Here is a 122067-nt window from a genome sequence, read left to right on the forward strand (position 1 = left end):
AGGGTAACTATAGCAACATTCAGCAGTTGTTCAATGTGAGTAATCCTTCTTCCCAGCAGCTCCTTAAAACTCCACCCTCACCGTGAGCATATGTGGTGTATTTATCGCGATGTCATGTCATAAAAAACACCAAAATACATTATCTTAGTGTCTCTAGTAACAAACAACTAATTAATGCATAAACACATTTCATGCAAAACTTGTATTTTAATCTTTCCACATATAAAATCATTCGTTCATTTATCCTTTAATTTTCTTGATATTTTTGACCCTTTAAAGGACTAAATGTGAGCGGTGAAACTGACTGCTTGAGAAAAGCAGTACCAGAATCTGGACACTAGATGTCACAACTATTTACACCACTGGTTACATACTGGTCTGAGCATGCCCACGTTCTTTTCAGCATCTCTACTCTTGCATGTGTAGTAGTCTAAACATTTGTTAGGTTATATATATTTTAAGCAATGTTAAGAACTGTGTGGAACCATATATTATATTATATTATATATTATCTATTATATATTATATTATATATAATCATCTGGAACAACCACATGAATATATGGTCCACCAACAGGATACTGGGTGACACACAGAGAGACCAGAAGTAGCCATAAGTTAAACGGATAGACACAACAACAATAACTGAGCTGAACCTGACTGTGTTAATGCTGCTGAAGCTGTGAACCAGGATCCGGTCCAGCCAGCAGGACATGACTCACAGGAAGCTCACAAACTGCCCACACAGAGGAAAAAACACACTGGGCATCCTATCCACTGTGACCCTCCATGTTCAGGCTCCACTTTCCTCTAAATCCTCATTTAACACCACACTGAGCCACACCATCTCAGGCACCGCAGCCACACCCACCGGCTTTACAAACTGCAGGGATTAAATGTGCATGTTTGATTACCACGGCTTTATTGCTTTCATTATTGTGTTCGGTGTTATTTATCACCATGGTGATATCAATTTCCAAGACTGTAATTGTTACAGCCGGTGTGGTTTCACCTTATTTACCTGGTCACTCCTCAGGTGGAGAGGGTGAGTGGGGCTCTTTTTTTTTGTCGTCTCATCCTGTTCTCGTCACCATCTCATAACTGACTGATCTCAGAGCAACGCTTGCTTTAATAAAGTCAGCATCCATCAAAGGCTTTCTGAATGGAATATCATGGAGGAAGCTGTTGCTACAAAAACGTTGTGTTTAAAAAGACAAATCAGAGCAAGGTTGGCTTAAAGGGGGAGGAGCCAGAACAACTTGTTACAAGCAGAGTGTCTGTGAAGGTTCTCTGTCATCCAGGTCATCGTAGTAAGGAGCTTGGAAAGCAGAGGTTAAACTGAGCGATCCTGTTCCATGTAAAACATTATACTGTACATGTGCTCATAACCAGAGCATTTTTTAACACTAACAGTAAGCTATCAGGGCTTTCCCTTTCAGGTGTGATATTAGGACGCATGTTTCGTTTCACTCAGTGTCACAGCTGTACTTACTTACTGTACTCTCACTGATGTTATGGGGAATTTTTGGACCCTGGGCCTGTACCAGTGTCCAAAAATAATGGTCATTCTGAATGTGAAGCTAGTCGAGTCCTAGAATAAAACATGGAAATATGGCGTTTTACTCGAGCACTATGAAAGACTGTAAATGTGAATGAATTACTTGGTGTGCTCCAGCTGTATTCTGGAGCGATATCCAAAAGTTAGTGAGATTTTGTTTTTTTACTAACACGATGACGTTAACATTCCCAAAGCCAACATGCTAACCTCGCCAACAGCAAGACAGTGACCTAATAAAATGTCCCTTAGAGACGTTTAATATGATTATCTCACTGTCGGCCTACAACCAACCCTTCATTTTCCAGGATACAAGAGTATTTTTCCTTCCACTGAAGATAAGGAAGCAGGAAAACATTTTTTAATACTCTCATAATGTGAAATCAAGGTCACGGCTGCGCCCTCAGAGATGATTTATCAGTTCTGAGGAAATCCGGTGATTTCCAGGCATGAAAAAGATCCATGTATACGACGTTTATACTGTAACAAAATTTATGATTTTGAGGTATTTGTTCTGGTTTTATGTAATAAGATGCCCACATCTGACCCCATCACCCCCAATGTACTTTTTACTTCCTGTTTTATTTTGGTGTTTAACTCTCCTCATGTGTTTTCTGTTGATTTGCTCACCACCCTTTTAACTCAGAGTCCCATTGTTTTGACTTTCTCGACTCTGGAAGTTTTTATGAGTTTAAATCACTGTTGGACCTCACTCTAGTGTCTGCGTTTGGGTCTTCATTTATATGAGATCTGACATAAACTCAGGGTATGTTATTTATTAAGTACAGTCATTAATCTATTTTGGATATAATGGCCTTAGAATTTAAATATGTACTCACTGTCTGGGTGTTGCTGTGTATTTGAAATGTAAGTGGAAAAAAAACAAATGAAAAGGAATGACATTTTACTTGTTTAAGCTCTTAACAATGCAACAGATGAGACTTCTGGCATGTTGTGACAAATCCTTCTGGCTTGTTTCCCTTTACATCAGCAGACTGTTGCATAGGCATTTGGTTTGTTTGGACTGCACACACAATTTTTCCCCACTGTTGAAAGCCCACCTGCAGCACCTCACAGACCAGTTTAGCCAAAGAAAAGTGAAAATTTGTGGGATTTTGATGGAGTACGAATGTATCACAACTGCTGATTGTTTGAGTTTGTAAATCAGCGACTGCAGGTGTGTAATGTCACATTTTGTTTTCACGTGGCATCTGTCACTTCACCTGTACAGTCTGTTGGGTTTGTGTGTTGCGTACTAACAGCAGAGTGTTGACTCATTTTCGTTTGGTATCCATTTTAGGTTAGCATGGTGGTACGATGGTTAGTACCCCACAGCAGGAAGATCCTGGTTCAATTCCAGTGTGAAGTTTCTGTGTTCTCATCAGGTATTCTGGCTTCCTTCCATAACACAAATATATACATGGGGTTAGGGTAACAGGTGATTCTGAGTTGACCATCCGTTCATAAAGTCTGACGTCACTAGCCGTGTCTGGGCCGAAACTCCACTGTAGGTCCATATATCAAACAATCACTATGGCATTACTGAGAGTTGAATAACTGTCTAAAGTCTTTCATCTTTAATAAAATGATCAGCGTTCTGCTCTACCAGGTGTAACAATTGAGTTTAACATCCAGGCATCCATGAAAACGGAATTTATGACATTTAACGGAGTTAGAAGTTAGCAGGAAGTTAGCTCGCTAGCTTCTATCTAAATACAATATAGCATGTCCTGACTGCGGGGTTTTGGAAACAAATTAAAACGTACAGCTCCGTTATCACTTCCAGCATAAATGAAGACAGAAAACTAAACAGCAGTGACGTTTGTAGGGTTACTGAAGTTTGGCTAGCTGGTATATAATGATGTGCTACGTGACTGCTAGCTACACAGCTATGTTAGCATAATATAAACAAGCTAACTTTTTTTCCACTCGATAAAAGTTAACGTGAGTGTTCTCGGTGGTCAGGAACAAATGTAATGGCATGGCAGGATGCTGTGAAAGGACCAAACTTCAGCCAGGAGAACAACTGAGATAATCCATCCACAATACGAGGTTAGTCATTCATATACTGCTGCATGGGCTGGGCTGTAGTTACATCGTAAGGTTTTAAAAACTGAGCTTAAATAAATGATTAGCGGTAATAAAAGCCGAGGGAGGTCAACAGTGATCACTGACTGTTTTAGGAGCTTTTTGAGATTAAATAGAAGAAAATATATAACATTAAACATGTTAACAACACAAAAGCCATATTAAACGCAGACTATAGGCCCGGAAGTAGGATTCGTCACGTCATCACTTAACGACCGGATAGGTGTGAATGGTTGCGTTTCTGAGAGGTAGTCCTGTGACAGACAGGTGACCTGTGCAGGTTGTACACTGCATCTTATCCTACGACAGTTGGAATAGGCTCCAGGCTTCCCGCAACCCTGAATTGGATATGTGGATGAATGGGTGCATCGTATCCATTCCCCTTTCACAACCAGCACGCAGCTAGACAAAGGCCGCCCCCAGCAACCAACTGACTCTTCCCCTTACAATGACACAGTAGATGACTGCAGGGAGAATTAGGTGTGAAATATTATATTTTGCTTTTATTTCCAGATAAAATCACTTGTCATTGCTTTAGTGTCTTGGTAATACATGACAGTGAAACCCATTTCCCGCTAGAGTTCAGAGGTAGGGAGGAACTGAAAGCCTTTAATTTTAGTATCCAGAAACAGCAGGAAGTGTCGAGAAATTTGTATTTTAGGATCAGTTTCAGCAGCTGTGGTGAGCACGAGATTGTTTCATTTTCAGTGTGTAGGATTGGTTTGATACATAAATATTATTTTTGGTTTAGATTGGATTATTGTTATATACAAATGAAAAAAAATAGTAAATGTACAGTTTTGTGTTGACGGAGAAAAGCTGAGGAACATTAACCATCACACATTCATTATTTTCAAAAAAGCAAAACCAAAAGAGCTGAAATATATTTTTTCTGTACAGAAGGTGAAAAATGATTAAAGTATATTTGCAATATTCCCCAAAATACAGTTTAGTAATAAAAACATGTAATAAGCAGACAATGTTTACTTTAAACAAGCTCGAGTTGTTTAATGAGTGTCTGCCTCAAATGCTTTACTGAACACATAATAACCAGAAGCCATTTAAACACTAGCGGTGAACTATCAGGGCTCCTTTTAGTAGTTTAGGGAGTTTCTGGACGCTGGGTTTGCACCAGTGAACAGTGTAAAATAAATAATCAGAGTGAATGTGAAGCTGTCCTGGATGAAAGCATTAGAGCGCTATCAAAGAAAACCAGGCTGTGAGTGAATGACTGTGTTGCAAGCAGCACTCATGTATCTACCAAGAGTGGTGAAAAGTCCCAGAGATATTCTCTGTTTCTATTTACACAAACCCAGTGCTAGGCTATAATCATGCCTTTTAAAGATTTACTTTGTTGCATTGAAACTCATGTTATAAAAAAGATCTTTAACAGGATACTAATGTTTGTATAACCTGATAAGAGCATAGCTGCCCCTTCAGAGATTGTACCAGTTACAAGGAAATTGAATGTTATCAAAATTGATTAGTAGGTCATGTCATTAATGTAGTGGATACAAATGCATGAAGGTCTGCCTGTGTAAAAACCTGACTTTAATCAGCATTCATTGACCTTTTGACCTTTAAGCATTCTTCATTACTACTTTCTCATATTTTAATTTATCACTGTATCACTGCAGTGTTTGGTTATCTGGTTTTTATTAAAGTTAACCCACTGAGGTGTGAACTAGTGTGTTTAGCTTCTCTTGTTTCCTCATAAAAATCACCTGTCACCTGCTTCTTTTCCTTTGCTGTCGTGTCAGTATAGTCTCGTTATAAATGGCAGTAAAAGTATTTTTATTCATTTTCATTTTCTAAAACTGATCAAAGTTCAGGTGCTGTAATAAAATGGAAACGTTCTCATTTCTGCACCGAAACAGCCTGAAGCCTCAAGACAGTTTGTAAAACCATTTTGTGTTGCTGTGATGAGCATGAGTGCATTCCAGGTTTCAGGTTTTGTTTAGTGTTTCTTTATTTTTGGCTTAGATCAGTTCAAAAGTCTGACTCATAAGCACATAAGTACAGTAAAATCCAGTAGATTGTGCTCCCCGAAAATTACTCACCATCCCCAAAGCCAAGATACCAGTGTGGCCATCAGCCAGAGAGACGTCAACTAACAAGACTATTTCTGTGTTTTATTCTTTGAAGAGATTAAAAACTGTTTGCAAGCTTTGCTCTCAGATCAGGTTACTGTCATAAGAGAAGAAGAAGAAGAAAACTGAGTCATGGGAATGTACAGTAAGTATATAAATACAGAAAGAAAAGCTGTGAAACTGAGAAAGAACAAGACTATTAAATTACAGTGAAGAAGCATGTTACTTGCTTCCAAATTCAAATAAATCTGAGGTTATCATACTCGGCCCTAAAACTTTTAGAAACACAGTGTCTAACAAGATACTTGCTCTGGATCTGTAATTCATTATTATCAGGATGTCCTACAAACTCGCTGAAAAGCCTTCAGTTAATCCAAAATGTTGCAGCAAGAGTCCTGACAGGGACTAGAAAGAGAGAGCATATTTCTCCTGTTTTGGCTTCCCTTCATTGGCTTCCTGTTAAATCCAGAATGGAATTCAAATCCTGCTCCTCACATACAAGGTCTTAAATAATCAGGCCCCATCTTATCTTAATGACCTTGTAGTACCATATCACCCTATTAGAGCACTTTGCTCTCGCTCTGCAGGCCTACTTGTTGTTCCTAGAGTATTTAAAAGTAGAATGGGAGGCAGAGCCTTCAGTTTTCAGGCCCCTCTTCTGTGGAACCAGCTTCCAGTTTGGGTTCAGGAGACAGACACTATCTCTACTTTTAAGATTAGGCTTAAAACTTTCCTTTTTGCTAAAGCATATAGTTGGGGCTGGACCAGGTGACCCTGAATCCTCCCTTAGTTATGCTGCGATAGACGTAGGCTGCCAGGGATTCCCATGATGTACCATTTCTTCCTCAGTCTCCTTTTTACTCCACGTGTTTACACACCGTTCTCAATTCGTTATTATGAGTCACATTTCCACAACATGTCTGTGTCCTGTATCCACCCTCTCACCCCAACCGGTTAAGGCAGATTGCCACCCCTCACTGAAGCTCGTTCTGTTCAGGACACTGCTAGCATAATGGACAGGTTTGTGACGGGGCTCCCACAGAAACGCAAAGCAGAAGATAAAGCATCGCCAAATATGTTCCCCCTGCGTGGGAAGCACGCGCTGGTTTGTCCAAACCAAATGTTGAATGTTATCACACAGGAAAAAAACAACTAAACATAAAATAATTACACATGAAGATGGTTTGTTTTCCTGTTACTTAAGGCTACGTCCTCGCGTACACGGGTATTTATGAAAACAGAGATTTTCCATTTTTGTTTAAAAAGAAATCTTGTCCACACAGGCAGTTTTGAAAAAATCTCTCCGTCCACGTGTAAACACAAAAAACAAGTCAAACGCTGTCAAGAACATACCAAACCCTAAGAGTGTAGAAATGTTGTCGCAAGGATTTTCTTGTGAAACAAAGCGGGGCCTAGCAAAAAAAAAGTTTGCAAACCACTGGGGTGTCAAACTCCAGGCCTCGAGGGCCGATGTCCTGCAGGTTTTAGATCGCGCCCTGAGTCAACACACCTGATTCAAATGATTAGTTCATTACCAGGCTTCTGGAGAACTTCAATACACGTTGAGGGGGTCATTTAGCCATTTAAATCAGCTGTGATGGATCAAGGACACATCTCAAACCTGCAGGACACCTGCTCTCAAGGCCTGGAGTTTGACACATGTAGGCAACTGTTGTGATCTGGCATTGAATAAATAAAAGTGAATTGAATTAAATTGACAAGCAGTAAACATCAAAACAGCAGCGCAAGCAGAACAGGTCAGCTGATCACAGCCTGTAAACAATGAAAATTTTAAACTTTATCATGGGGTGATTCTCTTTTGCGGCCACATTTCAGCTTCATAACATTTGGAAAAAAAAAAAAGGAATTATGTTTTATATTTTTTATTATTTGTTTCAATACTGACAATACTAAATATATGAAATTTATAATGGTCAAGCTCAAGGATCGATAAAATAGTAATTACAGGTAGTTTTACCTGTAATTACTATTTTATCGATCCTCACCAGTCCCCGGCCTCCTTTCTTCTGCCTAGCGTACAGCCTCAGGGTGCTGAACAGGGTGAAACCCTCCATGCATGGTAAGGAGCTTGCTTGTTTTTATGTCAGTGGCTTCTACTCCTACTTTGGCCAGCCTATTACCCCAGCGGGGTACCTGATCACGGTCAGGGCGTAGGTGTTGATAGCCCGGATCCTGTTTTTACCTTTATCTTACTTTTATCTTACTGTTCAGCTGACTCCTCAGGACTTGCCTGACCCTCTGCAGGTACTTTGTGTTTGCAGCTTTCCTAGCGGCCTCTTCATGGTTCCCATTCGCCTGCGGGATCCCCAGGTACTTGTAGCTGTCCTCTATGTCTGCAATGTTGCCTTCTGGTAGTTCGGTCCTCTCAGTTCTGACTATCTTCCTTCTCTTTGTTAATAATTAATGATAACAATAATAATTATTGCTCTGTCTTTAGAATTTCCACCCTAATAGGTTCCCCCTTGGGGGACGTTTGTAGGGTTACCGCTGGGGGCGGCCCCTGACAGGATGGAATCAACCATAAATTATTTTTGACTAATTTCTAACTGAATTATTCCACCATGCTTCTCAAACATGGACCATAGGATACACAACTAGAGAGCTATTGCAACAAGGGAGAGAGGGACACTCAGACAATATATACCCACCGAGGATAATACAGGAACAGGTGGGAACACACAGCTGACACTAATACAAGCTAATGAGAGCAGGGAATTAAAACTGAACATAATGCAGACAGGACACAGGTTACCAAAATAAAACAGGAAATGACACTGAGACCTTTATTAAGACATATGAGCTTGACACAAACACAGAAAGGTAAATAAACACAGAACCTGACACAGAAACACAAGGAAGCAGGAAAAAAAACAGGGATAAATAAACCAGAATGAAACCAAGAAAGTAATACAGAATAATTTTATAAATAACCAGTAGGCGTAAATACCAAGAGTGTTTTTTCCCCTTAGATAAGATCAAGTTGATACACCCACTTTAGTCTCATTGTGCCAGAGGTGTTATAGTAGATCTCACGTCTATGATGGGGGATTTCTGCACACATCACTACCACCCTTTCTAAAATTATCATTCAGCTGCATTTGTTTGTGTAATGAATACAATTTACGTCTATGTGCAGCTTTTTAATTTCTTTAAACAGCTGAACACTAGTTCTCCCAGATGATGCATATAACTGTTTTTCAGCAGTGGATTCATCCACATTTAAAAATTCTGGATCCTTGGCTTTTAGTTAGCAGTTAGCATTAGCAGCACATGCTGCGTCCGATGTGAAAGGACCTTTATGCTGCTCACTGTGACTCACAGCCATGGTCCCGGGTCAGCCCTGACTTTGTGTTAAACTAATCCTAAAGTAATAATGGTATTTCTAACCACTGATATACCACAACTTTATCCTTTCAACAGCTGCTGAAAGTTAGGGGACGTAGCTTCTATCGGATATTTATATAGAGATCCTCCAGCTTCAAACGGTATTACCCTTCAAGGACACTGCAGTTCAAAAAAACGCCCCTCCGACAGCCAAACCCACCTGTTCTCTGACTGGATAGTTAAATTTGTGATTGACATGACATTGACCAATCAGCTGAAAGGAAGAAAAATAGGATCAAAAAACTTGAAACTTGAGTGTTGAGTTTCACGTATTTTTTGGCTACGTCCACACAAATCTTTTTTACGCCCACACAAATTCTTTTTACACATACAAATCCTGATTTACAAGTATTAAATATTTGTGACCACAGTTTGAGCCCATACGTATCCAACTGCGTATTTTCTTCTAAGGCTGTAATTATACCAACAATGCATTTCTAACATGCCGGAATAGTTAGAAGTTCAGCATTTACGACAGCAGGCAAAGGTCATTCCTTGTACAGGTGACTGATCACACAAAGCCTTGTGATCCCCGAGTGATAATGAAAAGATTCATTTGGTTCAGCTTCTCTAAAAAAAAAACAAAAAAAAAAACTTTCAGATCTCACCTGTCTAGTATCTTTTCTTCTATTGTGAAACTCTAAATATTTCATCACTGCATTTATTTCTTACAGTGCAAAGTCCAAAGAGTTGACAGATTTCTTTCTTACTCACAGCAGCTTTTTGTCATGATCCTGGGTCCTTTTGACCCAGCGTTTTATGTTTTCTGTTAGTGATTTTGGTTCTGTTCCTCCTGTTTAGTGTTATTCTGTTCTGCCATCTATTCCTGTGTTAAGTCCACGTTTCCTAGTCTGTGTCTTTGCGTGTGTGTTTCCTGTTTTATTGTGAAGGTCTGCGTCTCATGTGAGTGTTTTCAGTTTGCCTCCCTAGTCTCGTCACGTTTATCACTCCCAGCTGTGTCCCCCACCTGTGTGTAATCTCCCTGTGTTCTCTGAGTGTTTTTAGGTCGTGTCTTCTGTCTTAGTCGTTGCTGGTTCGTCTGTGTTGTTTCCCCTCGGTCTCCCTGCGTTTCTCCATCCATCTCTCTGTGTATATTTTCCCCGGACCTCCCTGCATCTTTGTTCTGGGTTGTTTTGTTAGTTTGCACAGTTTAGGTTTTCTGTTACAGCTTCACCTGCGCCATTTCTGTTCTGTACTTTTGTAAATAAATACTCACCTGCACCAGAGCTGCCGCTTCCGGGTCCTAAATAATCACCACACGGCTTGCCCCGGCAGACCGTGACAGTACGAACCAGCCAACATGGACCCTGCGGCACTCGATCTGTCCGAGGAGCTCCAAGATGACATCAGCTACAACGTGGAGATTCTCCTCGGGCTGTGGCTAGAGAACCCTCCAGAGGAGCTTCGCCGCGCCATTGAAAGTCAATTACAACGGCTCTTTTCTGGCCTGCCGTGGCTTCTGAAATCGCTTCCTCCGACCATGCAGGCGTTTCTCCAGCACACGCCTCACCTTCTCTCAGCCACTCCTGCCTCGCTGCCCGACTCGTCGGATGTGTTCCTGCCCGGCCCGTCGGAGCCGTCTGCGGGGAGGAAACGCCGATCGCGCCGCCGGCGCGCTACCCCACAGCCGGACGTTTGGACTTCTAATTCGCCGGCTGTGGTGAGTGGGGACTCTTTTCCGTTTTTGGACTGTGTGACTGTTCATTCAGGGGCTGTGTTCTGTGCGGCAGATGATGGTGTGAACAGCTTGTCGCCTGCCCAGCAGCCACTGTCAGCTCAGTCAGCCGCCCAGCACCCACTGTCAGCTCAGTCTCCGGTGCCACCTGTAGTTCACGCTCCAGCGCCCCCAGTGTCACCTGTAGTTCACGCTCCAGCGCCTCCAGTAGTTCACGCTCCAGCGCCTCCAGTGTCACCTGTGGTTCAGGCCCCTGCGCCTCCAGTGTCACCTGTGGTTCAGGCCCCAGTAGTACCAGTTACACTCATTCACTCCATGCAGGGAGAAAGTCTTATTTCGACACAGGGTGCTTTTCATGGTTTAGCTGCCATTGGCACGGTTAGCCACTCCAGGGCTTCCCCAGAGGCCAGGTCTCAGTCCCCAGCTGATTCTGAACCCCTGAAGTTTAAGCAGCCACCTGAGAACTGCACCGTGTCAGCGTTGCCTGGGCAGAGCCAGTGCTCAGTGCATTGCCAGTCGCCTTTGTGTCAGCTAGTAGCCTCCATGACTGCTGGCTTAGTGATGGCTTCAGCTGGAGGGTCCGAGGGACCGCTCCGGCCTTTGTCTCCTGTCTCCGCTGGAGGGTCCGAGGGACCCGTCCAGCCTGCTGCATCTCCGGCTTCCACACCGCCTCCGGCTTCCACGCCGCCGCCTGCAGCGCTTCCGCTTCCGCCTCCGGCTTCCACGCCGCCGCCTGCAGCGCTTCCGCCTCCGGCTCCCACGCCGCCGCCTGCAGCGCTTCCGCCTCCGGCTCCCACGCCGCCACCTGCAGCGCTTCCGCCTCCGGCTTCCACGCCGCCTGCGGCCTCTTCATCCACGCCGCCTGCGGCCTCTTCATCCACGCCAGCCGCAGCCTCTTCGCCCTCGTCTGGTCCAGCCTCCGAGTCTTCGCCCCCGTCTGGTCCAGCCTCCGAGTCTTCGCCCCCGTCTGGTCCAGCTGCAGCCTCTTCGCCCCCGTCTGGTCCAGCTGCAGCCTCTTCGCCCTCGTCTGGTCCAGCCTCCGAGTCTTCGCCCTCGTCTGGTCCAGCCTCATCTGGGGCTGCAGCTAACCGGCCACTTTCCTGGCCACTGGCCGGGCCCCTTCGCCGTCCTAAGCGGCCCCCAGACTCCCTTTGCCTGAGTCGCCACTGTTGCCGTCCGCACAGTCGGCCCCCTGAACTGCTTTCACGTCGCCGCCGTGGCCTTCCTCGCGGCCGGCCTCTGGACTCCCATCGCCTGGGTCGCCTGGGTCGCCGCCGTTGCCGTCTGCACGGTCGGCCCCCTGAACTGCTTCCACGTCGCCGCCGTGGCCTTCCTCACAGCCGGCCCCCGGACCCCCTTCGTCTGAGTCGCCGCCGTTGCCTTCCGCACGGTCGGCCTCCGGACCCCCGTCACCTGGGTTGCCGCCGTTGCCGTCTGCACGGTCGGCCCCCTGAACTGCTTCCACGTCGCCGCCGTGGCCTTCCTCACGGCCGGCCCCCGGACCCCCTTCGTCTGAGTCGCCGCCGTTGCCTTCCGCACGGTCGGCCTCCGGACCCCCGTCACCTGGGTCGCCGCCGTTGCCGTCTGCACGGTCGGCCCCCTGAACTGCTTTCACGTCGCCGCAGTGGCCTTCCTCGCGGTCGGCCCCCGGACCCTCTTCGTCTGAGTCGCCGCCGTTGCCTTCCGCACGGTCGGCCCCCTGAACTGTTTGGACTCCTGTGCTGTCGGCCCCCTGGCCGGCCCCCTGAACTCTTTTGTTTTGGACACTGTTTTCTTGGGCTCCGGTGTATTCTTTTGTTGTTGCTTTTTGGTGCTGGCTCGTGTTTTGGTTTTTTTTGTTTTTTTTTTTGTCCCTCTTGTGCGCCTGTTTTGTTTTGCTCCGGGCCCTCCGTCCTGGGCCCCCGCCGCCCGCCCTGGTCGGGTTGTTTTCTGTTTTTTCGTGGTTTTGTTTTCTTGTTGGGCTGTCTGGTGCCAGCCTTTGAGGGGGGGATACTGTCATGATCCTGGGTCCTTTTGACCCAGCGTTTTATGTTTTCTGTTAGTGATTTTGGTTCTGTTCCTCCTGTTTAGTGTTATTCTGTTCTGCCATCTATTCCTGTATTAAGTCCACGTTTCCTAGTCTGTGTCTTTGCGTGTGTGTGTTTCCTGTTTTATTGTGAAGGTCTGCGTCTCATGTGAGTGTTTTCAGTTTGCCTCCCTAGTCTCGTCACGTTAATCACTCCCAGCTGTGTCCCCCACCTGTGTGTAATCTCCCTGTGTTCTCTGAGTGTTTTTAAGTCGTGTCTTCTGTCTTAGTCGTTGCTGGTTCGTCTGTGTTGTTTCCCCTCGGTCTCCCTGCGTTTCTCCATCCATCTCTCTGTGTATATTTCCCCGGACCTCCCTGCATCTTTGTTGTGGGTTGTTTTGTTAGTTTGCACAGTTTAGGTTTTCTGTTACAGCTTCACCCGCGCCATTTCTGTTGTATTTACTTTTGTAAATAAACACTCACCTGCACCAGAGCTGCCGCTTCCGGGTCCTAAATAATCACCACACGGCTTGCCCCGGCAGACCGTGACACTTTTTCTTTATCATGAAAGGAAAAACATTAAATATCTAAAATGCAATGCGAAATGAGTGTGATCTAGTATGTTTGTGCTACTGTAGATATAAGGAGACATGTTTTATTTTGAAGATGTTTGCAGTGTTTTGCTTTGTGATCACCATTTTATTTGAGCATGTTCAAATTTGAATGTCACATTTAAGTCAATCATTATGATCTCGTGTAGAGACCTCCTAGAGACCTGTGTTGAGATTAAGAGATCTGCTCCATAATAATTGCATTCTTATTTCTGAAATGAAAAACCTTCTGTGTCCACAGGCAGTTCCTCTACAAGCTCCTCCGTTGCACATTTTGATTGTGGTGTTCCTCAAGGCTCTATCTCTGGCCACGCAAAATATGGACACAGGAGTGAGACCGAACTTGACATTCATAAACAGGCATGGCAGAGGAGGGAGACAAATAACATGAGACAAGACTAACTTCACAGGGACACACAAATCACAAGAAACTAGACCCAAAAGTACGGGGAAAATTTAACCACATACTAACAAAATCCTGAATGACAACATATACAAAACATGGAACTGAAATCTAAGGATAACAAACTAGAAGATTCCTCAACATTCCCAAAACCCTGGGTCACAGACCCAGGTACCATGACATAAACACTAACAATAACTTAAGGGTTTCCTTCCTTTAGTTGTGATACTAAAATTTAGTTTCACCGATTCACTCATTGTCCCACCTGTATGTATGTCTCCCCCTTACTGGTGTTATATGACCTGTCAGAACACTAGAGCTGCAACAAAAACAGTATAAGAAAATACAGATAAATAAAGCAATATAAAACACTTTGATAGACAAAATTGCTTATGCTTTAATCAATTCCTCTGCAGTGCAAGCTGTAATCTGTGTTATCCATTATTTATGTAGTAAGACTTTTACTTGAGAAAAAGACAGAGAAAGACAAGATACAGCCAGACTCTGGCCTAATAGGGAGAGTCCCAGAGAGATATCGATAACAAAGATATGAACTGTTCTTCCTTCTGTGAAAACAACAAAAAGGTTTAGCACTATATCTTGGGTTTGGTGGTTTTATTGTTCGTTAAGATCACATTACTATCACAACAAGACAAAATCATTGTATGTAACAACAGAAAGTACACGGACTATTACAAGCACTGATTTCCAAATCAAGTCATTCACATTTTTGCTTTTGGGTAACTGAAAGTTTGCTTACATCAAAACTTCTGAGACAAAAAAGATGATGAAGAGATGCAAACGCCCTAAAACAGCTGCAAAGCAATGAACAGCTACTCTAAAGAGAAACAGACTACAAAAAGATAAAATCAGAAAAAAAACCAACTTTAAATCGAAAAAAGTTGGTACAATGTTGCTAAATTACATCACATGTTCAACAGAAAATTTTAAAAAGCAAAAATACAAACCAACAAAAAAACCACTAGGACTACAAAAAAACTTCAAAGTTACTCAAGCTCTTTGTGGTTGCTTCAAAGTAACAAACAGAAATAAGAGTGATATCTACAAAGTCGCTGGAAAAATGACGAAGAAAGACAAAGACACTACAAAGACAAACTCTTAACAATAAAAAAATGAAAATGTAACATGACGGAAGTAAACACACCTCCAACAAAGACTCACAACAATCATTTCATATACAACCCAACTGCAAAGAGATATGAACTGACAGATTTGTGCAAATTTTAAGAAATGTCAAGAAATTTTAGCTGCTGAAGAAAATTCTTTGAAATCTCCACAAACATTTCTTCACATTAATACAAAGAATAAATAAATAAAAAGCTTAAACACTTAATCTGGAGTCTTTAGGTGTTTCCTGGCACATGTTTGCCAGACTGAGTGTTGAGTAGAAAGACGCCTCAGAGTTCATATCTGTGGAGAGAGGACAGGTTCAGAAAATGTTCAAACTGAAAGCAGTGAAAGCATTTCTTCCCTTTTAATTAATTTAATACTGAAAGGTTGGCGTCAGTCTCATCTTACAAAGGTGTTAAAAGTGATGACACGGATGTGGTGGGGGATTTCTGCTTCTCTGTGTGAAGTCTTTTACATGGAGGCGGCAATGATCTCTGCTTCTAGACAACAATGGAGTGTTTGTTTGTGTCTAAAGCATCTGTGTGATGCTTTCATCTCAATATGGACCAAAAGTCCTGTACCACAGCCAGTTTCAGCAGTTCCTGCTCGACCATCAAGCTGAGTATGGAGATGTAATGTGTCACAAGAATGATCAGTGGAAACCTGCACTACAGGGATTTGGGTTTTTTTTTGTCCTCTGAGGAAGAAAATTGGCCAGTTTGTGGCTGAAATGGGACAACCATTGCACAAAAGGAAGGATGTGGTGGTGAACCAGCTCTATGTGCACATCTGAGCCTTCGAAACTAAGCTGCAGCTTTTCCAGCACTGCATGAGGTGCTAGAAAGTTTTCCACAGGACATCATTACTGCACAAGTGACGTGGAATGTGACAGCTATGGGACTGTGTATTGTGGAGTTTATTGAACAGTTTCAGGATATTACATCTATTGAAAAAGACACGTTTTGATTTTTTCTTCTTCCCCCTACTCCATCGACCCTGATAATGCTCCGTATCAACTGCAGCTGGAGCTCATTGAATTGCAGTGTGACAATGAGTGTAACAGCCAGCACCAATAACTCTAACTGGTTGAACTTTTACCGGCAGCTGGATGAAGGCAGTTTCCCAGTAATGTGAATATTTACAATGTGAGTTGATCTGAAAACGTCAAATTCAACAGACTGCATGCCACCGATTAGCATAGACATTTTAGACAACACAGTAGTCCTTGTGTCTGACAAAAAGCCACAGACGGAGCAGAAAGTATACCATATAAGGCTGATGTCCAGAGAGGAGCAGAAGAAGAAACATGAGCTGATATCAGGCATCAGATGTTGTTAATATTGAGTTTCTGTGACCCACAATAAAAAGGGTTTACTGCCGGGCTGTGGCAGCCTTTGTCTCTGAGCCAGAGAGACCGAGGTCTATGGCGCCATGTGAAACTAATTTTAAATTCTTACCATTTGATAAGAAACTGTGAAAACGTATAATTGGAGCAAATTCATTTTCTCTCATAAAAAAAAAGAACAACATCCTCGGTTGTCGTGTTGTTTGTGTCACAATGACATCACTGGATTTTCAGCTATAAAGACCCGTTGTGGATTAGGTGCTACTTAGTTGTAATGGAAAACCACTGAAGCTGAGTAGATTCGAGCCCCGTCCAGTCGAGTAGGAAAAGGGCTACATGTGCCTTACACATCTCAACCGCTGCTCTCAAAGACCAGATGTGTATTAAAATCCAGGGCTCAGGTTTTTCTCATTAATATCAGGATGTTATCTGTTTCTGCAGCTAAAAATATCTGCAGTGATAGATTTTTCTAAAGGTACAGTTTACCATTGATAACAATTTAAAGTCAAATTATGGTGTTTAGATTTTTGTATTGAACGTAAGAATAGGATTGTAACTGTAACTGTTGGTGCTGTGAACCTGTAGAAAATGATCCAGAAATCTTGTGTTTCACATGTTTTGAACTTAATCATTAACAGTTTTATTTTTTTATTGCTCAAACACATCTGATCACCGAAGCAACAATTCTTCTGCTACTGAAAATAAAATGTTAAAGCATAAAGTTTATGGCTCGAAAAAGGCGAGGAGGATGTTGTGTTAGGCTCTGGGTGATTTTCTATTAATAAGTCTGACACTTGCCTTAGAGAGCTTAGTTATGTTTGTCTGCAGTGGGCGTGTCTGGTTAGGTAATGTGGAGCAGTAAAAGCCTAATGTATGTTTTGCAGGGCCTGTCATATAACATTGTCCCACCCTTCTGTTTCAGATCTGTTGCTGAGCTCATTGGGGTTTTATTCACCTTCATGTTTGATGACAACACCATGTCAGTGGTTTAAGTTGGTTACTGGGTTTGTCCTGGTCACCATGGTAGCACAGACAGGAGTGTGGTCATTGTGGAAAAATAATATATTTTTAAGTTGTCACATGTTAACTGAGCGTGGACACTGTGTGTTCTCATGGTTTTATACATTTCAAGTAATGCAGCATCACACTGCCCAATGATCAGTAACATTAGGATTCAGTTTGTGAAGATGCCGCTATTTTATTCTGTTCAGACACAAAGTGAAAATCCCTGAAAGTGTCACAGTAAACTTGATATTTGACCTGCAATAAAACAGGACAGGCAAAATATTTTTACTAAAAACTGTTAATTACATTTTTTATTCATGCAAACCTTTGGTGGCAGCAGGACAGCGTCTCTGAGATTTGCTGACGGTAACTATTTTTATGAAATGTGAAGAGAAACACAACACACAGCATCAGGCTTTGGATATGAAGGATTGTAGGCCATTTAGTTTCATTTATGAGATTGTGAACAATAAGGGAAACACCTTGTTTGTTTGCTTGTTTGTTTATAAATATACTTACATGTTTTCCATATTATCTAACTATTGTGTTTTTTGGTTCCCACGCTCAGTCTGCATGCTTTTTTTTTTAACCCACAGGATGTTAGTTCTTCAACAGCATAAACAAAAGCCTGAAGTGCTACATAACATTTGTAGCTGCCTATAAAACAGCACCTCTGCAGTCTGTGTTTACATCAGAGTAAAAGAAAAAGCAGCCGACTCCTTAAAGCTCTGTGCAGAAACTCTGAGCATGTCAGTTTTATCACAGTAAATACAATTGGACGTCTCTGAGTAAAACCGCAGGAGCTGACTGACAGTAAAACTAGAGGGCGGAGTCTGGAGCACGTGCTAAAGTATTATGCTTGTAACTATGGTGATAGTTAACCAGTAAGAGTGCAGAGGTCTTCTGTTTCTAGGCAGATAACAACAACATGCACATGACTTCACACAGTCTTCAGTACATAGTGGAGGAAATGACAGAGTGAGTTTACAGTGTTTATGCTGTGAGAACTAAAGTTTAGTGCAGCTTTTTGTTTAGTTTAAAATCTCATGTGAACTCTGGTGATTGTTTTTATTCTCATTATTTACAGTTTTATATCACAGAGGCCTTTAAATTCAGTCAGACACAGAAGCCTGCAATAAAAGAGAGAGCTGTGAGTATGTGAGTGAGTTTTTATGTTCTTACCTCTGAAAGTACGAGGTTTCACTTCCTGTGTGGCGGTAATGTCAGTGTACGAGACAGCAGGGTTCACTTTATCTGCAATACAGAACAGTTCACGTGTTACACAACAGCTGGACTCAAATCCACATAAGTGCGTTTTAGTAATAATGTGGAAGGAAACATAAAACTGCTGTTGGAAACAAAGCAAACAATGAATTTGAGAATCTAAGTCGCATTTTCGGAGAATGAACGCGCGAAGAAAACAATGCAGTGACGTGAGAACAGCAACAGATCTCCGTCAACACCAACCAACACCCATCATTAGGTGTGTTTGTTTGTAGGGTTCACCCTGCATAGTGAAGCGAGACGGAATCCCTCTGCTGACATCAGACGTGTTACGTAAACCATGATTATGAAACTGTGTCACATGGGATTACTAACATTCCCAGTGACAGATCCACTGGGAGTGATCACCTGACCTCAGTGAGTTTATGACCAGTTTGCACAGAACTGTTTTGCATGGGCTTTGCCTTACAACATAAAGCACCTTGATATAGATGGATGGATAGATCTATATCTCAAGGTGCTTTATATTGTAAGGTAAAGACGACAAACAAGAAGGGATGACCTCTCACCTTTATCATTAACACACTGAGTCTGTATCAGTCCCACTCCCAGTGATCAACCCACAGTTATCACCTGACCTAAATGATTTTATGATCAACTTATTCATTGCCAGTGTTGGGAAGGTTACTTTTAAAATGTATTCCATTACAGAATACAGAATACATGCCCCGAAATGTATTCTGTAACGTATTCCGTTACGTTACTCAATGAGAGTAACGTATTCTGAATACTTTGGATTACTTAATATATTATCATGCTGTTTACAACTACATGAATGTACTATTGCTGTGATTTATTACTGTTACTGAAGGTCTGCGGCTCCGAACCGTAGTAAAGGGACCTCTGGCTAATACGGCGGGTTCATGTCAGGCTCGTAGCTGAAAACTAGCTTTACTTTGTTGTCTGGGTCAACTTTGCTAGCGAGAGACAGAGAGAGGCGTTGAAAGGCTGCTCCAACTGAACTTATTGTTTCAGAGGAAAACACGAACACGGTGTACAGTCGAGTCTTAATAGCTTACTTACAACTGGGCTCGTCAGGCTCTCTTCTTGGCTGCAGTGGTTATTATTATATTTACATGCTTCCAGCTCCCGTTTTTGCTCGATGACAGCTCGTACTTTTCCTTTTTCTCCCTCCCTCGCTCACAGACACATAACGTGTATGGCAGTCCATTCTCCCTGCAGCACGGACTACACTGCCTATGAGGCTACATTCTTTAGCGCTATACCGGTAGCATTCTGCCTATTAGCTTAGCACAACAACAACAGGCGCTCTCTCACCCAGGAAACACGCAGAGAGAGAGCGTCGCCCTGTAACCATGGCAACCATAACGCTGCTGCCTGGAACAACAGAACGTAGCTGTCAAACAAAACCCAAACAGGCCTGACCCGCCACAATATGAAACAGGGAAGTACCGCCGTGTAATCCATTTATTTCAACAAAGTAACTGTATTCTAAATACCACCTTTTTAAACGGTAACTGTAACGGAATACAGTTACTCATATTTTGTATTTTAAATACGTAACGGCGGTACATGTATTCCGTTACTCCCCAACACTGTTCATTGCTAACATGTTTAGGAGCCATTCATGATTAAAATACATGTTACAGTATAGTTACTTGTGTTATTGTTCTGTTTCCTCACAGTTTCCAGCTGTGTTCACTTTATCTGCAAATTTTCATGTGTTCGCACAACAGTCGGATTCAAACATGTAAATCCAGAAAACTGTTCCAGTAATAAAGTAAACACACTGCTAAAAATAAGTGAACAGGATTCTTTTGACACTTAAGGTTTAAAAAAAATCACTGTGGCAGGGAAAGATTAGACTGGAAGAGAGCACAGATCTACTAAGACCAGTGGAACGAGCTCTGTCACTGTTTGTTCAGTGTTTACTTTGTTTGGTGAACAAGGAAGGAGTTCCCTCTTCATTCCTGGTTCATTCCTTTTGGTGACGAAAAGGAATGAACCACAAATAACAGAGTTATAAATAGCTCATAATATTTAAGAAACTATGTCACAATAGTGTCTCCAAGTGAAGAATGCAGATAATTATTGCGTGACACAGTTTGTTCATGACTTTTGAACTAGACTCTCCAGCAATAAACCTGCTGTGTTATATTTAGGCTCAGATAATATTTAAAGGCGCTGCTTGAATGTGCCAAAGTGTGATTCTGAATCTTCTCTGCTGAGCTCTGAAACAGATGTTGCAGGATCAAGCAGCACAGAACAGATGAGTAGGCCACAGGAAAAGCACAGAGAATCATTTTTTTCAAAATAAAATAATCTGCAGAGAGTAAATGTTCCACCTCTGAAACCATTCAGGTGATTTACAGCTGTGCAAAGAACAACATGAAACTAATGACAGTGTTTGGCCTACAACAGTAACTTTATTTATAGATCCTTTTTCGGTTTTTCCGAACATAATTTCTTCTTTTTTCATGTAAACCTTTTCACTTACACCATTTAAGAGATACAAGTATTATTTACAGATATCACCTGATATTATTTAGATATTTTTATTAGTATTCTATATTTCTGTAGGTTTATTCCACTTTTTGTTCAGTTTACTTTATTAGTGTTGGTTTTGTATTAACTGGTTAAAACTAAGTGGCTTTGTAAATATTGTGTGGCTATGTTAATTTTAGAATTCTTGCACACAATACCACAATGATGCACAACCATAATGATAATAGCTTTGACGTGCCTGTAGGTCACCAATGCGTAGCTAGAGTCAGACTTTTGTTTGGCACTTCCTCATAAAGGCCATAACTATGCTTAGAATGCAGTTTTATGATGCATGAGTTAACCTTTTCAACAGTTCAGTATTGTAGGCACACAAGTGCAGTCAAACATCATTGATGAAAGAAACAAAGCTTTAAGAGTTACAATGAATAGAGAAGTGAGCAGTGAATGCATCATCACTTCAACCACAAATGCATAATGCAGAGAAACTCACTATTAACAAGTCGTTCAATGTAACATCACCAAATTCATTAAAGAGGCTTTTGAGTAAAGTGAAACTGCATATGTGTGTGTCCACACTGATGTAAACAGTAGATGTTCCACAGAGAACCTGACCAGCCTTGACTTATTGATGGATATCTTATTGATTTCATGTGTTGCACAGCATTAGTGGTTTCTCATTAACTACTTTTTAGGTGACAGCTCAGTTTCAGTGCCTCTAGATTTGAAAGCTACTTTTGAGACATTTGGTTATTCTGATCTCCTGCACAATGGGGAAATCTGGGCCGAGATTAGAGGATCTGTCACAGTAGTTCATCTAGAGAACGGTGGCCACAATCTATCCATTTCCTTCCACTTATCCCTGTTAGGGTTGCGGGGCAGAGTACACCCTGGACAGAGCTAAGACATAGACAACCAGATTGGTATTTACATGGGCAGTTCACAATTAACTGGCAATTGAGAATTGCCATTTAACCAAACTGCATGTCTTTGGACTGCGTGAGGAAGCTGGCGTACCCAGTAAGGCCCTGGCCAGCTGTGAGGCAACAGTGCAAATCAGTATGCCAGCATTGATTCATTTTCAGTTAAATTAAGGTTTATTTTTATAGCATCAAAAACAACAACAGGCACATAAAGGCACTTCATGTCGTAAGGTAAAGACGAGTCTACACTATTCAACAGTTAAATGAGTCCCACTATCAGTAAACACTTGCAACTGTGGCAAGAAAAAAAAACTCCCTTTCAACAGGAAGAAAACGCCAACAGAACAAGGCTGAAGGAGGAGTGACCATGTACTGCGACCCCAACTGTTACCAGCACCAGTTATAAAGATATAAATTAATACTGAGCAGAACCGGGTTCAGCTTGTTTGTGTCCATTTGGAAAATGAATTGCTCACCCCTGCGTCCTCTGTTCCAGATTTTGTTCACAGTATTTGTCAGGTCTCTACCTTTGTCCCGCTGTTTTCTAAAGAAATGCTATCTCGAGCAGATTGTTCATGTATTCATAGTATTGGCCACCACACTTATGCAGATGACGAATCATTAAATGTCTCTACAGTCAAACAATCCAAACAGTCACAGGAATGTTTGGAGAAATCAAAGGCTGACTGCTCTAAAAGTATCAGGGTTACAGGATTAAGAAGGTTTGATTGCAATGACCTGGATGTATCTGTAGTGTTGCCTTTATGAAATGAACAGAGTAGGAGGAGGTACTCTCATGTGAGTGCAGCAGATTTTAGTTTTATTCTTGGGGGATGTTTTTTTTTTTTTTTAACCACGACCAAGAGAAAGGAATTCTAAACACAGTGAAAGTAACATTGTAGCAACAGGATGTAAAATGTCATTTCTTTTTTTTATTTACATCAAAACATGCTGACCTTTGTGGCTCCTCCAGAGGCAGAGCAGCATCAGCAAAATCAGCATGAGGCAGACACCCACCACAGGAAGAATCACTCGGGGGGAAGAATCAGGCGGCGAGTCAGGTCTCCCTGCTTCAAAACAAAAATACCACACATTGGCCTAAATGCAGACCCACAGGCCTTTGTGTAAACGTCCAGCAGGGGTTTTTGGTGCTAAGCTGGGCTGAAAGCACACAGGATCTACCCTTCAGGTAGGGCATCAAACAAGTGCATTTCTCATCATGACGCTGTAATAGTCCTTTAAAGTAAACAGTTTCTTTAGAAAAACATTCAAGTGGTTGGTGGTTGATACAAATCCATCATTTGAACTCGGTCAGCAGTTTTCTTAAAGATTTCTAACTAATGTTTTTTTATAAAGACAAACATAAAAAGGGGGATTCGGGTCTTTAAAACTTGTGCATGTTTTGAAACTGAATGAACAGTTGAAGAAGGAAAAGTCCTACCTTTACACTTTTTAACCAAACTAAACTAATGTTGTGTGGATAAGGTGTCTGGATGTACTTATGTTCAGATTTTATCAATACTTACTGGGTAAAATTGGAAAAATAACCATATTTTGGTGGTTGCACAAAAATGCATAATAGCATCCCTCCCAGGTCACACCCTCCCACTTTAAAATGAATTAGAATAGAAAGATTAGAAGCACAAAAGTAGAACTTTGTCATCTAAAACAACCATACCTGGCTTCTAGTATGAATCCATCATGCTCACAGTAAGATGTTATAACTCTTTATGTTTTCTGCTCACCTGCAGAAACAACCACCAGCAGGCTGTCTGGTGATTGTCCAACTCCAGTGATGTTACACTTGTAGAGGCCTTCATCTGATTTGGAAACCCTGCGAATGGTCAGGTTTCCTGTAGAGCTGTTCCCAATGAGATCATCATTTTTATAGAAAGTAGAAGTGAAATTGGAGGAGGAGTCTGCATTGTGTCTACAGTGCAGAGTTACAGTGTCTCCCTCCACCACAGGATGGGCAGGACCTTCCAGGATCACAGAACCAGCTGAAAGATAAAACTTTTAGTTCAGACTCCCCTTGCAGCATCGGGTTATGTTTCTGATGCAATCCTTGTTCTATCTACCAGTTGTTGGGGTTTTTTTTTGTTTGTTTTCTTTATTCTATTTTCTTTCTTTCTTTCTTTATTTTTTGTAAGCAAGACTTGATTGGGTATTTTGCAGATAACCAATCCATGTGGAGATTTTCATTTATCTGCATTTGTAAACGGTGACCTGTGCTCTTAAAACAGATATCTGTTATCCCCTGTCCTTACCCCTATTTTTTTCTGTTAAAGGTTTGGAAAATCCAAATTCAAATAAAAATGTATAAAAACACGTGAATGTGAACCAAACCTTTTAACCAAATGCTTCAGATATCAGAAGCAGCATATGGCATTGCAGCAATAAGCTGGAGTCAGTTGAGGCCTGTGCATGAGTTAAATAAAATTTATATGATTACAGTGGGACACGATCAAACTTCAGATGGTGAATGTTGTGGTTTTTGTGGTGAGTTAAAACATCCTGCTTACGTTTTGCAGACCATCACTGCTTACTTGGCACAAAAAGAGCTTCTTCTTCACGATGATGTTATTTGTAAACGTGTAGAAGCTTTTCAGGTACTTTGAGTCACTACTGGCTACAACTCATGATTTGTTGATCAAAGCTCACCTGTGACAATGATGTTGATGGCATCGGAGCACTGTCCTGCTGCAGACTCACACCAGTAAACTCCACTGTCTATTGGATAAAGGTCACTGATGTTGCACTGAGATACATTTGTTCCATTTGGGGATGAGGGACATGTTGTGTTTGTGTGTGAGGACGTGTTCCTCTTAACTCTCCACTCTGAAGAGTTTTCCTGCTGCCCACAGCTTATGGAGACGGACTCATACTGGAAGAACTGGGATCTGTTGGGAACGACTCTGAGTGAAGCTGCAAAACAAAAAGAGAAATGATGGTAAACTTAAGTTTATGTTGTTAATGCGCTTGCAGAAAGGAGCGACCATGAAACACTGGGCGATGCATAGACGCCTGCTTTAGATGCTGTTTCACTACGGATGTTATTTGGATTAAAATGTGTCTGTTTAGCATGTGGCTGTAATGAAACCCCGGCCTAACGCAGGATGGCTACCTGTTTACAATGTGATGCGGTTAGCGGCTGCAGTGAGCTACAGTAGCAAATGTAGACTGGATGCAATCGAAGCTTCATGTGCCACCCACGATCTCAGATAGAGGAGCAACACATCAAACTAAATGCCGTTAGTGGGAACACATGATAGCAAAGACAGACTGCCCTTAACCTTTAACAATAAAGTTCTGACTTTTGATTTTTATTAGTTATGAGTTTTTTACATTTTGTCCCAAAAGAAACAACAACAAATGAAATTAAATGTGGAAAAAAAAATAGGTAACAGAAATTAACAAAAAAAATGAAGTTAAACTTGACCAAAACAAAGAAACCAACAGAATGATATTGTGTGCTTAAAAAAAAAAAAATTAGAAAAATACACATGAAATGTTTTTAAACTTAAGCTTTTTTGGACAAATTTGCCATGGCAACCAGCCTAAACAAGCTTTGACGTGCAGGTTTACTGCAATTATTCGCGTGCGTTGCGTGTGCATGACTGTGACTCGCCTGCATTCAAAAATCCCAGTTTGTTATTGTAATTGTTTTTCTGAACTGTAATATTTTTGACCCTGACAAATACTTACCCACACAACCTTTGAAATAATAATACTTAATGTGATCAAATCTAAACTGAGACAAGCAATCAGCTCCGAAACGAAAATGAGCGGTCAAGAAAAACCTAAACGCACAAATTAAAATACACTTTTGTAATTCTGGCAATTACTTAGTAGTTACATGCAGTAAGTTACTGAGCCGTTACTAAAAAATACATTTGCTGTTACTTATAGCAACTTTGTAATTACATGGCAGCTTAAAAACAACAATGAGTGCATCTTTAATTGATAAATTCTGGTTGTAACAACAAGATAACTGAAAATTTATGATATGCAGAGTAACATTTATGAGCCATTGAAAAATATAATGTATAATATAACATGTAATATACATAACATAAAACATATATAACACATACATATAGATTCTGCTCATAAACAAGAAGACAGCTCTTGCTTTTGCACTAAGTGAGAGCGCTCCAACACACTTTTACTCACCAATAACAGCACACAGTGTTGCTATCTCCATGCTGCTGGTGCACTGACAGACAGGCTGATAAACCTGAAGGGTGCCGCATGCTTTCTACTTTTTGTTAACGTCACAGTGACCACAGCTTCCTGCCGTAATCATCTCCTGTTCTAAATGTGTTAAAAACTTGTTTGTGCAGGATGTGTCTTTTTCTGACACCTCAAATGTCAAAGTGTGTGTAAATATGTGAACGTGATCCTGTTTTGCTTTGTTGTGTGTTTGTTCTGTCCAGTCTTTGCTCTTTGAACGTGGTTTGAATAAATATGTGCCAAACATGTCACGTGATAACCAAGAGCTCATCCAAATGTGATTTGTGAAGAAAACTGAAGAGAAGTAATTTTTAGGAAATTTTCTTTAATGGATAAAAATCAACTGGACCATAAATTTATTTTATTTTTGTTTGTTTTTTGTTGGATAATTGTTAATTTTTGATTAAATTTTGTGTCAAAAGCCATTTCAGATGGAAACCCCCAAAGATGTGCAAGGATTAAACATACACAGCAACAGATCATAGAAATTAACAGTGGGACATATATAAACACCAAGGACTAATTAGGGAATGACTGGAGGTGAATGATCAGATGATCAGATCGAAATCAGGAGCAGAAGATCATAAGGAACGAGGAAAAACTAACGTAAGACATGAAAGAAGACTAACCTCTTAAGTGGAACAGGAAATAAACATCTAACACTGGAGAAGACATGATACCTCATGGTAAAAGTACTTAGTCACAGAGGGAACTAAAAACACTAGAAGAAACAGTGAATTCAAACAGGATAAAACAAAAAAACAAACCGGAATTCAAAAGTTTAAACATGTAAAAGTTCAGAGGCCCTGACTGCTGATGCTTCAAAGAGCAGCGGGATGTCGGGGCAGAGCAGAGAAGCAGGCCCTGTGCTTATCTCATGCTAAGGCTGCACAGCAACAGATGCTGAGTCGGCACCAATGGGCTCGGGAACAGCAGGCCTCCACACGTTCAGGGCCAGGCTAAGATGGTGGAGAGGTTGTGGCATGCCGGCAATGGGCAAGGAGAGATGACAGCCTATGTCATGAACTGGGGAGATGGGCTAAAAGGAGGCCGACTCAGAGTCAGGAAGTGAAGATGCTGGCTCTTCTTCTCTATCTTCTTTTTTGGTTATCCCTGCCATCGTCCTCTGTCACACTGTGTGTCCTTCTTCACAGCATCCATGAATCTTCTCTATCCACTATCACTCCTCTGCACCCAAACTCCATTTAAAACTAATCAGGAACAAGAATTAAAATAATAAACCTGAAACTAAAGTTCAATGTTACACAAATTTGCGACAGAGAATCGGAAAAGCCTGAAACTCAAATGCAACACAAAAACCTCAAACCACGATGCAAATATGTGAAAATGAGTCTTTGTCTCCTGATCGTAGACTGCGGGCTGTAATCAGTGATCGATGCACTGTGTCAGGTTCAGACTGATGTTGTCTCTTTCAAGAGTGCAGCTGCACATTTTTATCACTTCATCACAGGAGCTGTGCCATTATTTGCTAATTCAGCACTGCTTCAGAGCTGCTTGCACATCAAAACTATCAGGATGCCACAGATGGCAACATGGCTGCAGTTCACCAAAGGTGCTGGTATTCTGCTGAAAGCACTTTCAGTAGAACAGCTCACCTCACCTGGCAGCTCACCTTCATAGAGATGTCTGATGTTTGATACTCCTGTAAAATAGATTGATCTCAGGCTCTTTGCAGTTTTATTAGCCAGCTGTGTGTCTTTGCATCTTGTTGGTGCTTGTTAATGCAAACGTCAGCATGGATCGAGCCAGCTCTGGACCTGGTGTCTCCTCTACTCTCACAGAATATCTGAGAGTCCTTTTCAGATTTAATGTGTGCTTTTTGTGTAGAAACAATAATTCAGTGTCAGGAGGTGATGAGGCACAGAGCCCAGAGCTGGCTGACCAAACGGCTCCATTGGATTACTTTATATGGTAAAAAAAATGTGCAGAAGAATACGTCTTGGAATCTGCAGCCTTTTTTAACAAAGGGGAAAAACAATGAATCACAGACAGAGGATGTTTAAATTTGGCACAGACATGTGAATAATCGTCTGTTTAACAGCTGACTTCCTAGCAAAGCATAACGAAGTAAGATTAGTAATCTCACCGGGTCCTTAGCATCCTCCTCTGTCACACCAACCATCTACATGTCCTCCTTCACTACATCCAGTGTTGGGGAGTAACGGAATACATGTACCGCCGTTACGTATTTAAAATACAAAATATGAGTAACTGTATTCCGTTACAGTTACCGTTTAAAAAGGTGGTATTTAGAATACAGTTACTTTGTTGAAATAAATGGATTACACGGCGGTACTTCCCTGTTTCATATTGTGACAGGTCAGGACTGTTTGGGTTTTGTTTGACAGCTACGTTCTGTTGTTCCAGGCGGCAGCGTTACGGTTGCCATGGTTACAGGGTGACTCTCTCTGTGTGTTTCCTGGGTGAGAGAGCGGCTTTTTGTTGTTGTTGTGCTAAGCTAATAGGCAGAATGCTACAGGTATAGCTCTAAAGAATGTAGCATCATAGGCAGTGTAGTCCGTGCTGCAGGGAGAATGGACTGCCATACACGTTATGTGTCTGTGAGCGAGGGAGGGAGAAAAAGGAAAAGTACAAGCTGTCATCGAGCAAAAACGGGAGCTGGAAGCATGTAAATATAATAATAACCACTGCAGCCAAGAAGAGTGCCTGAGAGCCCAGTTGTAAGTAAGCTATTAAGACTCGACTGTACGCTGTGTTTGTGTTTTCCTCCAAAAACAATAAGTTCCCTCTCTCTGTCTCTCGCAAGCAGAGTTGACCCAGACAACAAAGTAAAGCTATTTTTCGGCTACGAGCCGACACAGAACCCACCGTATTAGCCAGAGGTCCCTTTACTACGGTTCGGAGCCGCGGACCTTCAGTAACAGTAATAAATCACAGCAATAGTACATTCACTAGTTGTAAACAGCATGATAATATATTAAGTAATCCAAAGTATTCAGAATACGTTACTCTCATTGAGTAACGTAACGGAATACGTTACAAAATACATTTTGGGGCATGTATTCTGTAATCTGTAATGGAATACATTTTAAAAGTAACCTTCCCAACACTGACTACATCCATGAATCTTCTCTGTGTTTGTACCAAGTTGAGCCCTCAAAAGACCGTCTACAAGCCTCATTCACTCATTCACACACACATTCATACAGCACATTTGTCAACCACATAAAACACAGCTTTCACTCATCACTATGGCTGAGTTGCTTCTGTGCAAAGATTCTTAGGCTTGTTGAGTCTTGCTGAAACTGCTGCTGGTGGTCGGATCGCCTGAATGATTTGTTTTCCCAAAATCTCTGATGTTACTTTTCCATCCTTTGTCTCCCCATCAGAAGGTGATGGAGCATGTGATCCTTCGTGATGTTATGGTTCATGAGCCAAGAATAATTGTGTGATCTGTGAAAAGCAGAGCTTATGGAAAAACAACTGCACTCTAACATAGCCTGACTTTAGTGTGCTGCTGACTGTGTAACACGGTGCACCGTGATCACATTTCGAACGGTTAATGAGCACAAAGGTGGATCTATTGGCACAGATGGACGGTCACTGATAGTCCACATTAGAATGAAAATAACAAACACTGCTTTTGTCCATCATATCCAATCAGAAACATAAGAAGGGACCGGATGTTATTCTTCAGAGCATTTGTGCTGAGAAATGAGCAGACAAATGTTTGCATTTTCTTCTCTTCCAGTGAATTTATCCTCAACACATTGTTGCCGGTAAAGCTAAAAGCCGTGCCAATAATTTTATCTCACTAATGGCATGTCACCATTTTTAATGATGTTTTTTTGTTCTGCCAGGAAGGCCAAATATCCGAGTATTTCCAGATTTTGTGCTGGTTAGTCATGAGTCATTACTCGGAAAATCCATTACATCCAATTGCTGGATATCACTCCGGGAAACTGGTCTGCACTAAAAACCTCCCTGCAATTGTTAAAGTAGCTAGCAGATGCTATGGTTGCTGGATTTTGTATGGAAGATGCTGATTTGTTTTTTAATGAAACTTGAAAAGCATTCACCTCCTAAATAACGTTTATGCATGTGTTCAGTACAGAAGATTAGAAGGAGATCATGTTCTGTCATCGGTCTGCTTCCCCAGGCGTTTCTCTGTTAGTATATTCTTTCCATCATTCCCACTCTCCCACGCTGTGAGACTCAATACCAACATCATTACTCGAGTCCAGTCGTCTTTCATTATGTTATTATGTGAGACTTTTATTTCCAAGGTGAGGATTTCCAAATCAATCACAAAGGAGGCGTTCGGTGTGGAATCAACTTTACAGCAAGCAGACTCCATCAACCACGCCTAACTAGTCTGGGCATGCTCACTTTTCCATATAGACTGGTGGTTTCCAAGCAGTCTCCACCCAGTCCCTATGGCTGTGTGGTGGAGGCCTTAGGATTGAGCTTGCAGCTGTGCCTCTTATCTGTTCAGCAAGCACCAAAATCAGACAATCATGTCTCATTTTACCATTAAAGGCTTTTGAGCTGGAGACATAATCACAGCCAGACACATGAATCATACATGATTTTAAGACTAAAAATTCCCCTGGTCTGTAATTCCACACGAACGTGAAGGAACCAAGCTGCTTTTTTTTTTTAAGGTGTCTTATACTTCTTTCTTTTTCATGCTCATTGTGATTTATGTGAAGAAGAAAATGGTTCTTTGTTCTCTGCCAGAAAGTCTAAGTTTCTGAGTAGTCGCAGTTTATCTGCTGTAGCAGTTTTTATGCTGGTTAGATGATCATGTGATCATGTTAGAGAAACAAGTCCAACGTACATTTAGGTCAGATATTTCCAAATGTAAGACCACAGTTTGAAAACGGAGCTTCTTTGATCATAACAAAAGCTGAAGTTGAACTATTTCCTCCTTTGTTTTCTATTTATTCCTTTGGCTCTCGTCCACTAACAGCCACGATGACACTCTGTCACACTTCTCTTTTCATCTTGTTTCTTGCCACAGCAGATCGTCTCACTCCATCTCATCCTGTCTCGGCATCCTTCACTCTTTCACTACACCCGTGAGCCTTCTATGAGGTTTTCTTCTTGTCCTCCTGTTTTGCAGCTCCATCTTCAACATCCTTTATCCAGTATGTCCACCATCTCTTCTCTGCGCATGTCCAAACCATCTCAGCCTTGTATCTCTAACTTTGTCTCTGATGTACTTATTTCAAATTTTCTTTGTTCTGCTTACTCACAATAAAGTTTTGGCAACTGTCTCCACACCATGAATGATAACAGCTCTCAATATGATCTTGTAAACCTTCTCTTTCACTCTTGCTGCTGTCATTCTGTCACAAATCGTCCCTAAAGCTGGTCTCTACCCACTCCACTCTACATCCACTGTCTTCTTCACCTCTCTTTTTCGCTGTCCCGTACTAACAATCAGCTATCAAACCTGCAGTACCTCTATGGTCCAACAGGGGGCTGTTGGCCCAGAATTTGGAATCACTTGTGTTTCTCGGTCAGGGAGAACAAATGCAGTTGTCATGTCCATTGAATCCATTGGCGATTTCCTCTCATTTCTATATTATAAATGTGCCTGAGAGAACAGCTGTCACTGTGTGCATGCATGAACTTTTCCATTAGACACAGTTTATGGTGTTGACTTGTTCTGTCATATGGATGCAGTAAATGAGCAGCCTAACAACATGAGCTCTAAAGAGAAGGTATTTATTTACACGTGAAGTAGAGGGCGAGAGGTTTAGTGAAGACATTGTTGTTTCTATATCAAATAATAAATCACTGCTCAATTCCACCTTACTTATACCACAGCTTGTATTGAGAATATCATATAAAAATTATTTGACTAATTTGACAGCCGCTTAAACAATTTAGAGATTTAAATTAGTGCTGTCAGTGTTAATCTCGTTAATACGACGTTAACGGCATACCCGCGTGTGATGGACCGAGCAGTGAAGGAAACTTAGGCACAGGTTAAAGTCCAAAAAAATGATTTTTTATTTAACCCAAAAAACATAATTGGTTAAATCATGCAAAAAGAATCAAAATCTTGGGCCGATAAAAGAGGTCAAAAGAACAGAACTCTACTCAAAGCTGACAACACTACTGATCACTCAAATAAACTGACCTAACTTAACGAGACAAAGGGGAAACTTAAATAGTGGCTGATCAGCCCACAAAAAACACAAGAAGGGGTAAAACACACAAAACCTAACTAAACCAAACATAATGAACCCCAATTCCCCCCCATGGTCCCGAGTTATGGCATGAACCAATTTGTAGTCTTCCTTTAAAGCTCACTCCGCCCCTTTTCCACCTCTTGGCTCCTTAATCAAGGGACTGGAACAGCTGCAACTAAGGTAACTCAGAAAACAAAGGATTAATCACACATAACAGTGTAAACTAAAATGTGCGCACTTATTTTAGAATGCAGTGTTATGTGGATATGTGAATGAATTCTAAACCAAAACCAGTTATTTATTGTCCTGTAAATTAATTTCTATATTTAAAGAAAGACAAATGTGAATGCAATGTTACTTATAAGCCTCTACACTAACATGGTGGGTATTACCACTGTGTGGCTGTAAGTGCAGCCATCACACCTCGTTAACGTGGCAAATCTATGATGAGTTAACGCAGATCGACCTGTATAAGGGGTTACTCAGCGTTAGCACTTTAATGCGGCTTAGATGCGTTAACGCCATCATCACGACTAACGCAATCAACAACTAAACCATCTGGAGCGCAGAGTGAAAATCCCTTTAATGTCTCTATCAGTGCATTTTTAGCAGTTTTTTCCAAAGTTTGTCAATTCTGCGCTCCAGATGGGTTGAACGGGTTTAAAAATTTAATCGGGTTGGCCATGTTAATGTGGATATGCCGTTAACGTCGAATTAATGCGATTAACACCGACAACACTAATTTAAACATTTTCCAGAAGAACATTCAGCTGATTTAAAGGAAACTCAGCTACTAGGCTGCAAACAGGAGGCTCCAAAGAAGCAGTTTTGTCTGAATGAACTCAAGATTAAATTTCACCAACCGTCCACGCACCAGATGGTCCATCTGTTTTTCTGTTGTTATGAGTACAATGAAAGATCAAAGCAGGCACTGTGCTTACGCAGCTGTTCCACAGTACAACATGACCCCATGGTGTATTATTGCTGACAGACTGAATCAACAGTACAGTCCATCTAATGTGTGAACATTAACAGTTGTTGTTGATGTGCTTTTAGCATTTTACATGTGATTATTTGGCACATCTAAATTTATTTCAGTTTTCTTTTCACAGCATCAAATCAGAACAACAGTCGGTTGAGGCTTTAAAGAGCTCTGTTCACCCGGAAAGCCGCTACCAGAAAGTTTGCATACATTTTCCTATCACTCTTCAGTTTAACGTCTGCTTTGCTTCCCTGCACTGGCCGTTGTGGACTTCAACCTTTAGCACAAACGGTCAGATGAAATTTGAGCTAGCATTGCAGTTTGTTTAAAACATGATCCTTTTGTGTAGCAGTGAAAGCTAAGGTTGTCCAGTTTTTATCCAGCTTCAGCTATGTCAATGGAAAATTGTACTTAGTAGTCAGTATAATCTTTTAATGGTATAAGTTTGCATATGGTAGAATACTGCATGTAATCATTTGTGTTTAGAAGTATATAGTTGGTGGCATATTGAAAGAATGTCTCATCCTAGGAAGTCTGTAACAACTTTGTGTACATTCCAGGGTGTTCTGGCGTTCACACCCACATCCTAGGAGCATGGGAAAGGTCGTACCTTGTCTTATTGTTTTACGGTAGGATTAACGTAGCTATATCAGTTTTAGTCTAAATGCCCTTTTTTACATATAGATGAACTGTTGGATTTTCCAGACCAGCAGGTTAAGGGAAGTCATTTATGGGGTCACACTCTGACACACACACGCACATATACACCTCCACATTCCAATGCAAGGAACAAACACCCACTGATCTATAAATAAAGACCAGGGCAGTCTCTCAGTGCGAGTCTCAGAGTCCTCACTCAGTGAGAGTGCTCTGTGCTGCCCTTGTATACAAGTAAAACTGTGTGTTTCTCCTCTCTGATTCTCAGCTGAAGAAGTGTCTTAGAATGCCGTTCGGTGTCAGCTCTTGACAAGCTGTTAGCTGTGGCTGCTATCAAATGCTCAAACACCACTGCCAAAGTTCTCCTCTGCAGAGCTCCCGTGCTCGCTGCTCTTGATTTCATGCAGCACTCAACCCTCAGGTTGATGCCAGCGCTCTGGAGGCGGTGGTGCATTGAAATGTGTTACTTCTCAAAAAAGGTACAAAAAAACCCACCAGCTGCGTTAGAGCACAGCTGAAAGCTGAGTAAAGGCCTTATCCTTACGATTAGCATGAACATTTCTAAGTGTATGTTGGCCCCTCAGTCATCCTCTGAAGTCCTCTCATGTATTTGGCTTAGATGCAAAACACCAGCCAACGCTCGAGTGTTGAAATTTCCTGTGATATAAAGTCGGCGCTCTCTCTCCTCCCTCAAACATGTTTGATGGTGAGACAGGTCGACACTGCTGAATGGCTGATTTGACAACTGTGTGTGTGACAGTAGCAGCATTTTAACCTCCAGCTGACCTCTACCTCGCCCCTGTCTGATTTGTAAGCGCTGAGTGGTCACAAATTGGTGTGTAACACCTCTCGCTATGTGTAAGTCACTCAGGCCATGAACATAAAGGCTTCAACTCAATAAGAAGCCCATTTACCACCCACAACCGTGCTGTTTTCACTTAAATCACCTTCTGATACTCACTTTAACTTCATTAGGTCTATCCTGCTTCTCACAGGCCTGTATAGGAAAAGACTATGCAATGTATGACTACTCAGACTTACAGGATATGACTACGATGAAATAAAAATATTACTCATGGCAGTTCAGCCATGACCGCTACCTTCAGCTGCTTCCTTATAACAGCTGTTGCTGCCACATGTTTTGATTTGTTAATGGTTCACATCAGATGACCTTCCTGATGCAAAACAAAAGAGGACATGTGTTTTCGGTTATTAACTTTTTGCTTGCTAAACAAATATTCAGATCTTAATCTTGGTCTTCAATGTCATCTTTCTCCTTCAGCTCAGCTCTCCCTCACTACAAGCCTGCGCCAAGTTCTGCACATGGTTTGATGGACTGAACAACACACATGCGAAGAAAGACATTCACCAACCAGACCATTTCTCTGCCTGCGTGAGAAGAACTTTCATCAAGGTCAACCCACGGAAAGCTGCTGGACCAACACCCCAGGTCGTGTTCTGAGAAACTGTGCTGATCAGCTGGCTCATTGCTGAGCCAGGTGATCGCCCCAGCTTGCTTCAAGTCCACCACCATCATCCCAGTGCATCCTCAGTATCCTGCCTGAATGACTACTATCCCATCGCCCTGACCCCCATCATCATGAAGTGCTTTGAGAGACTTGTCATGGCACATGTGAAGAGCAACCTCCCCCGCTCACTGGATCCACTGCAGTTTGCATACCAGCCGAACAGGTTGACCGAGGATGCCATTTCCACTGCACTTCACCTCTCCCTCTCCCACCTGGACAACAAAGACACGTATGTCAGAATGCTGTTCATAGACTTTAGCTCAGCAGTCTGCAAGCTGGAACTGAGCACCTCTCCCTGCAACTGGATACTAGATTTCCTGTCAGAGAGGCCTCAGTCCATCCCAATCGGCAGCAACATCTCCAGCACCATCAGGCTGAGCACAGGAGCTCCTCAGGGTTATGTTCTCAGCCCACTGTTGTTCACTCTCCTGACACACGACTGCACCGCCCTACACAGCTCTAACCACATCATCAAGTTCGCCCGTTCCTCCAGACTGCGAGATATCTTATTTCCAACAAGCTATCAGACTCTTGCACTCACTACCGGCTCTCCCACTCCCCCCCACCACACACACCCACACAAACTGTTAAAACGGACTCTACTGTATTCCACATACGGCTTTGTAATGCAGATGCTGCTCTATGGACAATCCTTATGGTCACTTTAAATCATTCAACTGTAAATTGTACATTTTAAACTGTCATTGATCCTTTTACCTTAGTTTTAAAGTTTATATTTATGTTCCACTCTTCTTATATTTATTGTTTGTCTTTTGCACTGAATGCAACTGGAGCCTCATCGTCTCGTCTCTTTATATACTGTACTGTATACAGCAGAGATGACAATAAAGTTTACTTTGACTTTGATATCAGTTACATTTTGAGTTTCCGTGCATGAGAAACGACCTCCGTGCTGCAGTGGTGTTTAAGTTGCTCCATTACTTCAGTCAGATTTCTTGCTCATTGCAATTTATGGCAAGATGAAATTCAGGAGCAGGAACGTCGGCGTTGATCATTTTGAAAAGAAACAGAGAGGAAATGCACTAGATATGGAAAGCCAGGGAACATTTCTGTGGCCTTAATATGCAGCTGTAGGAACATGTCCATATTACTGACTGAGGGAGTCATCACTGTTGCTGCTGTCTGAATCCAGTTTGAGTCAGTACACAGTCTGGATTCCTCCATCAGCTGATGCAGCGCTCATCCAAATGATTGTGGCTGTGATAAATGGATGAGAATAATTACTGATAACTAGCTTCTTTCTTTTTTTCCTTTTTTCTTTTTCTAACCAGGAAAGTTTGAGTTTTTACAACTCCCTTCCTCAAGAGAGGCCAGTAACCACTGCTGTCTGAAATAACTGCACTAAGTCATTTAAAATGACATTAAGTTCCTTTAAGGTGATTTTGCCACTGATTCCAAGAGGACGGAGCTGAAAATCTGAAAGCATTTTTTTCGAAATCAGTGAGAACTTTAGGGACAAACAGAAGAAATGAGTGTTGGGACCAAAAACACTTCTTTGATGAATGTAATTCAGTAATTTAGATGGGTGCAGACCAAAAAAAAAGAGTTTTCATCTATGAAATAACAAAGCAGGCCATTCAACCCAAGCATACAGTGATGGGTAAGAGCTGGAAAAATGTTTCAATAGAGAAACAGATCTATAGACCAGATCACTGCCAGTAACTATCATTTTATTATTTACTGGGGTTATAAAAGAGGAAATATCAGATTTTGTGTTTACGGCTTCAAAAATTTGCTCATAAAGCTTTTTATTTGTTTTATGTTGTCATTGGCTCATCAGATCAGAGTTACAGGAATATAAGCTCGACTGTATGGTTAACAGTTACCAGAATATGTCATGTGCAAGTCCCAGCAGGCCCTTCCTGGACTTGTTCACACAGAGTTTTACTGCTGCAGGGATTAGATGAGTTTAATGGTTCACTGGGACTCTTCGAAGAATCTCTCATGGGGCTTTCCCGCATTTTGTTCCCTAAGCAGCAGAGGGTGACACGTCAGATCATCTTTGACTTTTAATCACAAAATAAATGTGTCAAATCTCTCTTTAGCATAGCTTAACTTTAGTATAAATCATTGATATTGTCATACCGACTTTGTAACGTGATGTTCGGTGTCTGCAAATTTCCCCCAAAAAACAATGAAATAACAGGAACAGAGCATCCGTGTTAGAGAAGGGAGCAGGAAATTGGACACACATGGGCAGCTCTCGGGAACTATGCTGCTGGTCATAAAAAAAACAGTGACGCCCCAGTTTGGGGGTTTATTTTACTTTTGGTGCAAAGAACAGGTGTTATATAGATGGGAAGCAAATGAAATAAAGACTAAATTTAGAAAAGATTTCATCACATTTTCCACCTGCTTCCCAAAGTGCCACAAAGGATAAAGAATGCAGACAATATGTGAAATAAAATGCAGTACACAAACAATGTATCATTGCAGCTGTTTCAGCATTCACTGTCCACAGCGCTCGCTATTCCTGACAAAAGGAAGTTACACTGGGAAAACCTACAGTCCAAAGAATGAACATATGACCAATTCAATTTTACCGACATTTAAATAAATCCCTGCTGTGTGATGATCCTCAGCTATCAGTCTGTTACTTAATATGCATTGATATGCATTTTAAACTCGAAACAGACTGAAATCATGTTAAAATATCACTGGATAGGTTTATGTACAGAGAAGCATTCAAAATGTCAAACTCATGATGAAATGATGAAACAAAAAGGCTGATTAATCATCTGAACCCAACAGTTGATGGTACAATGAGCCTGTGAGTGTGTCGCAACAACTGCAATACCTCCTTAAGAAAAACAAAACACATGGGTTGAAGGTAACGGGACCAAAAGGGTTAGATTTATTAATAATGCAAACTGGTATTTTGAAATAGCGCAGTGACAAAATTGTGTGTCAGGCTGCATTGGCGGTCCTAGCCTGTTTGGCGCCCCGGGCGAACACTCCCTCTTCCTCTTCTTTTCTATTTTTTCTAAACCGAGCACCTGATGGCTTCAAACTTTTCTTGTCCATCTTCCATTGGTTTTAATTTTGAACTCCAGTATGAACACCCATCCCCCAACTCGAGGATCACCACAATATAACCTAATAGACCTACACTTTAGTTCACAGCTTCGCTTTGTGTAAGGTGTATTTCTGGTATTTCACACAACCCAGAATTCAAATCATGAATACATAATGGGCTTGGATTTACATCATTATGAATGAAATGTGCTCTATTTGGAAGCAACAGGGCCCCTCCCCCTTCGACGGCTTGTGTGTGAGACTTTAAATCAGCAAACTGTAAATTATAAAGTTTAAATTGTTATTGATCCCTTTAACTCTAGTCCTAAAGTGTATATTTATTTTCTTACTCTTCTTATATACATTGTTTGTTTACTTGCACTGCTGTAACTGGAGCCTCGTCGTCTCGTCTCTCTATATACTGGACTGTATGTAGCGGAGACAATAAAGTTTACTTTGACTCTAGCAGCGAGCAGGCGCACCGAGGGCTCTCGCGCTCTCTTTAACTTTAACTTTAAACCGCTACTGTCACCGCTGACCCCTTTTCACACTGTGACACGCGCTGAAAATCGTGTCACATCTGCCAGCGTTTCCCAGTACGCAGAGGGAGATGTTGCAGCTGACTCTGTGACCTTCGTAAAAACCACCAGGCAGTCTGCCCTTTCTCTCTGTCTTGTGAAAGAATGAGTCTTTCTAAAGAACTCGCTGAATTAGAGGATGGTGCAAACACTGTCAGATCCGTGGCAACAGATAAAACAATGAGGTCAATTTTTACATTTACTCTGCAATGAGTAAGATTGCATCAGAAAGGATGGAGCATGTTTTCAGCTTGTGCAACATGAATGTAATACATGAAAACTCAGTATTACAAGTCACCAGTGTAATTTACATCAGGGCACCTGGCGGTACTTTCTGCCTGATGGAGACATTTGCTTTCCCTACACCAAGTAGAGAAAGAGTCAAATTACCGAAATGACGCGGAACCAGAGTTTGTACGGCAACTGTAACTGAAAAATGTAGTCAAGTAATGAATTTCTGTGAATCTCTATTGAATTATGCTCAAAAACTCGAAAACACGGAGACAAAGACCTGTGAAGTAAAGTAGTAAAGCTTTAGTTATTTTAGTAAAGAGTTTAACCAATCAAATCGCAATGCGCATGAATCTCCCCACCCCCCACCACCATAACGTCAAACTGCTTGAATGTGACAAGTAGTCATTGAGCGAGTAAGAGGCAGAAGAAAAGCCGACTCTAGTTTTACAGAAAAAAAACAAACGAAAAGAAATAAAAGAAGAAGAAGAAGAATCGTCATTTCACTCAGACAGCGGCTCTATATTTGTTATCATCTATTATGTGTACCTGCTGCTCAGACTCAAAGAAACCCTCTTTCATTGTTACTCTCTGGGCTTTTATCCTGTGCTTCATTGTCAGGACTCCTGCTCAAGGTAAACGGACCCATTTATTAAACCACCTCAGCATCCGTGTGTGTTTGGATCGGCGCCGTAACTGTTACATTTTTGGGAACTTTAATGCGCCGAATTCTAATTTGCTGCTTTACTGTGTGTTAATGAAAGTGATGACAGCTATCAGTGAGTTACACTGAGAGTAGGCTTGATGATTCTCCGCTCGTAATGAGCGACTTTCCTCTCACGTTTGCGCGTTAATGTAGACTTAATGTGAAGAAACGTTAAATAATCGAACATTAAAAATCAAATCGTATCTGAAAATATGAGTGTCCTGTCTTTGTGTTGAGATATATTATGGTTGTCTAGCAACCGATAGATGCTTAAACATAGAAGAACAGAACAAAAGGACACGTCGGGTTACGAACGATGAAAGCTGGTTTATTATTAGGAAAATATTCACATAGGAGCAGAATTACAAAGTCTTAATAGCTTTTTAGCTTTTCTGCGAGATATATTTGACTCAGAACTCTTTTATTTTCTTTTTAACAACAAAAAAATAGGTTTAGATTTAGAAAATGTATATTTATTTATTATAAAGGACTCCAAGATTAAATCTGAAAAAAAAAAAACAAGAAAATCCCCAGACACTGAAGTGGAGCTCAAAGGTTCAGATAATCTGATAATAATCTGTCTGATCTGATTTGTAAAAGATCAACCTGTAGCTGGTCAGAGAGGTTTGTGACCTTTCTTCATCTCTTCCTGGTTGTGAGGTTAATTATTCAGCACCTCCTGATGTTTCAGTGACTTGAAGTCATCATTTATGCTGATGATTTCAGTTTGTAGATGTTTTTCCCAGAAGCAGCTGTTCTCTGTATTTCCTCTTGACATTAAAAATTAATAGTGAGCTAGAAGAACAACAAGCTGACTGCGTTATTAAATCTGCTGACACTGCATGTGTCTCATCCACAGGCAACAGCTGCTATTTTCCATTTCAACAAGTGATTAGCACCACAGAGAGATCAGTCAGAGGCCTGTATCCGCTCTTACTGCACAGACCTGCGATGTAACAGGTTAAAAAGTGAAACAAATACTAACCACTCACAGCAGATGGCTGCACCTCCTTGAGCCTGGTTCTGGAGGAGGTTTCATCTCGTTAAAAGGAGTTTTTTCATTCCATTGTCGCCAACTGGTTGCCCATTAGAAGAATCGGATTGTTAGTGTCAGGATCTTTATCTTACAGTGTAAAGCACTTTGAATGGACAATTTTTGTAATTTTAGCACAATATATATAAAACTGAATTGAACTGAATCTCTTCACTAAGTTTTTGGGAAAATAAGGCTTTTGTTAAATGAAAAAAAAGTTTTTGTATCCCAAGCACAAAAACTCAAACTGTTCAGGTCGTCAGTGTGTAACTCCACAGGGGTCTGTGGGAGTTTGGGAGGCTTAATTTTCCATCTGTTTCCAGGTGAGGTTCTGGTGATCGGTTCAAATCTTCCAATCATCGCTGCTCCGGGTGATGATGTCATCCTACCATGTCACCTGGAGCCCATGTTCGATGTCCAGGGTCTGACGGTGGAGTGGTCCAAACCCGACATGAAGCCCGACCCGTCGGACCGGCTGAGCCGAGTGGAGTACGTTCACCTGTACAGGGACAGGCAGGAGGTCCCCGACATGAAGATGGCCTCGTACTTCAGGAGGACGGAGCTGTTCATGGACGACATGAAACACGGGAACATTTCACTGAAGATCCTGAACGTGTCGGAGGAAGACAACGGCAGATACAGATGTTTCATCCCCAAGCTGCAGAGCAAAGTGAAAGCTGCTGTTGTTGAACTTGTAGTCGGTGAGAAGATTTGTTTTGTTTTGAACTCATTTCCAACTTTTCAGGCAAGTTTCACAAACAGATTTCGACTCTACTGGTTTTTGAGGTGTTTTTGGTTTTGTTTTTTAGATCCAAACAATGCTAAAAACCTGACGACAGACAGGCCACTGCATCCCCAAATCCTCCAAACTCCAAATCCTCAGGACACGACTCCAAGAAATAGTGAGAGTCCAACAGTCCAACTTTCGTCTGCATCATTTCCATTTGAGAGATATTTTCAGTAAAACGTTTTCCTACATCAGCAGGTCGGTCCAGGGTCTCTGTGGTCATCGTTATCTTTGCCTTTATATCCGTTGTGGCTGTCGCTGCTTTCGCTCCATGTTTCTCTGACCGTGTAAATGTAAGAAAGAAACAAACAGACACAAACTTTTGTTGATTCTTGTGTCATCAGATTGGCTAATTTTTCACCTTCTTTCAACAGAAGCAACCAGAGGATGATGAGACGCAAAGATAACAGTAACCTGGCATTGTTAGGAACGCTGGTGTTAATGGAGCTGAGAGCGTTAGAGCTTTATCTTCCCTGGATCTTCAGTCAGGTTGGGAATTCAAACCAGCATCCACAGGGAGACACTCGGGTCCAGCAGCACTGAGATCATCATAAGGTCACACCTACAAAAAGATGTGAGTCTGACTGGGGTTTTAATCTTGACGCCTCACCTGAAGTACACTTATAGAGCCTAAAAACACATCTAAAATAAAGCGTTGTACTACTCTTAGGAAAACTTAACACTAAACTAATTTTATATTAAGATCAAATGAATAACAGAGAAGTTTTGAATGTAAGTGGGTTGGGATGCAATGAAGCAGTGTTTCTTGGATTTAAATGTGACCTATGAGGTAATTTTGTTTCCAAAGTGTGATTGTTTCCCACGTCGACTCACTTTGGTTAAACTATCTCACTGTGGAAAACACTGAAGGGTTTATTCAAGGTTAAAAATAAATTCCAAATGTGCTTCCTGGTGATCATAAAGAGCTCTGGTCAGTGGAAAACCCCTCCCTCCCCAGTTTGAAATGTCAGGTTACAGTTAAACCATTATACTTAGTTTTCTTGGAATTATTTTTAGAGTTACTGGAAATTGTTAAATGCAGAACGATCAGCTGGTTTCAAGATATCTTTAGCATGTGGTCTCATTATGTAGCTCCAGTAGCTAATAGCATTTGATTTATTATATTTATTTATTTATTTAATTACTTATTTCCCAGCTTTAGCTGTGATCAAGTGCTGGCTGATGTGCATCACCTGCTGAAAGGCAGTTTGGTTTGAAAGGTTGTCCAGGATGATCCCAGCGTCCACTGCAGATCACAGCGTGTGAATATTCTGAAGATTGTAAAAGCATCGGCAGCTTTCAAGTGACAAAAACTGGATTTATGGAGTTCATATAGAGACGTCTTTTGTTTTATTGACTGTATTGTGGAAATGGAGTCTTTGGTAGTTCATTTGATTAGATCTGATTGATTCTTTTGTTTTTTTCTACCATCTTTAATGTCTCAGTGAAACTGTAAGTTGAGTACTTGAAGTACAGAAAGACCTTCTACACTGTGTTAATTAACTCCAGCACTTTGTCAAATGTATGTGCACTAATACAGTCGTTCTTTCATTTAACCACACTTGTATTTAAAAGATATTCTGTAGTGACAGGGTTTAAGTTTAAAAGGAATGACTAATTTATTACATTTATTTTGAACCTACTACTTGAAAGGTTGGTGGTTCGATCCCTGTCTGCTCCAGTCTGGATGCCAAATATCTGTAATATTGTCAGGGTCCTGGGTCTCCTGACCCAGCGTTTTTAGTTCTTTGTGATTTTTGTATTATTGTACTTGTGTGATTTATTCTATGGTTTCTAGTTTTGATCCCTTGCCTTTCATGTCTCTCTGTGTCCCCCCCTGTTCTGTGTCTGCATGTTTGAGTTTCCCTCTGTGTCTTTTGGTTCATCGAGTCCTCTGCCTTACTGGTTATGTCTCTGTGTTTCTTAGTTGCTGTCTCCACCGTGTCAAGTTTGCGTCGCTGTGTCATACTTCCTGTTTTACTTTGAAGGTCCGTGTCTTATGTGAATGTGTTCAGTTTACGCTTCCTTGTCTCGTCAGTTCTTATTTCCCCCAGCTGTGCTCTCCTTCTGTGTCTCATTCCCCTCGTTACTTCCCAGTGTATTTAAACCCTGTGTTTCTTTGAGTCAGTGTTGCGTCGTACCCTCAAAAAGCTGTGTGTTTTGCCTCTGTGTTTCCAGTGGTTTGTCTCCAGTTCAGTATTTCTGTTACAGTGTTTTAGTCCACCAGCGTTTTTGTCTGTGTTTTGGTGAGTTTAGTTTAGTAAGAGGTTTTTCCCAGCAATAAAGCTGCGCTTTAAGTTGTACTTCTGTGTCTGAGTCCTGCATTTTGGATCCACCACTCCTGCTTGCCTGCCTGCCACACAGCCTACCATGACAAATATAATCTATCATTTTCTTATACAGCCCTCTATCAGCCTTTTCCTTTACCCCCTCTCTCTTTGCTGTGTGCCTTGCCTATCAGTGCACACTCTGCTTTTTTCATCTGCCTGGTTATCCCACTTTTTCTTATCTAACCTCTTTCTTTGAATATTTTCTGATACTTCCTCATACCACAGCAAACTTTCAGTGTCTTCTTTCCTCTGTCCAGAGTTTCGCTCAGCACTACGGCTCTACTTTTCCTAGTCATCTGATAACTCTTCCCTGCCACCCAGAGCCTTTCTCAGCTCTTATCTGAACTCTATGAAATATTCTTCTTTCCTCAGCTTCCACCATTAACTCCTTGGATCTCCCTTCGTTTCCTCTTCTAGCTGACATCCAACCTGTGGGACAAACGCTCTGACAACTTTCAACAACGTGCCGAAATAATGCCAAGTGTCCTTCCTGACACAAACCTCCCCCATGTCCCTCTTATGATACGCCAAAATCCACACTAATATGCATACTTACAAAGACAACACAAATTTGACAATACAGCGTTATATTCAGTATTGGGTAAACAATATATAAGTATTTTTGTAGAGTAAGAGATTAAAAAATGTGTCAATGTGAATTGTAGAGTCATGGCTCGGGCTGACGGTAGATAGCTGAATGAATTTGAGGCGACATATAATTCTTAACTTAGGAGCTCACCACCAAAAAATTGTTACAACAATCTGAGGGAGATTTAACCTGGTTACCTGTTTATCTGTGCTCTGAATTGTATCGTGCTGCTGATCTTCTTTCAGGTTATTTGAGTTTTTTTTAACATTCCTTAGTGTGTTTTCCTTCCTAATACCTGTTGACATCTTGCTTTGATTTTCCGTGAACAATGTAACAGCACCATCCCTCAAATGTGTGCTATGTGCAGATGTTGATTCCAGCTGTTCCTCAGCTTCAAAGAACCTTCATTGTGCTGCAATGTGTGAACTGTAACAAATCAGTATTTTAATATGAGTTTAGTAAAAGATTGTTTTCTCTTCTTATTATGTGCGAGACACAGACTCAAACCAGCAACCTGCAGTTTATAACTCAGCTGATCATGTCCCACCCAAGTTACCCACCCGGGTTTGGCAAAGTAGATCCAGCCCTGCTGAAGCTTTTCAACCACATCTGTGCGCTCAAACCGATGACATATTTAAAGGGTTATAAACATTTCAAGGCAGGAGCCCAAAAAGATATCAGGGACATTTACAAGATCGACCAGCTGATAAACAACGAATCCATTGACAAAATGATCCATTTGAAATAAAAACAAGAAAAAAACAGAATAGCTTATCATCATGTATTTATGGAAAGATGGAACGTTTGACAGGCTATTCGCACGGAAACACAACAAGCACAGCTGTTACAGTATTAATACGATGATCGACATCCCCCACCTGCAGGAACATCCTGTTTTCTTTATTTGATTCCTGACAAAAGGTTTTTTTCCACTGTACACTCTACATGCGTGGTTACATCAGTTTCACAGTGAGCATGTTTGCAGTGGCGGTCGAACACCCCCCACCCCCCCCACCCCCCCCACCCCCCCCACACACACACACACACACATATGAAGAGAGAGAGAGTATGCATAGTATGCAAACGGCTACCAAACAGCCATCATAATTCGTCATACAATGAGAACAGGACAAATCAACAATTAACAATGACTAATTAATATTAAAATCTGTAACATAATGTATTGTTTGGAGTTTAGTCTGTTACTGTTGCTATTTTTACCATTTCTTTTTGGAGCAACTGTAATCCACATAATTTCCTTAGGGATTAATAAAGTATTCAGATTCTGATTGTTTCAGGATGACCTGCCATTATCCAATCACACATCTGCTTACCTGTATCTTTTGCTCGTCTCTCCTCCTCTTCTTTTCTATTTTTTCTAAACTGAGCACCTGATGGCTTTGAACTTTTCTTGTCCATCTTGGTTTTAATTTGCACTCCAGTATGAACACCCATCCCCCAACCACAACATAACCTAATAGTTCCTATTAGTTCACAGATTCACTTTGTCTAAGGTTTATTTCTGGGATTTTGCACAACTCAGGATTCAAATCATGAACACATAATGGACTTGTACTTACAACATTATGAATGAAATGTGCTCTATTTGGAAGCAGCCGCCCCCTCCCCTTTCGACGGGTTGTGTGAGACTTTAAATCCTCAAACTGTAAAATATAAATTTTAAATTGTTATTGATCCCTTTACCCCGAGTCCTAAAGTGTATATTTATTTTCTTACTCTTCTTATATTTATTGTTTGTTTACTTGCACTGCTGTAACTGGAGCCTCATCGTCTCTCTATATTCTGTACTGTATGTAGCGGAGATGACACTAAGAAACATCTCTAAACTGTGACATGTGGTTTCCTCAGCTGAACTGGAAAAACTCATTCATGCATTTGTGTCATCACGCGTAGATTACTGTAATTCCCTGTTTACTATTTTGGACAAATCATCTCTATCGCCTCCAGGCAATACAAAAGCAGCCAGACTACTAACTTGTTATAGCAAGCATGCTCATTACTCCATTCTTATATTATTTACATTGGCTCCCAATAGAGTTTTGAATTCGCTTTAAAATTCTTGTTTTAACATACAGAGCACTAAATGGCCAGGCCCCAGATTATTTATCCAAGCTTCTTATAAAATACACTGCTGCTGCTGCTCATCATCTCCGCTCACAGACAGTGTCTGCTGGTTGTTCCCCGTACACGACTGAAGACAAAAGGGGCCTTTCAGTCTGTTGCACCAAGTCTGTGGAATAGTTTACCTCTACAATTACGTTTTAATATTTGTGTACAGCGCTTTGTGACTGCCTTTCTGTGAAAAGCGCTTAATAAATAAACTTTACTTACTTACTTACTTACATTGCTTTGGTATCTTATAATCTCGTGTTTTTCTGTTTCTCTTACATTTTACTTCCTAATAAAATATGAGAATGTTCAAAATATCAACATTTAAAATGATATCACAGTTAATTTCTAGATCACACACTGCTGTGTCACTGGTGATCAGTGGCGGTCCTAGCCTGTTAGGCGCCCTGGGCGAACACCCCCTCTGCCCCCCCCCCCCCCCCCCCCCCCACACACACACACACACACACACACACATACACACATACACACATACACACATACATATGAAGAGGGAGAGAGTATGCATAGTATGCAAACGGCTACTAAACAGACATCATACTTTGTCATACAATGAGAACAGGACAAATCAACAATTGACACTGACTAATTAATATTATATTATTGTATATATTGTTTGGAGTTTAGTCTGTCACTGTTACTATTTTTACCATTTCTTCTTGGAAGAACTGTAACCCACATAATTTCCTTAGGGATTAAGAAAGTATTCTGATTCTGATTGTTTCAGGATGACCTGCCATTATCCAGTGACACATCTGCTTACCTGTATCTTTTGCTCGTTCCTCCTTGTAGGAGCCATAATTAAATGTATTGAATTTTAAGGATCACTGGGTTTTTATTTGTTTGGTTGCTATGGTGATGTGTAACGGGAGTCACGTGGGTGCTAGCGGTGACATTAAGAGGGCGTTGTCAGTCTGTCATTCACTGGTTTGATTTTGACAGAGAGGAGGGCTGGGTAGCCTAGTTTTTGTTGACCGCAGCACAACGAGTTTCCCCTTGTTGCATTAGAGCCTGTGATGTTTTAAGAGTTTGAATCGCGAGCCGATCACATTGCTCTGTAAACTTTTCAAGCACTTTAATAAACAAGCAAGCAATTCCACCTCTGGCCTTACTGCGTAAAGTTGACAGCGCGTCAGGCAAATAGGCAGGCTCCATCCCCGGCCTCTAGCGACTGTGGAAGTCGCTACACTCCTCTTCTTTTCTCTTTTTTTAAACTTTAAAAACGGGTTGTGTGTGAGACTTTAAATAAACAAAATATAAAATATACATTTTAAATTGTTATTGATCCCTTTACCCCGAGTCCTAAAGTGTATATTTATTTTTTTTACTCTTAAATATTTATTGTTTGTTTTCTTGCACTGCTGTAACTGGAGCCTCGTCGTCTCGTCTCTATATACTGGACTGTAGCGGAGATGACAATAAGGTTTACTTTGACTTCAGCAGCGAGCAGGCGCACCGAGGGCTCTTACGCTCACTTTTCGTGTATAGAATTTTGAAAAAACATCGGTGCAAATTATAAGTCTGTATCATGATGTCTGGTGTTTTCGTGTTTGTTGTTTGTTTTTATTTTTGTTTTATTTTGAGAGTTGGTAATTTTTGCTGCTCCAGCCAGCCAGAGAATCCCCCGTCGCCCCGCCCTCTCCCCCCTGTGCAGCAAGCAGCAGGCGCACCTCGCAAACGGAGGGCGCCCTCACTCCCATGGGCGATAGAAAATCGATCGGTGCCTATGCCATTCCCAATATGGGCTCGCATGATGTCGGGGCAGCATGAGTACAAGCAATTTTTTTTTAACCGATGCCTGTGATGCCGCCCCCTACCACGGGCAACCGCCCGTGTCGCCCGTATCTAAAACCGCTACTGCTGGTGATTACAACACAGCGCGTCAGTCGCTCACTAGTCACAGAGTCGCAAACCGGAGCTGTGGGACTTGTTTTGTCGTCATGACGACCAATGACACGCCCCATCACGGAAAGAATTACGCATGACGTTTTAAAAAGAGCGTCTCCCTGACAGCCACTCAGCAGTCGCGTTTAGGAGCGGAGGAAGTCTGAGTCAACCCGTCAGTCTCTGCACTTGTTGTTATGTCCCGGCTCAGCTCGTCTTCTTACACTTTTCCACTCTGGACTTTAATCTTGTGCTCGGCTTTCTTAATCGCACCTGTTCAAGGTAAACCGATATTTTACTTAAACTCTGCTTTCAGCTTAAAGCTAAAATGTAACTTTTTGAAATTTGGATCAAACTGAATTCACTGTTAGAACTTTGTCTTTTATATGTGGCGCTGATGGCAGCTGTCAGTGAGTGTGTGACGATAGGCAGACTCTGATAATGACCTTTCAGTTCAGTTCAGCGACCGTATCTTCACACATATGACGTGTGATCGTAGTCAAATGTTATCGGAAGCTATGGTTGCGACGTGTGCATCTTCATATTCAAGGAAGACATTGCGGTTAAACTATTCTCAGCAAGGCTGCAAACTCTGACACGATACCAAGCAAATGCAGTATTATAGATACATTTAACTTGTACTTAATGGGAGGGGACTATGTCATGATTTATAATGTGAAGTATTCATAGTTATTGGTCCAGAGTGTAAATATTCTCAGCTATGCTGCAAAATCTGAGCTCCTGGTAGTTTAAAGACTGTCATGAGCTGGATGAGTAAGAAGCTACTGATGGATTTGACTTGAGTTATTCCACTTTAAGGTCTTTTATCTCTACTTTTTACCTACTGTTAACTTGTTAACTTTATAACTTTAATGTTGAGAATAGCTGTACAGTTTTTTCATTTGAAAATTTAGATGATTTTTTTCAAAGTGCAGAAAACTATTACAATAACTGCACAGGTTCATAACGTTTAATTTTCCATATTTCCAGGTGATGTTCTGGTGATTGGTTCAAATCTTCCAATCATTGCTGCTCCGGGTGATGATGTCATCCTGCCGTGTCACCTGGAGCCCTCGTTCGATGTCCAGGGTCTGACGGTGGAGTGGTCCAAACCCGACCTGAAGCCCGACCCGTCGGACCGGCTGAGCCGAGTGGAGTACGTTCACCTGTACAGGGACAGGCAGGAGGTCCCCGACATGAAGATGGCCTCGTACTTCAGGAGGACGGAGCTGTTCATGGACGACATGAAACACGGGAACATTTCACTGAAGATCCTGAACGTGTCGGAGGAAGACAACGGCAGATACAGATGTTTCATCCCCAAGCTGCGGAGCACAGTCAAGTCTGCAATCGTTGAACTTGTAGTCGGTGAGAAGATTCGTTTTGGTGATGTTTGTGGTTCCAAACTCAAATTCAAACACTCTGATACTTGTTTTGTGTGTTTTTTCTGTACCGTTACAAAATTTTTGTCTCAATTTTACTACCAGATTATAACTCTACTGTTTCTTTTTTTGCATCTTTTAGATCCAAATGTTGCAAAAACTTCAACAATGGCACCACTACATCCAAGAAACCTCCAAACTCCAGATCCTCAGGACACGACTCCAACAAATGGTGAGAAAACAGTCCAACTCTTCTCTGCATCATCCCTGTTTGGGGTTTGGTGTATTTGTGGTGACCTTCTTGTCTTTTCTACTTCAGGAGGTCGATTCAGGGTCGCTGTGGTCGTCGCTGTCGTCACCTTATTATTAGTTTTGACTCTCGCTGGTTTTGCTACATATTTATCTCACCGCATTTTTCAGAAACTAAAAGTAAGAAACAAACAAACAAACACAAACATGTTGTTGCTTCTTGTGCCGTCAGACTGACTCATTATTCAACTTCTTTCAGCAGAAGCATCAAAAGGACGATGAGACACAAAAACAACCACTGCAAGTCTAGAAGTGTGGATCTTCAGTCAGATTGGGGATTCAACCCAGCATCCACAGGGAGACACTCGGGCCCAGCAGCACTGAGATCATCATAAGGTCACACCTACAAAAGGATGTGAGCCTGATTTGAATGGATGTAAACAGGAAATATTTCTTACAGAAGTCTTCAGTCAGAGTTGCTGCTGTCAGACTCTGGAGGATCTGCTTGGAAACATCAAGCAGTGAAACTGATGGATTTCCTCCTTCAATACAAAACTGTGAAGTTCAGCCTGGAGAAGAAACACTCCTCTGCCTCACTGTCAGCGTGTTTAATGAATATTTATTTAGTCTTTACCTCACTGGTTAAGGTGCACTTAAATCTTTTAGTGAGACCTCAAAGTGTCTCTGATGGACAAATTAAAGGGTTTAAATCCTCCCTGATCATCACTGTGCTGGACTGACATGAATCATTCTCAAACCTCAGCTGGAAGGTTTTTCATAGCATTAAAGGAAATTTCCATGAATATGGACGTTTGTGACACAGATAATGTGGAAAGATGAAAATAAAACATCACCTGAACGCTGTGATGGAAACTCTCCTGCACTCCTTTGTTTTACTGACCTCACTGTATGAATACAAACTTTGTTAGTACGGTTTGTGAGCTCTGACTGTTTTTCTTACTTCACATGTTTGTCTACCATTTTTAATGTCTCAGAGAAACTGAAGCTGAACACTTTAAGTAACTGCTGCACTTTATAAACAGAAAAAAGCTGATTTATAATCTAGATTTTTAAAGCTACAACTAATTTATTACATTTACTGTGAAACTTCCTGCTGGTTGGGACTCGATGTTCAGACTGTAACCTTATAGTCTGATTTGTGACTTTGTGCTTTCACTGCCTTTAAGTCAAAGTCAGTGTTTAGCTCACAGACAGATGAGTGTGTGATGAAACAAGCTTAAACTTCATCACGAGAATAAAAACATTTAAATACTGACCTGAAAGAGTTTCTTGGATTCTTTGATTTTCAAGCCTCTTCTTGACATTTTGTTACAATTTGTGTGTTTTCTTGTTTTAACAACTAATACCTCGTCCTATTAATTTAATTTATTTATTTATTGCTGTCATGTTCTGTTTTCGGTTTGCATTTGATGACATTTTCAAACACTTGAACCAAATGAACTGTGACTGTTTTGTTTCATAGATATTAAAATGACCCACAGAGTTTACTGTTGTTGTTCCATGTTCTTGAATAACATCAGTATTCGGTGAACATGACAAATTTCAAATAAATGAGCAACAGTTCGTCATCACTGTGTCTGCTGTCTGTTTCTTCTTCAGCTCTTCATCACACTCACTCTCATTTCACTGATTGGTTTAACATCACTGCTGAAAACTCATTTTTATAGGTTAATTGTGTCTGTCAGTGACTGATCATGTGACTGATCATGTGACTGATCATGTGAGTTTTGAAAGGTTCTCTATAAATCAAGTTATTATTACTATTTATGAGGGACATTCAGAGCTCTTCTTTAGATGTGGGCAGATACAGGTGTATAATTGTTAATGTTTTACAGTCACATGTTTTCAACGATTAAAGGAAACGAGATGTCAGAGGAACACAACAGGAACACGGTGATCGCAGCTGCTCCTCCAAAGGACGCACAACAGTTTCATAGGCTTGTAGATAGAAGACTCTGGGCTAACGTCTCACTGCATCTGAGACAGTGTGAAAGGCTTTAACAGCCTTATTATGTTTAGAGTGACACAGCAGAGCTCAGCTCTATTTGATTCTGGTAATAATTAATTATCCTTAAATTTAATCAGAATATAATAAAAAAAAAAGAGTCAAAATCAAATCAATGAGGTTTAATCAGAATATAATTATTACTGTGAAATGTTTCCATGTTTCCAATACCTGAAACCTGACGACCTGACCTTTTACTGGGATTTAACGCGCGTGTGTGTTGTTTAGATACCTTTGTGAGGACTGGTCCCCACGAGTTTTAAGGCATTTTTGAGATTAAAAATGTGGTTTTAGTGTCGGGATTTGGGTTAAGCATTTATTTTTGATGGTTAGGGTAAGTGGTGGGGGAAACACTATATCAGTTAGATGTGTGTGTGTGTGTGTGGCACAGTCCAGGTGTTGTCTCTGGACTTTGGTAATTGGTCAGAAGGACCAAAGCAAACATTCATAAAACGTCTGACATGTATGATGTAATCAACCTGATATTAATTATGCTGTGATTGACAAACACAGAATCACAGAGCTATCACATATCAGTCATATGTGATTGAGTTAAAAAGAAATAACAAGAAACATTGTTGTGTGTTGTAATCATAAAGAGAAGCAGTGTGTTGATGTCATGTTAAAGTGTGTCCACATGTGACTGAGCTGATGAGAGAGAGTCACGCTGAAGTGCAGTAGAGCTGATAACTGGGTGAGAAATGCAACCGGCGTAATGAAGTTTAACCTTTGCTTCAACTCATGCCATAAATAACACATTAGCTCATCCTGAGTGATCTGGGATAGAGTCACGTTCAGTCATGTGATGGCGTCATGTTTGATCATAGTGGGGACGCCCACAGTGAGACTTAATCACAGTCTGGGAGTGAGGGGGATTCCCTCCCCTCTGGTCTACCTGCCCCTTCTTCTGCTTATGAACCCAGGTGGAAAGACCCCCACATCCCCACTTCTGGTTTTTAGCTCTGCTTCTCAAAACAGTCCTCAGCTCAAGCAGCAATAAAATCACACTTTCACTTTCACCACAAGGAGCCGCTTCAGTGCATGATCAGGATCTCCTTCTATTTCTCCTTTTTATTCACTTTTTAACCTGTGTGGACTTTTAACAGGAGCAGAAATTCCCCAAATTTCATTCTCTTAGCCTATAATTAGACAAAAACACATAAAAAATAAACAATTGTAAACATTTATACTGTTGGTGCTTCAGATGTTTGTACATTGAGGCTTTTCTGACCTGGATCTGTGGAGATGGATGTTAGATCCATCCATCATGACAGTTCAGTGTTTGTTTAAGTGCTTTTGATTATAATGTTTAATTACTGTCAGACACAAGCTTCAGGAAAACTAGTGCAGGTGTTACAATAACAGCAACTTCCTGAAAGCAGTTCATAAGTTAAAAAACATTATGAAAAAAGTATGTAAAATTATGTGTTCACAGAGTCTCAACAGACTTAATTATCGACGTCTCATCAGGCAAACACTAAAAATAAATGTAATACACACACACACACAAAGATTGGAGGTCTCACCCTCTGTCTCAGCTGTGGGAAAAAGAGGAAAACTAACAAAACTCTAGAAGATCATTTATTAGTACAATAATGATAAAAATGGGAGGATAAACAGGCCAGTGTTACACTAACAAAATGGATAAAACACACAGTCCAAGGTCAGAGCCAGCTACACCATGAGTCACACTTTGCATGTCGATCTGTCCTCTAAGACCCATCACCCTGTAAGTAGAGCCACCCCGGCTTCAGCAAACCAACTCTGTGTACAAAGTGTGTGTTACACTGTAGTGAAAGCTGTGGGGAAAGCAGAAGTAAAACCAGGTGATAGAAAACACAGAAAAGTGTCAGTTGTGGTTTTCATGTTGGATCTTTTAAAAAATATTTGGCTTTTCTGTTCTTGTTTCTTTGCTCCTGGTGAACTTCTCAGCAAAGGTGATCTGAAGAAGATGCCTGTAAAAGTAATTAATGATGGACAAAGAGAGGCTCAAAGCCATCTCACAGCGACACCTCCTGGCCAATGTGGGCATAACATCTTGATGATGCTATTCTGTGACACAGAAAAGCTCAGCACAACTCCCAACAACACTACTTATTATAGACTATCAATAAGTATGATCAACACATGTTTTGGAGAAATCGTCCTACAAAGAAGGAACTACAAATATGGAGGCTGTGACTGTAGGCACTGCACTCTGGTAACATTTATGAGGCTGTTTCAGTTGCTTAGTAACTCAGTACAAGGTGCAATGGAAACAGCCCATAAATAAAGTATACTGAGCAAACACTGCTGTGGTTACTGTGATAACCAGGCAGGTTTTTCACTTTGTTTGGATTCAGCCAGCTTTGTTCTCTTCTGCCACCCTGTTCACAACCTTGGTGGGAGGGGGGGGGGGGGGGGGACCCCTCAATGCTTGGATGTGATTGGTTGACTTTTAAGCTTTCTGGGATTTAGTGTCATCAGGTTTGTTCTGCACACTACCAAAGAAAGCTTAGTGTTATGTTTTATTTTCAAATAATTCAAAAATAAGTATTTAAAATACATAAATTCCTAAATATCTTTTCCTTCTTTAAAAGAGGGAAATTCTTTTCAAGTTCAGCTTTGTATCATCTTTCATGTCTCATGGATCAATGCCTTTTAAACCTGAGCAACACCTGAACCTGAAGGATTTAATCGTGTTTCAGAAATGCAGAACTTTTTAAAAACACAAGTGATGCACAAATCCCCAAAACACCGTCATTCGGTACAAACAACAACAATTTTAATAATAAAAAAATAAAGCTGAGAACACAGCACTTTAATTCTGAGTTAAAAGTCCATAAATAAAAAGAGTTAAACAGGTGTTTTAGAAACAGCCAATGAGATCCTCAGTGTGTTGTTGTTGTTTTAAACAACAGTTTCTGATTAAAGTAGAAAATGAGAACTGTCCGGAGTCAAAGCTGAACATTTCTGCCTCTTTTATTTCCCTTTCAGTAAATACTTTAATATTATAATGTGGAGAAATAAGTGTATGCAGTGGCACGTGCTTGGAGTATTGTCACATGACCAGAGCTGTTTACTTCCTGGTCTTCGAAAAAGTGGATGTCCACGTCGAAGCTGCCAAAGAAAAGGTCAGTAAAGGACGTTAAAATACACAGAGGGGAGATATTTTTGTTACAGGTGATTTTTATGGTGTCTGCAGTGATGTTATACTCACCTGTGATTACTCGAAGTTGTGTTTGCAGCAGAGTTTAGTGTTAACGGCCACAGTAGCTCGTTCTTTTCTCTGTGTTGTTGTAGTGGGGACATCGTGTGTTTGAGTCACGGCACAGAAACACAGAGGAGCCAGCCCTGACTTTTATTTTTAATGTATTTAAATGATTTTATTGAGCAGAGCTTCCTTTGCTCTCTGCACACAATACTGACATGTGACACGCTGCGGGTGGAGGAGTGAGTGGGTGAAACCATGACCCTGCAGATTTTAGTCAGAGACGCTAAAATCCTTCAGACGTGCTTTTCTACTTTAAAGACGGAAAATGTTAAATTCCTGAGTGAATCGTGATGTTGATCAGCTGCTGTTCCTGAAACACAGCTCTGATCGGAGCGAGCAGCTCAGCCTCTGAAGCAGAATCAGGATGTGATCAAACTTTCTCTCTTTTGTTATCGGTGCGAAAAATTACAACAACATGTTTGTTTGAGTCTCGAACGTTGAAGAGAAAAGTGAGACGATCCCTAAAAGTTAATTTTGTTCATCTGAATGTTTTCGGTGGGAGAAACGTTTCATCACTGACCCACGTGACTTCTTCAGTCTCAGCTGACTGCAGGTTTCTTGTAAACACCTTATAAGGTTTAGGGCACCGTATCCGTGGGGATGGTGTTTGCTCTGTGTTGTAGCGTCCTCAAGACCCCCAGTTTATGCTCCAGAGGATGATGGTTTTAAATATCCCCCATTACTGGTGGAAATCTCACAGTCTAAGAAGGCCAACCTGCCACTTTTCATATCCTTCCTGGTGAATTTGACGTGTTGGTCCACCGAGTTAATGTGATCCGTGAATTGTGGTACGTCCTGAGATTTGATTGTCACCCAGGTGTCGTCCACATACCTGAATCAATGACTTGGTGGTGATCCAGGGTAGCACCGCCCTCTGAGATAACAGCAGGGTTAGAGAGTCAGTGGCTATGTCCCATTTCAGGGTCTGCACGCTTGAAGTACGCGCACTACGCGTACTACGTACGGTGCGTACTATAAGTACGAGAAGTGCGGAAGTGAGAGGCTTGTGAAATGGGACGGTATATGCTTCGTCGCGCTGTTCAGGTTGCCTAGCAACCATGATACTAACCGCGAGACACGTTACATACAGCTTTGTTTGACAGAAATGAAGGAGAAAATTGTTTTGTTGGTCATTCATTTTTGTCATGACATCACTTTGATTAGTTGAGTATCTGAGGCTGAGACCACAGGACTGTAAAACATGATTCACGGGCTTCAATTCTGTACTGAACAGTCATTTAAGATTAGCTAGTAAATAATAATTAGTTAATGTTGTTCATGAGACTAAAGTCATCTCACTATGGTAATGTAAATATAATATGGCCAATATTATAGTATTGTCAGATTATTATGATCTATATCTATCTATCTATCTATATATCTATATATATATATATATAGATATATATATATATATATATATCACTGACTTTCAGCTTGTTGTGTTTGTGGATATATGACTGACTTTAATTATCCATAAAATCATCAGATTCTCTGTAAGATTAAGGTCGACTATATGTATATTTAGAAGTAGAGGCTTCAAAACCAAGTTAACGCTGAAAGTACAAACATCACTAGTGTCACATAACTTTGCCGACATGTGGCCAACAGCAATGTTTTAATGTTCTTCATTATTAAACATTTGCACATAAATAAGTGACGTCATATTCAGTACTTACTTTTGACAGTTCACTTTTCGGCCGCTCCCTTCTGCCGTATTTTGCGGCATAATTATCCACACCCACCGCCGCGCTATGAATTGTGGGATATATGGGACCACGAAGCGTGCACCGGACCACGCTTGATATTTGGGGAAATCGACGGCGCATTTGGAGTATGCATTTGAAGTACACTTCGGATTGGGACAGCCGTCGTCGCGTGGCGGTGACGTACTCGCACTTGAAATGCGTACTTCAAGCGTGCAGACCCTGAATTGGGACACAGCGAGTGTCTGTGCCAATAACAATCCAAATAAAGTCATTGATAAGACTGAGACTGTCTTCCTGTGATAGTGAGAGTGAAAGTATGAAAGCATGCACACGCCGCCCTGAAACTCCCGTTACATCACCAGGTCACTCCTATTTATAAACAATGATAATGTCATCAAGGAAATAAGGAAATGACTGAGTGAGTTTACAGTGTTTATGCTGTGAGAGCTAAATGTGCCCAGATGGGCTACTCACTCGTCCTATTGCTCTCGCTCTCTGTTTGTCACGTGACTAGTTAAGTGAGGTTGACAAGGTACGCACCTGTACACTAACTGCAGCGTGGCGCCTGCACTGACACGCAGGTTTCCTCCCGTTCATTCCTCCCTTGCTCCTGCAAGCAGCATTGCGAGCGGATATATCATCAGGATAAACCGGGTGGTCTTGGTCAGGCTACGCCACAGCCACAGGTAGGCTGCACGTTTGTCCTGCGATTCTTTCTTTTTTGGGACATTTGTATAGTGACACGTTTGTGGTCCCGGCGTGGCCGTCTTATTCCTTTTTGACTCCAGCTGTCGTGGAGAGAGGTAGTTGCTGTATTTAAGCAGATTCAGTATAGCGACTTCAGTCCTGAGGTAAGCATCCTGACTGCTAACTAGAGAAGGTTAAGAGCTAAATGCGTTTTTCAGGCTCTGTCTGCTGCTATAAACCTTCTCAGCGGTTTGTGTTCCAGCCTAATTGAACTATAGAAACTCCTGTAGCAGCCACTGTTTTTGGACCCTGCTGTCTTGTCCCAGTTGATTTTATTTTTATTGGTCTCATTTTCTTTCACTTTGCCTTGTTTTATTTAGTTTATTTGTGGACTGTTGTTTATATTTGTGCCCACGCGGCCGGGCCAGAGTCATCCCCTGCCCGTGTGTGGTGCTGGTTCTTTGTTACCTCTGTACCGACCCAGCTGATTTACTCCGGGAGCTGTGGAGGATTCCTCTTTTTGTGAGGGGCCACGATTAATATTTTAACCACTGTAACCAGTATAGATCACTCATCACACGAGTGGTGTTTGACTTTAAGCTCGTGTTTGTGTCGACCAGCAACACCCATCATAAAAGTGTTTCCTGTGTTTGTTTACGTGGTTCTCCCTGCTTAGCGAAGTAGGAGGGAATCCCTCTGATGACATCAGACATGAGAGATGTTTATGAAAGCGTGTGAGAGGTCATGTGGAATAAATGACCTCTCAGGTTCACTGACACTCTCTCTCTCTCTGTGTGTGTAGTTTTTATTTTTCTGTAGTATTTTCTATTATTTTCACATCAGCTTGATTTAAGCTGCTAAATCTAAAACAACTGTGGGTCAGTAATAACTAATCCATCAGTGTTTGCACCGTAAACATCTCACTGCTTGGCGGGAGCAGGAGAGGACTTCTCACCTTTGTTATTAACACACTGCGACTGTATCAGTCCCACTCCCAGTGACAATTTCACAGTTATCACCTGACCTAAATGATTTTATGATCAACTTATTCATTGCTAACATGTTTAGGAGCCATTAATGATTAAAATATGTGATGTTACAGTATAGTTAGTTGTGTTCTGTTTCCTCACAGTTCCCAGCTGTGTTCACTTTATCTGCAAACATTTCATGCGTTCACACAACAGCTGGATTCAAGCATGTAAATCCAGAAAACTGTTCCAGTAATAAAGTAAACACACTGCTGAAAATAAAGTGAACAGGATTCTTTTGACACTGAAGGTTAAAAAGAAAAAATATGAAGGTAGCGAGGAAAAAATCGACTGGAAGAGAGCAGAGATCTAAGACCAGAGGAACGAGCTCTGTCGTTGTTCATTCAGCGTTTACTTTGTTTGGTAAACAAGAAAAGAGTTCCCTCTTCATTCCTAGTTCATTCCTTTTGGTGACGAAAAGGAATGAACTACAAATAACAGAGTTATAAATAGCTCATAATGTTTCAGAAACTACGTCACAATAGAGTGTCTCCCAGCGCAACACAGTTTTTCATGACTCCTGAGCTCAACTCTCCAGTAATAAACCTGCTGTGTTATATTTAGGCTCAGATAACATTAAAGGCTCCACTTAAATGGCACAAAATGTGTTAAAGTGTGATTCTGAATCTTGTCTGCTGAGCTTTGAAAGACAAACTGTGAGTATCTGAGTGAGTTTTTATGTTCTTACCTCTGAAAGTATGAGGTTTGACTTCCTGTGTGGCGGTAATGTCAGTGTACGAGACAGCAGGGTTCACTTTATCTGCAGAACAGAACAGTTCACATGTTACACAACAGCTGGACTCAAATCCACATAAGTGTGTTTCAGTAATAAGTCATAAGGAATCATAAAACTGCTGCTGGAAACAAAGCAAATAATGAATCTGGGTCACAGATCTCGACCAGGTGTTGGTTGGTGGAACACCCATCATAAAAGTGTTTCCTGTGTTTGTTTATACAGTTCTCCCTGCGTAGTGAAGTAGGAGGGAATCCCTCTGACATCAGTCATGTTATGTAAAATATGTTTATAAAAGCGTGGTGGTGGTTTGATCCTTGGCTCCTCAAATCTGCATGCCATCCTGCAAGACTCTAACCTGATGCATCCATCAGAGTGAGAATGTTAGAAAGATAAAATCACTCGAGTATAGAAGAAGTTTATGTGTGACTGGATGAATGTTGTATAAAGTGCTCTGAGTCTCCAGGAGTCTCTGTTAAATAAGAATCAGTCCACTGATGAAACAGATCCATTGCTGCAAACATACTGAACATTACGGCCGATTCTTCTCAAACTGATCAGATGTTGAAACGCTTTTTGTGACCATTTTTTAACCATGAATCTAAATTTTTGGTTCAAATCAGGTGAAGCTAGAATATCAGGGATAGAAAGCTCAAAACAGACGTTTTGCAAGAAGTGACGTCATCCTCACTTTAGCCCAGTACTCACACACTGATCCAGCATAAAGATTATATTTATACTGTTAAACACTCAAATTTAATGGCAAATACGCTTTTTTTTTTCTTTCCTTTTTTATTCCCTCTGACTTCTGCTACAAATATCTCATAAACAGGAGGCAGGTTCACTATAACCAAAACTACAGACTCACACATCATGTCAGTGTTACAGCAAACAGCATCCACAGCATCCACAGCAGGTTCTTCTAGGTTCAGAGGTCACGTAGCAGAGGATTTTTGGTCCACCTGTGTGATTGGTCAGAATTAGCCAATGAAAATAGGTCAAATGTTACCTTTTTGTAAAGAAGACATTAAGTTGAGAAAACAGTCCAACTTTTCTCTGCATCATTTCTTTTTGGGTTTTTGTGTGTTTGTGGTGAACTTCTTGTCTTTCCTACATCAGCAGATCGATGCAGGGTCTCTGTGGTCGTCGTTATCTTATCATCTGTTTCGTCTGTCGCTGGTTTTCTGTACATTTCTTTCACTCTAAAAATAAAAGTATGTTGTTGCTGCTTGTGTAATCAGACTGACTCATCATTCACTTTCTTTTGCTTGTCTGTATAAACTTTGTTGTGCCGTCAGTGATTCATTACATCACTTGTGTTTCATTGCCATTGTTGTATATTGTTTATTAGTTAAAGCCTGTGTGTTGTTTCACTGAATGAAAGTTCTGTGTTTGTAGTTTTTGTACTTCTGTTGTGTTTCAGGGATATTAAAATGCACTACAGGCGTATTCAGCTGAGTTTATGATTCATAAACATCAACTGAAAGTCAAATAACATGTGTTATTAATTAGAATTTAAAAAAAAAGATATAATACAGCTGATTTTATTATTGTTTCTTTTACCCAAAGTGTTCTTTACTGTACAGTCACAGCAAAAAGGTTGCTGGTTAAAATCCCAGCTGGGCTCTTTCTGTGTGGAGTTTGTGTTCAGCTTCCTCTTTGAAGACGTCCTTATTAGGTTCATCAGTTATTCTAAACTGGATGTGAGGAAACTGAAGTGCTCAGATTAAAGTGCAGCATGAAGATAAAAATCTGACTTGTGGTTAGAAACACTTTGAGTAAGACTGAAATCAGAGCAGAGCTCATGCGATCCACCTGAGCAGAGTTATTATTTCACATATTTACTAATCTTCAGCCTCTGACAGTCTGCTGCTGATCTCAGGAAGTGAACAGTTGGCCTGAGCTCAGATTGTCACATGTGATCAAAGAGGAGCCAAAATGCACTTTTTTTTAATGACAGAATTTCTTAAAGTGATCTAAAAATGTAACATTATTCAACATTAAATACTGAAGGGACCTTCAGATCAGTCTGACCTTGAAGAAGAGGTCAGAGGTCAAATGAGACATAATATTTTGAATCATTTTACAGTGCGTTCTGTATGATGATAATACATGTCACACTTGTAAGACTCACAGTTTCATCATAAGTTATGAGGCTTTTTGTCAAACTTCCACCAATAAACCAACAACATCCACCGCTTCCTCCTGTAAATCACGTCTGTTGGTTTTAAATCAGTTCCTGTTAGAAAAAGCTGCTGAACTGATGAGAGATGAAGCACGTTTACCTGTTTTATACAAACTGATGTCACGTGTTGTCTTAAGCGGGATTTACAGTCCAGCTGACGCAGCACTGTCAGCTCTGCTCCAGGGAAAACTCATTCAGAAAAAAATTTGTTTTATTATGAGTTTTTTATTTCAAGAGCAAATTTTCTTATTTCAACTTCGTTTTTATTGCTTAAAAATGTTTCATTTTTCTTGGTTTCAGTCTAGTTGCATTTCTATTAATTATTATCATTTAGTGTTGCATAGAGCACAAATGTCAGAGACAAGGTTTAGGTAAACCAGTGCATGTGTTACAGTAAAAACCCACTGAAGTTTATTTCACTCTAATAATCTTGGATTGTCCAGACCGACTGCGGTGAGATTAGTTCTCAGTAGAGGCAGTGGCCAAAAGTAGTGGTTGCTGCATGCAGTCTGTGGGAAACACGTGTGCTGTAAGAAGAAGTGAGAGTGAGAGTTTATTCCCGTCAAACGTTGCTGTCATTAATACATCGTCTGCTTCCAGTGAAGCACAGACTGTAAACAGCTGCAGAAACAAGATGTTCGTGTTGTTGGAGCTTCTGTTGAGCTGATGTCGTTATTGAGAATTCATCCATTTAATTAATGTCACAGAAACTCAGAAGTACGAGTCCTGAATTTATTTTCGATATATTAAAAATAATGGTAGCACTTTATATTAATGCCCCACTATTAAGCATAAATTAAAATGTGCTTAATTCATCATTTATATATCATTGCTCCTCTTTAGTCTGTCATTTATAAATACAGATATATTATTATAACTATAATTATGGTTATTGTTAGCAGTAATGTGAAAGCTCTACAATATCTGTATTGACTAATAGCATATAAGGAGGAGTGCAGTGCTCCCAGCACCAGTTTAACCAGCAGAGCTTCCATTGTTCTCTGTACTGACATGTCTGAGCATTTATACTGGCAGGTGGAGGATGTTACATCATCACAACATTGTAAACAGCGTTGAATCTTTGCTGCAGGTTTGATCTCACAGATAAATGATCAAAGTCACCTTCTGTATCTATTAGATTGATTAAAAAGTCGTATATCCAAGTTAGTCTCTGGATGCTGTGCTACATACTGCTGAATCATTAATGACACAGCACGTTTTTGTTGTGTCAACATGACTTTCATGTTTCTCTATTATGAAAGTTCAGTCGCTTACTTCACCTGACAGGTTCGCTTGTTTTTATTTGTTATCAGTGAGACACATTATAATGTCTGAGTCTTCAAACTGAACAGGAAGTGAGACCGAGCAGATTAGTTACAAACTGAGACTCGGAGTTTCTATAGAAATGATCCAAATACAGTAATTGTTGTGATGCGTTAAAGCGCGACCGGCACGCAAACGTCACATTGAGTTTTCCGTTGACGTCATCACGTCATGGAACTTCACAACACGCCAGGGCTCAGTTAACCCCACCCAGATTGCAGAAGGCGCAGACTGTTAAAAGGGTGATCCTCACGGCTCGTTCATTCATTCAGAGCGAAGCAGGCAGGGACTGATCAGACTACAGGTTTCCAAAAAAAAAAAGAAAAAAACTCGCTTCAGTCAGAAAACTGAACTTTGAATCATCGATCATGTCTCTGAACAACTTCTACTTTAAGGACTCTTCCTTTTTCTCACTCTGGACTTTTCTCCTGTGCTCGGCTTTGTCTGTCTGGACTCCTGTACAAGGTAAACTGATGTTTCCAGCTGCATGTTAGTGCAGATTACAGTGAATTTTAATGAAAAACTGGCGGATGTGAATGCGCTGAATTGACTGTTATCAGCTGTGCTGTGTTGTCCGTCACTAACAGTGTGACAGCTGTCAGTGAGTTACTTTAAAACCGGAAGAAGCTTAAAACGAGAAGATTGTCAGGCAGGTTCTGACTGTGTGAAGCGACTGCTCTCAGTTTAGAGGTTTGTTTTTAACAGACACGATAGAGATTATTCACCGAGCAGGTCTATGAGCATGTCGGGTTTATGAGAGCCGTGTGTTTGTCAGAGGAGAGAAAGAGCAGAGTTACAAAACACAACGTCCGGTGAGCCGAAACTAAAACCCTGTTTATTGATCCGGAGTGATGCAGATTCAGTCCGCTGCTGCTGACTACATGTGTTTCCACAAGCTAATGTGTTTTCTATAAAAACACATTAGCTTAACAATCCGCCGTCATGACCCCATCAGGAATTACGTCTGACTGCCCACGTGGCTCGTTCGTCCAATCAGGTGTCTGTGCGTGTTTTGTAGTTTACTCTGGATTTGTAGTTTAAAATTTGTAATAAATGAAATTAGTTGGTTATTAAATCTGAACTCGCAGCGAGGTTAAACAGTCAGTCTTAACAAGTCAATAATTAGAAGGGCAACATGAATCAGTGAAAACACAGCAGCCTGTGTGATGGTTGACTTAAATCAGCTTGTTTACTTTGAGTGTAAAACTTACTGAGGATGAGTCACATGAACTATTATTATGAATAAATACTTGTGTTGTTTCTTAGAACTTGGATGAGCATCAGTCTGATCAGTTTGTGTTGTTAAACTTTAATAAACACGTTATTGCTTAATAAAGTTTTATTATAGTGAAATAAAATGTTGGAAATTCAGGACCACAGACGGCACACACAAGGGTCAGTTAGCCTGTAACAGAACAACAAACAGCACATGTCTGAAATTTTGTAGCTTATATTAAGAAAGACTTAAGTAACAGCACAGAGGCCAGTGGGGCTGTTCATGATCTCCAGGTCTTTGGTGTGTAACTCGACAGGGGTCTGAGGATGTTCTGTAGGAGTTCAGGAGGTTTAATTTTCCATCTGTTTCCAGGTGAGGTTCTGGTGATTGGTTCAAATCTTCCAATCATCGCTGCTCCAGGTGATGATGTCATCCTGCCGTGTCACCTGGAGCCCATGTTCAATGTCCAGGGTCTGACGGTGGAGTGGTCCAAACCCGACCTGAAGCCCGACCCGTCGGACCGGCTGAGCCGAGTGGAGTACGTTCACCTGTACAGGGACAGGAAGGAGGTCCCCGACATGAAGATGGCCTCGTACTTCAGGAGGACGGAGCTGTTCATGGACGACATGAAACACGGGAACATTTCACTGAAGATCCTGAACGTGTCGGAGGAAGACAACGGCAGATACAGATGTTTCATCCCCAAGCTGCAGAGCACAGTCAAGTCTGCAATCGTTGAACTTGTAGTCGGTGAGAAGATTTGTTTTGTTGATGTTTGTGGTTCCAAACTCAAAGTTGTTTTGTCCCCAATACAAACTTTCAGCCTAATTTTAATAACAGATTTTGACTGTTTTGTCTTTTAGATTCAAACTTTGCTAAAACCTCAACGACAGAGACGCCACTGCAAACTCCAGATCCTCAGGACACGACTCCAACAAATGGTGAGAAAACAGTCCAACTCTTCTCTGCATCATCCCTGTTTGGAGTTTTGTGTATTTGTGGTGACCTTCTTGTCTTTTCTACTTCAGGAGGTCGATTCAGGGTCGCTGTGGTTCTTCTCATCGCTTTTATATCGATTGTAGCTGTTGCTGGTCTTACTGTATATTTTTGCTGCCATCATCAGAATCGAACTGTAAGAAAGAAAGAAAGAAACAAACATGTTGTTGCTTCTTGTGTCGTCAGACTGACTCATTATTCTCCTTCTTTCAACAGAAGCATCCAGAGGATTATGAGACAGAAAAACAACCACTACCAGTCTAGCTGCCTTGCTCAAAAGAGCGTTGGTCTTAATGGAGCTGAGAGCAGCAGAGATTTATCTGTGCTGGATCTTCAGTCAGATTGGGGATTCAAACCAGCATCCACAGGGTGACCCTTGCCTCAGCAGCACTGAGATCCTCATATGGTCAGACCTACAAAAGGATGGAAGCCTGATTTGAACTTTGACCCCAGCTGAAGACTCGAGCCTCGTCCGGTTTATTTATCGAGCTCATTTTCACATAAAGAAAATCTAGAACAAGAAAACCCAGAGTGGAACATCAGAGGATGTAAACAGGAAATATTTCTTACAGACGTTTTCAGTCAGAGTTGCTGCTGTCAGACTCTGGAGGATCTGCTTGGAAACATCAAGCAGTGAAACTGATGGATTTCCTCCTTCAATACAAAACTGAAGTTCAGCCTGGAGAAGAAACACTCCTCTGCCTCATTGTCAGCGTGTTTAATGAATATTTATTTAGTCTTTACCTCACTGGTTAAGGTGCACTTAAATCTTTCAGTGAGACCTCAAAGTGTCTCTGATGGACAAATTAAAATGAAAAAAATTAAAACTGTTTTGGAAAATCACCAGTAGACTTTGAAGTACCAGGAACAGGATTCATGGAGCTCACATTAAGCACTCTTGTTTTATGCAAACCTTGTTTGTTAGTTGTCTGTTAACTTTAATGTCTCAGAGAAACTGAAGCTGAACACTTTAAGTAACTGCTGCACTTTATAAACAGAAAAGAAGCTGATTTATAATCTAGTTTTTTAAAGCTACAACTAATTTATTACATTTACTGTGAAACTTCCTGCTGGTTGGGACTCGATGTTCAGACTGTAACCTTATAGTCTGATTTGTGACTTTGTGCTTTCACTGCCTTTAAGTCAAAGTCAGTGTTTGTGTGATGAAACAAGCTTAAACTTCATCACGAGAATAAAAACATTTAAATACTGACCTGAAAGAGTTTCTTGGATTCTTTGATTTTCAAGCCTCTTCTTGACATTTTGTTACAATTTGTGTGTTTTCTTGTTTTAACAACTAATACCTCGCCCTATTAATTTAATTTATTTAAGTTATTTATTTATTGTTGTCATGTGTCGTTTCCTGTTTGCATTTGATGACATTTTCAAACACTTGAACCAAATGAACTGTTTAAAAACGTGACTGTTTTGTTTCATAGATATTAAAATGACCCACAGAGTTTACTGTTGTTGTTCCATGTTCTTGAATAACATCAGTATTCGGTGAACATGATGACGAAATCAAATAAATGAGCAACAGTTCGTCATCACTGTGTCTGCTGTCTGTTTCTTGTTCAGCTCTTCATCACACTCACTCTCATTTCACTGATTTGTTTAACATCACTGCTGAAAACTCATTTTATAGGTTAATGGTGTCTGTCAGTGACTGATCATGTGACTGATCATGTGACTGTGTCTGTGTGTTCATAACATGTACATTAATCTTCAATGTGAGGCTTTAATTTGAACTATGAAGCACTTTGTAACTCTGGCTTCTCTATAAATCAAGTTATAATTATTCATGAAGGTCATTCAAAGCTCTTCTTCAGATGTTGGCACATATAAAAAACTTAAAGGCAGAAGAAATGATCTGTCAACAGCGACGTTCACAAGGCCATTAACAGTGATGCACTTTTGCAAGGCCGATAGACAATGTGCTGTATGTTGTAATCATAAAGAGAAGCAGTGTGTTGATGTCGTGTTAAAGTGTGTTCATTTGTGACTGAGCTGATGAGTCACGTTTTACTGAAGTAGAGCTGATAACTGGGTGAGAAATGTAACGTGTGTGATGAAGTGATTTTAATCTTCAAACTTTGCTTTAATCCTGTTTGTGGAAGTTCACAGAGATTGTAAACACTTTGAATAAAACAAACGTGTGACTATTCATGAAAGATCACAAACGACATATGACCTACATGTATGTTTCAGCGAGTACATTTTATTTCTATGATAATTAAGTTAATTATTAGCTTCAGACCTGCAGGTCTTATTATGGCACATTCACTGTCATATCATGTGCTCACAAAAGCAGAGAATATTTACTGGGAGCCATGTATGGTAGATGGCCTGTATTTGTAAAGCGCTTTACTAGTCCCTAAGGACCCCAAAGCACTTTACACATTCAGTCATCCACCCATTCACACACTGGTGATGGCAGCTACATTGTAGCCACAGCCGGCCTGGGGCACTGACAGAGGCGAGGCTGCCGGACACTGGCGCCACCGGGCCCTCTGGAGCAGGCAACGGATGAAATGTCTTGCCCAAGGACACAAAGACCGAGACTGTCGGAGGCGAGGCTCGAACCGGCAGCCTTCCGATTAGAAGATGACCTGCGAACTCTTGAGCCACGATCGCCCACGTGGGGGCACATTAGGTCAGCCTGAGTGATCTGGGACAGTCACACTCAGTCATGTGATGGCATCACATTTTGGGAATGAGGGGGATTCCCTCCCCTCTGATCGACATGCCCCTTTCTCCGCTCATTTGGTTTCAACCCAGGTGGGAAGGCCCCCACATTCCCCACTTTTGATTTTTAGCTCTGCGTCTCAAAACAGCCCACAGCTCAAGCTGCAAAAAAAATCCCAGCCTGACTTTCACTTCCAGCACTTACGACCCGTAACAGCAGAGGGGCGCTGCTTCAGGGGACGATCAGGATCTTGTTTCATTTCTCCTTTTTATTCACTTTTACCTTTGTAGACTTTTAACAGGAGAAAACATTCTCTAAGTTTCATTCTTTTAGCCTAAAATTTGACAAAAAAGCCCATTAAAGAAGCAAACTATTTTAAACTTTGAGTCTTTTGAGCCGGGTGTTAGATCCAGCGTTGTGGGTGAAACCATAGCGGTTTAAATGAATCTTGAAAATCTTTTGATTTTATTTGAGTTTTTCAAGTTTACAAAATAGTTTCAGTTAATTTTAAAGTTTAAAACGTTTTGTTATGTTTGGCTTTAGGTTTAGTTTAATTTTCTAGAAGTTTTCTTGTTGTGGGGACGTCCGGGCTTTTTTAAAAAAAGTATCTGGCATTTCTGTTCTTGGTTCTTTGCTCCTGGTGAACTTTTCTGTTTTTCTTCTCTTATTAATGCTCAAAACCGTCTCACAGTGACACTATTGACAAATTTGGGCATCGCAACATCTTGATAATGCTGTTCTGTGACACAGTGAAGCTCTGCACAACTCCAAACAACACAACTTATTATACTACACTATCAATAAAAACACAAGTGGTACACAAATCCCTCAAAAACCGCACAGTCATTCGATAACAACAACAACAATATTAATAATAAACAAATAAATAAAGCTAAGAAAAAAAAAGAGTTTTAACAGGTGTTTTAGAAATAGCCAATGAGGGCCCGACCTAACCCGCGCACAGAGATCCTCAGTGTGTTGTTGTGGTTTTAAACGACATTTTCGGTTTAAAGTAGAAAAAGCGAGCAGACCGGAGTCAAAGCTGAACATTTCTGCCTCTTTTACTTTCCCTCTTGAAACCAGGGGCGCTCTCTCTCTCTCTCTCTTGATATAAGTCGAGCTCACTAACTCTGTCTCTCGGCTATACGACAGTAGTCATCAATATTTATTTCTTTACACTTTGTGTTTAACTTATTTAAACCCACACAAGTAATAGTAAACAATAGTTTTATGTATGAAATTTTAAAATGTTCCTGAGTGATTTTAAAAGCATTTTTCAGTAAATACTTTAATATTATAATACGGGGAGATTCATGTGTCACATGACCAGAGCTGTTTACTTCCTGGTTGCTCTTTGAGAAAATTGGATCTCCGCGTCGAAGCGTCCAAAGAAAAGGTCTGTAAATTACGTTAAAATACACGGATTGCAAATAGTTTTGTTACACGTGACCTTAATGTGTCTGCAGTAATGTTATGGTCATCTGCGATTACTCGAGCGTGTGTTTGCAGCTTGTTCTGACGGTCGCAGAAGTTCGTTCGTTACTCTGTGTTGTTGTTGTGGGGACATCGTGTGTTTGATTCACGGCACAGAAACACAGAGGAACGAGCCTGAAACAGAATCAGGATATGACAAAACTTTCTTTCTTTCTTTCTTTTGTTATTCAAGTCAAACGTTACAACAAAACGTGTCTGTTTGAGTCTTGAACGTTGAGTAGAAAAGTGAGTCGATCCCTAAACGTTGATTTTGTTCATCTGAACGTTTTCAGTGTGAGAAACATTTCGTCACTCATCCACGTGACTTCTTCGTTCTCAGCTGACTGCAGGTTTCTTGTAAACGCTTCATAATGTTGGGGAAACCTGGCACATCAGCTTTTAAATGTCCCCCATTACTGATGGAAATCTCACAGTCTAAGAAGGCCAACCTGCCACTTTTCATATCCTTCCTGGTGAATTTGACGTGTTGGTCCACCGAGTTAATGTGATCCGTGAATTGTGGTACGTCCTGAGATTTGATTGTCACCCAGGTGTCGTCCACATACCTGAACCAATGACTTGGTGGTGATCCAGGGTAGCACCGCCCTCTGAGATAACAGCAGGGTTAGAGAGTCAGTGTCTGTGCCAATAACAATCCAAATAAAGTCATTTATGAGACTGAGACTGGCTTCCTGTGATAGTGAGAGTGAAAGTATGAAAGCATGCAAACTCCGCCCTGAAACTTCCGTTACATCACCAGGTCACTCCTCTTTATAAACAATGAGGATGTCATCAAGGAAATAAGGAAAGCCTGCGATCAAAGAGAGAACTGTGAGTATGTGAGTGAGTTTTTATCTTCTTACCTCTGAAAGTACGAGGTTTCACTTCCTGCGTGGCGGTAATGTCAGTGTACGAGACAGCAGGGTTCACTTTACCTGCAGAACAGAACAGTTCACGTGTTACACAACAGCTGGAGTAGAATCTGTAAATCCACACAAGTGTGTTTCAGTAATAAGTCAGAAGGAATCATGAAAGTGCTGCTGGAAGCAAAGCAAACAATGAATCTGGGTCACAGATCTCGAAAACCAACACCCATCATAAAAGTGTTATCTGTGTTTGTTTACATGGTTCTCCCTGCAGAAGAAACAACTGACACTCCCAGTGACAGATCCACTGAGAGTGATCGCCTGACCTGAGATCATGAGTTCATGACCAGTTTCAGACTGAACTGTTTTTCTGGGTCGTTGCTTTACAACAAAGCGCCTGACAACTGTTGTTGTGATAGATAGATAGATAGATGATTTATTTTTTCTAATTTTTAAGAGCAAAAAAAAAAAATCAGTCTTTATTTTTCTCCAGTCTAACAGTGAGATGTTTGCACCTAAACATCTCACTGTTTGACTGGAGCAGGAGAGGACTCGTTCAACCTGATGAAACAAGATGACCTCTCACCTTTATCATTAACACACCGAGACTGTATCAGTCCCACTCCCAGTGACAATTTCACAGTTATCACCTGACATAAGTGATTTTATGATCAACTTATTCATTGCTAACATGTTTAGGAGCCATTCATGATTAAAATATGTGATGTTACAGTATAGTTAGTTGTGTTATTGTTCTGTTTCCTCACAGTTTCCAGCTGTGTTCACTTTATCTGCAAACATTTCATGTGTTCACACAACAGCTGGATTCAAACATGTAAATCCAGAAAATTGAACTAGTAATAAAGTAAACACACAGAACTGCTGCTGAAAATAAAGTGAACAGGATTCTTTTGACAGAGGTTCAGTCAGTGTCTTATACACAGTTTCACTTAGAAAAGAAAAACTTTGGTTTTTAATCCAGCAACATTTGATTTTGGCAGATTTGACCACACTTTAGTTTTCAGAATAAATAAAAAAACTAGTTTTCAATAGTTTTTAGAGATATTTAAGTGTTGCTCAGGATTCCCCTCGCTCTCCCAAACCTAATAGATTTCTGTTGGTGTAGATCAGCCACCAGCTGACATTAGTAGTTGGTCAGTATCATAGTTAGAGAACTAAATTTGTCATGTCGACTCGTAGTCAAAGTGCACGTTTACACTGAGCTGCATGTCTGTGTTGAGATGTAACAGTGAAGATGAGGAAGAAGATCTGGATCCCCACAGACTGTTAACAAGATGACATCATAGATTTCAGGCCTTTTTTCTCTCTTCCCATTTTTCCACTGTGGACTTCCATCCTTGGGTTCAGTTAGAGGTAAATAATGTGTTTCTATTACAGAGTGCAGACTTTTAGTTTGTCTTACAATCGACTGTAGGTAATGTTAAATGTTAAATACCCCAATTCTTTGATCTTGGGGCTGAAGGAAGAGCAACACTCGGTGTTTAAATGCTTTAATCGATACACTCTTATTATTCCATACAAATACCATGAGAAACACAATCATCCGGATGGGAGATGTGCACAAAGAGGGTCACAGCGGATCTCAAAATGTCGGACCGTTACTCAAACTCTAATAACCACTGGTGGTCCCACCCAGTCATAAAACCTAAACATCCACATTCTTTAATCAAAGGAGCTTGTAAAGAAAAGCGTCTGGACTTCTTGAAGTTTAAAGAAGTCCAGACGCTTTTCTTTACAAGCTCCTTTGACTACGATGACCTGGATGACTGAGAACCTTCACAGACATCCACATTCTTTCTATCTCTCAGTGAGTCTAAGTTACGATCTCGGCTCCCTGTTTTTCTGCTCCTGGCTAATGTGAGGGAGGAGCTCCCGTGCAGTGTGCTCTGTTCTTTCTACAATCAGAAAAGCGAGGCCAAGATTCCCTGCAAACAGTATTTTCTTTATAAATCAGCATATGAAGTACCATAAAACAGTGTAACTCATTCACAGTAAATCAGCAGTATAATGTAATAATAATAATAATAATAATAATAATAATAATAATAATGTAATACAAATCAGGTGAATAAATCTAACAATCTTCACCTTCTTCTAAATCAGGAGTATAATGCAACCTAAAACTACATAATAATTTCACAATCTTTAATCAGCCGTATAATGATTCAACAATTCTTTGATTAGAGGTATGATGTAACATACGACAGTGTAATAATCTCACAGTATTGATCCAGGTGTTGTTGTCATGTTTTTATGTGCCAGTGTTTTTCATTTTTGATGATTTAAAAATGGAGATGCCTTTTTTAATTACAGCAGGTTTGTTGTCACTGAAGATGTTTAATTTACTTTAAAACACTCCAGTTTAAGAACAGAGAGGTCAGCTCTGTGTTCTCCATATGAGGTGGCTGTAGAGCAGGTCCTCTACCAAAATGAAAGGGTGGTGATTTGATCCTTGGCTCCTTAAATCTGCAGGCCAAATATCCTTGAGCAAAATACTAACCCTGATGCATCCATCAGAGTGAGAATGTTAGATAGAAGGATAGAAATGCAGAGGCCATTATTATTAGTGCTGTGGATTGTAAAGAACAATGTGGATTCCAGCGGTCCCCAACCCCCGGGCCTCGGACCGGTACCGGTCCGTGAGTCGTTTGGTACCGGGCAGCGAGAGTTGAGGCTCAGGTGTGAAATGTATAGTTTTCAGGGTTTTTATCGGTTTTTAGCGTTATTTTGTTTTCCTGGGTCTTTTCACGTGTGTTATGAATAAATCTTCTTTTTTTGGTACCAGTACTAGTTTTATTTTGTTGTATTTATCCGCGACACATTAAAGGCCGGTCCATGAAAATATTGCCAGGCATAAACCGGTCCGTGGCGCAAAAAAGGTTGGAGACCGCTGGATTAGACAATCCCTTTAACACTGGTATCAAAAGTGAAAAAATAATAATCAACCGGATATTATGCAAATATATAAATAAAATATAAATACCTGTTTTGAATGGCAGAAAGATGTGAGAAAGTAAGAAAGACAGAGACAGGTGGGTGAGCTGCACTCACTCTCATCAGCAGAGAGAGAGAGAGAGAGCTGCACACTCTTTAAAATACCTCAATAAAAGCCTCCTCTGTGCCTACAAGGAGAAACTGAAACCGGAGCAGTTTCCAGCTCTGTCTGCTCACTCGATTGTTCCACTTTCAGCAGAAAACTTTATTTGCTGCAAAAAGTGACACCATCCTCACTTTAGCCCATTACTCACATACTGAGCTGCCATAAAGAATCATTTATACTGCTAAAATAAATGTCCTAAATATCCTGCAAGACTCTAACCCTGATGCATCCATCAGAGTGAGAATGTTAGAAAGATAAAAGCACTCGAGTATAGAAGAAGTTTATGTGTGACTGGATGAATGTTGTATAAAGTGCTCTGAGTCTCCAGGAGTCTCTGTTAAATAAGAATCAGTCCACTGATGAAACAGATCCATTGCTGCAAACATACTGAACATTACGGCTGATTCTTCTCAAACTGATCAGATGTTGAAACGCTTTTTGTGACCATTTTTTAACCATGAATCTAAATTTTTGGTTCAAATCAGGTGAAGCTAGAATATCAGGGATAGAAAGCTCAAAACAGACGTATTGGAAGAAGTGACGTCATCCTCACTTTAGCCCAGTACTCACACACTGATCCAGCATAAAGATTATATTTATACTGCTAAACACTCAAATTTCATGGCAAATACGCTTTTTTTTTCTTTCCTTTTTTATTCCCTCTGACTTCTGCTACAAATATCTCATAAACAGGAGGCAGGTTCACTATAACCAAAACTACAGACTCACACATCATGTCAGTGTTACAGCAAACAGCATCCACAGTGCACAGTTAAGGTTCTTCTAGGTTCAGAGTAGGGCTGGGTATCGTCACTGATTTCTAGAATCGATTCAATTCCGATTCACAAGGTCCCAAATCGATTCGATTCGATTTAATTCGATTCGATTCAATTCGATTTGATTCGATTCAATTCGATTTGAATCTGGGAAATTTTGACAGTCAGAAATATTATAATTCAGATCAGTACATTTACATATTTTTGTATCTATAAAAAGGAAGCTGACACACGCGAGAGAGGTGAAGCGTAGTTTGGATCTTCTTTTGCTGCTGGTTCGGTCAATATTGTTTGGAGAGAGATCAAAATAACAGCTTTAGAATCAGCGCATAAAGGGCATGAACACAAAGCGCGGACCCGCCGACAGATCAGAGTCAGCGAGCTGTCGGCTTTCAGCCCCGACTGTGAGAAAGGCGACATCTAACTGATTCTGATTCGCGGGTTGCGCTGTGTGTTTAAGTCTTTGTCCTGCTCTCATTTACTGTCTTAGCTGTTTGGTGGTTGTTGAAATTTTGTGAAATTTCACCTGAGATTCTGGCATTTCGGGCAAAATAAATTTGTATTAAAAAATCGATTCAGGATTTTAATGAATCGATTTTACGTAATCCAAGCCAGAATCGATTTTAATCGATAAATCGATTATAAAAACCCACCCCTAGTTCAGAGGTCGCTCAGCAGAGGATGATTTAAAACATTTTTGGTCCACCTGTGTGATTGGTCAGAATTAGCCAATGAAAATAGGTCAAATGTTACCTTTTTGTAAAGAAGACATTAAGTTGAGAAAACAGTCCAACTTTTCTCTGCATCATTTCTTTTTGGGTTTTTGTGTGTTTGTGGTGAACTTCTTGTCTTTCCTACATCAGCAGACTGATGCAGGGTCTCTGTGGTCGTCGTTATCAGAGTTTTTTTTATTTCCAGAGCAAATTTTCTTATTTCAACGTTGTTTTTATTGTTTAAAAACATTTCATTTTCATTGGTTTCACTGCTAGTTTTATTTCTTTTGATTATTATCACTTATTGTTGTATAGAAGGCAAATGTCACAGACGGGTAAACCAGTGCATGTGTTACAGTAAAAACCCACTGAAGTTTATTTCACTGTAATAATATTGGATTATCCAGGCCGCCTGCAGTGAGATTAGTTCTCAGCAGAGCTACGCCCATTCTGTGCTAAACGCATGTGCTGGAAGAGGAAGTGAGAGTAACACTTCATTCCTAATGAGCTTTGCTGTTGATAGCACACGTCATCTACTTCCAGTTAAGGAAGTCAGGATTTTCGTATTGTTTGAGCTTCTGTGGAGCTAATCAATGTTGTTATTGAGAATTCATCCATTTATTTAATGTCACAGAAACTCAGAAGTACGAGTCCTGATTTTATTTTAGATATATTAAAAATAATGGTAGCACTTTATATTAATGCCACACTATTAAGCATAAATAAGGTATTTAAAATGTGGTTAATTCATAATATATATATCATTACTCCTCTTTGGTATGTTATTAATAAATACATATATATATTATTATGACTCTGATTATGGTTGTTATTAGCAGTGACGTGATAGCTGTACATGGTGTATACAAATAAAATATCTGTATTGACTAATAGCATATAAGGAGGAGTTCAGTGCTCCCAGCACCAGTTTAACCAGCAGAGCTTCCATTGTTCTCTGTACTGACATGTCTGAGCATTTATACTGGCAGGTGGAGGATGTTACATCATCACAACATTTTAAACAGCGTTGAATCTTTGCTGCAGGTTTGATCTCACAGATAAATGATCAAAGTCTCCTTCTGTATCTATTAGATTGATTAAAAAGTCGTATATCCAAGTTAGTCTCTGGATGCTGTGCTACATACATCTTTTAGACACGTTTTTGTTTTTGTTAACATGATTTTCATGTTTTTCTCTGAAAGTTCAGAGTCGCTTACTTCACCTGACAGCTTAGCTTGTTTTTATTTGTTATCAGTGAGACACATTATAATGTCTGAGTCTTCAAACTGAACAGAAAGTGAGACCGAGCAGATTAGTTACAAACTGAGACTCGGAGTTTCTAAGATATCCAAGTACAGAGTAATTTCGGTGACACGATGTTTCACTGTGGGGTTTCCCCTGCGTAATCACATCACGGGACTTCAGCGCTCAGTAGGCGGAGACTGTTATTTTTAAACAGCGAGTGAGCCTCGCAGCTCATTCATTCAATTCGCTCGAAGCAGGCAGGGACTGATCGGACTGCAGCTTTCCAAAAAACTCGCTTCAGTCAGAAAACGGAATTTTTAATCATCGATCATGTCTCTGAACAACTTCTACTTTAAGGACTCTTCCTTTTTCTCACTCCGCATTTTTCTCCTGTGCTCGGCTTTGTCCGTCTGGACTCCTGTACAAGGTAAACTGATGTTTCCAGCTGCATGTTAGTGCGATTACAGTGAATTTTAATGAAAAACTGGCGGATGTGAATAAGCTGAATTGACTGTTATCAGCTGTGCTGTGTTGTCCGTCACTAACAGTGTGACAGCTGTCAGTGAGTTACTTTAAAACCGGAAGAAGCTTAAAACGAGAAGATTGTCAGGCAGGTTCTGACTGTGTGAAGCGACTGCTCTCAGTTTAGAGGTTTGTTTTTAACAGACACGATAGAGATGATTCACCGAGCAGGTCTATGACGCGGTTATAAGAGCCTGTTTGTCAGAGGAGAGAAAGAGCAGAGTTAGAAAAACACAACGTCCGGTGAGCCGAAACTAAAAGACTGTTTATTGATCCGGAGTGATGCAGACTCTGCCCGCACACATGCTGCTGCTGACAACACGTTTCCACAAACCTGCCTCGCTTTCTGACGTGATGACTCAGGAATGACTGCCCACATAACTCGTTCGTCCAATCAGGTTCTTGTGCGTGTTTTGTAGTTTCCTCTGGATTTGTAGTTTACATATTTAAATAAATAAATTAAATTAGTTGGTTATTAAACCCGAACTCATCTTATTTTTCTTTATTTGGAGCAGTTAAATAATCAGTTTCAAATCAGTTTCAAATTATCAAAAGATCAACATGAATCAGTGAAAACACGAAGCAGACACTCTGTATGATAGTAATGAAATAAAAGATGTCAAATTAAATCAAGTTGTTTATGTAAAACTTAAAAATGTTAGAATTTCAGTACCACAGACATACGAGGCTCAGTCAGTCTGTAACAGAACAACAAACAGCCATCACTGACAACAACTGCACACTGGTTATGGCTGAAATTTTGTAGCGTATATTAAGAGACTGATGGGGCTGTTACTGATTTTCAGGTCTTCAGTCTATAGTGGTGGAAGTTCAGGAGATTAATTTTTTTGTCTGTTTCCAGGTGAGGTTCTGGTGATTGGTTCAAATCTTCCAATCATCGCTGCTCCAGGTGATGATGTCATCCTGCCGTGTCACCTGGAGCCCATGTTTGATGTCCAGGGTCTGACGGTGGAGTGGTCCAAACCCGACATGAAGCCCGACCCGTCGGACCGGCTGAGCCGAGTGGAGTACGTTCACCTGTACAGGGACAGGAAGGAGGTCCCCGACATGAAGATGGCCTCGTACTTCAGGAGGACGGAGCTGTTCATGGACGACATGAAACACGGGAACATTTCACTGAAGATCCTGAACGTGTCGGAGGAAGACAACGGCAGATACAGATGTTTCATCCCCAAGCTGCAGAGCACAGTGAAAGCTGCTGTTGTTGAACTTGTAGTCGGTGAGAAGATTTGTTTTGGTGATGTTTGTGGTTCCAAACTCAAAGTTGTTTTGTCCCCAATACAAACTTTCAGCCTAATTTTAATAACAGATTTTGACTGTTTTGTCTTTTAGATTCAAACTTTGCTAAAACCTCAACGACAGAGACGCCGCTGCAAACTCCAGATCCTCAGGACACGACTCCAACAAATGGTGAGAAAACAGTCCAACTCTTCTCTGCATCATCCCTGTTTGGGGTTTTGTGCATTTGTGGTGACCTTCTTGTCTTTTCTACTTCAGCAGGTCGATCCACGGTCGCTGTGGTCACCTTATTATTAGTTTTGGCTCTCGCTGGTTTTGCTGCATATTTCTCCAGACACATTTTTCACCAGACACTAAAAGTAAGAAACAAACAAACACAAACATGTTGTTGCTTTTTGTGTCGTCAGACTGACTCATTATTCTACTTTTTTCAACAGAAGCATCCAGAGGATGATGAGAGAGAAAAACAACCACTACCAGTCTAGCTGCCTTGCTCAAAGGAATAAATTGACTGGTTCTTCTATACTGCTTTTCTACTCTGCTTCAGCAAACAACACACTTTGAACTTTGACCCCAGCTGAAGACTCAAGCCTCGTCCAGTTTATTTATCGAGCTCAAGAAAGAAAATGTTGTAAAAGAAATGATCTTCATCACTGTTCTGGACTGAAGTGAATTATTCCCAAACAGCAGGACTGGAAGGATTTCACAGCATTAAAGGAAATTTCCATGAACATTTGTGACACAGCTCAGGTGGAAAGATGGAAATAAACCATCTGAAAACTGTGTGGGACACACAGAAGAAGTTACAAAAACAGGTTATAAGCTGATTACTGTACTGCACTGTGTTAATGACCTGCTGTGAATGATGTTTAATGCAGCTGTAATTTAAACAGTGACACTTATTGTGATGCTGAAAGTGTTTATTTATGAAAGCTAGTTTTATATGACAGCACTGTGAGCACCTTATACAAGGTGATTGAAACTTCAGATATTTATTGGTCTTCATTTTTAAAGCCACAGTTAATTTATTAAATTATTGAAAACTTCCTGCTGGTCAGGACTCGATGTTCAGGCTGTTTCTAGTTATTTATTTAAAGAAGCAGTTTGATGCTGATACAGAGTTCAAGCTTAACTTCCTCTTTTTGTCATTTAAAGCTAAAAACTTTGTGCAGACTGACAGAAATCCTCCTGACTGTAGTTTCTGCTGCAGTTACGGAGCTAAAATCAGAGGATGTTTGTGTCCAACTCTTCTTTATTGCTGCTCTGTAACATGACAGACCTCCTTTGGTTCACAGTTAAACTGATGTGTTTGCAGCTGTTAGCCAGCTCAGTGTCTTTTGTTTTTTTATTATTATATTTTATTTTTTATTACCTCAGATATTATAAGAATATTTATATTTAAGAATTTTGGATGGATGTATTTGTTACTGCAGTGAGTGTAAAGTTACAGTGATATATGTGAATGTGTGAAATCGTCTGCAAATATGAGTGAAAGTAAAAAGTTCAAGCACATTTAGACACTAATGTGTTTTCTTTTTTGCCTCTATTTGATGTTAAGTCACAGTTTACCTCGTAACATGGTTACATTTGACAATGAGAACCTATATTTATATTAATGGAGCTTTTACTTTGTTTATTGTTTGCATCTTATAAACCTGACGTCAATCATCAACATAGTGTATGCAGTTCAAATGCAGCTTTTGTTTAAGAGAACGCTGCCATCTGCTGGCTGACCTGCAGAAAAGCTGTTTGTGTCACAGGTTTGATGACACACCTGGGGTCCGTTCTTCGTACCTCGCTAAGTAAGTTAGCTGGATTTGATTGTTGACGATTTCGCGTGATCTTGGATCGTTCGGTTCTCCGAAGCTCATCCGGGACTTGCTGTCATAGCAACAGATCCGTAAGCGTAAACCTGCTTGGGAGCAGGCTTACTTTATGTAAACAGGATTAGATCGCGGCCACTCAGGTATGTCCGCTTCATTTATACGAAAGCAACAGCGATATTTTTCCACTGTTTTTCCATAAATAAATATTATCAATGTAACTAAAGATAATGCAGTATTTGATTCTTTTATTGATTTCATACAGATACATACAGGTCATTTCCTAAAAAAAAGGGAAATGTACTATTAATCATTCTATTTCATGTATTTGATTATTTCAGATGTAATTCATATTTTAGAGTAGTAATAGTAAATTACTTCGTGTAATCAAGATGAGAGACCACGGCTATAAAAGCGAAGGTGGATTGGGGAAGTCTGTCGCAGCCATGTCCTGTCCGTTTGTACGCGAGCAACCCATTGTGGAAGGTGCAAGATTGATAAGGAGAGCATTCAACCCTAGGGCCAGCTCCTCTGCCGGGGTGTGACGAGGGGGTGGAGGACCACCACCTGTCTTTTTTTGCTCTGCCCTTTTTTTGGTTGCTGTTGTAAACAAACAAACAGATTATTTCAGGGTCTCTTTTCAAGAGACTAAAAGCAATATAAGTGATAAATATTACCATTCTGTAGAATATTCCTATATTTCACTTTTACTTGTTCCCATGTTCTAGTGAGTCCTGTTGTGGCTCTAATGTGAAAGAGGATATTATGTAATATAATATAATATGATATAATAAAATATAATATGATATAATGTAATATAATATAATATGATATAATGTAATATAATATAATAAATTACTTACGAGTTTAATTTGTCAGCAACTTTCTGCCAGCCCTCTCTCCTTGCTTTTGCAGCCTTTGCAGTGTTCCCTTGCGTTTTAATTAAACTCTGAAACTCCTGAAATCCCTCAATCAAGAGTTCTTGCTCTGCTGCCGAAAAATACTGAGCGCGCTCCTTCGACATTTTCGCCGACCAATCAAAGGGTTGCCGATCAATGTTTCTACTATCGATGCGTGGCCCCTTTTAAGCCACCCAGTGATCTCACATTACTTCAACCAGCTGTACTAATCGTCAACAACAGGTGTGTTCGGAGAACCGGAATAGCGAGCTCAAAGTTGGCGCGATGATTTGATCTTGGATGTGTCATTTGATCTTGGATCTAGTAAGCGAGGTACGAAGAACGGACCCCTGATGTTATCAAACCTCCAGTCAGAGTCTTTTTTCCTCTGCTGTATGTCAGACTGGGTTTGATCCATGTTGGTGTAAATCTGACCAGAGCTCAAAGTTCATCTCCTTCAAGAAGGAAACTTTCCATTTCTACTTAGTCAGACTTCCTGTGAAGTCGTCCAAACACAGAATTGACACATTTAATGACACTACATTAACTGTGACACAGGTTTTTATACTGAACACTGTGGTTTTCATGAAAATGCTGAAGTTCTTCCCTCAGATCAGTAACATGTAGTAAAACACAGCAGTGCTGACCTGCAGCTTCCTCTCTGCTCACATCAGGCTGCTCTCGTCCTTCTACTCCCACATTTAAACTGTGAGCACCTCGGACAACATGCCGTCACATCATCACAACACATCAGCTTCTTCCTCCTCAACATTCATCTTTACAGTCTGATCTGCAGCCTCTCTGCTCCTGACTCTCTCTCTGGTTTCTACACAGAGAGGAGAAAACATCCACCTGCTCCACCCAGAATCAAAAAGATGAAGAAAGCATATTTCCTGCTCTACCGGACAAATAAAAATCCCAAGTGACAGCAACTCCCAACAGTTATGTGATATGTGTTTTGCATTAAAGCTGCACTTCAGTTACTTCAGATTTACATTTAGTTCCACATTTACCATTTAAAAAAATCCACACCCTCGCCTCTGTAGTCAGCTGACTTTATGGTTTTACCAAATGATTTGAAACATGAGACTGAACTAAAGAAACACAAACATCACTTCCTCTAATTTCCACATAGTCACACCAGTGAGTCACACCAGTGACTCAGCATGACGCCTGTGAAACATGTCCAGTGTTCTGTTTCAGGGATTCGAGTAAGCTCCCCAATCTCAGTGTTCAAATGACAGCTGTAAAATAAATTCACTTGCAGAGTTGACGGTCAATACTATCTAGAGACCACAGGTGTTGTTGTACTTCCTTTATAGTCATTCGACACCTCAGGCAGTGCCTGTGTGACCCATCTGAGTTGTTTGATTCCAGCTCCTGATTTAAGGCTTTCGCATTCATCAAACCATATCTTTAAAGGAGTTTTAGTCCATTCGTTTAAATTATTTTTCTGTTCCAAATATAATTTTTTATCTCCTAATATTGTCTGTAGTGGTAATTTTAATTGTGTCACATCTAAATATTTCCATTTTGCTTCATACGACGGATCACACCAATAAATTAAGTATCTTAATTGTGCTGCTTTAAAATAGCTTTCTAAGTTTGGGAGGGAAAGTCCACCCCATTCCTTAGTTAGTTGCAATGTTATATATCTGACTCTGGGTTTCCATATAGATCCCGAAATCATTCTGTTCCATAACGCAAATTGTTTGGCTGGTATGTGTACCGGTATAGATTGAAAAAGGAAAAGCAGTATTCAGCAGTCGCCTCATTGTTCTGACGCACACAACAAAACTATTGACTACACTACACACTAACTACACAAGATTTGCGCTAAACGTCGCAAATCTCTCACATCTCAACCATTATAACCGCATTATTGGCTGGACTATGGGATCGTTCTAATCTCATAGCAGTCACCGACTAACACTGCGAAACAGAATTGTTAAAGTTTTAATATTAATTTCAATTCAGGTTAGATTTTTTTGCGCAACGCAGATTTTCTGTGCGCAGAGGCCGTGCCAGCAGCAGTGAGCAATTGCGCACGCGCGCAGCTTAGGGGGAACATTGCTCGTTACCGTATTTGGATATTTGAAGACTGACAGGTCATTCATTCATACATTCAGTGAGATCGAGGCAGGAGCACAGCCGACCTCAGGTTTGATTAATTAATCCACAGACTCCGTGTTCTGTGCACCATGTCTGTGTACAGCCCACTCTCTGCCTCGCTGTGGACTTCTATTCTGTGCTCGGCTTTCAGCGTGTGGACTCTGGCTGGAGGTAAACGTTACTGTGAGCTCACAGCTGTGTGTTCTTCTCCGTGTCGTTGTGAGTGATGACAGTTATCAGTGAGTTACTTTGACACGGAAAGAAGTTTCAACGAGATGATTTAGGGAGGCTCTCCTTTGCGATGAGCGGCTTTCCCCCGTTTAAGCGCTCACAGAGGATTAATTATAACGGACAACACTGAACAGGCTGAAAGTGTGAGTGTGAACGTGTTAGACTGGCGTCTCTGTTAATACTGCAGGGCCGCGTGATTAAAGTGTAACAGAAGACACGTGCTATACTTTGCTGTTTGGCACCAACATCTGACAGGTGTGGAGATCTCCCGGTAAACGTTAAAACCGTCCGCTGAAAAAAAGAGAGACTTAGACGCCGTATGGCCGTATCCATCCACCCATCCCACATCTATGGAAGCCCGTTACCACCACTAAGGGAAAAAAGATCTATAACTCGAGTTATTTTCTCGAAATTTTGAGAAAAGTAACTCGAAATTTCGATTTTAGATACTTGGTTTTTGGGTTGATGTTTTTTGTTGTTTTTGTTTTTTTAGTGGAAACGGGCTTCAATACGTATCCGTCCCACAGTGACTCAGTCAGTGAGTCACGGAGAATTGTTGTAAAGTATTTCATCAGTTAATCAGCTCAGAATTGATGTGACTGAACAAAAGGACGTCGTGACATTTAATAACAACTCATTTGTTTTAAATGATGACATCTGGACTTTCCAAATATAAGCAGCTCTGGTGATTTTGGTCACTTTGTTGTTTATCTGCCATGTAGATCATGTTTGAATAACCACCAATAATCAGTTATTGCCTGATATAAGCAGACATCCATTTGTGTTAATCGGTTAGGCTTCTTCCCTGCTGTGCTACACATCCTCCACAAAGACAAGTTATGAGTTAAATGTAAAAACAGCTCTGTTTTGTAGTTTTAAACGCTCTCTGCTTCTTGCTGTTTCTTCATCTCGTCTTGTACCCCAAAGACTGAAGAAATGAAAGAAGACAAAGGTGATTCTGTTTAAACTGAAGCTGAAATAAAACAAAAATCATCAGCACCCTTTGCTTTTCCTTGTCATGTCTAACGGTTGACATGTCTCTGGCCTGGGAGGGTTATCACCAGCATTTGATTAACAAATTAATCAAATAAAGCTGCAATGTTGAACAGTTTTGAAGAAGGTAATCCAACATTTTTCATGTATTGAACCAGTTTTGTTACTTGTGGCTTCCTTCAAAAACTTGATGGATGCTTTTGTTTTTGAAGAGGTGATAAAGAATAGAAGTTCAACGAAATTGACTGAACTCAGAAACTCGACCTGTTTATTTGCATGGTTAATCCCTAAAGGTCCATCTCTCTAAAGAGGAATCACTAAAACTAAGAAATACTCATTGGTTATGTCTGAAACCTCTCAAATGTATAGTGAGTGTTATGGGTCAGAGAAATTTATTTTCTTGAAGTCTTTCGAAGATAGAAATGGCAGAACCTGACTTTATTGACCTTGTATTCCAGTTTCTTCACGTATAAAAGCTGACAGCGTCCCACATATTGAACCTTCAGTGGTGTTGTGACCTATGATGTGCAATGTCACTGTCACCCTGTGATCATATGGGTCCTTATGGACACATGAGCTGAGGTTTATACACAACCTCAGCCCATGTGAACTCTGAACTGAGGTTTACCAGGTCAAAGGCTCCTCAAATATCACTGACTCAGCATCACTTATTAGAACTAAACAAGGCTTTAGGGTGAAACAAATCTCCCATGAGTTCTCTGTTGGTTTTGGAAACATATTGAGGAGGACTTGTTTCATTTAATAATTTAGTCCCAGAAACACCTCTGCAGTAACACCACAAAGACTCACGGGCCTGTTCATGATGTTCAGGTCTTCAGGGTGTAACTTTATAGAGTTATACACTGACGATCTGAGGATCTGTGGAAATTCTGTAGGAGTTCAGGAGGTTTAATTTTCCATATTTCCAGGTGAGGTTCTGGTGATCGGTTCAAATCTTCCAATCATCGCCGCTCCGGGTGATGATGTCATCCTGCCGTGTCACCTGGAGCCCACGTTCGATGTCCAGGGTCTGACGGTGGAGTGGTCCAAACCCGACCTGAAGCCCGACCCGTCGGACCGGCTGAGCCGAGTGGAGTACGTTCACCTGTACAGGGACAGGCAGGAGGTCCCCGACATGAAGATGGCCTCGTACTTCAGGAGGACGGAGCTGTTCATGGACGACATGAAACACGGGAACATTTCACTGAAGATCCTGAACGTGTCGGAGGAAGACAACGGCAGATACAGATGTTTCATCCCCAAGCTGCAGAGCACAGTGAAAGCTGCTGTTGTTGAACTTGTAGTCGGTGAGAAGATTTGTTTTGTTGATGTTTGTGGTTTGTTTTTTCTGTACCATTACAAACCTTCAGTTTCATTTATTTATTTTTTTTCGTGAGTTTTAGATCCAAACCATGTTAAAACCTCTCTGGCAGAGACGTCACTCCAAACGCAAGATCATCAGGACAAAACTCTAAGAAACGGTGAGATAACAATCCAGCTCCTCTCCTCATTATTTCTGTTTGGGTGACATTTTTGTGCATTTACCTTTTTTCCTTTGTTGACATCACCAGGGTCTCTGTGGTCATCATTGTCATCGCCTTCATGTCCGTTGCTGCTGTCGCTGCTTTCTTTGCATAATTATATTAGTGCATTTTTTAGACATTAAAAGTAAGAAATAAACAAACACAAATAATGTTGATTCTTGCCATCAGACTTAATTGGATTTAAAAAAAATCTTTTCAACTTTTTTTTAAAATCAGAAACAGCCAGAGGCAAATGAGAAAAACACTTTTTATTTTTACTGGATCTTCAGTCAGGTCAAACCAACAGCCACCGGCAGACACTCGGGCCCAGCAGCACCAAGATCATCTTCTCTAACAGGAAGTGAGCCTAATTTGAACTTTGACCCCAGCTCAAGATCACGTCCAGTTTATCTATCGAGCTCATTTTCACACAAAAAAAAGTGTCATACAAGAAAACCCAGAGTGGAAGATCAGAGGATGTAAACAGGAAATATTTCTTACAGACGTCTTCAGTCAGAGTTGCTGCTGTCAGACTCTGGAGGATCTGCTTGGAAACATCAAGCAGTGAAACTGATGGATTTCCTCCTTCAGTACAAAACTGTGAAGTTCAGCCTGGAGAAGAAACACTCCTCTGCCTCACTGTCAGCATGTTTAATGAATATTTATTTAGTCTCACTGTGTGAACTTATTTAAATGTTATACCTGAGTATTTAAAGAGAACTTAAATCTTCAGTGAGACCTTAAAGAGTCTCCGATGGACAAATTAAAGGGTTAAAATCCCCCCTGATCATTGCTAACTAGACTGAAACAAATCATCCCCGAACACCAAGACTGTTTTGTGTTTAAATATGTTCAGTTTTTTTCCAGCATCCGTTACAGATCAAAGCATTAAAGGAAATTTAAAGGTTTCTCTCTAGGTACCATGGCCTCCTTCCATAGTCCAAACATTAAGTGGAGATTCTACAATGCTCATAGGCAATGTGAATGTGAATTTTTCGATGTCTTTCTGTATTGGCCCGCAACAGACTGGAGATCTGTCACGGGTGCACTCCGTTTCTCGCCCTATGGTAGCTGGGATGGGCTCCCTCCCGACCCTGATAAGGATGGATGGAAATAAGCCATCTGCTGACTGATCTGCAGTAATGAAAGGAGATTTGTGAAGTATCAGAGGTTTGATTGATTCAGAGTGCACATGCAAAAGCCATGTATACCAAACCTCCAATCAGAGTTTCTGCAGCAGCTGTAAAATTTTTCCTTTTAGTTGATAATTTTCTACACTCAAAACATTAACTGTTGACTTCAATTAATTATTTTTTTTGTCAACGGGTTTCAGAAAAAATGTATTATGTTAGATAGAAGCAAAAAATGTAAGTTAATTAAGACAAATAAAATTAGATTAGAAAAGCAAAAGTTTTGTGAACTGAGGCAATAAAAAATACTGTATTTCTTTAAGTTTTTCAAAGATGTTTTCCCTTTGATTGAGAAGCTTATTCGGTTCTAAAATCCAATGGTGAAGAATCCCAGGTATTTAATCTCTTGTGAGCTGTCTCTTAAGAAGGTTGTTGATCCAGTAATGATCATTATCAGTAGAGGTTTCAGGTGAAACCACCTCTCTTCTCTGTCTAAAACATGAAAGACTGACCTTTATCCTTTATCTTTCAAGTTTTTTTTAAACCTCTGCTGATAATTACAATTCCTTATGTTTTTTGGAAGCTGCACTTCCAACAATATCTATAAAAAGGGAAATCTTTGTGCCCAACTTAACATGCAAAGCAATCTGATACAGTTGAAAATGACTCCTAAGGTCAGCCTAAGTGTCCTGGAGTGATAGTGTTGCAAACAGAAATACCCAGAAGAGCCAGAGGATCAGGGCAGGGGGTATATTTATTGTGTAAATATGTCTGTAGTTCAAAGTGATGGAGAACAACACTTGTTTATAGCTCAGTGATGGACTTTATTGTTTTTGCTTAGTAAGACCTACATAACTGGGTGAAAGGATGTTCCAGCTCATGACTGTGTTGGCTGGTCGTGTTTTCTCCAGGTGTTTCCAGATGTTTCTAGTCAAATGACTAAGGGAAAGAGAGAGACGGGCGGGGCTAAAGCAGTAACCTACTTGAACGGTCCACGATGATTCGGGTTATTCATTCAAAGAATAACTACGAGCCATGTCTGTGTACAGCTCGCTGGGTGGAGACTCATCCTCACTGTGGACTTTCATCCTGTGCTCAGCTTTGCTCGTCTGGACTCCCGTTCAAGGTAAACTCACAGCTACATTTCATTCACATTTTCAAGAAATAAACAAGCCGAATTCACTATTAGCAGTTCAACTTTGTTGTGTGTCACTGTGAGTAATGACGTCAGTTAATTACTTTTGACACGTGAAATAATGTTAAATTGTGGTGACTGTCAGGCAGGTTCTGCCCCGTATGAAGCGGTTTCTTCCAATCTGAGCGTTGATAAGAGTATTATGTATTTATTTATCGGATAAAGGCAACGATCCACTTACCATTCTAAAGTTGTGTAAAGGTTCGACACGCCTATTTACGTCAGACACGCCACACCTGTTTCTCACAGCGTAAACAAAACGCACGCGTCACACAAGAACGAAATAAGGAAATATGTCCGGTGTGGAAACTGGCTAGAAAACAATAAATTTAGTCTCTGATATCACGTAATGACACATTTCAAACTTTGTTTCTCGCCTCAAATGTTTTTATTTGCTCATTTCGCAAGTCTATCTTTGAAAAATATACGAAAAGATTTGAAAGGAGCCGCCATTTCGGCGCAGTTGTAAGGCCTGATCACGTGACTGATTTGTCCAATAAAATTCAGTCACGTGAAAGTCTTGATTTTACATATTTTTCACTTATTCTTGTAAATATTTTTAGTCAGGCTTTCAGTTTAAAGTTTCCATTCTGCGTTAGATTTTAAGTTACTGTCCTACTCCACTGTTTTATGAGGTAAACTCCCTGAACCTACCGTACAAAATAAGACAACAGAAGAAAATCAAGATTAATTTGTAGCTTTTTATGGATCTCCTGCTTTGTTCTGAACAGATATGTTCACCTTGGCAGGGAAGGGGTGCTTAATTTGTGTGGTGCACACATTTGATCTTTATAAGAATATTCTACTGAGTTGTAAATTTACACATGTCATAACCTCATTTATTGTTTGGTAATCATGACTTTGCTCTTTTTAATCTTGATTCAATTCCATCATTGAGTCATTTCTGGGAAAACCCCCACCACACATCCAGTTAGTTAATCACTGGTGACTAGACATAAAAGAAATTCAATTATATAGGGACTTTTGTGTGTGGTTTCTTTATTATTATTATTTTATCTGACCTGTTATCAGGGTCAACAAATTATTTTGTGAATATTTCTAACTAATCTATATAGAAAGCATTAAACATCACAATTTAATAAAACATTACCGAATATAAGGTAAAAAAAAGATTATATTAATTAATTTCCATATGTTTATATGTTTTTTTGTTTGTTTGTTTTTAAATATATTCATTTTCAAGCTTCATGTTTTTGTGTATGATGTCAGCAGCTCGTATAATAAAATCTTCTCTATCTTCTCATGATGTCTTCTGAAGTTGTGAATTTCTTTTTCCAGTTATTCCGACGTCCCGTGATGGTACAGGAAGTCTTTCTAGAAGTCCAGAAGTCCGCAGCCAACTCGGTAACGTCTCCACACTGTAGAACTTAATTCACTTAAATTACATTGAATTTATTTAAGAAATCATGGCCTTGCGGGAGGAAAAGTAATGTCAGCAAACGAGGACTGAATTAAACCAACGTCACACAAACCTAATATACTGAATATTTGCGTTGTTGTTTCCACGCAAACACCAGAAACCACATCATACATTGACAAGACTCAAACAATACAGATGGCTAATCAATTTAAAAAGTAAATAATAGAGCTTAAGCTCATAATCACACCATTTTTAAACATTTAAACAGCTGGAAATTGTAGTGAGGGGATGAATTAACACTGTTGGAGCTATTTGTTCTTATTTTTTATTATTTTGAAATTAGTTAAAGTTTGTTGTTAGTTTACTTATATTTTGGGGTTTATTTACAAGTTATTTGTTGGTTAATATTTTGTTTCAAAGTTTGTTTGATGTTACTTTGTTAAATTAGTCAGGAAGAGCTGTAGGGCCATTTTGTTTTCTATAAATAAAGAGACTGGTAGAGGACCAGCATGCACTGGGGTGGGCCTATGGTTTTTTACCAGAGCAGGAGAAGCAGCAGGAAGTAACAAAAAAAATGGATCTTGTTATTGCTTGCCAAACTGGATAAATAAACCATAAAACGCAACTTTCAAGTTTGGACAGTGGACTTCTTTTGCCTGCGTACGAAATAGTATCTCAGTGCAGCAGTGGCTTGTGGACTTTTAATTGTGGGATGTTTGGTTTGTCAAACAAAAGGAATTGCCACTACAAACACTATGTTCCAGTATTTTTAGCCGACATATGCGTCCATCATGGTTTTCCACAGATAAGCTAGTTTTGGCTTTAACAACTTAATTCAGAAGAATTTGGTTAAAAGTCTCTGTGGATTAAGGGGTTTTTTTGTCTTCCTGTGTCTGGTTACTGTAATTTCATTGTTCTGGATCAGCAGGTACCCACAGGAACCCAGCATTTTACCATCTGTCTGATGATCTCATGCTGATGTCACTTATTTACAGAGATTACTCAGAGGAAGCTGTTCAGGTTTAGATTAAAGCAGTTACTGACCAGACTGTTTCCCATGATCAAAACTTTAAATCCTTGACACTGCGTGTGTCTGAACCAACACAGATATGCCTCCATTTAAACCTGATGCATTCAGCTTAATTTATTCTGCTGTAAATTCGCATCCTGATATTGAGATATCTGTCCTGTTTATATACTGAGGAGGACTTCTTTCTTTAAATAATTTGATCTCAGTAAGAAACATTTCTGGAATAACAGCGGAAACACTCATGTGGCTGTTCAAGATCTTCAAGTGTTTGGTGTGTAAATTCACAGAGTTATACACCGAAGATCTGTGGAAGTTCTGTAAGAGTTCAGGAAAATGAATTTTCTGCCTGTTTCCAGGTAAGGTTCTGGTGATTGGTTCAAATCTTCCAATCATCGCCGCTCCGGGTGATGATGTCATCCTGCCGTGTCACCTGGAGCCCATGTTCGATGTCCAGGGTCTGACGGTGGAGTGGTCCAAACCCGACCTGAAGCCCGACCCGTCGGACCGGCTGAGCCGAGTGGAGTACGTTCACCTGTACAGGGACAGGAAGGAGGTCCCCGACATGAAGATGGCCTCGTACTTCAGGAGGACGGAGCTGTTCATGGACGACATGAAACACGGGAACATTTCACTGAAGATCCTGAACGTGTCGGAGGAAGACAACGGCAGATACAGATGTTTCATCCCCAAGCTGCAGAGCAGAGTGAAAGCTGCTGTTGTTGGACTTGTAGTCGGTGAGAAGATTTGTTTTGGCGATGTTTGTGGTTCCAAACTCAAATTTTTTATTAACAATTTATCACTCTTATGTTTTTTTGTGTCTTTTAGACCCAAACTACAGGAAAATCTCATCGACAGAGACACCACTGCATCCCAGAAATGTCCAAACTCCAGATCCTGAGGACATGACTCAGAGAAACAGTGAGAAAAAAAATCCAGATTTATCTCTGCATCATTTCTGTTTTGGTGACGTTTTCGGTCCATTTGTGGTGACCTTTTTTCACCTCAGCAGGTCGGTCCAGGGTCGCTGTGCTGATCTCCATCATCATCACTGTTTCTTTACTTGTAGTCGCTGCACTTGCTGCATATTTCTCTCGCCATCACACAAAAGGTACATCAGAAACAAACACAAACATGTTGCTGCTTCTTGTGCCGTCAGACTGACTCATTATTAAACTTCTTTTAATAGAAGCATTCGGAGGACCAGGGGATCCAAAGTCATAACAATTACTAGTGCTTTGCACAAAGGATCGTTGGTGTTAATGGAGCGGAGAGCGTTGTAGGTTTATCTTTCCTGGATCCTGACAATTTGGTTGGGGATTCAAACCAGCGGCCACATCAGGGAGACACTTCAGTCCAGCAGCACTGAGATCATCATAACGTCACTTTTACAAAAGTGTTTAACAACTATCAGATAAAACGCAGAGTGAATGCTACACAGTATCTACACAGTAAATAAATGAAAGATGTTACATGTAAGTTATTATTTTCATAAATAACAAGAAGAAGTCTGAGAGCACAAAGCTCTGCTGAGGAAAGTATTTACTTAAAAAAAAAGTTTTCTATTTTGTATGTGTTCGTTTTGTTTTCTTTGTTTGTTTGTACTTTATGAAGTTTGCAAAGCAGTAAATATGTGATAATAATCTGACAGATGTTTACTTTGATTGCACAAACATTATGTAGGAGTCATGGATGGATAACAGGTATTTATTTGTAAATAACTGACTATATAAAACTTGAGCTGATTATTTAATTTTACACTACAGTATATTTCTGACTAACTGGGCAGCTTACCATCTTTCTCTGGGGTCAACTTAAAAAAGCTTTTATTTGGTATAGAAACTGACAGTTAACCTCGCTGATGTGAAGCATGCTTAAACTTGACCAAGAGTGGAGAGATGGTGTCTTTGATTTTTAAATTTTTGTCTTGATATTTGTTCTACTTATTTTTATTTTTATGAACTTTAACGCGTTTCTTTTATTTGTCTTTAATGTTTAAAACCACCTTCTTCCTGCTCTTTGTAAACATTGTTTTTAAAGTGCGTTATAAATAAATTATTCCATACCTCATATTTATTTATTTATTTATTTATCATTTCTGTTTGTTGTTTCCTGTTTGCATTTTATGAAGTTTTCAAACTGTTTGATTAGATGAAAGTTTGTATTTTTGTGAATTATTTTGTGTTTCAGAGATATTAAAATGCTCTACAGAGTTTTATTATTCTAAGGTCAGTCTGATGCAGTCATCTCTTACTGCTTTACACACATACACACACTCTTACTCCTTTATGTCTCAATTAATGTCATGTATGTTGTATGATTAGTCTCATGTTTCTGACAGTTTGATGGGAAACATGCACGTGAGGAGCTACCTGGATTTAATTTGCCAGGTCTGGTAGTCCTCGTCTTGCTCCTTATCACAAACTAGCTTTCTGGGCCTCATACAAAAACAGTCTTAACCCTCTAAAATAAAAACTAAAACTACATATAAAAAAAACAAAAAAGTGACATTTTAGTTAACTAAAATAAAATTTAAAAATTGTCAGAAAATGCAAAACTATAATAACTCTTATAGCCATGACCAGGACTCTGTTTTTGTTTTGTTCCACTTTACACAGGTGCAGACTCGAGTCCTCAGTCCTGTATGTCACTGAATTTGTCAGAGACTGTGGTGGCAGACCATGGAGTTGCAGGCGAGAAGTAGGACCCAAATGCAGGACTCTTGTGGTGAACAGTGAATTTATTTATAAAGTGCACGATGAATCACTATTTACAAGTTCCAGGCACTGGGGTGGCGTGGCGCTTCCTCCCTGAATCCTACACAGTGCAAGTGTCCATAAAAAGTGAATAGTGAAAAGAGCAAACTCCTACCAATACCTAGTGAAGACAAAACACACTGATGACTAGACGATTCTTCCTTTAGCGAGGGTTTTCTAAAATAGCAGACCACGGCTGTACTGACAAGTCAGAAGGAAGAATCCGGCACCGACTGGAGCTCAGCCACACTCTTAAATAAGGCGCTGATGACGAGTGGCAGGTGTGGCTGCCTCCAGCGCTGCAGGATCACGATCTGGCAACCCAAAACATCTGGGAGCATGGACACAAATACACACACAGGGAGACGGTTGAAAAAAGCAACCAAAAGACTCAGAAAAAAGCATATTTATACAGAAAGTACAAGTCACAGTGATTTAGTGGTCATTAAAACGTGTTCAGAACTGCTGATGGTTCATCTCATAGACGCACGATATGATATCCTCGTGCCGGTGTTGTTGGCACATAGATGATGACACACTGCTCTCCCCTTGTGACTGCCGTCAGCAGCAGTTATGAAGTTTATGGTAATTTCATGGGTGTAAGTTACAATAAATACATTAAAATACTTTCTTTTTAATAAATCATATTTAATGTATACATTTTTGGTTTAAAAACACACATTTAAAGGTTTTACAGAATGTTTCCAGGGTGGAACCAATGTTCAGTCTGTTGTTTGGGGTTGACAATATTTTCAGTTACACGCCACACTCGGTAGAAGGCAGCATGCTTTCTTTTCTCAGGTGGTGGTAGAGCTATGTAGACGCATGCAAAGAAGTTTCCCGGCTATGGGGAAAAAGTGTGCACTGCAAGATGTGTTTTCATTAACCCCTTCAAGTTCATGCGGCCAATGAGGTTTGCAATTTGTGTTTTATATGTTAGTAGAAAAATTAGATGTTTGTTTGTGACAGAACTGTCAAGTTTATGTTAATCATTGTAAAGGTCAAATTGTGAATGTTTTTTATGTTGTTGAATAATATGCTTTATTGTTTATTCTCTATGATAACAACTTATTGTGAAAACTGATTATTCCATGTTGTTTGTACAGTTTAAATTGTATGGTTGGTGCCACTTGTGTCCATTAAATGCAGTAAAAATCAAGAATGCCTTGAGTCCGTTTTTCAACTTTGAGGAAGCTACACCCCTACATGAGCTCACTTTATAATTTGAAAGTATTGGTACTGCTGTTGGCAATACTGGCTCTGTAGGTAATCAGTATTGAGTAGATACCAAAAGTTCGAGGATCACACAGCGTTGCTCCGAAGTCTTCATCGTCACCATCATGAAGAGTTGAGAGTTAATGATCGTTATTCAGGCTACAGACGATCCGCAGTGACATCTTGAACTTAGCTGGTTTGTTTGTGAACCCGTGTTAATTTACCCACACCGACGTGTCTAGACACGTCGGTGTGTCTAGACACGTCGGTGTGGGTAAATCCAGAGCCTGTCTGCACACTCACAACGTTACACCGATAAAAAGACATGCTGAGATCTGACTTCATATCAGGATCTGTTAAAGTTTTTTTTAGCTAACCATAGCGCAGTGAAACATGTCACATATTCAGATGATTTAAATCATTTCACAGAAGAAGGGCCAACAGTGAGCGGAGACGTTCAGAGGGACTTTCAGCTGATTCAAAATGAATCCAAAGACTGTGAGATTAAAGATTAAATCATAGTAAAAATAAATAAATAAATAAAATATAATCAACACAGTATTTCCAAAGGGGTCAGAGCGCTGAGAGAACAATCATGGCAGACAAACAGATGACTAAAGTAAATACAGCAGTATTTTGTCTTTCAGTATCATAAGAGGCACAGCAGTATTTTAGTTTTATATTTTTATTTTGTTTGCTTTGTCTTCTCCTTCGCCAGCATGAGTCAGCAACAATGTTCTGAGTCATCAAAGTTATGAAGCTTGTCACAAACACCTGTTTTATCTGCCAGCTGAATCTAAATGTAATCACGGGGTTAACCGCGGGGATTTATGGGAGTTTTTGAAGACTTTAGAAACTTTATTTTTTCCCCTTCATCGAGTTACAGTTAAATATTATTGTTTGTTATAGATCATGGGTTTTTTCTAACATTTCCGTGGTCCAAGCTTTTCTATAGCAATGAGTAATTATTATTAACAACAAAGAACAACTGATCTGATGATCATGTTGTTTGATAACGAACGTTAACGGGTCAAGGCTCCAGGTGTTTCCAGATGTTTCACGTTTGGAGTTCCTGATTAAAAAATTCTGGCATTAAATTGCTAGAGTCAAAAACATGTTTATCTGCGATCATGAGCGCAGTGAGTTTACTGATAGACAAGATGAATTGTAAGATCCATCCATCCATTCGCTTCCGCTTATCCTTTTTCAGGGTCGCGGGGGGCACTGGAGCCTATCCCAGCTGTCATAGGGCGAGAGGCGGGGTACACCCTGAACAGGTCGCCAGTCTGTCGCAGGGCCAACACACAGGGACAGACAACCATTTGCACTCACATTCATTCGCACATTCACACCTAGTGACAATTTGGATTATCCAATTAACCTATCCCCACAAGCTGCATGTCTTTGGACAGTGGGAGGAAGCCGGATTACCCGGAGGGAACCCACGCAAACACGGAGAGAACATGCAAACTCCACACAGAAAAACCCCGGCCTGATGTTGGAATTGAACTCAGGACCTTCTTGCTGTTCGGCAACAGTGCTAACCACCGTGCCTGAATTGTAAGATTTATTTATTTATTCATTCATATATTAAGAGTGCAAACAAACATCACCAGTTAGCCTGACCACCTGTTAAATCGCGCACACACTGTGAAGGACAGAAATATGTTCACCGTCAGCAGCGGAGCAAGTCAGCTGTTGCTGTATTCAACCAATCACAGACGAGTGATGCGGGGCGGGAATTTAAAGCCAGTCTCGCTTTCAGCGAGCAGGAGGCAGAAACTCAGACCTGACTCACTCAGTCCGTGCTCTACCTGCGATGTCTGTGTACAGCCCACTCTCTGCCTCGCTGTGGACTTTTATCCTGTGCTCGGCTTTCAGCGTGTGGACTTCGGTTAGAGGTAAACATTACTGACAGCTCACAGCTGTGTTTTCTTCTCTGTCGCTGTGAGGATGACAGTTTTCGGTGTGATTTGCGGCTTTCCCCCGTTAATATAGCAGGTTGACTGTGTGAGTGTGAACTTGTCAGACTGCTGTTTCTGTTAATGCAGCAGAATTTAAACAAAAAACAAAATTATGTTTAAAAATATAATAGAGCGTTTTTGTTTCTGACTAACATACAGGATGAAGTCTGTATTGTACTGAGCTGGTTTTCTATCATCATTGAGTGGAAACGACTTCATTTAGAGGGTGTATGAGGAGGATGTGAAGGGTGGAGTGAAAACAGTTAGATGATTAGGTTAGGTTTAAAGGTTTGGGTGGAGCACTGAAGGTTTTATCACTGCTCTGTTACAGGTTATCCGAGGCAGAGTCACTGAGCCTAGCATGAAGTAGAACAACACAGCTTTAGTGTACTAAAGTAAGAGAGCTCTGACTGTAAGTGAAACATGCTCTACAGTCTGGTTCAAGCTGAACAAGCTGATTTGATAATAAATCAAACGAGGAGCTTTGACTTTAATAACTCATCTTATAAGACTAACCAAACTAATCAGATACTCTGGTCATGATTCAGCAGCTAACAATGCCAAGTGTGAGTGACTCAGAGGAACTTCTGCTCTCTAATCTGATCCAAACATGCAGTTTTAACGGATGCAGGAAAGGCATCTGGTGTCAAAATCTGAGTCAGACCAAATATGTGGATCTTGGAAATAAGCAGCTGAGTGTAGTTTCTAGACTTCATGTGTCTGCAGATCACAGGCAATTATTGCTGAGCAGCATGTGAATGTAGGGTTCGTTATGTAGTTACAGAAACACATCCTCCACATTATGAGTCATTGTGAAGAACTGACAGAAAGCAGATCTTCTGCTGTTTTGTTGGTTTGGTGTAAGACCACGTCCTGCTGATCCAGTTATCAACATGCTGCAGCTTCATTTCATGACCTTCTTAAACTCTGGGTAGTTCAAAGACTGTCACTGTGACACGAAGCAATGAAAAGAAGTCATGATGAATCCATCAGAAATCTGAATCTGATTAATTAGCACAAAATACTCCATGTCATTGCTTTCAGTGCCTTTTGCTTTCTTTGTCTCCCCTGATAAGCTGAACGTCTCTGAGTTGTGAACATTAGTAAACTGAGGCTCGTCTGCATTTCCTTTAAACGGATTATCAGGTTTATGTGTGTGTGCGCCTCAAAAATCTGACTTGTACCTAAAATGTTCAGTGTGACAAGAAATGTTTTATAGAAACTCATTTCTAGTCGTGAGGGTCTGTGGGAGTTCAAGGGGTTTAATTTTTTAATTTTCCATCTGTTTCCAGGTGAGGTTCTGGTGATTGGTTCAAATCTTCCAATCATCGCCGCTCCAGGTGATGATGTCATCCTGCCGTGTCACCTGGAGCCCATGTTTGATGTCCAGGGTCTGACGGTGGAGTGGTCCAAACCCGACCTGAAGCCCGACCCGTCAGATGAGTACGTTCACCTATACAGACATGGAAAGGAGGTCCCCGACATGAAGATGGCCTCGTACTTCAGGAGGACGGAGCTGTTCATGGACGACATGAAACACGGGAACATTTCACTGAAGATCCTGAACGTGTCGGAGGAAGACAACGGCAGATACAGATGTTTCATCCCCAAGCTGCAGAGCACAGTGAAAGCTGCTGTTGTTGAACTTGTAGTCAGTCAGAAGATTTGTTTTGTTGATGTTTGTGGTTCCAAACTCAAATTTTTATTAACAATTTATGACTCTTATGTTTTTTTGTGTCTTTTAGACCCAAACTACGGGAAAATCTCATCACCAGAGACACCACTGCATCCCAGAAACCTCCGAACTCCAGATCCTCAGGACACGACTCAGAGAAACAGTGAGAAAAAAAATCCAGATTTATCTCAGCATCATTTCTGTTTTGGTGACGTTTTCGGTCCATTTGTGGTGACCTTTTTTCACCTCAGCAGATCGGTCCAGGGCCGCTGTGCTGATCTCCATCATCATCACTGTTTCTTTACTTGTAGTCGCTGCACTTGCTGCTTATTTCTCTCGCCATCACACAAAAGGTACGTCAGAAACAAACACAAACTCAAACATGTTGTTGCTTCTTGTGCCCTCAGACTGACTCATTATTTAACTTCTTTTAACAGAAACATCGAGAGGATGAAGGGACCCAAAGCCAGCCATGACAGTCTAGATGTGTTGCTTAAAAGAGGCTGATGATAATAGTTCATGAAGCATTAAAATTTATCTTTACAGGATCTTCACAGCAGACTCTCCTGTCCCTTCCAGCTCATCATCCTCACCACCCCAGCCTTATACTCAAGCCTCTTGGCTTGACAGTCGCCCTCCTTTGCTTGAAGCTCTGGTTTGTCACCGGCCCCCCAGTCACCTGCCTTCTTCCTGCCACCACACTCCTAAGAGAGTTGGGCCCTCCATCGTTCATAATGCCTGAGGTGTGCTGGTGTCCAGTAGAGCCATTTGAGGGTCTCCAGTGCTAGCCTCCCAACCAGCCCTCACATCTTGGGGCAGAGACCTCTGTCACTGGCCCTGGATCTTGTCCCATTTTTGGCCAACTCTGTGAACTCTTCATTTATGTTTTGGACTTGTGTGCGCCCCCTTTGTCTTTTGTCCTTGTCTTTTTCCAACTCACACACTCACACTTCGATAACATTTTAATCAGTGGGAAAACTTTGGTAGGTAGAAAAGAAACTGACCTGAAACATTTGTACAAACATCACCAGGCTTTGATGGAACAAAAAGCACGATGTATGGAAACAGCCCTTAGATCTATACCTCATGCACTCTGGGTGTGAAGATGGCTCCTCATCCTCCTCTGTGTACTCTGAGCCTGACATGGAAAAGGCTTCAGAGGTAGAACCAGACCAACTGGAGTCCAACTCTGACGCATCTGAAGATGAGACTGGAATGGAGATAGATGAAGCAGCAGTGGGATGGACTTCTCCATCTCCATATTTTGGTATCCACAAAGAGTGTGACGTTGAACAACATCCAAGCAGCAGCAGGTTTAGTCCCAAGAACTACACACTTTGCCAAGAGTACTGCTGCTGATGTTTACCCCCCCCCCCCCCTCCCCCAACCACATCTCCACAGAGACTGTGTCAGCTCCCAAACAGACAAGAAACCAACTAAAAACCAGCAACAAACAACTTAAACATAAAAACCCACAAAGAGAGAACAATATAGTATCCACATCTGAACCAAAGAGTAAAACAGTGAAATGTGGATCAATAAATATTAGGTCTCTCTCCTCCAAGTCTCTGTTAGTACATGACTTAATAATTGATCAACAAATAGCCTTAGCCTTGTCCACCCCAGCTGTGAAACTCAGAAATCAGTCTTACTTGTTATCATCTATCGTCCACCTGGGCCTTACACAGAGTTTCTGTCTGATTTCTCAGACTTTATATCTAATTTAGTTCTGAGCTCAGATAAAATAATTATTGTGGGTGATTTTAACATCCATGTTGATGCTAAAAGTAACAGCCTCAACATGGCATTTAATCTGTAATTAGACTCAATTGGCTTCTCTCAAAATGTAAAAGAACCCACCCACCACTTTAATCACACTCTAGATCTTGTTTTAACATATGGCATAGAAACTGAACATTTAACAGTGTTTCCTGAAAACCCTCTCCTGTCTGATCATTTCTTGATAACATTTACATTTACAATAATTGATTACACAGCAGTGGAGAGTAGACTCGTCCCAGTGTACTCAGCAGCCCGGGTATGCCGCTAATTCCAACCACGTTGTGAGTGGAGGCCGCATGGTCACAAACCGAGCCTGCCCCTCAGCTTGCCCGCGCACTTAGCCCAAAGGATTTGTGAGTAGACTTTAGCACGTGCCTTTTATTTTCTGCTTGTTTAACAAGTGAAGCGGCAACTTGTGTGTTTTCTGGCCCAACGAGCCCGAGCAACGATCAGGCCTGCAACGGTTTTGGTAAAAGAGCTCACAAAGGTTACAAATTTGTACTGAACTTAAAAGGAAGTATTTTGGATAAACGTGTTTTCTAAAACATTGTGAGTTGTGAACGACGGTCAATTTAATTGTAAAGAATATTGTATTTTGTTTTAATTTAAATCATACTTTGCTTTGACTAAATTTGACATTTTGAATTTAAAGTTTTGCGTTGTGTCACAATTATTAATTAGAGAGTTTATAAGTGGTAACGGTTATTAAAAAGTAAAAAGGGGTTTAACATGTTAGATAAATTCATTATTCTTAGTGAAGATTAAACAGAACTCATATCATTTTCACTAAGTGGAGGCACTGTCAATATTAAAACTTCTAAGTACAAAGGTTAAAACTGGTTAATTATTGTTTCTCCTGTTTACCAGCAAAATTAAGTAACGTACCCAGGGCTCCGCTCATAGTACTATCACCACCTTAACTGAGGGTTAATCCTGAGCTACTTGAGTTGGGTGCTACACTTATTTTTCTGAATAGAAATTTATAATAAACTCTGAGTCGGTTAAATTTAAATGGGTAATATTATATTAACAATACTTTCATTTTAATTTTCACTTAATGTCATTCACAATATATTTTAAAGACGTCTACAATATTTGAAATGTCAAATATATAAAATGATTCCATGGAAAGTACAATAACTTACAGTGTATACAAGTATAAATTGGTCATTGAATCAGTGTCTGTTGTGAGTCTCAAGTAAGTTGCCTGCAATGATATTTAAGGTCCAGCAGGTGTTAGTAAAACAGCAACACTGTGTTGACACAGCATCGATACAGTTTGGGGAATGTACTGAAACGTTTCATGAGGCCACATCTACCCATCACTAGCCTTAAGTATTCTTAATTGCTGATGGGAGTCAGCTGCACAAAAAAGGTGGCACCTAAGGCCGGAGATATGCAGAACACACCCACACAAGGACAATTTCAGGAGAAGGCCCGGCTAGGGTCGTAACACAGTCCAACTTTACTCTGCATCATCCCTGTCTGGGGTTTTGTGTATTTGTGGTGACCTTCTTGTCTTTTCTACATCAGTAGGTCGATCCACGGTCGCTGTGGTCGTCGTTGTTGTCACCTTATTATTAGTTTTGGCTCTTGCTGGTTTTGCTGCATATTTCTCCAGACACATTTTTCAGAAACTAAAAGTAAGAAACAAACAAACCAAGAACCCTCAGCGGAAACGGGCGCAAGAACTGCAGGTGCGGAAACTAGTGATGGTGAGATGAAGCCTCATGATGAACTGAAGCTTTCCACCCAATTGGTCGACTCATGGTTCGAAGCATTGTGATGATTCATTTGCTCTACTGCGCCATCAAGTGGACAATTCAAGTGAAATCTCTGTGATTATAATGATGTGTAAACCTCTAAACTGAATAAATAAATTGTTTTCTTGGTTATTTATCCTGAATATTGTCTCAGTATGTGTGATACAAAAGAGAAAGTGGAAACTATCAGGACAGAGTTTTGGTATGTTTGTGTAACTGTTAGCCTCAGACAGTCAGTCAAAAGTATAATTCAGATCATAGATCAGTACATTTGCATATTTTTATAACTATAAAAAGAAAGCTGACACTTTCGAGACTTCATCTAATGTGTAAGCATCACAGCAGATGCCTTAGATTAGAATCAGTGAGCTGTCGGCTTTCAGCCCCGACCGTGTCCGTGCTGTCTGGTGAGAAAGGCGACATTTCACTGATTCTGACGTGTCAGCGCTTTGTGTTTTTGCACGTCTGCACGTCTTTGTGCAGAATTGGTGTACCTGCTCTCATTTACTGTTTTACCTGTTTGGTGGTGGTTGAAATGTAGTAATATTTATATTAAAAATCGATTCAGGATTTTAATGAATCTGTATCACGTTATCCAAGCTAGAATCGATTTTAATCGATAATCAAAACCCGCTAGTACCTGTGTAATCATGCTTATGTACATCTGGATAATGACACAAACTAGTATTTGGCGCTTCACTTTTTAATAAACTAAAAGAAAGAAATCAGATTATAGGATCTGTAGTGTTGTTTATTTATATTATGGTGCTTATCATTTGTGATATTTATTACTGTGTGCATACTTTATTAGGAGAGATAAAATAAAATAAAAAATTTCTTCCTTCCTGGTTCCATCGATTAAGGAAATGCTCAAGTAACTATGTAACACGTACGTAATCCAATTCCACAACACAGTGTGATGGGAAATCAGCTGTGTTTTTCTGCCCATTTTATTTCGAATCTGGCGCGAACCGGCGAACCAGTCCCTGAATCAGTCACGTGGTACGGACTGCCCGCGAGGCCTCGAACGTCACTGCATACGTAATCAAAGCAAGCCTCGATACGCGCTTCACAGACACGCCCCCGAGATTACCCGACACACGATTCGACACACAGGACACATCACTAACTTCTACTTTAAGGACTCTTCCTTTACCGCGGTAAAGTGAGCCGTCATTTGTGAGCCGCGGTCAAGCCAGCCGCCTCTTATCCGCCGCATAAATTTCCTTGCGCTTTTACACCAGTCTTTACGGTAGCGCCTTTTCGCTTTATATCCCGATTGAGAGCCTAGACCCGCCCACGCGGACACGCGCACGCGCGCGCACACATTACGATGGAACAGCCCAATACAGTCAATACAATTATGTAAATTTCAAAAATTCATTAAAAATCATCCTTAGTAGTTGAGGTCCAACTTTCAACACATCCCTTCTCTGGGACACCTACTGTACCTGTGTGCCAAGTTTCATCCAGATTTACTGTAGAATTCCTCAGAAATTAAAGGAAACTTATATTCAATGCAATACAGCCAATACACTACAATTATGTCAAATTTCAAAAATTCATTAAAAATCATCCTTAGTAGTTGAGGTCCAACTTTCAACACATTCCTTCTCTGGGACACCTACTCTACCTGTGTGCCAAGTTTCATCCAGATTTACTGTAGAATTCCTCAGAAATTAAAGGAAACTTATATTCAATTCAATACAGTCAATACACTACAATTATGTCAAATTTCAAAAATTCATTAAAAATCATCCTTAGTAGTTGAGGTCCAACTTTCAACACCGTCTTACTCTGGGCGACCTACGGTATCTCTGGGCCAAGTTACATCTCAATTCACTGTAATCTTTATCAAAAATTGAAAGAACAATTATATGTCAATGCTGGCTGTGTGCCTTTCAAAGTGACACTAAATAACAGAACTCAGGCACATCAGGGAATAATCCAAGAGGCGGATTTATTAAACAAAAACAACATACAAAATATCCCTAACCCATACTACATAACCTAAAAAGAAACAAAGGGACACTTAGAAGCACAAGAAAACAATACTATACTGAAAGGGCAAGAGACACAGCCCAAACATAATCCACAACTAAAACGCCAAAAGAACAAGTCGTCCCACATAGCAGACGGGTGTTGCCTGGATCTGGTGTGAAGCCGGCACTGCTGGCTGACTTCTGGCATGGTAAGATGGCACTGTTTATGTGATGGCATGCTACATCTGGCCTGATTGGGTGAATGTGACATCTTGTATAGAGCACTTTGAGTAATATGGGTGAGTAAAAAGGCGCTATATAAGAATCAGTCCATTCACTGTCTGAACAGAGTTTTGTCATGACAGCATATTTGATTGTCTTCACTGACTCGCTATCCACCTTAGTGCAGCTGCCGTACCATCCTGGGATGCAGTAAGTTAGTAGGCTCTCAATGGGCGAGTGGTGAAAGGTCAGCAGAGGATGTCTGGGATGATTGCATTAAAGGCTGAGCTGTAGTCCACAAAGAGCATTCTGGCGTAGCTCTGCCGCTGTTCACCCTCCACTCAGCACCGAGTGGAGGGTGATGGCATCTTCTGTGAATCTGTTTGCGCATTATGCAAACTGGTGGGGGTCGAATTCTGGGGGGAGGTAATCCTTGGTGTGCTGAAGGACTAGTCTCTCAAAGCATTTCATGATTACCGGTGTGAGGGCCACAGGGCAATAATAGTTCAGGCTGGTGATGGGAGACTTCTTTGGCACTGGGATGATTGTGGCTGATTTTAGACAGGATGGGATGGCTGCTTCATCCAGTGAGAGGTAGAAGATTCTGGTGAAGATGAGGGTGAGCTGGTGGGCACATGGTCTTAGCACAACCCATACTACATAACCTAAAAAGGCCTGATTGGGTGAAAGTGACATGTTGTATAGAGCACTTTGAGTAATATGGGTGAGTAAAAAGGCGCTATATAAGAATCAGTCCATTCACTGTCTGAACAGAGTTTTGTCATGACAGCATATTTGATTGTCTTCACTGACTCGCTTTGAAATCCAGATTTTAATTTTGGAATATTAAGTGTACTTGTGGTTCCTATAGAATTTTAAGGTTGAACAGGAATCATCTCTCAGGCCTCTCTTCTGTGGATGCAGCTCACATCATTCTGTACAATACGATAATTTTTAATTCTACAACTGTTTATAACCTGCATAGTTCACATTTGTGTATAGCTGTATATCTCATATTTCTGTATAGTTTTTTTTAATTTCATATTCTGTATAGTTTTTCATGTTTATATCCTGTTCATAGCCTGTACATACTTATAGTTATAGCATATTCATAACATACCTTCATACTGTGTACATTATAACATACCATAATAGACCCATTTCTGTAATATACTTACATACCTATATTATTGCTAATATATATTGTAATATATCTATATCATGGCTAAAGCACTTCTTGATGGATGCAAACTGCATTTCGTTGCCTTGTACCTGTGACATGTGCAATGACAATAAAGTTGAATTCTATTCTATTCTATATTAATTCAGAAGACAAACACCCGTCTCTGCTTTTGAGATTAGCATTAAAACCCTCAGTTTTGACAAATAATACAGTTAGAGTGGATCAGGTGAACCTGAATCTTCCCTTATTTGTGCTGCAATAAGCCTAGGCTCTTGTGGGCTTCCCATCATGTATGAATTTTTTCCTTCTTTGCTCTTTCTGTGTTTATACACCTCTCTGCATTTAATCATTAGTTAGTATGTATCTCTTGCACAGTGTATATGTTGTCCTGTCTCCTTTTCATCAACCTCAGCCAGTCACAGTAGATGGCTGTCTCTCCTTGAGCCTGTTTCTGCCAGATGTTTCTACCTCTTCAAATGGAGTTTTTCCTTCCCACTCACACTAAATGTTAGCTCATATGGGGTACTTAAATTGTTGGGGCTTTCTTTGTATTATTGTTGTGTTTTTACCCGGCAACATAAAGTGTCTTTAGGTGACTGTTGTTGTGGTTTGGTGCTGTATAAATATAATATAATAGAATCGAATAGAATAATGTACTTCAGACCGGGAGATTGGCAAAATGTATAAATAGGATGGTGATTAGGGGAATAGGAGACAGCTGTGTAACACAGCAGGGATACACTGGGAATAAGAAGACAATGGAAGTAAGACTCAACACAAGAAAGAGACAAGAGGCCACCAAACTAAAACACAGACTAAGACACACGAGCTTGACACAGACAAAACCGTAAACAGACATGAATACAAGACTGGCTTTAACACTAGAGTGTTCCATCCACTTGTGGAATGCTTAAGAAGAACTACACTTAAAAGCAATATGGAACTGAAAACAAAAGAATACATAATGTAAACATATCATCAAATAATCCAGGACTTACAAACAATGAAATGATGAGCAGAACTATAAAGAACAAAACTGAGAAATGCTTGGTAAACTGACCAAGGACTATGTCATCATGTCAATTTTTTAATATCATAGTTAATGTGTCCTGATTTGTAGATAGTGCCACCTGACAATTACCAGGAAATCCAACTGGGTGACAAGCCAGAGTTGTTTGCCTACACACCCACTGACTAGAAAAAGGGTCCAGGACTCTTCAAGCTGGGATACAGGCATCAAAGACAAAAATGTAACCAGATAGAAAGTCATCAGGAAGGCATTGCCTGTTGTTGCTGCTGCTGTCAGACTTTTTAATTCATCCACTTGTGTCAGACACATATTGAACAGGAATAAACATGACTCACTGCACTCTCTCACTTTGTATGCTACAATGTTTGCTTAGACACCTGTATGCTTATATTGTTTATTATATCCCAGAAACATTAATGTTAAAACTTGTGTTCCTATGTCTATATATAAGTTTGTTTTCATATCTCTATATTAATCTATTTATAGCTCCATTCCCTCACTTCATTTTATACAATTGCTTTGTTCCTGCATGAGAGCTATTTAAAGTGGTTTCACACACAGTGCCTCCAGATGAATACAGAGTAGTTTTGGACAGCAGAGGCTGGAGAATGGTATTGCTCTCTGTGTGAAAAATAACTACTTATTTGAAATGAAGATGAATCTATGTTGTCAAGGCAAAAAAAAAAGTTTTTTCTTTTAAACAGTACATTGCATAATGAGAGTTGGCAGTTCGTCTTGTAACCGGAAGGTTGCTGGTTCGAGCCCCAGCTCCCACAGTCTCGGTCGTTGTGTCCTTGGGCAAGACACTTCACCTACCGCCTACTGGTGTTGGCCACAGGGGCCGATGGCGCGATATGGCAGCCTTGCTTCTGTCAGTCTGCCCCAGGGCAGCTGTGGCTACAACTGTAGCTTGCCTTCACCAGTGTGTGAATGTGAGAGTGAATGAATAGTGGAATTGTAAAGCGCTTTGAGGGGTCCCGAAAAGCGCTATATAAATGGAATCCATTATTATTATTATTATTATTATTATTATTATTATTATTATTATTATTATTATTATATTAGGGAAACCTGCAGTCAACTGAGACTGCAGAAGTCACTTGGATGAGTGACGAAACTTTTCTCCCATTGAAAACGCTACGTCCAAGAATCAACCTTTAGGGATTTAATTACCTGGATGACATTCTCCGTGTTGTTTCTGAATTCTTTGTCACCTTATGAATAATGTATATAATTTTGAATAATTTCATGTAAATTTAAGTCTTATTAATAGAAACTGAGGAAAGAATGTAATTTGTTTTTACACGTCTTGATACTTGGATATGGGGATTAATAGGTAGTTATTTATATATTTTTATTATGTTCTGTATTTCAAACTGTAAATTAAGCTTGTTTGGTTATATTTTTTATTGCATTCTTGTCATTTTTCATGCTTGTACTTTTAATACATTTTTGATAACATAAAAATAAATCTGAAAGATACCTGCTTTTTCAATACAAAATTCACAGATATTTTCAAAAGTGATTTGGCATGCAGTGTTACATTGGTAAAGTATAATATATTGCATTAGAAACTTTCACAGGATCAGTACTGGACTATATCAAGTTCTGTATTGCAAATGTTGTCGTGGTTTTAGGCAAGAATTTAGGCGACACCTTGTAGAGCACTCAAACTCCGACCTTTATTATCTACTTCCTGTTTCAGGACCCCCTTTCACAATAAAACAGGTTATACTCAAACAGATTACACCACAAATGTGACTGTAGACAAAAGCATTCAGGTTTTCCCAAACCAAAAACCCTGGATGACCAGTGAGGTCTGCTCAAAGCCCACAATGCCGACTTCAGGTCTGTTGACAGAGCTCTGTACAGGTCTGCTCGAGCTGACCTGAACAGGGGTCCCACTTGTCCAGCAACAACACACGAGAGGTGTGGCAGGGAATAATAGACATCATAAACCACAGAGGCAGAACTGTGAAAACAGAAAACCTGAGTGTGCAGCTAGCAGAGGAAATAAACGGCTTCTTCGCCCGCTTTGAAACACCACAACAGCAGCATTCATCTGCCTCAGCCCTGCTCCCATCCTCATCCTCACCTAGTTCCTGCACCGCTCCATTCATTGTAACGGAGCACGATGTCAGATGTGTGTTCCAAGCAGTGAACCCCAGGAAGGCGGCCGGTCCAGACGGAATACATGGTAAAGTGCTAAGACCATGTGCCCACCAGCTCACCCTCATCTTCACCAGAATCTTCTACCTCTCACTGGATGAAGCAGCCATCCCATCCTGTCTAAAATCAGCCACAATCATCCCAGTGCCAAAGAAGTCTCCCATCACCAGCCTGAACTATTATTGCCCTGTGGCCCTCACACCGGTAATCATGAAATGCTTTGAGAGACTAGTCCTTCAGCACACCAAGGATTACCTCCCCCCAGAATTCGACCCCCACCAGTTTGCATAATGCGCAAACAGATTCACAGAAGATGCCATCACCCTCCACTCGGTGCTGAGTGGAGGGTGAACAGCGGCAGAGCTACGCCAGAAAAGCGGCAGAGCTACGCCAGAATGCTCTTTGTGGACTACAGCTCAGCCTTTAATGCAATCATCCCAGACATCCTCTGCTGACCTTTCACCACTCGCCCATTGAGAGCCTACTAACTTACTGCATCCCAGGATGGTACGGCAGCTGCACTAAGGTGGATAGCGAGTCAGTGAAGACAATCAAATATGCTGTCATGACAAAACTCTGTTCAGACAGTGAATGGACTGATTCTTATATAGCGCCTTTTTACTCACCCATATTACTCAAAGTGCTCTATACAAGATGTCACATTCACCCAATCAGGCCAGATGTAGCATGCCATCACATAAACAGTGCCATCTTACCATGCCAGAAGTCAGCCAGCAGTGCCGGCTTCACACCAGATCCAGGCAACACCCGTCTGCTATGTGGGATGACTTGTTCTTTTGGCGTTTTAGTTGTGGATTATGTTTGGGCTGTGTCTCTTGCCCTTTCAGTATAGTATTGTTTTCTTGTGCTTCTAAGTGTCCCTTTGTTTCTTTTTAGGTTATGTAGTATGGGTTAGGGATATTTTGTATGTTGTTTTTGTTTAATAAATCCGCCTCTTGGATTATTCCCTGATGTGCCTGAGTTCTGTTATTTAGTGTCACTTTGAAAGGCACACAGCCAGCATTGACATATAATTGTTCTTTCAATTTTTGATAAAGATTACAGTGAATTGAGATGTAACTTGGCCCAGAGATACCGTAGGTCGCCCAGAGTAAGACGGTGTTGAAAGTTGGACCTCAACTACTAAGGATGATTTTTAATGAATTTTTGAATATGATGCAATATTTAAGTAAGTGTATTGAATTCAATATACATGTCCTTTAATTTCTGAGGAATCTTACAGTAAATCTGGATGAAACTTGGCACACAGGTACAGTAGGTGTCCCAGAAGAGAAATATGTTGAAAGTTGGACCTCAACTACTAAGGATGATTTTTAATGAATTTTTGAAATTTGACATAATTGTAGTGTATTGACGGTATTGCATTGAATATAAGTTTCCTTTAATTTCTGAGGAATTCTACAGTAAATCTGGATGAAACTTGGCACACAGGTACAGTAGGTGTCCCAGAAGAGGAATATGTTGAAAGTTGGACCTCAACTACTAAGGATGATTTTTAATGAATTTTTGAAATTTGACATAATTGTAGTGTATTGACGGTATTGCATTGAATATAAGTTTCCTTTAATTTCTGAGGAATTCTACAGTAAATCTGGATGAAACTTGGCACACAGGTACAGTAGGTGTCCCAGAAGAGGAATATGTTGAAAGTTGGACCTCAACTACTAAGGATGATTTTTAATGAATTTTTGAAATTTGACATAATTGTAGTGTATTGACGGTATTGCATTGAATATAAGTTTCCTTTAATTTCTGAGGAATTCTACAGTAAATCTGGATGAAACTTGGCACACAGGTACAGTAGGTGTCCCAGAAGAGGAATATGTTGAAAGTTGGACCTCAACTACTAAGGATGATTTTTAATGAATTTTTGAAATTTGACATAATTGTAGTGTATTGACTGTATTGAATTGAATATAAGTTTCCTTTAATTTCTGAGGAATTCTACAGTAAATCTGGATGAAACTTGGCACACAGGTAGAGTAGGTGTCCCAGAGAAGGGATGTGTTGAAAGTTGGACCTCAACTACTAAGGATGATTTTTAATGAATTTTTGAAATTTACATAATTGTAGTGTATTGACTGTATTGAATTGAATATAAGTTTCCTTTAATTTCTGAGGAATTCTACAGTAAATCTGGATGAAACTTGGCACACAGGTACAGTAGGTGTCCCAGAGAAGGAAACTGTTGAAAGTTGGACCTCAACTACTAAGGATGATTTTTAATGAATTTTTGTAATTGACATAATTGCATTGACTGTATTGGGCTGTTCCATCGTAATGTGTGCGCACGCGTGCGCGTGGGCGGGTCTAGGCTTTCAATCGGGATATAAAGCGAAAAGGCGCTACCGTAAAGACTGGTGTAAAAGCGCAAGGAAATTTATGCGGCAGATAAGAGGCGGCTGGCTTGACCGCGGCTCACAAATGACGGCTCACTTTACCGCGGTTTATGTCACTCTGGACTTTTCTCCTGTGCTCGGCTTTGTCCGTCTGGACTCCTGTACAAGGTAAGCCGACGTGTCCAGTTGCATGTTAGTGCGATTACAGTGAATTTTAATGAAAAACTGGCGGATGTGAATAAGCTGAATTGACTATTATCAGCTGTGCTGTGTTGTCCGTCACTAACAGTGTGACAGCTGTCAGTGAGTTACTTTAAAACCGGAAGAAGCTTAAAACGAGAAGATTGTCAGGCAGGTTCTGACTGTGTGAAGCGACTGCTCTCAGTTTAGAGGTTTGTTTATAACGGACACGATAGAGATGATTCACCGAGCAGTCTGTGAACATGCGAGGCGTTTATGAGAGCCGTGTGTTTGTCAGAAGTGGAAAAGACAGTTACTATGTAACGGAGGGAAGGTGATGTTTTTTTCCACTGTTCGTTTAAAGGAGGGGAAACCTTCCTCCAAAACGGATAGAGCAGTGGAGCCGCCAAGGGAAAGCACACAACTTTAAAACTGTATAATTAAAATATAATTTATTATATTTAAATAGTTAAAAGTGTAAAATGAATTAAAACAACCCTGGCCAGGGAACAACACAATAAAAATCAATAAAACACAACATTAAAATCCGGTGGCGTCCGCCACGATATAAAAGTCACTAAAAAGTTAAAAAAAATCCAGCGGAGCGGTGCAGGAGGGGAACCCGGTGTTGTGCCAAAGTAGGTATCCCCGACAGAATTTGTTTCCCCTGTGCTGGGAGCACAGGGGAAACAAGTACTGATGTTTTCATTTTGTGAAAAAGTGAAAAATTAGTATCATTACATTACCATTCAGTTTGAGGGTTACAACATTATATAATTATATATTTATTGCTCACGGGTATCAGATGGGATTATTTTAACAAACCATTAACGTTTTGGCTGATAACTATTTTTATATTTTTATTCTCCTATAACTTTACTATATAAAGAGCTAAATCCTCCAAAGTTTCAGGAGTAATGCGTCATAATAAGAAGTGTTTGTGAACGAAAAATCAGCAATGTGGGATACTGTTTGTCCGTGATTTACACAGGGGGAACAAATTGTGGCAGGATCAGCCTGATATTATTTGTATTCCACTATAACTTCGTTGTATAAAGAGCTAACATCTCAAAAATGTCAGGAGTAGTTAGTCATTATAAGAAGTGTTTGTAAACTAAAAATCAACAATGCGGGATACTGTTTGTCTGTGATTTGGACAGTCCAGCGTGTGCTCCCGACGCAGGGGAAACAAATTCTGTCGGGGATACCTAATTTGGCACGACACTGGCGCTGTATCCTCCTCTGTCTCCTTGACGCCAAGCTCCACCAGCCTTATGTGTCCCTGCGCACTCTGTAAATTACTACTGCCATTCCTCTCAGGTGTGTCAAATTAACGGAAAGGGGGAAAAGGGCGGAGTCTCTCCAGGACGAGTTGACTGATGCAAGCAAAACATGCGACATAAATAAAAACACTCCACAAGATACAAAACATGCAATATAAAAAAATAAATAAGCACACTTCACATTAAAACACAGCAAGGTAAAATAGCATCCGTCTTCCCCTGGATGACATCTACAGCTGAATGTTGTGTTTTTGTAATGTGATTGCTTTGCTAAACATAAAAGCTTTGAACTGATAATAAGGCATTGACAGTGACGATCACAGCGACCCTAGGTCGATCTGCTCTCAAAGACAAGAAGGTCACCACAAAAACCCCAAACAGGGATGATGCAGAGAAGAGTTGGACTGTTTTCTCACCATTTGTTGGAGTCGTGTCCTGAGGATCTGGAGTTTGCAGCGACGTCTCGTTGAGGTTTTAGCAAAGTTTTGATCTAAGAGACAAAACGGTCAAAATCTGTTATTAAAATTAGACTGAAAGTTTATGACAGGGGACAAAAAACAAAACAAAATAAAAACACAAATCAGAACCACAAACATCACCAAAACAAATCTTCTCACCGACTACAAGTTCAACAACAGCAGCTTTCACTGTGCTCTGCAGCTTGGGGATGAAACATCTGTATCTGCCGTTGTCTTCCTCCGACACGTTCAGGATCTTCAGTGAAATGTTCCCGTGTTTCATGTCGTCCATGAACAGCTCCGTCCTCCTTAAGTACGAGGCCATCTTCATGTCGGGGACATGTTTTTATTTTATTTTTATTTTTTATCCCAAAAATAGTCAAATATATAGTTAAATAAAACAGTAATGCAATTTGAAACATGTCTGTGTCTTGAAATGTAACAGTTATTATTATTATTATTATTATTATTATTATTATTATTATATGTATTTTTTTCGGTTTGCAGCCTGAATGTGAAAATGAGGAAGAAGCAGCTTTGGATCTTCACAGACTGTTAACAAGACATAATCATGGATTTCATGCCTTTCTTCATGGTCCCACTATCGACTCTCATCCTCCACTTGGGTTCAGTTAAAGGTAAATATGGTTTTGAGAAGGAAAAACTCCATTTTAACAGGAAGAAACTCTTGCAGAACCAGGCAGGAGAGCAGCGATCAGCAAACAAAATGCAGAGACAAGCCATGCAAAATTATGAAACTTAGCTGGATATTAAAATTCCAAGTTCCTCTGTGCTCTCCAGGTGGGCTGGCTGTAGCTCAGGAGGTAGAGCAGGTCCTCAAGCAATCGGAAGTAGAATCTGCAAAATATGCCAGATATTCTTGGACACAATATTAACCTTGAGTTGCTCTCCGATGCATCCATCCAAGTGTGAATGTTCGAGTACAAAAGTGCTGTATAAGAAGTAAATGCAAATCTAATGTTAAAACCTCCTATGATTTATGGTTTGGAGATGGTGACAAGAAACCGGAGGCAGAGCTGAAGAAGCTCAGATTTTCATTTAGTGTGATCAGAATGGAAAAGATCAGAAATGAGTCTGAGGGACGGCTCAGGTTTGAAGATGACGTTGGAGAGGCAAACCTGAGATGGTTTAGACATGTGCAGAGGAGGGACAGTGGATCACTGGATGTTGTAAGATGTTGCTGCCAAGCAGGAGGATGTATTTAGTGCCTTGGACACAAAATGTTGGAAACTTCTGATGTTGTATAAAGTTGTGAGTGTGTCTGCTCCTCTCTGTCTCCTCAACAGGATCATTTGTAGTGGATGTGACACAGAGCTCCTATCAGGCAGAGGAGAACCACAACATCACACTGGAGTGGACGTTCACCACCAAACCAGACACGTCCATCTCAGCACTGAAGATCCGCTGTAGCCTGATAACTGATCAAAAACCCTCAACTCTGTATTTTCTCCTTGATGGTGTCGAGTTCTCAGAGGATGAAGAGTTTTCAGGACGAGTCCAGAGTGACAAAGACGCCCTCAGAGAAGGACGAATCAGACTCCAGCTGTCCAGACTCAGGACTGAGGACTCGGGTCTGTACCTGTGTGAGGTGGACACAGGTTATGGCCGCGGCTACAACAGCTGCAGAGTCACAGTCTCTGGTAAGAGGATTCATTTATACACATGTGATCACTGTGATCTTAGTCTGGAACCTGAGATAAGAATATATTTTTAAATCTAACATTGTGTCAAACACTTGCCTTCTTTTTGTCAACAATCTAACAAAAAGAAGAGTTTTATGTCTTTGATAGTTTCCACAGCTGTACTGAGGGTTAAATTTCTTTGCACCCACATATTGTGTTCAGATGTTTACATCCACTCATCTTCATGTGCTTGAATGCGATGGTAATTTGGGGTGTTTAATGGTTTCTTTCAACTCTACAGTGTTTGTGCAAGTTTGTGGCATCACTGTGTGAACTGCTTAAAATGTGACGATAATTTAAAAAGAAATTCATGTTGACATCCTGTTAACCTTTTTATTGACTTTAAATAAACTGAATGTCATTTAAAGACATTTCACCACTCTGTTTCTTACGTCTTATATTTTTATCAACTGATTATGTCTCGACTGATTTTTGTGGTTTTCTAGATCCAAACTTTGCTAAAACCTCGACGATAGAGACGTCGCTGCAAACTCCAGATCCTCAGGACACGACTCCAGCAAATGGTGAGAAAACAGTCCAACTTTACTCTGCATCATCCCTGTTTGGGTTTTTGTGGTGACCTTGTTGTTTTTTCTATTTCTGCAGGTCGATCCAGGGTTCCTGTGGTCGTCACTGTCATCGCTTTTATAATCGTTATAGCTGTTGCTGGTTTTTGCTGCCAACATCAGAATCGAACTGTAAGAAAGAAAGAAAGAAACATGTTGTTGCTTCTTGGCCGTCAGACTGACTCATTATTCTCCTTCTTTCAACAGAAGCATCCAGAGGATGATGAGACAGAAAAACAACCACTACCAGTCTAACTGCCTTGCTCAAAGGAACATTGGTGTTAATGAAACTGAGGGGTTTTTTTTTATCTTTGCTGGATCTTCAGTCAGGTTGGGAGTTCAAACCTGCAGCCACAGGGAGACAGTCAGGCCCAGCTGAGATCATCATACTGACAGATAATGACTCTTCTAAAATTTAATCTACACTAAAACTTTGCAGCTCTGAGATGCAGCTGAACCCTCCAAACTGCAAAAGCACAAGAATCAGTGAGAAACCAGTCCAACTTGTCTCTGCATCGTTTCTGTTTGTATGTTTGTATGAGTTTTTGTGGTAATCTTGTTTTTCTGTTGTTGTTTTTATTTTGGTAATTTTACATCAGCAGGTCTGTCCAGGGTCAACCTGTTCCTGATAATTTCCACCTCGGTTGTCGCTGCTCTTGCTGCATATTTTTCTCAATGCCTTCATCAGGAACTAAAAGCAAGTCTGACACAGACAAACACGAACATGTTGTGCTGTCAGACTGACTTCAACTACTTTGAACAGAAGCATTCAGAAGATTAAGATTTGACTAGATTTATTGTTTTGTTCATCTTTGATGTGTTAAGTTGCCTTTTTTGCTTTTGCTGTATAAACTTGTTGTGCCATCAGTGATGTCATTACATAACTTATGTTTTATTACTATTGTTGTATTTTATTCATTTATTGTTTTTATTTGTAGCAGTCCCCCGGACCAAGGAAGAAATAGAGAGAGCCTCGACGGGTGCAGTAATTTTTACTTTAAGATTCATTCAGAATCTAACAGTGCTGAGGTGCGCCAATGCACCGTGAAAACTAAACAGAAACACAAAATACATTTTCTTAGATGCGTATTACAAATATGAACTCAAATAAAGCAGAAAATACAACAAAATATCAAGTAAGAAAACAAATACAACTTAAAACATGTACCGTGCTCCGCATTCCAAGGGCTGCAAATTGTTAATTTTGCTAGAGTCCGGTATCACGCTGCTTCACGCTTCATTGAGAGCTGCCTACTGGGACATGTGCCACAAAAACCGGTCTGAGCTGGAAGTGCAGCTTGCCGCTAACTAAGCAACAGAGCCCTCTACTGGACACTACGCATAGCTGTTCAGGCTTAGATCAATAAACAAAACTGGACCTTTACATTATTTATTTCTGTCTGTTTGCAGTCAAACTCTTTTTGTTGTTGCACTGAATGAAAGTTCTGTGTTTGTATATTTTGAACATGTGTTGTGTTTCAGGGATATTTAAATGCACTACAGGCGTATTCAGCTGAGTTTAGTATTCAGCTGAAGTAATATGCATATGTATATTCATTTTAATACAATAAGAGAGCTCATCTTACTGTTTCTTTTCCCCAAAATGTTCTTTACTAAACAGTAAAATCAGTAAATGGTCAGCATGATGGTCCATGTGTATATTTAGTGGTTAGTACTGTGGCCTCACAGCAAAAAGGTTGCTGGTTGAGAAACGTGCTTCTTGCGTTTATTAGTTATTCTAAATTGTGAGGAAACTAAAGTGCTTGAAGTGCTCAGATTAAAGTGTTGCATGAAGAAAAAAATCTGATTTGTAGTTAGAAACACTTTGAGTGGGCAGTAAGACTGAAATCAAAGCTCATGTGATCCACCTGAGCTGCCATTTTTGTTTTGTGTTCTAACTGTTAATGCTTAATTAATACTGATTATTATGAATGATAGTTATAAGGGTCTGTTATGATACAGCAGTGAGGACAGAGTTTAACAGCTGTAATGGTTTTACATGGTCATAGAATAAATTATATCTGAATGTATTTTCACGTTTGATCAAATATATTTAAATCATCATAGGGCTGTGTTATATACGCCACAGGTAGGCTGCATGTTTGTCCTGCGATTCTTTCTTTTTTGGGACATTTGAGTTGTATAGTGACACATTTGTGTTCCCAGCGTGGTCGTCTTATTCCTTTTTAACTCCAGAAAGATTAGACTGGAAGAGAGCACAGATCTACTAAGACCAGTGGAACGAGCTCTGTCGCTGTTTGTTCAGTGTTTACTTTGTTTGGTGAACAAGGAAGCAGTTCCCTCTGATTGCTCATGGAAAAGAATGAACTAGTGTCATAAAGAACTCCTAATGTTTCAGAACCTACGGCACAATAGTGTCTCCAAGGGAAGAATGCAGATAGTTATTGCGTGACACAGCTTGTTCATGAGTTTTGAACTAGACTCTCCAGCAATAAACCTGCTGTGTTATATTTAGGCTCAGATAATATTTAAAGGCGCTGCTTGAATGTGCCAAAGTGTGATTCTGAATCTTCTCTGCTGAGCTTTGAAAGAGATGTTGCAGGATCAAGATGAGTAGGCCACAGGAAAAGCACAGAGAATCCTTTTTTTCAAAATAAAATAATCTGCAGAGAGTAAATGTTCCACCTCTGAAACCATTCAGGTGATTTACAACTGTACAAAGAACAACATGAAACTAATGACAGTGTTTGGCCAACAACAGTAACTTTATTTAGCCTAATTACATTTGGCCCGCGAAGCCATACCAAGTTATTATTAGAGCTGACCTACTGGTATTATACAGCTAATATATATATTGTTTAGTATTAAGCTTTGCTTGTTCCATATTCAGTTTTTTAAGCAAAACTTGTTTGATTCCATAAGAAAAGATTCATTCTGATAATTGGAGGAAGATTTTTTTTTCAATAAATATTAACGTTAGCCCGCGACTTTGTTCCAGATTTGAATTTTGGCCCACTATGTATTTGAGTTTGACACCCCTGGTCTACTACAAGCCTCATTCACACACACATTCATTCAGCACATTTGTCAACCACATAAAACACAGCTTTCACTCATCACTATGGCTGAGTTGCTTCTGTGCAAAGATTCTTAGGCTTGTTGAGTCTTGCTGAAACTGCTGCTGGTGGTCGGGTCGCCTGAATGATTTGGGAGTTTTCCCAAAATCTCTGATGTTACTTTTCCATCCTTTGTCTCCCCATCAGAAGGTGATGGAGCATGTGATCCGTCGTGATGTTATGGTTCATGAGCCAAGAATAATTGTGTGATCTGTGAAAAGCAGAGCTTATGGAAAAACAACTGCACTCTAACGTAGCCTAACTTTAGTGTGCTGCTGACTGTGTAACGCACAAAGGTGGATCTATTGGCACAGATGGACGGTCACTGATAGTCCAAATTAGAATGAAAATAACAAACACTGCTTTTTTCCATCATATCCAATCAGAAACAAAAGAAGGCACTGGATGTCTTATTCCTTTTTGACTCCAGCTGTCGTGGAGAGAGGTAGTTGCTGTATTTAAGCAGATTCAGTATAGCGACTTCAGTCCTGAGGTAAGTATCCTGACTGCTAACTAGAGAAGGTTAAGAGCTAAATGCGTTTTTCAGGCTCTGTCTGCTGCTATAAACCTCTCAGCGGTTTGTGTTCCAGCCTAATTGAACTATAGAAACTCCTGTAGCAGCCGCTGTTTTTGGACCCTGCTGTCTTGTCCCAGTTGATTTTATTTTTATTGGTTTCATTTTCTTTCACTTTGCCTTGTTTTATATTTGTGGACTGTTGTTTATATTTGTGCCCACGTGGCCGGGCGAGAGTGATCTCCTGCCCGTGTGTCGTGCTGGTTCTTTGTTACCTCTGTACCGACCCAGCTGATTTACTCCGGGAGCTGTGGAGGATTCCTCTTTTTGTGAGGGGCCACAATCAGTATTTTAACCACTGTAACCAGTATAGATCTCGATCTCTCTCTCTCTCAATCACTCACTCACACTCTCTCTCTCTGCAGTTTTTATTTTTCTGTTGTATTTTCTATTATTTTCACTTCAGCTTGGAACATTTCATTTGTTCAACATCAGCTTGATTTAAGCTGCTAAATCTAAAACAACTGTGGGTCAGTAATAACTAAAACATCAGTGTTTGCACCGTAAACATCTCACTGCTTGGCTGCAGCAGGAGAGGCGTCCTTCAACCTGACGAAACAAGATGACCTCTCACCTTTGTCATTAACACACTGAGACTGTATCAGTCCCACTCCCAGTGACAATTTCACAGTTATCACCTGACATAAGTGATTTTATGATCAATTTATTCATTGCTAACATGTTTAGGAGCCGTTCATGATTAAAATATGCGATGTTACAGTATAGTTAGTTGTGTTCTGTTTCCTCACAGTTTCCAGCTGTGTTCACTTTATCTGCAAACATTTCATGTGTTCACACAACAGCTGGATTCAAACATGTAAATCCAGAAAATTGAACTAGTAATAAAGTAAACACACTGCTGAAAATAAGTGAACAGGATTCTTTTGACAGAGGTTCAGACAGTGTCTTATACACAATTTCATTTAGAAAAGAAAAACTTTGGTTTTTAATCCAGCAACATTTGATTTTGGCAGATTTGACCACACTTTTAGTGATGGGATTTCCGGCTCTTTTTAGAGATCCGGCTCTTTCGGCTCCGAACCGGCTCTTCAGGTTGTTTTGTTGCTTTAATTATTTAATCATTAACAATAATATAAAATTATGCAGAAAAGGAATTACTAATGTTAAAAAAAGTGGTTGTTTATATATGGCCCCTAGAGACAAAGCACGTACAAACTCCAAAACACATTTCTAGCGTTTACTGAACTTCCAAAACAGAGCTACCTAGATCACTTAAATTACACAATTGAAAGCATGTGTGTATTGTTTGTGTATTTATAGACAAGCACTCATATTTATTCAAATAATTTAAAAAAAAATTAATTTACCTGTTACTACCACACACCAAATCCGGTTGTTGATACTTCCTGGCTTGTGTAGCCACTAGGTAACAAAAGCTCAACACTGCGCCCTAGAAACCTGGAGCACTTCTGTTGTCTTTTGTACGTGCTTCTGAGTTTTTACGTGTTTTGGAGTTTTTATGCGTTTTGGAGTTTTTATGCGTTTTGGAGTTTGTACGTGCTTCTGAGTTTGTACGTGCTTCTGAGTTTTTACGTGCTTCTGAGTTTTTACGTGTTTTGGAGTTTTTACGTGTTTTGGAGTTTTTACGTGTTTTGGAGTTTTTATGCGTTTTGGAGTTTGTACGTGCTTTGTCTCTAAGGGTCACCATAAATATACTTTATTTATTCACTCCACATAAAATGTAATAAATAAATCATATAATACAAAGAACAACTATTTACATTTCAAACTTTTAACTATTTAAATTTTCAGCTTTTTCCTTTTAAACTAATTTAACATGAAACAACACAAAACACTGCACAACACAATTAAATATAAATTAAAATATTAAAACAAAAAGAAGATGCACATTCTCTGTCATATGGGCCTGCATGATTTCTGAATCCTTTATCATCTGCAACTGAAAATAGTGGATGATTACTATACCTTTCTAATGTGACGTTGTTGTCCCTCGCTCTCTTTCTCTCTGGCTCTGTTCCTGTGCTACTGCAAGTGTAACTAACGCCCCTCCCCCCTCTGCCGGTACAGGCCGCGCGCGAGTTTAGCGGAAAAAAGGGCGAGAGAGAGGGTGAGAGAAAGAAAAAAAAAAACTCACGGCTCCCAATAAGGAGCCGGCTCGCTCGTTCACTTCAAAGAGTCGGCTCTAAGAGCCATTTCGTTCGCGAACGACCCATCACTACACACTTTAGTTTTCAGAATAAATTAAAAAAACTAGTTTTCAATAGTTTTTAGAGATATTTAAGTGTTGCTCAGGATTCCCCTCGCTCTCCCAAACCTAATAGATTTCTGTTGGTGTAGATTTTGGTGTAGATCAGCCACCAGCTGACATTAGTAGTTGGTCAGTATCATAGTTAGTTAGTCAAAGTGTAAGTTTACACTGAGCTGCATGTCTGTGTTGAGATGTAACAGTTATATTTTTGTCTGCAGCCTGAATGTGAAGATGAGGAAGAAGAAGATCTGGATCCCCACAGACTGTTAACAAGATGACATCATAGATTTCAGGCCTTTTTTCATGGTTCCACTGTGGACTTCCATCCTTGGGTTCAGTTAGAGGTAAATAATGTGTTTCTATTACAGAGTGCAGACTTTTAGTTTGTCTTTATTTAACTGATACCACAATCGACTGTAGGTAATTTTAAAATGTTAAATACCCCAATTCTTTGATCTTGGGGCTGAAGGAAGAGCAACACTCGGTGTTTAAATGCTTTAATCGATACACTCTTATTATTCCATACAAATACCATGAGAAACACAATCATCCGGATGGGAGATGTGCACAAAGAGGGTCACAGCAGATCTCAAAATGTCGGACCGTTACTCAAACTCTAATAGCCTCTGGTGGTCCCACCCAGTCATAAAACCTAAACATCCACATTCTTTCTATCTCTCAGTGAGTCTAAGTTATGATCTCGGCTCCCTGTTTTTCTGCTCCTGGCTAATGTGAGGGAGGAGCTCCCGTACAGTGTGCTCTGTTCTTTCTACAATCAGAAAAGCAAGGCCATGATTCCCTGCAAACAGTATTCTCTTTATAAATCAGCATATGAAGTACCATAAAACAGTGTAACTCATTCACAGCAAATCAGCAGTATAATGTCATAATAATAATAATAATAATAATAATAATAATAATAATGTAATACAAATCAGGTGAATAAATCTAACAATCTTCACCTTCTTCTAAATCAGGAGTATAATGCAACCTAAAACTACATAATGATTTCACAATCTTTAATCAGCCGTATAATGATTCAACAATTCTTTGATTAGAGGTATGATGTAACATACAACAGTGTAATAATCTCACAGTATTGATCCAGGTGTTGTTGTCATGTTTTTATGTGCCAGTGTTTTTCATTTTTGATGATTTAAAAATGGAGATGCCATTTCTAATTACAGCAGGTTTGTTGTCAGTAAAGATGTTTAATTTACTTTAAAACACTCCAGTTT

General features: G+C 40.4%; 9 protein-coding genes across 15 annotated transcripts; 8 read left to right on the forward strand and 1 right to left on the reverse strand.

Annotated features, from left to right (window-relative positions):
* Positions 1-15060: 15060 nt before the first annotated feature.
* LOC118455879 (sialoadhesin-like) lies at positions 15061-26198 on the reverse strand. Of its 2 annotated transcripts, XM_035915990.2 has the most exons (6): positions 26157-26198; positions 24645-24908; positions 23729-23983; positions 22940-23050; positions 18496-18567; positions 15061-15263 (listed from the first exon to the last, which is right to left on the reverse strand). In XM_035915990.2, the coding sequence occupies exons 1-6, from the start codon at positions 26185-26187 to the stop codon at positions 15175-15177; spliced, it is 822 nt and encodes a 273-aa protein (XP_035771883.1). In that variant the 5' UTR covers positions 26188-26198; the 3' UTR covers positions 15061-15174. The 2 variants fall into 2 exon arrangements, with proteins under 2 accessions (XP_035771883.1, XP_087695330.1); XM_087839204.1 differs by lacking the exon at positions 15061-15263 and having other exon boundaries at positions 18395-18567; positions 22940-23053.
* Positions 26199-39822: 13624 nt separating this feature from the next.
* Positions 39823-44351, forward strand: LOC102797038 (butyrophilin-like protein 9). Its single transcript, XM_087839206.1, has 6 exons — positions 39823-40049; positions 41477-41854; positions 41963-42055; positions 42136-42233; positions 42315-42514; positions 43097-44351. Exons 1-5 carry the CDS (start codon positions 39956-39958, stop codon positions 42345-42347), a joined length of 696 nt encoding a protein of 231 aa, XP_087695332.1. The 5' UTR covers positions 39823-39955; the 3' UTR covers positions 42348-42514; positions 43097-44351.
* Positions 44352-48985: 4634 nt separating this feature from the next.
* LOC148103741 (butyrophilin subfamily 3 member A2-like) lies at positions 48986-52016 on the forward strand. Of its 3 annotated transcripts, none has more exons than XM_087832872.1 (5): positions 48986-49176; positions 49885-50262; positions 50419-50508; positions 50596-50705; positions 50785-52016. In XM_087832872.1, the coding sequence occupies exons 1-5, from the start codon at positions 49092-49094 to the stop codon at positions 50833-50835; spliced, it is 714 nt and encodes a 237-aa protein (XP_087688998.1). In that variant the 5' UTR covers positions 48986-49091; the 3' UTR covers positions 50836-52016. The 3 variants fall into 3 exon arrangements, with proteins under 3 accessions (XP_087688998.1, XP_087689002.1, XP_087688993.1); XM_087832876.1 differs by having other exon boundaries at positions 50788-52016; XM_087832867.1 differs by having other exon boundaries at positions 50419-50705.
* An 11730-nt stretch (positions 52017-63746) lies between these two features.
* Positions 63747-67210, forward strand: LOC148103742 (myelin-oligodendrocyte glycoprotein-like). Of its 2 annotated transcripts, XM_087832858.1 has the most exons (5): positions 63747-63934; positions 65058-65435; positions 65549-65626; positions 65714-65817; positions 65898-67210. In XM_087832858.1, exons 1-5 carry the CDS (start codon positions 63838-63840, stop codon positions 65943-65945), a joined length of 705 nt encoding a protein of 234 aa, XP_087688984.1. In that variant the 5' UTR covers positions 63747-63837; the 3' UTR covers positions 65946-67210. The 2 variants fall into 2 exon arrangements, with proteins under 2 accessions (XP_087688984.1, XP_087688979.1); XM_087832853.1 differs by lacking the exon at positions 63747-63934 and having other exon boundaries at positions 64437-65435; positions 65901-67210.
* Positions 67211-70605: 3395 nt separating this feature from the next.
* On the forward strand, positions 70606-79846 carry LOC118455881 (myelin-oligodendrocyte glycoprotein-like). Of its 2 annotated transcripts, XM_087832892.1 has the most exons (5): positions 76818-76988; positions 77946-78323; positions 78437-78514; positions 78602-78702; positions 78781-79846. In XM_087832892.1, exons 1-5 carry the CDS (start codon positions 76892-76894, stop codon positions 78826-78828), a joined length of 702 nt encoding a protein of 233 aa, XP_087689018.1. In that variant the 5' UTR covers positions 76818-76891; the 3' UTR covers positions 78829-79846. The 2 variants fall into 2 exon arrangements, with proteins under 2 accessions (XP_087689013.1, XP_087689018.1); XM_087832887.1 differs by lacking the exon at positions 76818-76988 and adding an exon at positions 70606-70671 and having other exon boundaries at positions 78437-78702.
* A 3420-nt stretch (positions 79847-83266) lies between these two features.
* Positions 83267-86067, forward strand: LOC148103743 (myelin-oligodendrocyte glycoprotein-like). The gene is made up of 4 exons (XM_087839207.1): positions 83267-83348; positions 85331-85708; positions 85805-85882; positions 85973-86067. The coding sequence occupies exons 1-4, from the start codon at positions 83267-83269 to the stop codon at positions 86065-86067; spliced, it is 633 nt and encodes a 210-aa protein (XP_087695333.1).
* A 2021-nt stretch (positions 86068-88088) lies between these two features.
* LOC148103744 (uncharacterized) lies at positions 88089-91901 on the forward strand. The gene is made up of 6 exons (XM_087839208.1): positions 88089-88180; positions 89549-89614; positions 91017-91394; positions 91486-91578; positions 91667-91768; positions 91847-91901. Exons 1-6 carry the CDS (start codon positions 88090-88092, stop codon positions 91879-91881), a joined length of 765 nt encoding a protein of 254 aa, XP_087695334.1. The 5' UTR covers position 88089; the 3' UTR covers positions 91882-91901.
* Positions 91902-96447: 4546 nt separating this feature from the next.
* LOC102797330 (myelin-oligodendrocyte glycoprotein-like) lies at positions 96448-99577 on the forward strand. 2 transcript variants are annotated; one of them, XM_087833162.1, is made up of 5 exons: positions 96448-96529; positions 97885-98247; positions 98338-98430; positions 98519-98620; positions 98705-99577. In XM_087833162.1, exons 1-5 carry the CDS (start codon positions 96448-96450, stop codon positions 98719-98721), a joined length of 657 nt encoding a protein of 218 aa, XP_087689288.1. In that variant the 3' UTR covers positions 98722-99577. The 2 variants fall into 2 exon arrangements, with proteins under 2 accessions (XP_087689288.1, XP_035771893.1); XM_035916000.2 differs by having other exon boundaries at positions 98522-98620.
* Positions 99578-110869: 11292 nt separating this feature from the next.
* Positions 110870-115237, forward strand: LOC118455880 (uncharacterized). Its single transcript, XM_035915991.2, has 6 exons — positions 110870-110926; positions 113187-113317; positions 113987-114340; positions 114829-114906; positions 114989-115080; positions 115156-115237. The coding sequence occupies exons 2-6, from the start codon at positions 113251-113253 to the stop codon at positions 115201-115203; spliced, it is 639 nt and encodes a 212-aa protein (XP_035771884.2). The 5' UTR covers positions 110870-110926; positions 113187-113250; the 3' UTR covers positions 115204-115237.
* The last annotated feature ends 6830 nt before the right edge of the window (positions 115238-122067 follow it).

Source organism: Neolamprologus brichardi, chromosome 3, assembly GCF_056152115.1.
Source record: "Neolamprologus brichardi isolate AB-2024 chromosome 3, ASM5615211v1, whole genome shotgun sequence".
NCBI classification, from domain to species: domain Eukaryota; kingdom Metazoa; phylum Chordata; class Actinopteri; order Cichliformes; family Cichlidae; genus Neolamprologus; species Neolamprologus brichardi.

Coding starts and splice junctions, on each gene's coding strand:
- LOC118455880 (XM_035915991.2), top strand. CDS start 113,251: ATGGATTTCATGCCTTTCTTCATGGTCCCACTATCGACTCTCATCCTC. Junction 113,318..113,986: donor CCACTTGGGTTCAGTTAAAG/GTAAATATGGTT, acceptor TCTCCTCAACAG/GATCATTTGTAGTGGATGTG. Junction 115,081..115,155: donor GCCAACATCAGAATCGAACT/GTAAGAAAGAAA, acceptor TTCTTTCAACAG/AAGCATCCAGAGGATGATGA.
- LOC118455881 (XM_087832892.1), top strand. CDS start 76,892: ATGTCTCTGAACAACTTCTACTTTAAGGACTCTTCCTTTTTCTCACTC. Junction 76,989..77,945: donor CGTCTGGACTCCTGTACAAG/GTAAACTGATGT, acceptor GTCTGTTTCCAG/GTGAGGTTCTGGTGATTGGT. Junction 78,515..78,601: donor GGACACGACTCCAACAAATG/GTGAGAAAACAG, acceptor TTTCTACTTCAG/CAGGTCGATCCACGGTCGCT.
- LOC118455879 (XM_087839204.1), bottom strand. CDS start 26,187: ATGGAGATAGCAACACTGTGTGCTGTTATTG. Junction 23,054..23,728: donor GCTGGTGGTTGTTTCTGCAG/GTGAGCAGAAAA, acceptor TTTGTTTTGAAG/CAGGGAGACCTGACTCGCCG. Junction 18,568..22,939: donor CCTCTGGAGGAGCCACAAAG/GTCAGCATGTTT, acceptor TCTGTATTGCAG/ATAAAGTGAACCCTGCTGTC.
- LOC102797038 (XM_087839206.1), top strand. CDS start 39,956: ATGTGTACCTGCTGCTCAGACTCAAAGAAACCCTCTTTCATTGTTACT. Junction 41,855..41,962: donor TGTTGTTGAACTTGTAGTCG/GTGAGAAGATTT, acceptor TTTGTTTTTTAG/ATCCAAACAATGCTAAAAAC. Junction 42,056..42,135: donor GGACACGACTCCAAGAAATA/GTGAGAGTCCAA, acceptor TTCCTACATCAG/CAGGTCGGTCCAGGGTCTCT.
- LOC148103744 (XM_087839208.1), top strand. CDS start 88,090: ATGTCTGTGTACAGCTCGCTGGGTGGAGACTCATCCTCACTGTGGACT. Junction 88,181..89,548: donor CGTCTGGACTCCCGTTCAAG/GTAAACTCACAG, acceptor TTCTTTTTCCAG/TTATTCCGACGTCCCGTGAT. Junction 89,615..91,016: donor AGAAGTCCGCAGCCAACTCG/GTAACGTCTCCA, acceptor GCCTGTTTCCAG/GTAAGGTTCTGGTGATTGGT.
- LOC102797330 (XM_087833162.1), top strand. CDS start 96,448: ATGTCTGTGTACAGCCCACTCTCTGCCTCGCTGTGGACTTTTATCCTG. Junction 98,248..98,337: donor TGTTGTTGAACTTGTAGTCA/GTCAGAAGATTT, acceptor TGTGTCTTTTAG/ACCCAAACTACGGGAAAATC. Junction 98,431..98,518: donor GGACACGACTCAGAGAAACA/GTGAGAAAAAAA, acceptor TTTTCACCTCAG/CAGATCGGTCCAGGGCCGCT.
- LOC148103743 (XM_087839207.1), top strand. CDS start 83,267: ATGTCTGTGTACAGCCCACTCTCTGCCTCGCTGTGGACTTCTATTCTG. Junction 83,349..85,330: donor CGTGTGGACTCTGGCTGGAG/GTAAACGTTACT, acceptor CCATATTTCCAG/GTGAGGTTCTGGTGATCGGT. Junction 85,709..85,804: donor TGTTGTTGAACTTGTAGTCG/GTGAGAAGATTT, acceptor CGTGAGTTTTAG/ATCCAAACCATGTTAAAACC.
- LOC148103742 (XM_087832858.1), top strand. CDS start 63,838: ATGTCTCTGAACAACTTCTACTTTAAGGACTCTTCCTTTTTCTCACTC. Junction 65,436..65,548: donor AATCGTTGAACTTGTAGTCG/GTGAGAAGATTT, acceptor TTTGTCTTTTAG/ATTCAAACTTTGCTAAAACC. Junction 65,818..65,897: donor GCCATCATCAGAATCGAACT/GTAAGAAAGAAA, acceptor TTCTTTCAACAG/AAGCATCCAGAGGATTATGA.
- LOC148103741 (XM_087832867.1), top strand. CDS start 49,092: ATGTCCCGGCTCAGCTCGTCTTCTTACACTTTTCCACTCTGGACTTTA. Junction 49,177..49,884: donor CTTAATCGCACCTGTTCAAG/GTAAACCGATAT, acceptor CCATATTTCCAG/GTGATGTTCTGGTGATTGGT. Junction 50,706..50,784: donor GCATTTTTCAGAAACTAAAA/GTAAGAAACAAA, acceptor AACTTCTTTCAG/CAGAAGCATCAAAAGGACGA.